This window comes from Anser brachyrhynchus (genome assembly GCF_964034855.1).
Source record: "Anser brachyrhynchus genome assembly, contig: SCAFFOLD_99, whole genome shotgun sequence".
Taxonomy (NCBI): Eukaryota; Metazoa; Chordata; class Aves; order Anseriformes; family Anatidae; genus Anser; species Anser brachyrhynchus.
In genome coordinates this window covers 87,092-228,654 of record NW_027663619.1, presented here as the reverse complement: position 1 = coordinate 228,654, position 141,563 = coordinate 87,092, and the positions used below count along the sequence as shown (strand labels likewise).

The 141,563-nt window shown below is 47.2% G+C and overlaps 9 long non-coding RNA genes and 1 pseudogene across 10 annotated transcripts; 6 read left to right on the top strand and 4 right to left on the bottom strand.

The window, feature by feature from the left end:
* Positions 1 to 15,437: 15,437 nt before the first annotated feature.
* On the top strand, positions 15,438 to 24,073 carry LOC308187160. The gene is made up of 2 exons (XR_013944492.1): positions 15,438 to 23,040; positions 23,155 to 24,073. It is a non-coding gene; the product is annotated as an uncharacterized lncRNA (long non-coding RNA).
* Positions 24,074 to 28,849: 4,776 nt separating this feature from the next.
* Positions 28,850 to 39,354, top strand: LOC308187158. Its single transcript, XR_013944490.1, has 2 exons — positions 28,850 to 36,447; positions 36,562 to 39,354. It is a non-coding gene; the product is annotated as an uncharacterized lncRNA (long non-coding RNA).
* A 10,727-nt stretch (positions 39,355 to 50,081) lies between these two features.
* On the bottom strand, positions 50,082 to 66,825 carry LOC308187164. The gene is made up of 2 exons (XR_013944496.1): positions 65,373 to 66,825; positions 50,082 to 51,210 (listed from the first exon to the last, which is right to left on the bottom strand). It is a non-coding gene; the product is annotated as an uncharacterized lncRNA (long non-coding RNA).
* On the bottom strand, positions 56,259 to 63,293 carry LOC308187163. The gene is made up of 3 exons (XR_013944495.1): positions 62,545 to 63,293; positions 58,988 to 59,095; positions 56,259 to 58,151 (listed from the first exon to the last, which is right to left on the bottom strand). It is a non-coding gene; the product is annotated as an uncharacterized lncRNA (long non-coding RNA).
* LOC308187159 lies at positions 63,315 to 64,749 on the top strand. Its single transcript, XR_013944491.1, has 2 exons — positions 63,315 to 63,860; positions 63,975 to 64,749. It is a non-coding gene; the product is annotated as an uncharacterized lncRNA (long non-coding RNA).
* A 5,642-nt stretch (positions 66,826 to 72,467) lies between the features above and the next one.
* LOC308187157 lies at positions 72,468 to 111,013 on the top strand. The gene is made up of 4 exons (XR_013944489.1): positions 72,468 to 72,482; positions 100,210 to 101,361; positions 106,211 to 107,086; positions 110,621 to 111,013. It is a non-coding gene; the product is annotated as an uncharacterized lncRNA (long non-coding RNA).
* LOC308187156 lies at positions 84,973 to 88,947 on the top strand. The gene is made up of 2 exons (XR_013944488.1): positions 84,973 to 86,978; positions 87,706 to 88,947. It is a non-coding gene; the product is annotated as an uncharacterized lncRNA (long non-coding RNA).
* LOC308187162 lies at positions 86,333 to 87,707 on the bottom strand. Its single transcript, XR_013944494.1, has 2 exons — positions 87,083 to 87,707; positions 86,333 to 86,989 (listed from the first exon to the last, which is right to left on the bottom strand). It is a non-coding gene; the product is annotated as an uncharacterized lncRNA (long non-coding RNA).
* Positions 110,964 to 115,571, bottom strand: LOC308187161. Its single transcript, XR_013944493.1, has 2 exons — positions 112,858 to 115,571; positions 110,964 to 112,764 (listed from the first exon to the last, which is right to left on the bottom strand). It is a non-coding gene; the product is annotated as an uncharacterized lncRNA (long non-coding RNA).
* A 15,721-nt stretch (positions 115,572 to 131,292) lies between these two features.
* Positions 131,293 to 141,054, top strand: LOC308187166 (zinc finger CCCH domain-containing protein 11A-like; annotated as a pseudogene). Its single transcript has 11 exons — positions 131,293 to 131,346; positions 131,575 to 131,694; positions 132,477 to 132,600; positions 133,045 to 133,248; positions 133,774 to 133,893; positions 134,402 to 134,482; positions 134,899 to 135,009; positions 135,748 to 135,810; positions 136,069 to 136,164; positions 136,954 to 137,336; positions 139,795 to 141,054. The product of its transcript is annotated as a zinc finger CCCH domain-containing protein 11A-like (transcript).
* The last annotated feature ends 509 nt before the right edge of the window (positions 141,055 to 141,563 follow it).

Below are 141,563 nucleotides of genomic sequence, written 5' to 3'. Positions count from 1 at the left end.
GTGGACAGTTGGGGTCTGCATCCGGGTGTGGCTGGGGCCTGCTTGTAGACTTCTGCAGCCTGTGTCTGGTGTTTGGGGGCTTTTCTGTAGTGTTTGGGGATTGCATTTTGGCTTTGGGATGTGTCTAGAGCTTCTGGGGCCTAGCTGTAGTGCTTGGGGCCTGCGTCTGGGGCTTTTCTGTAGCATTTTGGTAGCGTGTTTGTGATTTGGTGTCTGTATCCAGGGTTTTGCCTTTTTTGTAGTTTTCAGCTTTGTGTCTGTTTCTTTGTTGGTTGCCTGGGGTTTGGGGTTTGGATCATTAGTCAGTGTCATTAGCGTCGGGGGGTTGATATGAAGGGTTAGGGTTGTGGTTAGAGTTGTTAGGGTTAAAGAGAATAAGGATTTTAGGGTAAGGGGATCAAGGTTGTGGGAATAAAAATGTTTTTGCACAGAGTTACATCGTTTAGAGGGAAGGAAGGTGGTATTGATATATGCTTGCAGTGATAAGAAAGCTTAACAGACAACCTTGTAAAATGCAGACAACCAGAATCCTTAGAGCAATTGGGTGGAAATCACGGTGTAAGAAACATTACCACCTCAAAGAGGAAAACAGTCAAGAAAAAAATAAAATTGACTAGTAACAGGCCAGCAGCTGTGTATTTTCTGTGAAGCACTGGATAGATTGTGAACATGGATTACCCAGTCAATGGGGAAACTGGGGAGGGTCCTGGTCACCGAGAGGAAAAAAAAATTATATAAACTGTGTTATGGAACTAGTAGGTGGCTTGTGGGACGCCTGCCATTGCAATCGTGAATAAAAATGCTACCTCACTGAGATACTTGCCTGAGCCTATGGTATTGGTTACAGAGTGTTTCTAATAAGGTGTTAGGGTGTTAAGGTTTCAGGGCTAAGGCACTAGGGTTGGGTTTCAGGGTTAGGGTTTCCAGGGTTTAGGGTTAGGATTTTAAGGTTGTTAGGGTTGGAGTTATAAGGGTTAGGGTTTGGGGGTTAGTGTGTTAAGGTTTTAAAGTATTTTGTGGTTTTAGTGTTGATAGGGTTTTTAGGGTTAGGGTCTTAGGGTTTTAGTTATGGTCAGGTATTTAGGGTTAGGGTTTTAAGGTCTTATTTTTTTTTTTTTTAAGGTTAGGGTCTCCAGCGTTAGGGCTTTGAGAATCTTTACGTTTTGGGTTAGGGTTTAGAGGGTCTTAATTTTTAGGGTTAGGGCTTTTAGGCGTAGGTCTAGTGTGGTAAATTTTATCGGGTTAGGACTGTAAGGGTTTTTAGGGTTAGGGTTTCTAGGGTTTTTTGGGGTAGGGGTTAGGGTTAGATCCGTGGGAGCCGTAGTGTTAGGGGTCAGGGTTCTTAGGGCTAAGGCCCAATATTAGGGTGGAAGGCCAAACTAAGGGGGGAGCCCCCCCCAAAATTGAAGGGTCGAAGCCCCAATTTAGGGGAAGAAACGTCAAAATTGTGGGGTCCCCCAAAATTGGGCGGAAGAGCTCTTAATATTGGGGGAAACCCAAAAAAGGAGGGTGGGGGAGTCTAAAATTGGGGGGACCCCCCAAATTGGTTGTGTCCCCCCCCAAATTGGTTGTGTCCCCCTCAAAATTGGTTGTGTCCCCCCCAATTAGGGGAGGAACCCCCAAAATTGGGTGGGCGAACCCCCATATTGGGGGGGCAGAACACTTAAATGGAAGTGTGAAATTCCAGAATTGAATGTGGACCCCCCAGAACAGTCTTCAGGGGTTTAGTGTGGTAAATTTTATCGGGTTAGGGCTGTAAGGGTTTTTAGGGTTAGGGTTTCTAGGGTTTGTTGGGGTAGGGGTTAGGGTTAGATCCGTGGTTGCCATAGCGTTAGGGGTCAAGGTTCTTAGGGGTTAGGCCTAATATTAGGGCGGAAGGCCAAAATAAGAGGGTGGGAGCCCCCCCCAAAATTGAAGGGTTGAAGCCCCAAGTTAGGGGAAGGAACGTCAAAATTGTGGGGTCCCCCAAAATTGGGCGGAAGAACTTTTAATATTAGGGGGGAACCCAAAAAAGGAAGGTGGGGGACTCTACAATCGGTTGTGTCCCCCCCAAATTAGGGGAGGAACCCCCAAAATTGGGTGGGCGAACCCCCAAATTGGGGGGAAGAAGACTTAAATGGAAGTGTGAAATTCCAGAATTGAATGTGGACCCCCCCCAGACCTGGGGAGGAATCCCCAAACTTGGGGGGGACCCCCAAAATTGGGGTTAAAGCCCCAGATCCCGGGGAGCTAAGCCCCAAATTAAGGGAAGGAACCTCAAACATGTGGTGAGAACCCCAACATTGGGGGAAAGAACCTTAATATTAGGGTGGCAGGCCAAGAAAGGATGGTGGGGGCCTCCAAAATTGTGGAGGGCTTGGAACTGGGGGGAATCCCCAAAATGGAGGGGGAACCCCAAAAGTGGGGGGGGGGCGAAGCACCAAATTAGGGGAAGGAACCCCAAAATTGTGGGGAAGAACTCTGAAATGGAGAGCTGAAAACCCGAAATTGAGGGGAAACCCCCCAAAACGGCGGGAAAACCCTCCATAAACACGAAACCGGTAATGTAACAGAGCAAAAAATGGCGTCCTACGGCACGCTGCGAGGCTCAACTTTCTGGGGAGTGCTGGGAAATGTAGTTCTTGGCCACCGGGTTTCCGGGAGTCCATATTGTTTTCCCAGAGCATGCCGGGAGATGTAGTTCTCGGACACTGGGCTTCCGGGAGGCCATGTTGGTTTCCCATCTTTGCTAGACTCCGGGTGCTCTGGCTTCACAGATGTAAGAAATGGTCCAGCAATTCGTGCCACTAAGGGGTTTTGAAGGGTTAACATTGAGGCCTGGGTTTAGGCGAGAAGAGAACAAAGGGATTTCTTCGGAGAAAAACTGCTGACTTTGCACGAATGTGCAGTAACTTCTGACAGCCGGCCAAGAGACCACTAGATAAGGAGGAAGAATATGAGCCTCCCTGTCCGAGCGGCCCCCAAGAAACTAACAGAGACTGATAAGCAGGCGCAGCTGGGAGGACTTCGGATTCGGGAAACCAATTATAATAACCCTGCCTCTTCTAGAAGTAGTAATGAATATGTATTAGCCTAGGAGCATCAAAACCAGCCGCCTTACGTAACAGGTGTGCGTCCCGGTGGAGCAGAGACTCCCGGCGCACCCAGCGCTGTTTGCTTGCCTCTATTCGTTTAATAAATTGTAAACTCTGATTGTAATCCTATTTGGAACTCAGTCATTTATAACAATTGGGGGCTCGTCCGGGATGGTCTTGGTTCCTGAATTCTGACTTGATCTAGGAGGGGCGCCCCCACCATTTGGTGGCTCCTGTTCGAGTCAGGTCAGGGCTAATGCCATCTTGAACCTGAATAAGGGCAAGCAAAGATTTAGATTTTTTTATGAGCTCCCTTTGCCGGCTGCAGCACTGTATTTTGCCCGTAATTCTGCGCGCGAAGATCCGAACGAAGACGACGGAGTCGTAAGTATTTAAGGCGTATACCGTTCGGTTGGGTGGGTTTCGGTTGCCTGTGTGTGTGAGAGTGTGACTGATACGGAACGTAGTTCCGAAGCGATTGTGGAGGTCTTCTAACCACGGTTCCAATCTCCCGCGAGGGACTTGGCCGGTGAAGGACCGAAGCGATTCCTATAGGATTCGTGGGTGGGTGATAGGTCCTAAACCCCCTGCAAGACACTCTCACTAAGGCAACCAAGGGCTGTAGGAATTGCCACAGTAAAATTCCTAGATGGGTCAGACAAAATTGAAGACCCGGGACCAGAGAAAAGGGAGCAAATTACCAGACATACCACCAGAAAGTCCATTAGGGATAATGATTAGAAATTGGAACGATAGGGGCCCCAGAAAAGGGAAAAAGTAAATTAAAAATGGTTCAGTATTGTATGACAGAATGGCCAAAGGAGCCTTTAAGACCACATGTCTTTTGGCCCGTTTTCGGATCCTTTGAAGACTGGGTTTGCCAGGCCTTAAATATACATGTTAATTCAAAGGAACCTTTTAGCCAGGAGGAAAGTGATTATGCAGGATTATGGATCAGGATCTCACGTCCTTTTCCAGCCTCAATATTTACACTAAAAGCAGACGAGAAGTTTGACGAAGAAGAGAACAAAAAAATAAAAAATAAAAAAAAAAAAAAGGAAAAAGAAAAAGATGATGAATGGGAGTCATTGGATAACCTACCACCTCTATATCCTAACAATCCACCCCCGGTGGTGCATCTTGTAATCCTGTTTTGTTCTTAAATGTTTTGACTGTGTCAAGGAGGAAGGTGGGAGCATTATCTAAGTAACAGTTTAGAAGTTTGGGTATATTCGCGGTGGTGTTCAGTCAGTTTCCCAAGTATCGGGGGAGCGGGGCTGACTGATTATCAAAGTGGTAGAACGGAGAGTCACTTCTTTGGTGGTTCGGGCCTGAGCCCTGGGAATTTGGTAAGAAGGGGGAGAGCGAATTTATTTAGGCCTCAATACCTTTTTAAAACCCCATCTTGACGGATACACAGGAGTGATTCCTTGTTTTGTGTAGGCTTACTAACAAAGTGCATGAGAAAAATTAGCATTTGGCTTGAAATTCGGTCTTATTGAAATGTAAATTTTGTGGAAAAGGTGTTATTGTTTGTCTAGAAGACAGAAGGCTGAGTGCTTCAGGTGTTTTTCCGAAGTCCTGCGGATTTATGATTGGAATGGGGCTCATTAATAATCTGAAATAGTAAAGTTTGTATGTGGAAAGAAGAGTTTAATCCCAGAGAATTGGGACATTTGGGAAGAAGATTAGGAAAAGATAGTAAAAACCTGCAATAAAAAGGTTTGCGTGGAAATTGAAACAAGGGACAGTAACTAATATAAATAAATAAAAGGGAATGGGAAATCAAGGAAAAGGGGAAAATCCAAAAAAAAAAAAAAAAAAAAAAAAAAAAAGACGTCCTAAAAAAGAAAAAGCCTCCTTGGGTGCATATTGGCACATTGGAAGGATATTGTTAGAAATGGGGGCACAGAAAGCAAGAGGACTTTCACTAAGTATTGCAATCAATGGTGGCCACTATATAAACTAAATGGCCACTTTATGGATCAATCGACTATAACAGTGTCTTGCAATTAATGTTTTTGAGGAGAGAAGGGAAATAGGATGAAATGTTGTATAGTGATATGTTGTTTCAGCATGTTGGAGGGAAAAGGTTTGGAATTAAGTTGGCCCCTGACTGAGCCTTTGGTGTTGGCATTAGAAAAGTACGGGCTGGAGAAAGATAAAGGAAGTGTTAAAAGGGTTGTTGAAGGTGTTAAAGGTTGTGTGGCATGTAGTATTTAACAGAGCTGTTTGAAGTTGAATGAGCAGGGGAAGAGGATGTAGGAATGTTAATAGTTCCGCCTCAACCCGAGGCTGAGATCTCTAAATCGCGGTGTGAGCCCTCTGGGGCAGGGGGACCGTGATGGGTCCGAGAGAGTTGTCGTGGAAACAGAAAAGCAGCTAACTTTTGAAACAACCTGAGTTCGTGTGTGAGCTCAGATTGCCAATGGGACCGCTCAGGGAACTTTCAACCATTGCATTCCCCTGACCGACCCCCTCACTGAGACCCTAATCACCCCGGAAATTATGTAAATACTAAAATCTGGTTAAATTGGCTATTGGGAATTGAGAATCTGTTCCAACAAGGTCCAAAAGAAACCCCTATGGAATTTATGGAATTTTTGAATTTCTGGACCAACTTTGAAATGCAATGAAAAAAAAAAAAAATGGACCTGGCTTAAAAAAAAAAAAAAAAAAAAAAAAAAAAGAGAGAGAGGCAACTGGCTAACCTCTTTCCAGGGCAATCAGCCCCTGATATCAGAAAGAAATTGTCTTAGGCTGCAGGACAAACAACAGTCAGGAATGATGGGGACCTGGGGCATCTACCCTAGCAGGTCCACTAGTTGAAATAAAGCTAGGAAACGAAGACAGGCTTGAATTTTTTGTTGGTTATGGGAGCTTCTTTCTCTGTGTTAATTAGGCTGTAAATGTAATAGGAGCAACATATTCAGTGTTAAATAGTTTAAAAGGACGATTAGGAACTAAGACAACTACAATAATTGGAGCCACAGGGAAAGAGGAAGAATGGTCATTCTTACGACCCCTTGATTTGCGTTTTGGGGGTGAGGAACTAACCCATAAATTTTAGTATGTACCAGAATGCCCGATGCCACTCTTGGGACGGGATCTATTAGCCAAATTAGATGCAACAATAACCTTTGAGGATGGAGAATTAATAATGAAGGTACCTGAGTCCAAAGTAGGCCAAATCCTAATGATCAAAGATAAACCCTTTGTTAATATTCCAAGAGAAGTAGAAAATGCAGTTATAGCAACAGTACGGGAAACAGATGTACCAGGGAAGTCGAAACTGGCACAACTGGTAAAGGTGGAATTAAAGGAAGGAGCCAAACCTGTTTGAATCAAACAATATCCACTTAAGATAGAAGCTAGGCACGGGAATAGTGAAAATTATTGACAAATTTCTCAAATATCAGATTCTGGAAGAATGTAAATCGGAATACAATACTCCAATTTTTCCAGTAAAGAAGCCGAATGGCGAGTATAGATCTGTACAAGATCTTAGAGCAATAAATGAAATAACAAAGGATATTCACCCGGTAGTAGCTAATCCTTACACATTGTTAACATCTGTGAAAGAGAAATATAAATGGTTTACCGTGATAGATTTAAAGGATGCCTTCTTTTGCATACCTCTTGATAAAGATAGTAGAAAATTATTTGCCTTCAAATGGGAAAACGTATTGAAGTTTTTGGACCACATATGGTAACAACCGTTTTGGAACAAAGGGGGGGGGCACTGGTTATCACCCAGCCGGATGATGAAATATCAGGCAATCCTAACTGAACAAGATGACATAACCTTGAAAACGACTAACCTGTTATATCCAGCAGTATTTCTAGGAACCGTTCCAGAAGAAGGACCGTTGGAACACAGTTGTGTGCAAATAATCGAACATACGCCAGCCACAAAGATTTGAAGGATGTACCCCTTGAAAGGTATTCAGTGGGAATACCACACTCCGTGGCACCCACAAAGCTCAGGGAAAGTAGAAAGGATGAATCAAACAATAAAACAACAATTGGCTAAGTTAATGATCGAGACACAGCTGCCCTGGACGAAATGCTTACCATTGGCACTTTTAAACATAAGAACTAAACCACACAGTGAGACTGGATTATCATCATATGAAATGTTATATGGTATGCCTTATTCTCAAGGGATGCCCCTAGGGAACAATGTAGTTGAGGATCATAGTATCCAGAAATACATAATTACCATTGGAAGGAGATTACAGGAGATAAGAGAAATTGGGATGATGACTCAGACACCACCTTTAGGATTTGCTATTCATAAAATACAACCAGGAGACAAGGTCTTAATAAAAACCTGGAGAGAAGAATCATTGAACCCCCGATGGGAGGGACTGTACCTTGTTTTACTTACTACTGAAACAGCTGTGAGAACAGCAAGAAGGGGTTGGACCCACGCATCCAGAATAAAAGGACCAATAACTACCGAAGCCTGGAGGGTTGAGTCCACTCCTGGGGAACTGAAACTGAGACTAAAGAGGAACTGATATCCCAGCAATGAGGTTCTGCATGAATTAAGGGCACTGGATAAAGAGGACAAGGCTGAAGGGAGGAAAGGGAGAAGGCAAGACCGGGGTAGGACCCTCCACTGCGGCGTGTATGGTCTACCGAGGGAGGCAACCCCTATGGGTATTGACCGCCGAGTGAGAGTGCCTCGACCGGACTTCTCCCACACCAAGATCAGTTTGTCCTGAGAAAAATAACATGAGAACCTTTTAAACCCATAATAAAATTGTGATTAGTTTTTCCAGGAGCTGGATCACCCTGAAGGGCTGAATGGTAACACAAGCTCTGAAAGCGGGCCCAACCCCCTGATTGAAGGCGCTTCCCACACTCTCAAGATTGGACGGCGAAAAAGGCTTATAATATGACAGGTCGCCAAAGAGAACTGAATTGTGACTGTAAGTGGAAACCCAACGTGGGAGCTTGGAAGCGTGCATATACGAGTACAAACGGGGCAGACATTGTAACAGGACCACTCGGTAACAAGGACACTCTGTATTATCACGCCCCAAAGGGTAAAGATGGATGGGATGGTCATTTTCCAAACGGGACGTGGGCCCTAAAGGGACATTATTGGGTGTGTGGCAAACATGCTTACAAGAGGCTACCTGGAAACTGGTCGGGAATATGCTATGGGGGGTACATAAGACCCTTGTTCTTTTTATTGTCACAAACACAAGGAAATCATTTAGGAATAAGATTATATGATGACCTGAACAGAGTAAAACGATCTATTGATACTTCCTTATCCGGGGATAGTGCCCAAAAATGGGGAAAGGATGAATGGCCTCCTGAAAGAATCATACAGCATTATGGGCCAGCCACCTGGAACCCAAATGAGTTGATATCAGGAGCCCGAGAACCTATTTATAATTTGAACCGAATAATTAGGTTGCAAGCTATCCTCGAAGTTGTAACAAATCAAACAGCGACAGCCTTGGATCTTTTGGCTGACCAATCCACTCAAATGAGAAATGCTATATTCCAACATAGAATGGTCTTAGACTATTTACTAGCAGAAGAAGGGGGAGTATGTGGAAAACTGAACGATTCTAATTGTTGTCTACAGATTGATGATAATGGAAAAGTGGTCAAGCAGATAACAAAGGAAATTAGAAAGCTAGCCCACGTCCCAGTACAAACTTGGAAGGGTATGGATTGGGATTTCTTTTCATGGTTGCCTGGTGAACCATGGGTTAAAAGGATGCTGTTTTTATTTTTATGTGGTATAGTGACATTATTGTTTATACCTTTTATGATACCTTGCTTTACGTTGTTGATACGGCGAGTAATAAATAGCACCCAATTTGTGATGACTTCAGTGGAGAGAAAAGGTGACGTGTCGATAATGATGCTTAAGAAGTGGACACCCCGAGAACTGACTGATGAAATCCAATTGTTACTGACAAAGGTTGAAGGAGAGACACGAATTGATGATTAAAAAAAAAAAAGGGAGGAATTGTAAGAAATGGTCCAGCAATTCGTGCCACTAAGGGGTTTTGAAGGGTTAACATTGAGGCCTGGGTTTAGGCGAGAAGAGAACAAAGGGATTTCTTCGGAGAAAAACTGCTGACTTTGCACGAATGTGCAGTAACTTCTGACAGCCGGCCAAGAGACCACTAGATAAGGAGGAAGAATATGAGCCTCCCTGTCCGAGCGGCCCCCAAGAAACTAACAGAGACTGATAAGCAGGCGCACCTGGGAGGACTTCGGATTCGGGAAACCAATTATAATAACCCTGCCTCTTCTAGAAGTAGTAATGAATATGTATTAGCCTAGGAGCATAAAAACCAGCCGCCTTACGTAACAGGTGTGCGTCCCGGTGGAGCAGAGACTCCCGGCGCACCCAGCGCTGTTTGCTTGCCTCTATTCATTTAATAAATTGTAAACTCTGATTGTAATCCTATTTGGAACTCAGTCATTTATAACACAGAGAAACCCCCAAACTGAAAAATGTACCTGCTAATATATTGGGCTCTAAATGTAGCCCTGGGTTAATTGAATAACAATCCCTGGGTAAGATTGAAGTGCAGGAGGGGTTGGCTACGGTTTTAAGAGCCGGTTTGCAGAAAAGGGATTTCCCGTTAAGAAATGGCATATACTGATTGTTCTCTTCCTTGCTCTGCCAAGACCTGAAGCACATCTTGGAAGCCAGGCAGAATCCGTGGAGCCAATGGAGTTCTCAAGCTCGACTTCAGCTTCTTCCCAGCTAGAAGAAGCAAGGACACGCCGGCTGAGTTCCACAGGCAACGCGCCCGTATCTGTAGACGAGGATTTAGAGATGCTACTTTGGGAACTCTCAGACAGCATACTGGAAGCCGAGCTCGACTTGGACCCAGGGAAGGATGAGGATGACCTCCTCCTTGAGCTTTCCAAGATGATTGATGATTGAACTGCATAGTCCTATGGTATATTAAAAAACAACAACAACAACAACAAAAAAAACCTCTTCTTCTTGTTGGATACCCCGAGGTGATCCTTTTTCTAACTGAGGCTTTGCAATGAGACTTAAAGCACAGTTGGAACTGGTAGAAATTGGCAGGATCTGCACTCAGTTGTCCTAAGTTTCCCTGCTGGTCAGAGTTAAGGTCTTGTGCATGGTTCCGTAACTATAGGTGGCTACCTTTGATATCAAGAGGACAAAGCACTTGTTTCTTTTGGCACAGAAAGATGTCCATCGGCACGCTGTGGTGGCTGTGAATTGACGTAGTGATGGAGCGATGCTCTGAAGGCTTAAACGGAAAGCTTCTTCCTTCCGCCCCCCTTGGCACAGCTCGATGTTGGGCACATTGTGAAGCCTGGGTGTTCTGATTTCTCGGACAGTTGATACCCAAATCCCGGAGTTACTATGTCAACTCTTGACTTTTATTTGTGTATGCCATTGTTTTGACTGTAATCTTTTCAGATGATGAAGCTGTAGGGGCGGGAGGGAGCAAAATAATTATTCTAGTGTTGTGGACCAAACATGCTGCCAGGAGTGGTGGTGGTGGGGTCAGCCCACCCGGCCTTACTTTCAATTATCAGGGATGATAAAATGGTGTGAAAAGCAGCAGCTCTGCGATACGGCTACGCTACCCCCACTCCCTTCTCTTGTGCTGTACCAAAGTTCCCCCAAGCTTTGGTTGGTGCTTTTTGCTGGTGACAGTAGGACTCCAGGGCGAGTAGTCGGGACTCTCCTGCAGTAACTGGGTCAATTAAGGGTTGGTTTAAGTGCCTCCTGGTTTTTAAAATTGCTCCCCTGAGCTGCTGGCTCTGCTGCCTGCTACAGCAAATGTTCGGGTGCCATCAGCGTCGCACTTGGGCGTGGGCACTGACCCTGCGGAGGAGAGCTGAGACTCGCGTGTATTGTGTACCCTGCCGCCAGTGATCGTTTTCCCCTAGCAGATCTATTTTGAATCATTTCCCTAAATTTTAGAGGAACTTTAGGCTCTTTGTGCTATGATTTGTGAAGCTGTAGGGGCCCTCAGGCATTTGCTGCTGGCAGAGGAAAACCGCTTGTCGAATTTGTTGTAAATACTTTCTGTTTGGACAACAACGCCTGTGTGTGTGTGTGTGTGTGTGTGTGTGTGTGTGCGTGCTTTGACGACCCCCTGCGACGCCTCAGCTCCGCGAGGGAAGCTTTGAAGCGGCTCTGGGAAAACCTCTGCGGAAGAAACCGCTGCTAGTGACTTGCGGAAAAGGGACTCCACAATCAGTGAGATTGTAAAGTAGGTATGTTTATTCAGCGCTGGGCAGCACGGGAGGTCGTGGGCATGAAGATTGATGACTCTTCCTCGTCACCGCTAGTTGACCTCTTGTCTTTGCACAGACTCAGTTGCTCCTTGGCTCTTGTCCATCTGCAGGACCAGTTTCTCCCAGTTTCTTAAGACAGGCTCACTCTCTTATGAGGAGACTGACCTTGGTAAGGGCCCCAAGGCTTCTTGCTTTAGTTAATTGGCACAATGCACCATAGTTAGCAAAGACGCTAAGTAGCATCCTAGTTTAACGCTGTCAGCGCTCTATCTCTACTTGATAAGATTCTCCTAACTCCCTCTCTCACTGGAGCCCACGCAGCCCTCCGTCCTGCCGAAGGACTTCACGGGGACTTCTGCCGGCTCCGGGTGCCCGCACACAGACAGAAATGGCTTTGAGAGAAAACAATCAGGAGGAGGAGAGCTCAGAGACTGCGGCCGGCTTCGGCCACCTTCCCCTCGCTTTCCCTCTCCGTGTTCAAACCGAGCACTGTTCTGCCGTCAACCTTCGCTGCCTCTGCCCGCGGCGCTGGGCTTTCGCGTGTGCCATTGCTCCTCTACATATTTTATCCTTCCTTTTGTAAGGAATGGTCCAGCAATTCGTGTCACTAAGGGATTTGAAGGGTTAACATCGAGGCCCGGGTCTAGGTGATAAGAGAACAAAGGGGTTTTTAGGGAAAAGTGCTGACTACTGCAGGGGATGTTGCTAGAGTTTCTGAAATCCGGCGCAGAGGCTCCCAAACGAGGAGGAAGGGGGAGCTGAAGGACAATTGAAGGACAAAAGCCTGGGAGGAAGACAACCAGCATTCAGCCCGAGCAAGCCCCGAGAGACCACCAGAGACTGGTACGCAGGCGCCCCTGGGAGGGGTTTCGGATTCCGGAAACCAATTCTAATAACCCTGCCTCTTCTCGAAGTAGTAATGAATATGTATTAGCCTGGGAGCATCAAAACCAGCCGCCTTAAGTAACAGGTGTGCGTCCTGGGGGAGCAGAGACTCCCGGCGCACCCAGCGCTGCTTGCTTGCCTCTATTCGTTTAATAAATTGTAAACTTTGATTGTAATCCTATTTGGATTTATAACAGCCATTTATAACACTTTTTATATTTGTATTTTATTTAAGGCTGTCTTGCCCCCCTCCCCCCCCAGCCTCGCTGCTCGCCAATAAAGCTGACGCAGGGGCTAAGGGATTTGAAGGGCCTGCTTGTACACCTAAGGGATTTGAGGGCCTGCTTGTACACCTTTGGGGACTGCCTCTTTTGGGGGGGGGGGGGGGTGTTAGGAGCTGCTTGTATACTTTTTTAGGCATTCCTCTGAGAGGGGGTTGGGAGCTTCGTGTATACTGGGGGGGGAGGGCCTCCCTCGAGGTGGAAGGGGGGGGGTTGGAGCGTTTCTACACTGTAGGGGCCTGCCTGTACACTTTTGGGGCCTGCCTTGGAGGGGTTGGGAACTGCTTGTACACCTTTGGGGCCTGCGTCTGCGCGGGGCGGGGCGGGGGGGGGGGGGGGTTGGAGCTGGTTTTAACCTTTCGGGCTTGCATCTGGAGGGGGTTGGGGCCTGCCTTTGGGGGGGTGGTTGTGAGCTGCTTGTATACTGTAGGGGCCTGCTTGTACACCTTTAGGGCCTGCGTCTGGGGGGGGGGTGGGAGCTGCTTGTACACTGTTAGGGCCTGCCTTGGGGGAGGGGTTGGGGCATGTGCCTTGGGGGCATGGGGTTGGGAGCTGCTTCTACGCTGTAGGGGTCTGGGTCTTGGGGGGTTGGGGCTGTTTGTACACCTTTGGGGCGTGCCTCTGGGGAGGATGGGGAGTTGCTTGTACACCTTTGGGGCCTGTGTCTGGGGGGGGGTTGGGGCCTGTGCCGGGGGGGTTGGGAGCTGCTTGTACGCTCTAGGGTCCTCTGGCAGGCTTTGGGGCCTCCCTTTGAGGGGGGCAGTTGGGAGCTGGTTGTACACCTTTGGGGCCTGAGTCTGGGGTGTGGGGGCTGGGGCTGAGGCCTGGGGCCTGGGGCATGCATCTGGGTGGTGGTGGTGGGGGGTCCAGTTCATGGGGGGGGTGGGTTGGGAGCTGCTTGTGGACAGTTGGGGTCTGCATCCGGGTGTGGCTGGGGCCTGCTTGTAGACTTCTGCAGCCTGTGTCTGGTGTTTGGGGGCTTTTCTGTAGTGTTTGGGGATTGCATTTTGGCTTTGGGATGTGTCTAGAGCTTCTGGGGCCTAGCTGTAGTGCTTGGGGCCTGCGTCTGGGGCTTTTCTGTAGCATTTTGGTAGCGTGTTTGTGATTTGGTGTCTGTATCCAGGGTTTTGCCTTTTTTGTAGTTTTCAGCTTTGTGTCTGTTTCTTTGTTGGTTGCCTGGGGTTTGGGGTTTGGATCATTAGTCAGTGTCATTAGCGTCGGGGGGTTGATATGAAGGGTTAGGGTTGTGGTTAGAGTTGTTAGGGTTAAAGAGAATAAGGATTTTAGGGTAAGGGGATCAAGGTTGTGGGAATAAAAATGTTTTTGCACAGAGTTACATCGTTTAGAGGGAAGGAAGGTGGTATTGATATATGCTTGCAGTGATAAGAAAGCTTAACAGACAACCTTGTAAAATGCAGACAACCAGAATCCTTAGAGCAATTGGGTGGAAATCACGGTGTAAGAAACATTACCACCTCAAAGAGGAAAACAGTCAAGAAAAAAATAAAATTGACTAGTAACAGGCCAGCAGCTGTGTATTTTCTGTGAAGCACTGGATAGATTGTGAACATGGATTACCCAGTCAATGGGGAAACTGGGGAGGGTCCTGGTCACCGAGAGGAAAAAAAAATTATATAAACTGTGTTATGGAACTAGTAGGTGGCTTGTGGGACGCCTGCCATTGCAATCGTGAATAAAAATGCTACCTCACTGAGATACTTGCCTGAGCCTATGGTATTGGTTACAGAGTGTTTCTAATAAGGTGTTAGGGTGTTAAGGTTTCAGGGCTAAGGCACTAGGGTTGGGTTTCAGGGTTAGGGTTTCCAGGGTTTAGGGTTAGGATTTTAAGGTTGTTAGGGTTGGAGTTATAAGGGTTAGGGTTTGGGGGTTAGTGTGTTAAGGTTTTAAAGTATTTTGTGGTTTTAGTGTTGATAGGGTTTTTAGGGTTAGGGTCTTAGGGTTTTAGTTATGGTCAGGTATTTAGGGTTAGGGTTTTAAGGTCTTATTTTTTTTTTTTTTAAGGTTAGGGTCTCCAGCGTTAGGGCTTTGAGAATCTTTACGTTTTGGGTTAGGGTTTAGAGGGTCTTAATTTTTAGGGTTAGGGCTTTTAGGCGTAGGTCTAGTGTGGTAAATTTTATCGGATTAGGACTGTAAGGGTTTTTAGGGTTAGGGTTTCTAGGGTTTTTTGGGGTAGGGGTTAGGGTTAGATCCGTGGGAGCCGTAGTGTTAGGGGTCAGGGTTCTTAGGGCTAAGGCCCAATATTAGGGTGGAAGGCCAAACTAAGGGGGGAGCCCCCCCCAAAATTGAAGGGTCGAAGCCCCAATTTAGGGGAAGAAACGTCAAAATTGTGGGGTCCCCCAAAATTGGGCGGAAGAGCTCTTAATATTGGGGGAAACCCAAAAAAGGAGGGTGGGGGAGTCTAAAATTGGGGGGACCCCCCAAATTGGTTGTGTCCCCCCCCAAATTGGTTGTGTCCCCCTCAAAATTGGTTGTGTCCCCCCCAATTAGGGGAGGAACCCCCAAAATTGGGTGGGCGAACCCCCATATTGGGGGGGCAGAACACTTAAATGGAAGTGTGAAATTCCAGAATTGAATGTGGACCCCCCAGAACAGTCTTCAGGGGTTTAGTGTGGTAAATTTTATCGGGTTAGGGCTGTAAGGGTTTTTAGGGTTAGGGTTTCTAGGGTTTGTTGGGGTAGGGGTTAGGGTTAGATCCGTGGTTGCCATAGCGTTAGGGGTCAAGGTTCTTAGGGGTTAGGCCTAATATTAGGGCGGAAGGCCAAAATAAGAGGGTGGGAGCCCCCCCCAAAATTGAAGGGTTGAAGCCCCAAGTTAGGGGAAGGAACGTCAAAATTGTGGGGTCCCCCAAAATTGGGCGGAAGAACTTTTAATATTAGGGGGGAACCCAAAAAAGGAAGGTGGGGGACTCTACAATCGGTTGTGTCCCCCCCAAATTAGGGGAGGAACCCCCAAAATTGGGTGGGCGAACCCCCAAATTGGGGGGAAGAAGACTTAAATGGAAGTGTGAAATTCCAGAATTGAATGTGGACCCCCCCCAGACCTGGGGAGGAATCCCCAAACTTGGGGGGGACCCCCAAAATTGGGGTTAAAGCCCCAGATCCCGGGGAGCTAAGCCCCAAATTAAGGGAAGGAACCTCAAACATGTGGTGAGAACCCCAACATTGGGGGAAAGAACCTTAATATTAGGGTGGCAGGCCAAGAAAGGATGGTGGGGGCCTCCAAAATTGTGGAGGGCTTGGAACTGGGGGGAATCCCCAAAATGGAGGGGGAACCCCAAAAGTGGGGGGGGGGCGAAGCACCAAATTAGGGGAAGGAACCCCAAAATTGTGGGGAAGAACTCTGAAATGGAGAGCTGAAAACCCGAAATTGAGGGGAAACCCCCCAAAACGGCGGGAAAACCCTCCATAAACACGAAACCGGTAATGTAACAGAGCAAAAAATGGCGTCCTACGGCACGCTGCGAGGCTCAACTTTCTGGGGAGTGCTGGGAAATGTAGTTCTTGGCCACCGGGTTTCCGGGAGTCCATATTGTTTTCCCAGAGCATGCCGGGAGATGTAGTTCTCGGACACTGGGCTTCCGGGAGGCCATGTTGGTTTCCCATCTTTGCTAGACTCCGGGTGCTCTGGCTTCACAGATGTAAGAAATGGTCCAGCAATTCGTGCCACTAAGGGGTTTTGAAGGGTTAACATTGAGGCCTGGGTTTAGGCGAGAAGAGAACAAAGGGATTTCTTCGGAGAAAAACTGCTGACTTTGCACGAATGTGCAGTAACTTCTGACAGCCGGCCAAGAGACCACTAGATAAGGAGGAAGAATATGAGCCTCCCTGTCCGAGCGGCCCCCAAGAAACTAACAGAGACTGATAAGCAGGCGCAGCTGGGAGGACTTCGGATTCGGGAAACCAATTATAATAACCCTGCCTCTTCTAGAAGTAGTAATGAATATGTATTAGCCTAGGAGCATAAAAACCAGCCGCCTTACGTAACAGGTGTGCGTCCCGGTGGAGCAGAGACTCCCGGCGCACCCAGCGCTGTTTGCTTGCCTCTATTCGTTTAATAAATTGTAAACTCTGATTGTAATCCTATTTGGAACTCAGTCATTTATAACAATTGGGGGCTCGTCCGGGATGGTCTTGGTTCCTGAATTCTGACTTGATCTAGGAGGGGCGCCCCCACCATTTGGTGGCTCCTGTTCGAGTCAGGTCAGGGCTAATGCCATCTTGAACCTGAATAAGGGCAAGCAAAGATTTAGATTTTTTTATGAGCTCCCTTTGCCGGCTGCAGCACTGTATTTTGCCCGTAATTCTGCGCGCGAAGATCCGAACGAAGACGACGGAGTCGTAAGTATTTAAGGCGTATACCGTTCGGTTGGGTGGGTTTCGGTTGCCTGTGTGTGTGAGAGTGTGACTGAGACGGAACGTAGTTCCGAAGCGATTGTGGAGGTCTTCTAACCGCGGTTCCAATCTCCCGCGAGGGACTTGGCCGGTGAAGGACCGAAGCGATTCCTATAGGATTCGTGGGTGGGTGATAGGTCCTAAACCCCCTGCAAGACACTCTCACTAAGGCAACCAAGGGCTGTAGGAATTGCCACAGTAAAATTCCTAGATGGGTCAGACAAAATTGAAGACCCGGGACCAGAGAAAAGGGAGCAAATTACCAGACATACCACCAGAAAGTCCATTAGGGATAATGATTAGAAATTGGAACGATAGGGGCCCCAGAAAAGGGAAAAAGTAAATTAAAAATGGTTCAGTATTGTATGACAGAATGGCCAAAGGAGCCTTTAAGACCACATGTCTTTTGGCCCGTTTTCGGATCCTTTGAAGACTGGGTTTGCCAGGCCTTAAATATACATGTTAATTCAAAGGAACCTTTTAGCCAGGAGGAAAGTGATTATGCAGGATTATGGATCAGGATCTCACGTCCTTTTCCAGCCTCAATATTTACACTAAAAGCAGACGAGAAGTTTGACGAAGAAGAGAACAAAAAAATAAAAAATAAAAAAAAAAAAAAGGAAAAAGAAAAAGATGATGAATGGGAGTCATTGGATAACCTACCACCTCTATATCCTAACAATCCACCCCCGGTGGTGCATCTTGTAATCCTGTTTTGTTCTTAAATGTTTTGACTGTGTCAAGGAGGAAGGTGGGAGCATTATCTAAGTAACAGTTTAGAAGTTTGGGTATATTCGCGGTGGTGTTCGGTCAGTTTCCCAAGTATCGGGGGAGCGGGGCTGACTGATTATCAAAGTGGTAGAACGGAGAGTCACTTCTTTGGTGGTTCGGGCCTGAGCCCTGGGAATTTGGTAAGAAGGGGGAGAGCGAATTTATTTAGGCCTCAATACCTTTTTAAAACCCCATCTTGACGGATACACAGGAGTGATTCCTTGTTTTGTGTAGGCTTACTAACAAAGTGCATGAGAAAAATTAGCATTTGGCTTGAAATTCGGTCTTATTGAAATGTAAATTTTGTGGAAAAGGTGTTATTGTTTGTCTAGAAGACAGAAGGCTGAGTGCTTCAGGTGTTTTTCCGAAGTCCTGCGGATTTATGATTGGAATGGGGCTCATTAATAATCTGAAATAGTAAAGTTTGTATGTGGAAAGAAGAGTTTAATCCCAGAGAATTGGGACATTTGGGAAGAAGATTAGGAAAAGATAGTAAAAACCTGCAATAAAAAGGTTTGCGTGGAAATTGAAACAAGGGACAGTAACTAATATAAATAAATAAAAGGGAATGGGAAATCAAGGAAAAGGGGAAAATCCAAAAAAAAAAAAAAAAAAAAAAAAAAAAAGACGTCCTAAAAAAGAAAAAGCCTCCTTGGGTGCATATTGGCACATTGGAAGGATATTGTTAGAAATGGGGGCACAGAAAGCAAGAGGACTTTCACTAAGTATTGCAATCAATGGTGGCCACTATATAAACTAAATGGCCACTTTATGGATCAATCGACTATAACAGTGTCTTGCAATTAATGTTTTTGAGGAGAGAAGGGAAATAGGATGAAATGTTGTATAGTGATATGTTGTTTCAGCATGTTGGAGGGAAAAGGTTTGGAATTAAGTTGGCCCCTGACTGAGCCTTTGGTGTTGGCATTAGAAAAGTACGGGCTGGAGAAAGATAAAGGAAGTGTTAAAAGGGTTGTTGAAGGTGTTAAAGGTTGTGTGGCATGTAGTATTTAACAGAGCTGTTTGAAGTTGAATGAGCAGGGGAAGAGGATGTAGGAATGTTAATAGTTCCGCCTCAACCCGAGGCTGAGATCTCTAAATCGCGGTGTGAGCCCTCTGGGGCAGGGGGACCGTGATGGGTCCGAGAGAGTTGTCGTGGAAACAGAAAAGCAGCTAACTTTTGAAACAACCTGAGTTCGTGTGTGAGCTCAGATTGCCAATGGGACCGCTCAGGGAACTTTCAACCATTGCATTCCCCTGACCGACCCCCTCACTGAGACCCTAATCACCCCGGAAATTATGTAAATACTAAAATCTGGTTAAATTGGCTATTGGGAATTGAGAATCTGTTCCAACAAGGTCCAAAAGAAACCCCTATGGAATTTATGGAATTTTTGAATTTCTGGACCAACTTTGAAATGCAATGAAAAAAAAAAAAAATGGACCTGGCTTAAAAAAAAAAAAAAAAAAAAAAAAAAAAGAGAGAGAGGCAACTGGCTAACCTCTTTCCAGGGCAATCAGCCCCTGATATCAGAAAGAAATTGTCTTAGGCTGCAGGACAAACAACAGTCAGGAATGATGGGGACCTGGGGCATCTACCCTAGCAGGTCCACTAGTTGAAATAAAGCTAGGAAACGAAGACAGGCTTGAATTTTTTGTTGGTTATGGGAGCTTCTTTCTCTGTGTTAATTAGGCTGTAAATGTAATAGGAGCAACATATTCAGTGTTAAATAGTTTAAAAGGACGATTAGGAACTAAGACAACTACAATAATTGGAGCCACAGGGAAAGAGGAAGAATGGTCATTCTTACGACCCCTTGATTTGCGTTTTGGGGGTGAGGAACTAACCCATAAATTTTAGTATGTACCAGAATGCCCGATGCCACTCTTGGGACGGGATCTATTAGCCAAATTAGATGCAACAATAACCTTTGAGGATGGAGAATTAATAATGAAGGTACCTGAGTCCAAAGTAGGCCAAATCCTAATGATCAAAGATAAACCCTTTGTTAATATTCCAAGAGAAGTAGAAAATGCAGTTATAGCAACAGTACGGGAAACAGATGTACCAGGGAAGTCGAAACTGGCACAACTGGTAAAGGTGGAATTAAAGGAAGGAGCCAAACCTGTTTGAATCAAACAATATCCACTTAAGATAGAAGCTAGGCACGGGAATAGTGAAAATTATTGACAAATTTCTCAAATATCAGATTCTGGAAGAATGTAAATCGGAATACAATACTCCAATTTTTCCAGTAAAGAAGCCGAATGGCGAGTATAGATCTGTACAAGATCTTAGAGCAATAAATGAAATAACAAAGGATATTCACCCGGTAGTAGCTAATCCTTACACATTGTTAACATCTGTGAAAGAGAAATATAAATGGTTTACCGTGATAGATTTAAAGGATGCCTTCTTTTGCATACCTCTTGATAAAGATAGTAGAAAATTATTTGCCTTCAAATGGGAAAACGTATTGAAGTTTTTGGACCACATATGGTAACAACCGTTTTGGAACAAAGGGGGGGGGCACTGGTTATCACCCAGCCGGATGATGAAATATCAGGCAATCCTAACTGAACAAGATGACATAACCTTGAAAACGACTAACCTGTTATATCCAGCAGTATTTCTAGGAACCGTTCCAGAAGAAGGACCGTTGGAACACAGTTGTGTGCAAATAATCGAACATACGCCAGCCACAAAGATTTGAAGGATGTACCCCTTGAAAGGTATTCAGTGGGAATACCACACTCCGTGGCACCCACAAAGCTCAGGGAAAGTAGAAAGGATGAATCAAACAATAAAACAACAATTGGCTAAGTTAATGATCGAGACACAGCTGCCCTGGACGAAATGCTTACCATTGGCACTTTTAAACATAAGAACTAAACCACACAGTGAGACTGGATTATCATCATATGAAATGTTATATGGTATGCCTTATTCTCAAGGGATGCCCCTAGGGAACAATGTAGTTGAGGATCATAGTATCCAGAAATACATAATTACCATTGGAAGGAGATTACAGGAGATAAGAGAAATTGGGATGATGACTCAGACACCACCTTTAGGATTTGCTATTCATAAAATACAACCAGGAGACAAGGTCTTAATAAAAACCTGGAGAGAAGAATCATTGAACCCCCGATGGGAGGGACTGTACCTTGTTTTACTTACTACTGAAACAGCTGTGAGAACAGCAAGAAGGGGTTGGACCCACGCATCCAGAATAAAAGGACCAATAACTACCGAAGCCTGGAGGGTTGAGTCCACTCCTGGGGAACTGAAACTGAGACTAAAGAGGAACTGATATCCCAGCAATGAGGTTCTGCATGAATTAAGGGCACTGGATAAAGAGGACAAGGCTGAAGGGAGGAAAGGGAGAAGGCAAGACCGGGGTAGGACCCTCCACTGCGGCGTGTATGGTCTACCGAGGGAGGCAACCCCTATGGGTATTGACCGCCGAGTGAGAGTGCCTCGACCGGACTTCTCCCACACCAAGATCAGTTTGTCCTGAGAAAAATAACATGAGAACCTTTTAAACCCATAATAAAATTGTGATTAGTTTTTCCAGGAGCTGGATCACCCTGAAGGGCTGAATGGTAACACAAGCTCTGAAAGCGGGCCCAACCCCCTGATTGAAGGCGCTTCCCACACTCTCAAGATTGGACGGCGAAAAAGGCTTATAATATGACAGGTCGCCAAAGAGAACTGAATTGTGACTGTAAGTGGAAACCCAACGTGGGAGCTTGGAAGCGTGCATATACGAGTACAAACGGGGCAGACATTGTAACAGGACCACTCGGTAACAAGGACACTCTGTATTATCACGCCCCAAAGGGTAAAGATGGATGGGATGGTCATTTTCCAAACGGGACGTGGGCCCTAAAGGGACATTATTGGGTGTGTGGCAAACATGCTTACAAGAGGCTACCTGGAAACTGGTCGGGAATATGCTATGGGGGGTACATAAGACCCTTGTTCTTTTTATTGTCACAAACACAAGGAAATCATTTAGGAATAAGATTATATGATGACCTGAACAGAGTAAAACGATCTATTGATACTTCCTTATCCGGGGATAGTGCCCAAAAATGGGGAAAGGATGAATGGCCTCCTGAAAGAATCATACAGCATTATGGGCCAGCCACCTGGAACCCAAATGAGTTGATATCAGGAGCCCGAGAACCTATTTATAATTTGAACCGAATAATTAGGTTGCAAGCTATCCTCGAAGTTGTAACAAATCAAACAGCGACAGCCTTGGATCTTTTGGCTGACCAATCCACTCAAATGAGAAATGCTATATTCCAACATAGAATGGTCTTAGACTATTTACTAGCAGAAGAAGGGGGAGTATGTGGAAAACTGAACGATTCTAATTGTTGTCTACAGATTGATGATAATGGAAAAGTGGTCAAGCAGATAACAAAGGAAATTAGAAAGCTAGCCCACGTCCCAGTACAAACTTGGAAGGGTATGGATTGGGATTTCTTTTCATGGTTGCCTGGTGAACCATGGGTTAAAAGGATGCTGTTTTTATTTTTATGTGGTATAGTGACATTATTGTTTATACCTTTTATGATACCTTGCTTTACGTTGTTGATACGGCGAGTAATAAATAGCACCCAATTTGTGATGACTTCAGTGGAGAGAAAAGGTGACGTGTCGATAATGATGCTTAAGAAGTGGACACCCCGAGAACTGACTGATGAAATCCAATTGTTACTGACAAAGGTTGAAGGAGAGACACGAATTGATGATTAAAAAAAAAAAAGGGAGGAATTGTAAGAAATGGTCCAGCAATTCGTGCCACTAAGGGGTTTTGAAGGGTTAACATTGAGGCCTGGGTTTAGGCGAGAAGAGAACAAAGGGATTTCTTCGGAGAAAAACTGCTGACTTTGCACGAATGTGCAGTAACTTCTGACAGCCGGCCAAGAGACCACTAGATAAGGAGGAAGAATATGAGCCTCCCTGTCCGAGCGGCCCCCAAGAAACTAACAGAGACTGATAAGCAGGCGCACCTGGGAGGACTTCGGATTCGGGAAACCAATTATAATAACCCTGCCTCTTCTAGAAGTAGTAATGAATATGTATTAGCCTAGGAGCATAAAAACCAGCCGCCTTACGTAACAGGTGTGCGTCCCGGTGGAGCAGAGACTCCCGGCGCACCCAGCGCTGTTTGCTTGCCTCTATTCATTTAATAAATTGTAAACTCTGATTGTAATCCTATTTGGAACTCAGTCATTTATAACACAGAGAAACCCCCAAACTGAAAAATGTACCTGCTAATATATTGGGCTCTAAATGTAGCCCTGGGTTAATTGAATAACAATCCCTGGGTAAGATTGAAGTGCAGGAGGGGTTGGCTACGGTTTTAAGAGCCGGTTTGCAGAAAAGGGATTTCCCGTTAAGAAATGGCATATACTGATTGTTCTCTTCCTTGCTCTGCCAAGACCTGAAGCACATCTTGGAAGCCAGGCAGAATCCGTGGAGCCAATGGAGTTCTCAAGCTCGACTTCAGCTTCTTCCCAGCTAGAAGAAGCAAGGACACGCCGGCTGAGTTCCACAGGCAACGCGCCCGTATCTGTAGACGAGGATTTAGAGATGCTACTTTGGGAACTCTCAGACAGCATACTGGAAGCCGAGCTCGACTTGGACCCAGGGAAGGATGAGGATGACCTCCTCCTTGAGCTTTCCAAGATGATTGATGATTGAACTGCATAGTCCTATGGTATATTAAAAAACAACAACAACAACAACAAAAAAAACCTCTTCTTCTTGTTGGATACCCCGAGGTGATCCTTTTTCTAACTGAGGCTTTGCAATGAGACTTAAAGCACAGTTGGAACTGGTAGAAATTGGCAGGATCTGCACTCAGTTGTCCTAAGTTTCCCTGCTGGTCAGAGTTAAGGTCTTGTGCATGGTTCCGTAACTATAGGTGGCTACCTTTGATATCAAGAGGACAAAGCACTTGTTTCTTTTGGCACAGAAAGATGTCCATCGGCACGCTGTGGTGGCTGTGAATTGACGTAGTGATGGAGCGATGCTCTGAAGGCTTAAACGGAAAGCTTCTTCCTTCCGCCCCCCTTGGCACAGCTCGATGTTGGGCACATTGTGAAGCCTGGGTGTTCTGATTTCTCGGACAGTTGATACCCAAATCCCGGAGTTACTATGTCAACTCTTGACTTTTATTTGTGTATGCCATTGTTTTGACTGTAATCTTTTCAGATGATGAAGCTGTAGGGGCGGGAGGGAGCAAAATAATTATTCTAGTGTTGTGGACCAAACATGCTGCCAGGAGTGGTGGTGGTGGGGTCAGCCCACCCGGCCTTACTTTCAATTATCAGGGATGATAAAATGGTGTGAAAAGCAGCAGCTCTGCGATACGGCTACGCTACCCCCACTCCCTTCTCTTGTGCTGTACCAAAGTTCCCCCAAGCTTTGGTTGGTGCTTTTTGCTGGTGACAGTAGGACTCCAGGGCGAGTAGTCGGGACTCTCCTGCAGTAACTGGGTCAATTAAGGGTTGGTTTAAGTGCCTCCTGGTTTTTAAAATTGCTCCCCTGAGCTGCTGGCTCTGCTGCCTGCTACAGCAAATGTTCGGGTGCCATCAGCGTCGCACTTGGGCGTGGGCACTGACCCTGCGGAGGAGAGCTGAGACTCGCGTGTATTGTGTACCCTGCCGCCAGTGATCGTTTTCCCCTAGCAGATCTATTTTGAATCATTTCCCTAAATTTTAGAGGAACTTTAGGCTCTTTGTGCTATGATTTGTGAAGCTGTAGGGGCCCTCAGGCATTTGCTGCTGGCAGAGGAAAACCGCTTGTCGAATTTGTTGTAAATACTTTCTGTTTGGACAACAACGCCTGTGTGTGTGTGTGTGTGTGTGTGTGTGTGTGTGCGTGCTTTGACGACCCCCTGCGACGCCTCAGCTCCGCGAGGGAAGCTTTGAAGCGGCTCTGGGAAAACCTCTGCGGAAGAAACCGCTGCTAGTGACTTGCGGAAAAGGGACTCCACAATCAGTGAGATTGTAAAGTAGGTATGTTTATTCAGCGCTGGGCAGCACGGGAGGTCGTGGGCATGAAGATTGATGACTCTTCCTCGTCACCGCTAGTTGACCTCTTGTCTTTGCACAGACTCAGTTGCTCCTTGGCTCTTGTCCATCTGCAGGACCAGTTTCTCCCAGTTTCTTAAGACAGGCTCACTCTCTTATGAGGAGACTGACCTTGGTAAGGGCCCCAAGGCTTCTTGCTTTAGTTAATTGGCACAATGCACCATAGTTAGCAAAGACGCTAAGTAGCATCCTAGTTTAACGCTGTCAGCGCTCTATCTCTACTTGATAAGATTCTCCTAACTCCCTCTCTCACTGGAGCCCACGCAGCCCTCCGTCCTGCCGAAGGACTTCACGGGGACTTCTGCCGGCTCCGGGTGCCCGCACACAGACAGAAATGGCTTTGAGAGAAAACAATCAGGAGGAGGAGAGCTCAGAGACTGCGGCCGGCTTCGGCCACCTTCCCCTCGCTTTCCCTCTCCGTGTTCAAACCGAGCACTGTTCTGCCGTCAACCTTCGCTGCCTCTGCCCGCGGCGCTGGGCTTTCGCGTGTGCCATTGCTCCTCTACATATTTTATCCTTCCTTTTGTAAGGAATGGTCCAGCAATTCGTGTCACTAAGGGATTTGAAGGGTTAACATCGAGGCCCGGGTCTAGGTGATAAGAGAACAAAGGGGTTTTTAGGGAAAAGTGCTGACTACTGCAGGGGATGTTGCTAGAGTTTCTGAAATCCGGCGCAGAGGCTCCCAAACGAGGAGGAAGGGGGAGCTGAAGGACAATTGAAGGACAAAAGCCTGGGAGGAAGACAACCAGCATTCAGCCCGAGCAAGCCCCGAGAGACCACCAGAGACTGGTACGCAGGCGCCCCTGGGAGGGGTTTCGGATTCCGGAAACCAATTCTAATAACCCTGCCTCTTCTCGAAGTAGTAATGAATATGTATTAGCCTGGGAGCATCAAAACCAGCCGCCTTAAGTAACAGGTGTGCGTCCTGGGGGAGCAGAGACTCCCGGCGCACCCAGCGCTGCTTGCTTGCCTCTATTCGTTTAATAAATTGTAAACTTTGATTGTAATCCTATTTGGATTTATAACAGCCATTTATAACACTTTTTATATTTGTATTTTATTTAAGGCTGTCTTGCCCCCCTCCCCCCCCAGCCTCGCTGCTCGCCAATAAAGCTGACGCAGGGGCTAAGGGATTTGAAGGGCCTGCTTGTACACCTAAGGGATTTGAGGGCCTGCTTGTACACCTTTGGGGACTGCCTCTTTTGGGGGGGGGGGGGGGTGTTAGGAGCTGCTTGTATACTTTTTTAGGCATTCCTCTGAGAGGGGGTTGGGAGCTTCGTGTATACTGGGGGGGGAGGGCCTCCCTCGAGGTGGAAGGGGGGGGGTTGGAGCGTTTCTACACTGTAGGGGCCTGCCTGTACACTTTTGGGGCCTGCCTTGGAGGGGTTGGGAACTGCTTGTACACCTTTGGGGCCTGCGTCTGCGCGGGGCGGGGCGGGGGGGGGGGTGGGTTGGAGCTGGTTTTAACCTTTCGGGCTTGCATCTGGAGGGGGTTGGGGCCTGCCTTTGGGGGGGTGGTTGTGAGCTGCTTGTATACTGTAGGGGCCTGCTTGTACACCTTTAGGGCCTGCGTCTGGGGGGGGGGTGGGAGCTGCTTGTACACTGTTAGGGCCTGCCTTGGGGGAGGGGTTGGGGCATGTGCCTTGGGGGCATGGGGTTGGGAGCTGCTTCTACGCTGTAGGGGTCTGGGTCTTGGGGGGTTGGGGCTGTTTGTACACCTTTGGGGCGTGCCTCTGGGGAGGATGGGGAGTTGCTTGTACACCTTTGGGGCCTGTGTCTGGGGGGGGGTTGGGGCCTGTGCCGGGGGGGTTGGGAGCTGCTTGTACGCTCTAGGGTCCTCTGGCAGGCTTTGGGGCCTCCCTTTGAGGGGGGCAGTTGGGAGCTGGTTGTACACCTTTGGGGCCTGAGTCTGGGGTGTGGGGGCTGGGGCTGAGGCCTGGGGCCTGGGGCATGCATCTGGGTGGTGGTGGTGGGGGGTCCAGTTCATGGGGGGGGTGGGTTGGGAGCTGCTTGTGGACAGTTGGGGTCTGCATCCGGGTGTGGCTGGGGCCTGCTTGTAGACTTCTGCAGCCTGTGTCTGGTGTTTGGGGGCTTTTCTGTAGTGTTTGGGGATTGCATTTTGGCTTTGGGATGTGTCTAGAGCTTCTGGGGCCTAGCTGTAGTGCTTGGGGCCTGCGTCTGGGGCTTTTCTGTAGCATTTTGGTAGCGTGTTTGTGATTTGGTGTCTGTATCCAGGGTTTTGCCTTTTTTGTAGTTTTCAGCTTTGTGTCTGTTTCTTTGTTGGTTGCCTGGGGTTTGGGGTTTGGATCATTAGTCAGTGTCATTAGCGTCGGGGGGTTGATATGAAGGGTTAGGGTTGTGGTTAGAGTTGTTAGGGTTAAAGAGAATAAGGATTTTAGGGTAAGGGGGATCAAGGTTGTGGGAATAAAAATGTTTTTGCACAGAGTTACATCGTTTAGAGGGAAGGAAGGTGGTATTGATATATGCTTGCAGTGATAAGAAAGCTTAACAGACAACCTTGTAAAATGCAGACAACCAGAATCCTTAGAGCAATTGGGTGGAAATCACGGTGTAAGAAACATTACCACCTCAAAGAGGAAAACAGTCAAGAAAAAAATAAAATTGACTAGTAACAGGCCAGCAGCTGTGTATTTTCTGTGAAGCACTGGATAGATTGTGAACATGGATTACCCAGTCAATGGGGAAACTGGGGAGGGTCCTGGTCACCGAGAGGAAAAAAAAATTATATAAACTGTGTTATGGAACTAGTAGGTGGCTTGTGGGACGCCTGCCATTGCAATCGTGAATAAAAATGCTACCTCACTGAGATACTTGCCTGAGCCTATGGTATTGGTTACAGAGTGTTTCTAATAAGGTGTTAGGGTGTTAAGGTTTCAGGGCTAAGGCACTAGGGTTGGGTTTCAGGGTTAGGGTTTCCAGGGTTTAGGGTTAGGATTTTAAGGTTGTTAGGGTTGGAGTTATAAGGGTTAGGGTTTGGGGGTTAGTGTGTTAAGGTTTTAAAGTATTTTGTGGTTTTAGTGTTGATAGGGTTTTTAGGGTTAGGGTCTTAGGGTTTTAGTTATGGTCAGGTATTTAGGGTTAGGGTTTTAAGGTCTTATTTTTTTTTTTTTTAAGGTTAGGGTCTCCAGCGTTAGGGCTTTGAGAATCTTTACGTTTTGGGTTAGGGTTTAGAGGGTCTTAATTTTTAGGGTTAGGGCTTTTAGGCGTAGGTCTAGTGTGGTAAATTTTATCGGGTTAGGACTGTAAGGGTTTTTAGGGTTAGGGTTTCTAGGGTTTGTTGGGGTAGGGGTTAGGGTTAGATCCGTGGGAGCCGTAGTGTTAGGGGTCAGGGTTCTTAGGGCTAAGGCCCAATATTAGGGTGGAAGGCCAAACTAAGGGGGGAGCCCCCCCCAAAATTGAAGGGTCGAAGCCCCAATTTAGGGGAAGAAACGTCAAAATTGTGGGGTCCCCCAAAATTGGGCGGAAGAGCTCTTAATATTGGGGGAAACCCAAAAAAGGAGGGTGGGGGACTCTAAAATTGGGGGGACCCCCCAAATTGGTTGTGTCCCCCCCCAAATTGGTTGTGTCCCCCTCAAAATTGGTTGTGTCCCCCCCAATTAGGGGAGGAACCCCCAAAATTGGGTGGGCGAACCCCCATATTGGGGGGGCAGAACACTTAAATGGAAGTGTGAAATTCCAGAATTGAATGTGGACCCCCCAGAACAGTCTTCAGGGGTTTAGTGTGGTAAATTTTATCGGGTTAGGGCTGTAAGGGTTTTTAGGGTTAGGGTTTCTAGGGTTTGTTGGGGTAGGGGTTAGGGTTAGATCCGTGGTTGCCATAGCGTTAGGGGTCAAGGTTCTTAGGGGTTAGGCCTAATATTAGGGCGGAAGGCCAAAATAAGAGGGTGGGAGCCCCCCCCAAAATTGAAGGGTTGAAGCCCCAAGTTAGGGGAAGGAACGTCAAAATTGTGGGGTCCCCCAAAATTGGGCGGAAGAACTTTTAATATTAGGGGGGAACCCAAAAAAGGAAGGTGGGGGACTCTACAATCGGTTGTGTCCCCCCCAAATTAGGGGAGGAACCCCCAAAATTGGGTGGGCGAACCCCCAAATTGGGGGGAAGAAGACTTAAATGGAAGTGTGAAATTCCAGAATTGAATGTGGACCCCCCCCAGACCTGGGGAGGAATCCCCAAACTTGGGGGGGACCCCCAAAATTGGGGTTAAAGCCCCAGATCCCGGGGAGCTAAGCCCCAAATTAAGGGAAGGAACCTCAAACATGTGGTGAGAACCCCAACATTGGGGGAAAGAACCTTAATATTAGGGTGGCAGGCCAAGAAAGGATGGTGGGGGCCTCCAAAATTGTGGAGGGCTTGGAACTGGGGGGAATCCCCAAAATGGAGGGGGAACCCCAAAAGTGGGGGGGGGGCGAAGCACCAAATTAGGGGAAGGAACCCCAAAATTGTGGGGAAGAACTCTGAAATGGAGAGCTGAAAACCCGAAATTGAGGGGAAACCCCCCAAAACGGCGGGAAAACCCTCCATAAACACGAAACCGGTAATGTAACAGAGCAAAAAATGGCGTCCTACGGCACGCTGCGAGGCTCAACTTTCTGGGGAGTGCTGGGAAATGTAGTTCTTGGCCACCGGGTTTCCGGGAGTCCATATTGTTTTCCCAGAGCATGCCGGGAGATGGAGTTCTCGGACACTGGGCTTCCGGGAGGCCATGTTGGTTTCCCATCTTTGCTAGACTCCGGGTGCTCTGGCTTCACAGATGTAAGAAATGGTCCAGCAATTCGTGCCACTAAGGGGTTTTGAAGGGTTAACATTGAGGCCTGGGTTTAGGCGAGAAGAGAACAAAGGGATTTCTTCGGAGAAAAACTGCTGACTTTGCACGAATGTGCAGTAACTTCTGACAGCCGGCCAAGAGACCACTAGATAAGGAGGAAGAATATGAGCCTCCCTGTCCGAGCGGCCCCCAAGAAACTAACAGAGACTGATAAGCAGGCGCAGCTGGGAGGACTTCGGATTCGGGAAACCAATTATAATAACCCTGCCTCTTCTAGAAGTAGTAATGAATATGTATTAGCCTAGGAGCATAAAAACCAGCCGCCTTACGTAACAGGTGTGCGTCCCGGTGGAGCAGAGACTCCCGGCGCACCCAGCGCTGTTTGCTTGCCTCTATTCGTTTAATAAATTGTAAACTCTGATTGTAATCCTATTTGGAACTCAGTCATTTATAACAATTGGGGGCTCGTCCGGGATGGTCTTGGTTCCTGAATTCTGACTTGATCTAGGAGGGGCGCCCCCACCATTTGGTGGCTCCTGTTCGAGTCAGGTCAGGGCTAATGCCATCTTGAACCTGAATAAGGGCAAGCAAAGATTTAGATTTTTTTATGAGCTCCCTTTGCCGGCTGCAGCACTGTATTTTGCCCGTAATTCTGCGCGCGAAGATCCGAACGAAGACGACGGAGTCGTAAGTATTTAAGGCGTATACCGTTCGGTTGGGTGGGTTTCGGTTGCCTGTGTGTGTGAGAGTGTGACTGAGACGGAACGTAGTTCCGAAGCGATTGTGGAGGTCTTCTAACCGCGGTTCCAATCTCCCGCGAGGGACTTGGCCGGTGAAGGACCGAAGCGATTCCTATAGGATTCGTGGGTGGGTGATAGGTCCTAAACCCCCTGCAAGACACTCTCACTAAGGCAACCAAGGGCTGTAGGAATTGCCACAGTAAAATTCCTAGATGGGTCAGACAAAATTGAAGACCCGGGACCAGAGAAAAGGGAGCAAATTACCAGACATACCACCAGAAAGTCCATTAGGGATAATGATTAGAAATTGGAACGATAGGGGCCCCAGAAAAGGGAAAAAGTAAATTAAAAATGGTTCAGTATTGTATGACAGAATGGCCAAAGGAGCCTTTAAGACCACATGTCTTTTGGCCCGTTTTCGGATCCTTTGAAGACTGGGTTTGCCAGGCCTTAAATATACATGTTAATTCAAAGGAACCTTTTAGCCAGGAGGAAAGTGATTATGCAGGATTATGGATCAGGATCTCACGTCCTTTTCCAGCCTCAATATTTACACTAAAAGCAGACGAGAAGTTTGACGAAGAAGAGAACAAAAAAATAAAAAATAAAAAAAAAAAAAAGGAAAAAGAAAAAGATGATGAATGGGAGTCATTGGATAACCTACCACCTCTATATCCTAACAATCCACCCCCGGTGGTGCATCTTGTAATCCTGTTTTGTTCTTAAATGTTTTGACTGTGTCAAGGAGGAAGGTGGGAGCATTATCTAAGTAACAGTTTAGAAGTTTGGGTATATTCGCGGTGGTGTTCGGTCAGTTTCCCAAGTATCGGGGGAGCGGGGCTGACTGATTATCAAAGTGGTAGAACGGAGAGTCACTTCTTTGGTGGTTCGGGCCTGAGCCCTGGGAATTTGGTAAGAAGGGGGAGAGCGAATTTATTTAGGCCTCAATACCTTTTTAAAACCCCATCTTGACGGATACACAGGAGTGATTCCTTGTTTTGTGTAGGCTTACTAACAAAGTGCATGAGAAAAATTAGCATTTGGCTTGAAATTCGGTCTTATTGAAATGTAAATTTTGTGGAAAAGGTGTTATTGTTTGTCTAGAAGACAGAAGGCTGAGTGCTTCAGGTGTTTTTCCGAAGTCCTGCGGATTTCTGATTGGAATGGGGCTCATTAATAATCTGAAATAGTAAAGTTTGTATGTGGAAAGAAGAGTTTAATCCCAGAGAATTGGGACATTTGGGAAGAAGATTAGGAAAAGATAGTAAAAACCTGCAATAAAAAGGTTTGCGTGGAAATTGAAACAAGGGACAGTAACTAATATAAATAAATAAAAGGGAATGGGAAATCAAGGAAAAGGGGAAAATCCAAAAAAAAAAAAAAAAAAAAAAAAGACGTCCTAAAAAAGAAAAAGCCTCCTTGGGTGCATATTGGCACATTGGAAGGATATTGTTAGAAATGGGGGCACAGAAAGCAAGAGGACTTTCACTAAGTATTGCAATCAATGGTGGCCACTATATAAACTAAATGGCCACTTTATGGATCAATCGACTATAACAGTGTCTTGCAATTAATGTTTTTGAGGAGAGAAGGGAAATAGGATGAAATGTTGTATAGTGATATGTTGTTTCAGCATGTTGGAGGGAAAAGGTTTGGAATTAAGTTGGCCCCTGACTGAGCCTTTGGTGTTGGCATTAGAAAAGTACGGGCTGGAGAAAGATAAAGGAAGTGTTAAAAGGGTTGTTGAAGGTGTTAAAGGTTGTGTGGCATGTAGTATTTAACAGAGCTGTTTGAAGTTGAATGAGCAGGGGAAGAGGATGTAGGAATGTTAATAGTTCCGCCTCAACCCGAGGCTGAGATCTCTAAATCGCGGTGTGAGCCCTCTGGGGCAGGGGGACCGTGATGGGTCCGAGAGAGTTGTCGTGGAAACAGAAAAGCAGCTAACTTTTGAAACAACCTGAGTTCGTGTGTGAGCTCAGATTGCCAATGGGACCGCTCAGGGAACTTTCAACCATTGCATTCCCCTGACCGACCCCCTCACTGAGACCCTAATCACCCCGGAAATTATGTAAATACTAAAATCTGGTTAAATTGGCTATTGGGAATTGAGAATCTGTTCCAACAAGGTCCAAAAGAAACCCCTATGGAATTTATGGAATTTTTGAATTTCTGGACCAACTTTGAAATGCAATGAAAAAAAAAAAAAATGGACCTGGCTTAAAAAAAAAAAAAAAAAAAAAAAAAAAAAGAGAGAGAGGCAACTGGCTAACCTCTTTCCAGGGCAATCAGCCCCTGATATCAGAAAGAAATTGTCTTAGGCTGCAGGACAAACAACAGTCAGGAATGATGGGGACCTGGGGCATCTACCCTAGCAGGTCCACTAGTTGAAATAAAGCTAGGAAACGAAGACAGGCTTGAATTTTTTGTTGGTTATGGGAGCTTCTTTCTCTGTGTTAATTAGGCTGTAAATGTAATAGGAGCAACATATTCAGTGTTAAATAGTTTAAAAGGACGATTAGGAACTAAGACAACTACAATAATTGGAGCCACAGGGAAAGAGGAAGAATGGTCATTCTTACGACCCCTTGATTTGCGTTTTGGGGGTGAGGAACTAACCCATAAATTTTAGTATGTACCAGAATGCCCGATGCCACTCTTGGGACGGGATCTATTAGCCAAATTAGATGCAACAATAACCTTTGAGGATGGAGAATTAATAATGAAGGTACCTGAGTCCAAAGTAGGCCAAATCCTAATGATCAAAGATAAACCCTTTGTTAATATTCCAAGAGAAGTAGAAAATGCAGTTATAGCAACAGTACGGGAAACAGATGTACCAGGGAAGTCGAAACTGGCACAACTGGTAAAGGTGGAATTAAAGGAAGGAGCCAAACCTGTTTGAATCAAACAATATCCACTTAAGATAGAAGCTAGGCACGGGAATAGTGAAAATTATTGACAAATTTCTCAAATATCAGATTCTGGAAGAATGTAAATCGGAATACAATACTCCAATTTTTCCAGTAAAGAAGCCGAATGGCGAGTATAGATCTGTACAAGATCTTAGAGCAATAAATGAAATAACAAAGGATATTCACCCGGTAGTAGCTAATCCTTACACATTGTTAACATCTGTGAAAGAGAAATATAAATGGTTTACCGTGATAGATTTAAAGGATGCCTTCTTTTGCATACCTCTTGATAAAGATAGTAGAAAATTATTTGCCTTCAAATGGGAAAACGTATTGAAGTTTTTGGACCACATATGGTAACAACCGTTTTGGAACAAAGGGGGGGGGCACTGGTTATCACCCAGCCGGATGATGAAATATCAGGCAATCCTAACTGAACAAGATGACATAACCTTGAAAACGACTAACCTGTTATATCCAGCAGTATTTCTAGGAACCGTTCCAGAAGAAGGACCGTTGGAACACAGTTGTGTGCAAATAATCGAACATACGCCAGCCACAAAGATTTGAAGGATGTACCCCTTGAAAGGTATTCAGTGGGAATACCACACTCCGTGGCACCCACAAAGCTCAGGGAAAGTAGAAAGGATGAATCAAACAATAAAACAACAATTGGCTAAGTTAATGATCGAGACACAGCTGCCCTGGACGAAATGCTTACCATTGGCACTTTTAAACATAAGAACTAAACCACACAGTGAGACTGGATTATCATCATATGAAATGTTATATGGTATGCCTTATTCTCAAGGGATGCCCCTAGGGAACAATGTAGTTGAGGATCATAGTATCCAGAAATACATAATTACCATTGGAAGGAGATTACAGGAGATAAGAGAAATTGGGATGATGACTCAGACACCACCTTTAGGATTTGCTATTCATAAAATACAACCAGGAGACAAGGTCTTAATAAAAACCTGGAGAGAAGAATCATTGAACCCCCGATGGGAGGGACTGTACCTTGTTTTACTTACTACTGAAACAGCTGTGAGAACAGCAAGAAGGGGTTGGACCCACGCATCCAGAATAAAAGGACCAATAACTACCGAAGCCTGGAGGGTTGAGTCCACTCCTGGGGAACTGAAACTGAGACTAAAGAGGAACTGATATCCCAGCAATGAGGTTCTGCATGAATTAAGGGCACTGGATAAAGAGGACAAGGCTGAAGGGAGGAAAGGGAGAAGGCAAGACCGGGGTAGGACCCTCCACTGCGGCGTGTATGGTCTACCGAGGGAGGCAACCCCTATGGGTATTGACCGCCGAGTGAGAGTGCCTCGACCGGACTTCTCCCACACCAAGATCAGTTTGTCCTGAGAAAAATAACATGAGAACCTTTTAAACCCATAATAAAATTGTGATTAGTTTTTCCAGGAGCTGGATCACCCTGAAGGGCTGAATGGTAACACAAGCTCTGAAAGCGGGCCCAACCCCCTGATTGAAGGCGCTTCCCACACTCTCAAGATTGGACGGCGAAAAAGGCTTATAATATGACAGGTCGCCAAAGAGAACTGAATTGTGACTGTAAGTGGAAACCCAACGTGGGAGCTTGGAAGCGTGCATATACGAGTACAAACGGGGCAGACATTGTAACAGGACCACTCGGTAACAAGGACACTCTGTATTATCACGCCCCAAAGGGTAAAGATGGATGGGATGGTCATTTTCCAAACGGGACGTGGGCCCTAAAGGGACATTATTGGGTGTGTGGCAAACATGCTTACAAGAGGCTACCTGGAAACTGGTCGGGAATATGCTATGGGGGGTACATAAGACCCTTGTTCTTTTTATTGTCACAAACACAAGGAAATCATTTAGGAATAAGATTATATGATGACCTGAACAGAGTAAAACGATCTATTGATACTTCCTTATCCGGGGATAGTGCCCAAAAATGGGGAAAGGATGAATGGCCTCCTGAAAGAATCATACAGCATTATGGGCCAGCCACCTGGAACCCAAATGAGTTGATATCAGGAGCCCGAGAACCTATTTATAATTTGAACCGAATAATTAGGTTGCAAGCTATCCTCGAAGTTGTAACAAATCAAACAGCGACAGCCTTGGATCTTTTGGCTGACCAATCCACTCAAATGAGAAATGCTATATTCCAACATAGAATGGTCTTAGACTATTTACTAGCAGAAGAAGGGGGAGTATGTGGAAAACTGAACGATTCTAATTGTTGTCTACAGATTGATGATAATGGAAAAGTGGTCAAGCAGATAACAAAGGAAATTAGAAAGCTAGCCCACGTCCCAGTACAAACTTGGAAGGGTATGGATTGGGATTTCTTTTCATGGTTGCCTGGTGAACCATGGGTTAAAAGGATGCTGTTTTTATTTTTATGTGGTATAGTGACATTATTGTTTATACCTTTTATGATACCTTGCTTTACGTTGTTGATACGGCGAGTAATAAATAGCACCCAATTTGTGATGACTTCAGTGGAGAGAAAAGGTGACGTGTCGATAATGATGCTTAAGAAGTGGACACCCCGAGAACTGACTGATGAAATCCAATTGTTACTGACAAAGGTTGAAGGAGAGACACGAATTGATGATTAAAAAAAAAAAAGGGAGGAATTGTAAGAAATGGTCCAGCAATTCGTGCCACTAAGGGGTTTTGAAGGGTTAACATTGAGGCCTGGGTTTAGGCGAGAAGAGAACAAAGGGATTTCTTCGGAGAAAAACTGCTGACTTTGCACGAATGTGCAGTAACTTCTGACAGCCGGCCAAGAGACCACTAGATAAGGAGGAAGAATATGAGCCTCCCTGTCCGAGCGGCCCCAAGAAACTAACAGAGACTGATAAGCAGGCGCACCTGGGAGGACTTCGGATTCGGGAAACCAATTATAATAACCCTGCCTCTTCTAGAAGTAGTAATGAATATGTATTAGCCTAGGAGCATAAAAACCAGCCGCCTTACGTAACAGGTGTGCGTCCCGGTGGAGCAGAGACTCCCGGCGCACCCAGCGCTGTTTGCTTGCCTCTATTCGTTTAATAAATTGTAAACTCTGATTGTAATCCTATTTGGAACTCAGTCATTTATAACACAGAGAAACCCCCAAACTGAAAAATGTACCTGCTAATATATTGGGCTCTAAATGTAGCCCTGGGTTAATTGAATAACAATCCCTGGGTAAGATTGAAGTGCAGGAGGGGTTGGCTACGGTTTTAAGAGCCGGTTTGCAGAAAAGGGATTTCCCGTTAAGAAATGGCATATACTGATTGTTCTCTTCCTTGCTCTGCCAAGACCTGAAGCACATCTTGGAAGCCAGGCAGAATCCGTGGAGCCAATGGAGTTCTCAAGCTCGACTTCAGCTTCTTCCCAGCTAGAAGAAGCAAGGACACGCCGGCTGAGTTCCACAGGCAACGCGCCCGTATCTGTAGACGAGGATTTAGAGATGCTACTTTGGGAACTCTCAGACAGCATACTGGAAGCCGAGCTCGACTTGGACCCAGGGAAGGATGAGGATGACCTCCTCCTTGAGCTTTCCAAGATGATTGATGATTGAACTGCATAGTCCTATGGTATATTAAAAAAAAAAAAAAAAAAGAAAAAAAAAAAAGAAAACAACTCTTCTTCTTGTTGGATACCCCGAGGTGATCCTTTTTCTAACTGAGGCTTTGCAATGAGACTTAAAGCACAGTTGGAACTGGTAGAAATTGGCAGGATCTGCACTCAGTTGTCCTAAGTTTCCCTGCTGGTCAGAGTTAAGGTCTTGTGCATGGTTCCGTAACTATAGGTGGCTACCTTTGATATCAAGAGGACAAAGCACTTGTTTCTTTTGGCACAGAAAGATGTCCATCGGCATGCTGTGGTGGCTGTGAATTGACGTAGTGATGGAGCGATGCTCTGAAGGCTTAAACGGAAAGCTTCTTCCTTCCGCCCCCCCTTGGCACAGCTCGATGTTGGGCACATTGTGAAGCCTGGGTGTTCTGATTTCTCAGACAGTTGATACCCAAATCCCGGAGTTACTATGTCAACTCTTGACTTTTATTTGTGTATGCCATTGTTTTGACTGTAATCTTTTCAGATGATGAAGCTGTAGGGGCGGGAGGGAGCAAAATAATTATTCTAGTGTTGTGGACCAAACATGCTGCCAGGAGTGGTGGTGGTGGGGTCAGCCCACCCGGCCTTACTTTCAATTATCAGGGATGATAAAATGGTGTGAAAAGCAGCAGCTCTGCGATACGGCTACGCTACCCCCACTCCCTTCTCTTGTGCTGTACCAAAGTTCCCCCAAGCTTTGGTTGGTGCTTTTTGCTGGTGACAGTAGGACTCCAGGGCGAGTAGTCGGGACTCTCCTGCAGTAACTGGGTCAATTAAGGGTTGGTTTAAGTGCCTCCTGGTTTTTAAAATTGCTCCCCTGAGCTGCTGGCTCTGCTGCCTGCTACAGCAAATGTTCGGGTGCCATCAGCGTCGCACTTGGGCGTGGGCACTGACCCTGCGGAGGAGAGCTGAGACTCGCGTGTATTGTGTACCCTGCCGCCAGTGATCGTTTTCCCCTAGCAGATCTATTTTGAATCATTTCCCTAAATTTTAGAGGAACTTTAGGCTCTTTGTGCTATGATTTGTGAAGCTGTAGGGGCCCTCAGGCATTTGCTGCTGGCAGAGGAAAACCGCTTGTCGAATTTGTTGTAAATACTTTCTGTTTGGACAACAACGCCTGTGTGTGTGTGTGTGTGTGTGTGTGTGTGTGTGCGTGCTTTGACGACCCCCTGCGACGCCCCAGCTCCGCGAGGGAAGCTTTGAAGCGGCTCTGGGAAAACCTCTGCGGAAGAAACCACTGCTAGTGACTTGCGGAAAAGGGACTCCACAATCAGTGAGATTGTAAAGTAGGTATGTTTATTCAGCGCTGGGCAGCACGGGAGGTCGTGGGCATGAAGATTGATGACTCTTCCTCGTCACCGCTAGTTGACCTCTTGTCTTTGCACAGACTCAGTTGCTCCTTGGCTCTTGTCCATCTGCAGGACCAGTTTCTCCCAGTTTCTTAAGACAGGCTCACTCTCTTATGAGGAGACTGACCTTGGTAAGGGCCCCAAGGCTTCTTGCTTTAGTTAATTGGCACAATGCACCATAGTTAGCAAAGACGCTAAGTAGCATCCTAGTTTAACGCTGTCAGCGCTCTATCTCTACTTGATAAGATTCTCCTAACTCCCTCTCTCACTGGAGCCCACGCAGCCCTCCGTCCTGCCGAAGGACTTCACGGGGACTTCTGCCGGCTCCGGGTGCCCGCACACAGACAGAAATGGCTTTGAGAGAAAACAATCAGGAGGAGGAGAGCTCAGAGACTGCGGCCGGCTTCGGCCACCTTCCCCTCGCTTTCCCTCTCCGTGTTCAAACCGAGCACTGTTCTGCCGTCAACCTTCGCTGCCTCTGCCCGCGGCGCTGGGCTTTCGCGTGTGCCATTGCTCCTCTACATATTTTATCCTTCCTTTTGTAAGGAATGGTCCAGCAATTCGTGTCACTAAGGGATTTGAAGGGTTAACATCGAGGCCCGGGTCTAGGTGATAAGAGAACAAAGGGGTTTTTAGGGAAAAGTGCTGACTACTGCAGGGGATGTTGCTAGAGTTTCTGAAATCCGGCGCAGAGGCTCCCAAACGAGGAGGAAGGGGGAGCTGAAGGACAATTGAAGGACAAAAGCCTGGGAGGAAGACAACCAGCATTCAGCCCGAGCAAGCCCCAAGAGACCACCAGAGACTGGTACGCAGGCGCCCCTGGGAGGGTTTCGGATTCCGGAAACCAATTCTAATAACCCTGCCTCTTCTCGAAGTAGTAATGAATATGTATTAGCCTGGGAACATCAAAACCAGCCGCCTTACGTAACAGGTGTGCGTCCTGGGGGAGCAGAGACTCCCGGCGCACCCAGCGCTGCTTGCTTGCCTCTATTCGTTTAATAAATTGTAAACTTTGATTGTAATCCTATTTGGATTTATAACAGCCATTTATAACACTTTTTATATTTGTATTTTATTTAAGGCTGTCTTGCCCCCCTCCCCCCCCAGCCTCGCTGCTCGCCAATAAAGCTGGCGCAGGGGCTAAGGGATTTGAAGGGCCTGCTTGTACACCTAAGGGATTTGAGGGCCTGCTTGTACACCTTTGGGGACTGCCTCTTTTGGGGGGGGGGGGGTGTTAGGAGCTGCTTGTATACTTTTTTAGGCATTCCTCTGAGAGGGGGTTGGGAGCTTCGTGTATACTGGGGGGGGAGGGCCTCCCTCGAGGTGGAAGGGGGGGGGTTGGAGCGTTTCTACACTGTAGGGGCCTGCCTGTACACTTTTGGGGCCTGCCTTGGAGGGGTTGGGAACTGCTTGTACACCTTTGGGGCCTGCGTCTGCGCGGGGCAGGGGGGGTTGGGGGGTTGGAGCTGGTTTTAACCTTTCGGGCTTGCATCTGGAGGGGGTTGGGGCCTGCCTTTGGGGGGGTGGTTGTGAGCTGCTTGTATACTGTAGGGGCCTGCTTGTACACCTTTGGGGCCTGCGTCTGGGGGGGGGGGTGGGAGCTGCTTGTACACTGTTAGGGCCTGCCTTGGGGGAGGGGTTGGGGCATGTGCCTTGGGGGCATGGGGTTGGGAGCTGCTTCTACGCTGTAGGGGTCTGGGTCTTGGGGGGTTGGGGCTGTTTGTACACCTTTGGGGCGTGCCTCTGGGGAGGATGGGGAGTTGCTTGTACACCTTTGGGGCCTGTGTCTGGGGGGGGGTTGGGGCCTGTGCCGGGGGGGTTGGGAGCTGCTTGTACGCTCTAGGGTCCTCTGGCAGGCTTTGGGGCCTCCCTTTGAGGGGGGCAGTTGGGAGCTGGTTGTACACCTTTGGGGCCTGAGTCTGGGGTGTGGGGGCTGGGGCTGAGGCCTGGGGCCTGGGGCATGCATCTGGGTGGTGGTGGTGGGGGGTCCAGTTCATGGGGGGGGTGGGTTGGGAGCTGCTTGTGGACAGTTGGGGTCTGCATCCGGGTGTGGCTGGGGCCTGCTTGTAGACTTCTGCAGCCTGTGTCTGGTGTTTGGGGGCTTTTCTGTAGTGTTTGGGGATTGCATTTTGGCTTTGGGATGTGTCTAGAGCTTCTGGGGCCTAGCTGTAGTGCTTGGGGCCTGCGTCTGGGGCTTTTCTGTAGCATTTTGGTAGCGTGTTTGTGATTTGGGGTCTGTATCCAGGGTTTTGCCTTTTTTGTAGTTTTCAGCTTTGTGTCTGTTTCTTTGTTGGTTGCCTGGGGTTTGGGGTTTGGATCATTAGTCAGTGTCATTAGCGTCGGGGGGTTGATATGAAGGGTTAGGGTTGCGGTTAGAGTTGTTAGGGTTAAAGAGAATAAGGACTTTAGGGTAAGGGGATCAAGGTTGTGGGAATAAAAATGTTTTTGCACAGAGTTACATCGTTTAGAGGGAAGGAAGGTGGTATTGATATATGCTTGCAGTGATAAGAAAGCTTAACAGACAACCTTGTAAAATGCAGACAACCAGAATCCTTAGAGCAATTGGGTGGAAATCACGGTGTAAGAAACATTACCACCTCAAAGAGGAAAACAGTCAAGAAAAAAATAAAATTGACTAGTAACAGGCCAGCAGCTGTGTATTTTCTGTGAAGCACTGGATAGATTGTGAACATGGATTACCCAGTCAATGGGGAAACTGGGGAGGGTCCTGGTCACCGAGAGGAAAAAAAAAATTATATAAACTGTGTTATGGAACTAGTAGGTGGCTTGTGGGACGCCTGCCATTGCAATCGTGAATAAAAATGCTACCTCACTGAGATACTTGCCTGAGCCTATGGTATTGGTTACAGAGTGTTTCTAATAAGGTGTTAGGGTTTTAAGGTTTCAGGGCTAAGGCACTAGGGTTGGGTTTCAGGGTTAGGGTTTCCAGGGTTTAGGGTTAGGATTTTAAGGTTGTTAGGGTTGGAGTTACAAGGGTTAGGGTTTGGGGGTTAGTGTGTTAAGGTTTTAAAGTATTTTGGTGGTTTTAGTGTTGATAGGGTTTTTAGGGTTAGGGTCTTAGGGTTTTAGTTATGGTCAGGTATTTAGGGTTAGGGTTTTAAGGTCTTATTTTTTTTTTTTAAGGTTAGGGTCTCCAGCGTTAGGGCTTTGAGAATCTTTACGTTTTGGGTTAGGGTTTAGAGGGTCTTAATTTTTAGGGTTAGGGCTTTTAGGCGTAGGTCTAGTGTGGTAAATTTTATCGGGTTAGGACTGTAAGGGTTTTTAGGGTTAGGGTTTCTAGGGTTTTTTGGGGTAGGGGTTAGGGTTAGATCCGTGGGAGCCGTAGTGTTAGGGGTCAGGGTTCTTAGGGCTAAGGCCCAATATTAGGGTGGAAGGCCAAACTAAGGGGGGAGCCCCCCCCAAAATTGAAGGGTCGAAGCCCCAATTTAGGGGAAGAAACGTCAAAATTGTGGGGTCCCCCAAAATTGGGCGGAAGAGCTCTTAATATTGGGGGAAACCCAAAAAAGGAGGGTGGGGGACTCTAAAATTGGGGGGACCCCCCAAATTGGTTGTGTCCCCCCCCAAATTGGTTGTGTCCCCCCCAAAATTGGTTGTGTCCCCCCCAATTAGGGGAGGAACCCCCAAAATTGGGTGGGCGAACCCCCATATTGGGGGGGCAGAACACTTAAATGGAAGTGTGAAATTCCAGAATTGAATGTGGACCCCCCAGAACAGTCTTCAGGGGTTTAGTGTGGTAAATTTTATCGGGTTAGGGCTGTAAGGGTTTTTAGGGTTAGGGTTTCTAGGGTTTGTTGGGGTAGGGGTTAGGGTTAGATCCGTGGTTGCCATAGCGTTAGGGGTCAAGGTTCTTAGGGGTTAGGCCTAATATTAGGGCGGAAGGCCAAAATAAGAGGGTGGGAGCCCCCCCCATAATTGAAGGGTTGAAGCCCCAAGTTAGGGGAAGGAACGTCAAAATTGTGGGGTCCCCCAAAATTGGGCGGAAGAACTTTTAATATTAGGGGGGAACCCAAAAAAGGAGGGTGGGGGACTCTACAATCGGTTGTGTCCCCCCCAAATTAGGGGAGGAACCCCCAAAATTGGGTGGGCGAACCCCCAAATTGGGGGGAAGAAGACTTAAATGGAAGTGTGAAATTCCAGAATTGAATGTGGACCCCCCCCAGACCTGGGGAGGAATCCCCAAACTTGGGGGGGACCCCCAAAATTGGGGTTAAAGCCCCAGATCCCGGGGAGCTAAGCCCCAAATTAAGGGAAGGAACCTCAAACATGTGGTGAGAACCCCAACATTGGGGGAAAGAACCTTAATATTAGGGTGGCAGGCCAAGAAAGGATGGTGGGGGCCTCCAAAATTGTGGGGGGCTTGGAACTGGGGGGAATCCCCAAAATGGAGGGGGAACCCCAAAAGTGGGGGGGGGCGAAGCACCAAATTAGGGGAAGGAACCCCAAAATTGCGGGGAAGAACTCTGAAATGGAGAGCTGAAAACCCGAAATTGAGGGGAAACCCCCCAAAACGGCGGGAAAACCCTCCATAAACACGAAACCGGTAATGTAACAGAGCAAAAAATGGCGTCCTACGGCACGCTGCGAGGCTCAATTTTCTGGGGAGTGCTGGGAAATGTAGTTCTTGGCCACCGGGTTTCCGGGAGTCCATATTGTTTTCCCAGAGCATGCCGGGAGATGTAGTTCTCGGACACTGGGCTTCCGGGAGGCCATGTTGGTTTCCCATCTTTGCTAGACTCCGGGTGCTCTGGCTTCACAGAGAAACCCCCAAACTGAAAAATGTACCTGCTAATATATTGGGCTCTAAATGTAGCCCTGGGTTAATTGAATAACAATCCCTGGGTAAGATTGAAGTGCAGGAGGGGTTGGCTACGGTTTTAAGAGCCGGTTTGCAGAAAAGGGATTTCCCGTTAAGAAATGGCATATACTGATTGTTCTCTTCCTTGCTCTGCCAAGACCTGAAGCACATCTTGGAAGCCAGGCAGAATCCGTGGAGCCAATGGAGTTCTCAAGCTCGACTTCAGCTTCTTCCCAGCTAGAAGAAGCAAGGACACGCCGGCTGAGTTCCACAGGCAACGCGCCCGTATCTGTAGACGAGGATTTAGAGATGCTACTTTGGGAACTCTCAGACGGCATACTGGAAGCCGAGCTCGACTTGGACCCAGGGAAGGATGAGGATGACCTCCTCCTTGAGCTTTCCAAGATGATTGATGATTGAACTGCATAGTCCTATGGTATATTAAAAAAAAAAAAAAAAAAAAAAAAAGAAAACAACTCTTCTTCTTGTTGGATACCCTGAGGTGATCCTTTTTCTAACTGAGGCTTTGCAATGAGACTTAAAGCACAGTTGGAACTGGTAGAAATTGGCAGGATCTGCACTCAGTTGTCCTAAGTTTCCCTGCTGGTCAGAGTTAAGGTCTTGTGCATGGTTCCGTAACTATAGGTGGCTACCTTTGATATCAAGAGGACAAAGCACTTGTTTCTTTTGGCACAGAAAGATGTCCATCGGCACGCTGTGGTGGCTGTGAATTGACGTAGTGATGGAGCGATGCTCTGAAGGCTTAAACGGAAAGCTTCTTCCTTCCGCCCCCCTTGGCACAGCTCGATGTTGGGCACATTGTGAAGCCTGGGTGTTCTGATTTCTCGGACAGTTGATACCCAAATCCCGGAGTTACTATGTCAACTCTTGACTTTTATTTGTGTATGCCATTGTTTTGACTGTAATCTTTTCAGATGATGAAGCTGTAGGGGCGGGAGGGAGCAAAATAATTATTCTAGTGTTGTGGACCAAACATGCTGCCAGGAGTGGTGGTGGTGGGGTCAGCCCACCCGGCCTTACTTTCAATTATCAGGGATGATAAAATGGTGTGAAAAGCAGCAGCTCTGCGATACGGCTACGCTACCCCCACTCCCTTCTCTTGTGCTGTACCAAAGTTCCCCCAAGCTTTGGTTGGTGCTTTTTGCTGGTGACAGTAGGACTCCAGGGCGAGTAGTCGGGACTCTCCTGCAGTAACTGGGTCAATTAAGGGTTGGTTTAAGTGCCTCCTGGTTTTTAAAATTGCTCCCCTGAGCTGCTGGCTCTGCTGCCTGCTACAGCAAATGTTCGGGTGCCATCAGCGTCGCACTTGGGCGTGGGCACTGACCCTGCGGAGGAGAGCTGAGACTCGCGTGTATTGTGTACCCTGCCGCCAGTGATCGTTTTCCCCTAGCAGATCTATTTTGAATCATTTCCCTAAATTTTAGAGGAACTTTAGGCTCTTTGTGCTATGATTTGTGAAGCTGTAGGGGCCCTCAGGCATTTGCTGCTGGCAGAGGAAAACCGCTTGTCGAATTTGTTGTAAATACTTTCTGTTTGGACAACAACGCCTGTGTGTGTGTGTGTGTGTGTGTGTGTGTGTGCGCGTGCTTTGACGACCCCCTGCGACGCCCCAGCTCCGCGAGGGAAGCTTTGAAGCGGCTCTGGGAAAACCTCTGCGGAAGAAACCGCTGCTAGTGACTTGCGGAAAAGGGACTCCACAATCAGTGAGATTGTAAAGTAGGTATGTTTATTCAGCGCTGGGCAGCACGGGAGGTCGTGGGCATGAAGATTGATGACTCTTCCTCGTCACCGCTAGTTGACCTCTTGTCTTTGCACAGACTCAGTTGCTCCTTGGCTCTTGTCCATCTGCAGGACCAGTTTCTCCCAGTTTCTTAAGACAGGCTCACTCTCTTATGAGGAGACTGACCTTGGTAAGGGGCCCAAGGCTTCTTGCTTTAGTTAATTGGCACAATGCACCATAGTTAGCAAAGACGCTAAGTAGCATCCTAGTTTAACGCTGTCAGCGCTCTATCTCTACTTGATAAGATTCTCCTAACTCCCTCTCTCACTGGAGCCCACGCAGCCCTCCGTCCTGCCGAAGGACTTCACGGGGACTTCTGCCGGCTCCGGGTGCCCGCACACAGACAGAAATGGCTTTGAGAGAAAACAATCAGGAGGAGGAGAGCTCAGAGACTGCGGCCGGCTTCGGCCACCTTCCCCTCGCTTTCCCTCTCCGTGTTCAAACCGAGCACTGTTCTGCCGTCAACCTTCGCTGCCTCTGCCCGCGGCGCTGGGCTTTCGCGTGTGCCATTGCTCCTCTACATATTTTATCCTTCCTTTTGTAAGGAATGGTCCAGCAATTCGTGTCACTAAGGGATTTGAAGGGTTAACATCGAGGCCCGGGTCTAGGTGATAAGAGAACAAAGGGGTTTTTAGGGAAAAGTGCTGACTACTGCAGGGGATGTTGCTAGAGTTTCTGAAATCCGGCGCAGAGGCTCCCAAACGAGGAGGAAGGGGGAGCTGAAGGACAATTGAAGGACAAAAGCCTGGGAGGAAGACAACCAGCATTCAGCCCGAGCAAGCCCCGAGAGACCACCAGAGACTGGTACGCAGGCGCCCCTGGGAGGGGTTTCGGATTCCGGAAACCAATTCTAATAACCCTGCCTCTTCTCGAAGTAGTAATGAATATGTATTAGCCTGGGAGCATCAAAACCAGCCGCCTTACGTAACAGGTGTGCGTCCTGGGGGAGCAGAGACTCCCGGCGCACCCAGCGCTGCTTGCTTGCCTCTATTCGTTTAATAAATTGTAAACTTTGATTGTAATCCTATTTGGATTTATAACAGCCATTTATAACACTTTTTATATTTGTATTTTATTTAAGGCTGTCTTGCCCCCCTCCCCCCCCAGCGTCGCTGCTCGCCAATAAAGCTGGCGCAGGGGCTAAGGGATTTGAAGGGCCTGCTTGTACACCTAAGGGATTTGAGGGCCTGCTTGTACACCTTTGGGGACTGCCTCTTTTAGGGGGGGGGGGGTGGTGTTAGGAGCTGCTTGTATACTTTTTTAGGCATTCCTCTGAGAGGGGGTTGGGAGCTTCGTGTATACTGGGGGGGGAGGGCCTCCCTCGAGGTGGAAGGGGGGGGGTTGGAGCGTTTCTACACTGTAGGGGCCTGCCTGTACACTTTTGGGGCCTGCCTTGGAGGGGTTGGGAACTGCTTGTACACCTTTGGGGCCTGCGTCTGCGCGGGGCGGGGGGGGTTGGGGGGTTGGAGCTGGTTTTAACCTTTCGGGCTTGCATCTGGAGGGGGTTGGGGCCTGCCTTTGCGGGGGTGGCTGTGAGCTGCTTGTATACTGTAGGGGCCTGCTTGTACACCTTTGGGGCCTGCGTCTGGGGGGGGGGTGGGAGCTGCTTGTACACTGTTAGGGCCTGCCTTGGGGGAGGGGTTGGGGCATGTGCCTTGGGGGCATGGGGTTGGGAGCTGCTTCTACGCTGTAGGGGTCTGGGTCTTGGGGGGTTGGGGCTGTTTGTACACCTTTGGGGTGTGCCTCTGGGGAGGATGGGGAGTTGCTTGTACACCTTTGGGGCCTGTGTCTGGGGGGGGGTTGGGGCCTGTGCCGGGGGGGTTGGGAGCTGCTTGTACGCTCTAGGGTCCTCTGGCAGGCTTTGGGGCCTCCCTTTGAGGGGGGCAGTTGGGAGCTGGTTGTACACCTTTGGGGCCTGAGTCTGGGGTGTGGGGGCTGGGGCTGAGGCCTGGGGCCTGGGGCATGCATCTGGGTGGTGGTGGTGGGGGGTCCAGTTCATGGGGGGGGTGGGTTGGGAGCTGCTTGTGGACAGTTGGGGTCTGCATCCGGGTGTGGCTGGGGCCTGCTTGTAGACTTCTGCAGCCTGTGTCTGGTGTTTGGGGGCTTTTCTGTAGTGTTTGGGGATTGCATTTTGGCTTTGGGATGTGTCTAGAGCTTCTGGGGCCTAGCTGTAGTGCTTGGGGCCTGCGTCTGGGGCTTTTCTGTAGCATTTTGGTAGCGTGTTTGTGATTTGGGGTCTGTATCCAGGGTTTTGCCTTTTTTGTAGTTTTCAGCTTTGTGTCTGTTTCTTTGTTGGTTGCCTGGGGTTTGGGGTTTGGATCATTAGTCAGTGTCATTAGCGTCGGGGGGTTGATATGAAGGGTTAGGGTTGTGGTTAGAGTTGTTAGGGTTAAAGAGAATAAGGATTTTAGGGTAAGGGGATCAAGGTTGTGGGAATAAAAATGTTTTTGCACAGAGTTACATCGTTTAGAGGGAAGGAAGGTGGTATTGATATATGCTTGCAGTGATAAGAAAGCTTAACAGACAACCTTGTAAAATGCAGACAACCAGAATCCTTGGAGCAATTGGGTGGAAATCATGGTGTAAGAAACATTACCACCTCAAAGAGGAAAACAGTCAAGAAAAAAATAAAATTGACTAGTAACAGGCCAGCAGCTGTGTATTTTCTGTGAAGCACTGGATAGATTGTGAACATGGATTACCCAGTCAATGGGGAAACTGGGGAGGGTCCTGGTCACCGAGAGGAAAAAAAAATTATATAAACTGTGTTATGGAACTAGTAGGTGGCTTGTGGGACGCCTGCCATTGCAATCGTGAATAAAAATGCTACCTCACTGAGATACTTGCCTGAGCCTATGGTATTGGTTACAGAGTGTTTCTAATAAGGTGTTAGGGTGTTAAGGTTTCAGGGCTAAGGCACTAGGGTTGGGTTTCAGGGTTAGGGTTTCCAGGGTTTAGGGTTAGGATTTTAAGGTTGTTAGGGTTGGAGTTATAAGGGTTAGGGTTTGGGGGTTAGTGTGTTAAGGTTTTAAAGTATTTTGTGGTTTTAGTGTTGATAGGGTTTTTAGGGTTAGGGTCTTAGGGTTTTAGTTATGGTCAGGTATTTAGGGTTAGGGTTTTAAGGTCTTATTTTTTTTTTTTTAAGGTTAGGGTCTCCAGCGTTAGGGCTTTGAGAATCTTTACGTTTTGGGTTAGGGTTTAGAGGGTCTTAATTTTTAGGGTTAGGGCTTTTAGGCGTAGGTCTAGTGTGGTAAATTTTATCGGGTTAGGACTGTAAGGGTTTTTAGGGTTAGGGTTTCTAGGGTTTTTTGGGGTAGGGGTTAGGGTTAGATCCGTGGGAGCCGTAGTGTTAGGGGTCAGGGTTCTTAGGGCTAAGGCCCAATATTAGGGTGGAAGGCCAAACTAAGGGGGGAGCCCCCCCCAAAATTGAAGGGTCGAAGCCCCAATTTAGGGGAAGAAACGTCAAAATTGTGGGGTCCCCCAAAATTGGGCGGAAGAGCTCTTAATATTGGGGGAAACCCAAAAAAGGAGGGTGGGGGACTCTAAAATTGGGGGGACCCCCCAAATTGGTTGTGTCCCCCCCCAAATTGGTTGTGTCCCCCCCAAAATTGGTTGTGTCCCCCCCAATTAGGGGAGGAACCCCCAAAATTGTGTGGGCGAACCCCCATATTGGGGGGGCAGAACACTTAAATGGAAGTGTGAAATTCCAGAATTGAATGTGGACCCCCCAGAACAGTCTTCAGGGGTTTAGTGTGGTAAATTTTATCGGGTTAGGGCTGTAAGGGTTTTTAGGGTTAGGGTTTCTAGGGTTTGTTGGGGTAGGGGTTAGGGTTAGATCCGTGGTTGCCATAGCGTTAGGGGTCAAGGTTCTTAGGGGTTAGGCCTAATATTAGGGCGGAAGGCCAAAATAAGAGGGTGGGAGCCCCCCCCAAAATTGAAGGGTTGAAGCCCCAAGTTAGGGGAAGGAACGTCAAAATTGTGGGGTCCCCCAAAATTGGGCGGAAGAACTTTTAATATTAGGGGGGAACCCAAAAAAGGAGGGTGGGGGACTCTACAATCGGTTGTGTCCCCCCCAAATTAGGGGAGGAACCCCCAAAATTGGGTGGGCGAACCCCCAAATTGGGGGGAAGAAGACTTAAATGGAAGTGTGAAATTCCAGAATTGAATGTGGACCCCCCCCAGACCTGGGGAGGAATCCCCAAACTTGGGGGGGACCCCCAAAATTGGGGTTAAAGCCCCAGATCCCGGGGAGCTAAGCCCCAAATTAAGGGAAGGAACCTCAAACATGTGGTGAGAACCCCAACATTGGGGGAAAGAACCTTAATATTAGGGTGGCAGGCCAAGAAAGGATGGTGGGGGCCTCCAAAATTGTGGGGGGCTTGGAACTGGGGGGAATCCCCAAAATGGAGGGGGAACCCCAAAAGTGGGGGGGGGGCGAAGCACCAAATTAGGGGAAGGAACCCCAAAATTGCGGGGAAGAACTCTGAAATGGAGAGCTGAAAACCCGAAATTGAGGGGAAACCCCCCAAAACGGCGGGAAAACCCTCCATAAACACGAAACCGGTAATGTAACAGAGCAAAAAATGGCGTCCTACGGCACGCTGCGAGGCTCAATTTTCTGGGGAGTGCTGGGAAATGTAGTTCTTGGCCACCGGGTTTCCGGGAGTCCATATTGTTTTCCCAGAGCATGCCGGGAGATGTAGTTCTCGGACACTGGGCTTCCGGGAGGCCATGTTGGTTTCCCATCTTTGCTAGACTCGGGTGCTCTGGCTTCACAGAGAAACCCCCAAACTGAAAAATGTACCTGCTAATATATTGGGCTCTAAATGTAGCCCTGGGTTAATTGAATAACAATCCCTGGGTAAGATTGAAGTGCAGGAGGGGTTGGCTACGGTTTTAAGAGCCGGTTTGCAGAAAAGGGATTTCCCGTTAAGAAATGGCATATACTGATTGTTCTCTTCCTTGCTCTGCCAAGACCTGAAGCACATCTTGGAAGCCAGGCAGAATCCGTGGAGCCAATGGAGTTCTCAAGCTCGACTTCAGCTTCTTCCCAGCTAGAAGAAGCAAGGACACGCCGGCTGAGTTCCACAGGCAACGCGCCCGTATCTGTAGACGAGGATTTAGAGATGCTACTTTGGGAACTCTCAGACGGCATACTGGAAGCCGAGCTCGACTTGGACCCAGGGAAGGATGAGGATGACCTCCTCCTTGAGCTTTCCAAGATGATTGATGATTGAACTGCATAGTCCTATGGTATATTGAAAAAAAAAAAAAAAAAAAAAAGAAAACAACTCTTCTTCTTGTTGGATACCCTGAGGTGATCCTTTTTCTAACTGAGGCTTTGCAATGAGACTTAAAGCACAGTTGGAACTGGTAGAAATTGGCAGGATCTGCACTCAGTTGTCCTAAGTTTTCCTGCTGGTCAGAGTTAAGGTCTTGTGCATGGTTCCGTAACTATAGGTGGCTACCTTTGATATCAAGAGGACAAAGCACTTGTTTCTTTTGGCACAGAAAGATGTCCATCGGCACGCTGTGGTGGCTGTGAATTGACGTAGTGATGGAGCGATGCTCTGAAGGCTTAAACGGAAAGCTTCTTCCTTCCGCCCCCCTTGGCACAGCTCGATGTTGGGCACATTGTGAAGCCTGGGTGTTCTGATTTCTCGGACAGTTGATACCCAAATCCCGGAGTTACTATGTCAACTCTTGACTTTTATTTGTGTATGCCATTGTTTTGACTGTAATCTTTTCAGATGATGAAGCTGTAGGGGCGGGAGGGAGCAAAATAATTATTCTAGCGTTGTGGACCAAACATGCTGCCAGGAGTGGTGGTGGTGGGGTCAGCCCACCCGGCCTTACTTTCAATTATCAGGGATGATAAAATGGTGTGAAAAGCAGCAGCTCTGCGATACGGCTACGCTACCCCCACTCCCTTCTCTTGTGCTGTACCAAAGTTCCCCCAAGCTTTGGTTGGTGCTTTTTGCTGGTGACAGTAGGACTCCAGGGCGAGTAGTCGGGACTCTCCTGCAGTAACTGGGTCAATTAAGGGTTGGTTTAAGTGCCTCCTGGTTTTTAAAATTGCTCCCCTGAGCTGCTGGCTCTGCTGCCTGCTACAGCAAATGTTCGGGTGCCATCAGCGTTGCACTTGGGCGTGGGCACTGACCCTGCGGAGGAGAGCTGAGACTCGCGTGTATTGTGTACCCTGCCGCCAGTGATCGTTTTCCCCTAGCAGATCTATTTTGAATCATTTCCCTAAATTTTAGAGGAACTTTAGGCTCTTTGTGCTATGATTTGTGAAGCTGTAGGGGCCCTCAGGCATTTGCTGCTGGCAGAGGAAAACCGCTTGTCGAATTTGTTGTAAATACTTTCTGTTTGGACAACAACGCCTGTGTGTGTGTGTGTGTGTGTGTGTGTGTGTGTGTGCGCGTGCTTTGACGACCCCCTGCGACGCCCCAGCTCCGCGAGGGAAGCTTTGAAGCGGCTCTGGGAAAACCTCTGCGGAAGAAACCGCTGCTAGTGACTTGCGGAAAAGGGACTCCACAATCAGTGAGATTGTAAAGTAGGTATGTTTATTCAGCGCTGGGCAGCACGGGAGGTCGTGGGCATGAAGATTGATGACTCTTCCTCGTCACCGCTAGTTGACCTCTTGTCTTTGCACAGACTCAGTTGCTCCTTGGCTCTTGTCCATCTGCAGGACCAGTTTCTCCCAGTTTCTTAAGACAGGCTCACTCTCTTATTAGGAGACTGACCTTGGTAAGGGGCCCAAGGCTTCTTGCTTTAGTTAATTGGCACAATGCACCATAGTTAGCAAAGACGCTAAGTAGCATCCTAGTTTAACGCTGTCAGCGCTCTATCTCTACTTGATAAGATTCTCCTAACTCCCTCTCTCACTGGAGTCCACGCAGCCCTCCGTCCTGCCGAAGGACTTCACGGGGACTTCTGCCGGCTCCGGGTGCCCGCACACAGACAGAAATGGCTTTGAGAGAAAACAATCAGGAGGAGGAGAGCTCAGAGACTGCGGCCGGCTTCGGCCACCTTCCCCTCGCTTTCCCTCTCCGTGTTCAAACCGAGCACTGTTCTGCCGTCAACCTTCGCTGCCTCTGCCCGCGGCGCTGGGCTTTCGCGTGTGCCATTGCTCCTCTACATATTTTATCCTTCCTTTTGTAAGGAATGGTCCAGCAATTCGTGTCACTAAGGGATTTGAAGGGTTAACATCGAGGCCCGGGTCTAGGTGATAAGAGAACAAAGGGGTTTTTAGGGAAAAGTGCTGACTACTGCAGGGGATGTTGCTAGAGTTTCTGAAATCCGGCGCAGAGGCTCCCAAACGAGGAGGAAGGGGGAGCTGAAGGACAATTGAAGGACAAAAGCCTGGGAGGAAGACAACCAGCATTCAGCCCGAGCAAGCCCCGAGAGACCACCAGAGACTGGTACGCAGGCGCCCCTGGGAGGGGTTTCGGATTCCGGAAACCAATTCTAATAACCCTGCCTCTTCTCGAAGTAGTAATGAATATGTATTAGCCTGGGAGCATCAAAACCAGCCGCCTTACGTAACAGGTGTGTGTCCTGGGGGAGCAGAGACTCCTGGCGCACCCAGCGCTGCTTGCTTGCCTCTATTCGTTTAATAAATTGTAAACTTTGATTGTAATCCTATTTGGATTTATAACAGCCATTTATAACACTTTTTATATTTGTATTTTATTTAAGGCTGTCTTGCCCCCCTCCCCCCCCAGCGTCGCTGCTCGCCAATAAAGCTGGCGCAGGGGCTAAGGGATTTGAAGGGCCTGCTTGTACACCTAAGGGATTTGAGGGCCTGCTTGTACACCTTTGGGGACTGCCTCTTTTGGGGGGGGGGGGTGGGGGGGGTGTTAGGAGCTGGTTGTATACTTTTTTAGGCATTCCTCTGAGAGGGGGTTGGGAGCTTCGTGTATACTGGGGGGGGGAGGGCCTCCCTCGAGGTGGAAGGGGGGGGGTTGGAGCGTTTCTACACTGTAGGGGCCTGCCTGTACACTTTTGGGGCCTGCCTTGGAGGGGTTGGGAACTGCTTGTACACCTTTGGGGCCTGCGTCTGCGCGGGGCGCGGCGGGGGTTGGGGGGTTGGAGCTGGTTTTAACCTTTCGGGCTTGCATCTGGAGGGGGTTGGGGCCTGCCTTTGGGGGGGTGGTTGTGAGCTGCTTGTATACTGTAGGGGCCTGCTTGTACACCTTTGGGGCCTGCGTCTGGGGGGGGGGTGGGAGCTGCTTGTACACTGTTAGGGCCTGCCTTGGGGGAGGGGTTGGGGCATGTGCCTTGGGGGCATGGGGTTGGGAGCTGCTTCTACGCTGTAGGGGTCTGGGTCTTGGGGGGTTGGGGCTGTTTGTACACCTTTGGGGCATGCCTCTGGGGAGGATGGGGAGTTGCTTGTACACCTTTGGGGCCTGTGTCTGGGGGGGGGTTGGGGCCTGTGCCGGGGGGGTTGGGAGCTGCTTGTACGCTCTAGGGTCCTCTGGCAGGCTTTGGGGCCTCCCTTTGAGGGGGGCAGTTGGGAGCTGGTTGTACACCTTTGGGGCCTGAGTCTGGGGTGTGGGGGCTGGGGCTGAGGCCTGGGGCCTGGGGCATGCATCTGGGTGGTGGTGGTGGGGGGTCCAGTTCATGGGGGGGGTGGGTTGGGAGCTGCTTGTGGACAGTTGGGGTCTGCATCCGGGTGTGGCTGGGGCCTGCTTGTAGACTTCTGCAGCCTGTGTCTGGTGTTTGGGGGCTTTTCTGTAGTGTTTGGGGATTGCATTTTGGCTTTGGGATGTGTCTAGAGCTTCTGGGGCCTAGCTGTAGTGCTTGGGGCCTGCGTCTGGGGCTTTTCTGTAGCATTTTGGTAGCGTGTTTGTGATTTGGGGTCTGTATCCAGGGTTTTGCCTTTTTTGTAGTTTTCAGCTTTGTGTCTGTTTCTTTGTTGGTTGCCTGGGGTTTGGGGTTTGGATCATTAGTCAGTGTCATTAGCGTCGGGGGGTTGATATGAAGGGTTAGGGTTGTGGTTAGAGTTGTTAGGGTTAAAGAGAATAAGGATTTTAGGGTAAGGGGATCAAGGTTGTGGGAATAAAAATGTTTTTGCACAGAGTTACATCGTTTAGAGGGAAGGAAGGTGGTATTGATATATGCTTGCAGTGATAAGAAAGCTTAACAGACAACCTTGTAAAATGCAGACAACCAGAATCCTTAGAGCAATTGGGTGGAAATCACGGTGTAAGAAACATTACCACCTCAAAGAGGAAAACAGTCAAGAAAAAAATAAAATTGACTAGTAACAGGCCAGCAGCTGTGTATTTTCTGTGAAGCACTGGATAGATTGTGAACATGGATTACCCAGTCAATGGGGAAACTGGGGAGGGTCCTGGTCACCGAGAGGAAAAAAAAAATTATATAAACTGTGTTATGGAACTAGTAGGTGGCTTGTGGGACGCCTGCCATTGCAATCGTGAATAAAAATGCTACCTCACTGAGATACTTGCCTGAGCCTATGGTATTGGTTACAGAGTGTTTCTAATAAGGTGTTAGGGTTTTAAGGTTTCAGGGCTAAGGCACTAGGGTTGGGTTTCAGGGTTAGGGTTTCCAGGGTTTAGGGTTAGGATTTTAAGGTTGTTAGGGTTGGAGTTATAAGGGTTAGGGTTTGGGGGTTAGTGTGTTAAGGTTTTAAAGTATTTTGTGGTTTTAGTGTTGATAGGGTTTTTAGGGTTAGGGTCTTAGGGTTTTAGTTATGGTCAGGTATTTAGGGTTAGGGTTTTAAGGTCTTATTTTTTTTTTTTAAGGTTAGGGTCTCCAGCGTTAGGGCTTTGAGAATCTTTACGTTTTGGGTTAGGGTTTAGAGGGTCTTAATTTTTAGGGTTAGGGCTTTTAGGCGTAGGTCTAGTGTGGTAAATTTTATCGGGTTAGGACTGTAAGGGTTTTTAGGGTTAGGGTTTCTAGGGTTTTTTGGGGTAGGGGTTAGGGTTAGATCCGTGGGAGCCGTAGTGTTAGGGGTCAGGGTTCTTAGGGCTAAGGCCCAATATTAGGGTGGAAGGCCAAACTAAGGGGGGAGCCCCCCCCAAAATTGAAGGGTCGAAGCCCCAATTTAGGGGAAGAAACATCAAAATTGTGGGGTCCCCCAAAATTGGGCGGAAGAGCTCTTAATATTGGGGGAAACCCAAAAAAGGAGGGTGGGGGACTCTAAAATTGGGGGGACCCCCCAAATTGGTTGTGTCCCCCCCAAAATTGGTTGTGTCCCCCCCAAAATTGGTTGTGTCCCCCCCAATTAGGGGAGGAACCCCCAAAATTGGGTGGGCGAACCCCCATATTGGGGGGGCAGAACACTTAAATGGAAGTGTGAAATTCCAGAATTGAATGTGGACCCCCCAGAACAGTCTTCAGGGGTTTAGTGTGGTAAATTTTATCGGGTTAGGGCTGTAAGGGTTTTTAGGGTTAGGGTTTCTAGGGTTTGTTGGGGTAGGGGTTAGGGTTAGATCCGTGGTTGCCATAGCGTTAGGGGTCAAGGTTCTTAGGGGTTAGGCCTAATATTAGGGCGGAAGGCCAAAATAAGAGGGTGGGAGCCCCCCCCAAAATTGAAGGGTTGAAGCCCCAAGTTAGGGGAAGGAACGTCAAAATTGTGGGGTCCCCCAAAATTGGGCGGAAGAACTTTTAATATTAGGGGGGAACCCAAAAAAGGAGGGTGGGGGACTCTACAATCGGTTGTGTCCCCCCCAAATTAGGGGAGGAACCCCCAAAATTGGGTGGGTGAACCCCCAAATTGGGGGGAAGAAGACTTAAATGGAAGTGTGAAATTCCAGAATTGAATGTGGACCCCCCCCAGACCTGGGGAGGAATCCCCAAACTTGGGGGGGACCCCCAAAATTGGGGTTAAAGCCCCAGATCCTGGGGAGCTAAGCCCCAAATTAAGGGAAGGAACCTCAAACATGTGGTGAGAACCCCAATGTTATAAATGACTGAGTCCCAAATAGGATTACAATCAGAGTTTACAATTTATTAAACGAATAGAGGCAAGCAAACAGCGCTGGGTGCGCCGGGAGTCTCTGCTCCACCGGGACGCACACCCGTTACGTAAGGCATCTACTTTTTTATACTCCTAGGCTAATACATATTTATTACTACTTCTAAAAGAGGCAGGGTTATTATAATTGGTTTCCCGAATCCGATGTCGCCTGCTTATCAGTCTCTGTTACTTTCTCAGGGGCTGCTCGAACAGGGAGACAGGAAGGCCCTCATTCTTCCTCCTTATCTGGTGGTCCAGGGAGACAGGAAGACAGGAAGGCTCTCATTCTTCCTCCTTATCTGGTGGTCTCTTGGCCGGCTATCAGAAGTTACTGCACATCCGTGCAAAGTCAGTAGTTTTTCTCCGAAGAAATCCCTTGTTCTTTTCGCGCCTAAACCCAGGCCTCAATGTTAACCCTTCAAAACCCCTTAGTGGCACGAATTGCTGGACCATTTCTTACAATTCCTCCCTTTTTTTTTTTTTTAATCATCAATTCGTGTCTCTCCTTCAACCTTTGTCAGTAACAATTGGATTTCATCAGTCAGTTCTCGGGGTGTCCACTTCTTAAGCATCATTATCGACACGTCACCTTTTCTCTCCACTGAAGTCATCACAAATTGGGTGCTATTTATTACTCGCCGTATCAACAACGTAAAGCAAGGTATCATACAAGGTATAAACAATAATGTCATTACACCACATAAAAATAAAAACAGCATCCTTTTAACCCATGGTTCACCAGGCAACCATGAAAAGAAATCCCAATCCATACCCTTCCAAGTTTGTACTGGGACGTGGGCTAACTTTCTAATTTCCTTTGTTATCTGCTTGACCACTTTTCCATTATCATCAATCTGTAGACAACAATTAGAATCGTTCAGTTTTCCACATACTCCCCCTTCTTCTGCTAGTAAATAGTCTAAGACCATTCTATGTTGGAATATAGCATTTCTCATTTGAGTGGATTGGTCAGCCAAAAGATCCAAGGCTGTCGCTGTTTGATTTGTTACAACCTCGAGGATAGCTTGCAACCTAATTATTCGGTTCAAATTATAAATAGGTTCTCGGGCTCCTGATATCAACTCATTTGGGTTCCAGGTGGCTGGCCCATAATGCTGTATGATTCTTTCAGGAGGCCATTCATCCTTTCCCCATTTTTGGGCACTACCCCCGGTTAAGGAAGTATCTATAGATCGTTTCACTCTGTTCAGGTCATCATATAATCTTATTCCTAAATGATCTCCTTGTGTTTGTGACAATAAAAAGAACAAGGGTCTTATGTACCCCACATAGCATACTCCCGACCAATTTTCAGGTAGCCTCTTGTAAGCATGTTTGCCACACACCCAATAATGTCCCTTTAGGGCCCATGTCCCATTTGGAAAAGGACCATTCCATCCCTTTTCAGCCCTTGGGGCGTGATAATACAGAGTGTCCTTGTTACCGAGTGGTCCTGTTACAATGTCTGCCCCGTTCGTACTCGTATATGCGCACTTCCAAGCTCCCGCATCGGGTTTCCACTTACAGTCACAATTCAGTTCTCCTTGGTGGCCAGTTATATTATAAGCTGACCAGAAATGCTTAAAGAACACTCGCCTCCCATTTTCATTCTGCCATCTCCAGCGATAGACCCGCACCACATGCTGTTCCTTAGTTGTGTTATCATGTTGACAGTCTAAGATTCGACTATCGAATTGTCCCCCCGCTTGGGCTCTTGCCACAGTTTCACATCCGGATCCAAAAAATTCTCTGTATGAGCATTTCAGCCAAGTCCCATTTCTCAGCTGAACATGTGTGGTGTTCCATTTCCCACTACGTGCTGTACAGTTTATAGGACTACATCCAGGATCGATACAATCATATCCAGGTGACAGAGTCCAATTGCAAATGCTTTTTCCCACCGCCACTGTTCCTGTTCTGTTCAAGCAGTATACACCCCGAGCTGACGAGTGTAACTGCCATGGGCCTCCTTCCTCTTTCCAAAATTGCGTCCCATTATGAACTTCGCTCAGATTACTGACCCACCACTTGGGTTCAACTGGGCCTGCTACCCAGGGCCAACTTTCAGTTCCCCCCGGTCCTCCACAAATCCAGCAGTTACTAAGGTTAAAGGCCCTAGCCACTTCCTCCCCCAAAGTGAAAAAGTTATTCTTCCATTCTTGCCCATGGCCCAATTGCCCCTGTAGAAACAATACCAGAAAGTATAGCATTTCTTATCCTTTTTCGTCGTCCAATCTTGAGAGTGTGGGAAACGCCTTCAATCATGAGGTTGGGCCCGCTTTCAGAGCTTGTGTTACCATTCAGCCCTTCGGGGTGATCCAGCTCCTGGAAAAACTAATCACAATTTCATTATGGGTTTAAGAGATTCTCATGTTACTTTTCTCAGGACAACCTGATCTTAGCGCGGGAGAAGTCCGGTCGAGGCCCTCTCACTCGGCAGTCAATACCCATAGGGGTTGCCTCCCTCGGTAGACCATACACACCGCAGTGGAGGGTCCTACCCCGGTCTTGCCTTCTCCCTTTCCTCCCTTCAGACTTGTCCTCTTTATCCAGTGCCCTTAATTCATGCAGAACCTTATTGCTGGGATATCAGTTCCTCTTTAATCTCAGTTTCAGTTCCCCAGGAGTGGACTCAACCCTCCAGGCTTCGGTAGTTATTGGTCCTTTTATTCTGGATGCGTGGGTCCAACCCCTTTCTGCCGTTCTCACAGCTGTTTCAGTAGTAAGTAAAACAAGGTACGGTCCCTCCCATCGGGGGTTCAATGATTCTTCTCTCCAGGTTTTTATTAAGACCTTGTCTCCTGGTTGTATTTTATGAATAGCAAATCCTAAAGGTGGTGTCTGAGTCATCATCCCAATTTCTCTTAGCTCCTGTAATCTCCTTCCAATGGTAATTATGTATTTCTGGATACTATGATCCTCAACTACATTGTTCCCTAGGGGCATCCCTTGAGAATAAGGCATACCATATAACATTTCATATGATGATAATCCAGTCTCACTGTGTGGTTTAGTTCTTATGTTTAAAAGTGCCAATGGTAAGCATTTCGTCCAGGGCAGCTGTGTCTCGATCATTAACTTAGCCAATTGTTGTTTTATTGTTTGATTCATCCTTTCTACTTTCCCTAAGCTTTGTGGGTGCCACGGAGTGTGGTATTCCCACTGAATACCTTTCAAGGGGTACATCCTTCAAATCTTTGTGGCTGGCGTATGTTCGATTATTTCCACACAATTGTGTTCCAACGGTCCTTCTTCTGGAACGGTTCCTAGAAATACTGCTGGATATAACAGGTTAGTCGTTTTCAAGGTTATGTCATCTTGTTCAGTTAGGATTGCCTGATATTTCATCATCCGGCTGGGTGATAACCAGTGCCCCCCCCCCTTTGTTCCAAAACGGTTGTTACCATATGTGGTCCAAAAACTTCAATACGTTTTCCCATTTGAAGGCAAATAATTTTCTACTATCTTTATCAAGAGGTATGCAAAAGAAGGCATCCTTTAAATCTATCACGGTAAACCATTTATATTTCTCTTTCACAGATGTTAACAATGTTTAAGGATTAGCTACTACTGGGTGAATATCCTTTGTTATTTCATTTTTTGCTCTAAGATCTTGTACAGATCTATACTCGCCATTCGGCTTCTTTACTGGAAAAATTGGAGTATTGTATTCCGATTTACATTCTTCCAGAATCTGATATTTGAGAAATTTGTCAATAATTTTCACCATTCCCGTGCCTAGCTTCTATCTTAAGTGGATATTGTTTGATTCAAACAGGTTTGGCTCCTTCCTTTAATTCCACCTTTACCAGTTGTGCCAGTTTCGACTTCCCTGGTACATCTGTTTCCCGTACTGTTGCTATAACTGCATTTTCTACTTCTCTTGGAATATTAACAAAGGGTTTATCTTTGATCATTAGGATTTGGCCTACTTTGGACTCAGGTACCTTCATTATTAATTCTCCATCCTCAAAGGTTATTGTTGCATCTAATTTGGCTAATAGATCCCGTCCCAAGAGTGGCATCGGGCATTCTGGTACATACTAAAATTCATGGGTTAGTTCCTTACCCCCAAAACGCAAATCAAGGGGTTGTAAGAATGACCATTCCTCCTCTTTCCCTGTGGCTCCAATTATTGTAGTTGTCTTAGTTCCTAATCGTCCTTTTAAACTATTTAACTGAATATGTTGCTCCTATTACATTTACAGCCTAATTAACACAGAGAAAGAAGCTCCCATAACCAACAAAAAATTCAAGCCTCTGTCTTCGTTTCCTAGCTTTATTTCAACTAGTGGACCTGCTAGGGTAGATGCCCCAGGTCCCCATCATTCCTGACTGTTGTAAGTTTGTCCTGCAGCCTAAGACAATTTCTTTCTGATATCAGGGGCTGATTGCCCTGGAAAGAGGCTAGCCAGTTGCCTCTCTCTTTTTTTTTTTTTTTTTTTTTTTTTTTTTTTTTTAAGCCAGGTCCATTTTTTTTTTTTTCTTTTTTCATTGCATTTCAAAGTTGGTCCAGAAATTCAAAAATTCCATAAATTCCATAGGGGTTTCTTTTGGACCTTGTTGGAACAGATTCTCAATTCCCAATAGCCAATTTAACCAGATTTTAGTATTTACATAATTTCCGGGGTGATTAGGGTCTCAGTGAGGGGGTCGGTCAGGGGAATGCAATCGTTGAAAGTTCCCTGAGCGGTCCCATTGGCAATCTGAGCTCACACAGGAACTCAGGTTGTTTCAAGAGTTAGCTGCTTTTCTGTTTCCACGACAACTCTCTCGGACCCATCACGGTCCCCCTGCCCCAGAGGGCTCACACCCGCGATTTAGAGATCTCAGCCTCGGGTTGAGACGGAACTATTAACATTCCTACATCCTCTTTCCCTGCTCATTCAACTTCAAACAGCTCTGTTAAATACTACATGCCACACAACCTTTAACACCTTCAACAACCCTTTTAACACTTCCTTTATCTTTCTCCAGCCCGTACTTTTCTAATGCCAACACCAAAGGCTCAGTCAGGGGCCAACTTAATTCCAAACCTTTTCCCTCCAACATGCTGAAACAACATATCACTATACAACATTTCATCCTATTTTCCTTCTCTCCTCAAAAACATTAATTGCAAGACACTGTTATAGTCGATTGATCCATAAAGTGGCCATTTAGTTTATATAGTGGCCACCATTGATTGCAATACTTAGTGGAAGTCCTCTTGCTTTCTGTGCCCCCATTTCTAACAATATCCTTCCAATGTGCCAATATGCACCCAAGGAGGCTTTTTCTTTTTTAGGACGTCTTTTTTTTTTTTGGATTTTCCCCTTTTCCTTGATTTCCCATTCCCTTTTATTTATTTATATTAGTTACTGTCCCTTGTTTCAATTTCCACGCAACCCTTTTTATTGCAGGTTTTTACTATCTTTTCCTAATCTTCTTCCCAAATGTCCCAATTCTCTGGGATTAAACTCTTCTTTCCACATACAAACTTTACTATTTCAGATTATTAATGAGCCCCATTCCAATCATAAATCCGCAGGACTTCGGAAAAACACCTGAAGCACTCAGCCTTCTGTCTTCTAGACAAACAATAACACCTTTTCCACAAAATTTACATTTCAATAAGACCGAATTTCAAGCCAAATGCTAATTTTTCTCATGCACTTTGTTAGTAAGCCTACACAAAACAAGGAATCACTCCTGTGTATCCGTCAAGATGGGGGTTTAAAAAGGTACTGAGGCCTAAATAAATTCGCTCTCCCCCTTCTTACCAAATTCCCAGGGCTCAGGCCCGAACCACCAAAGAAGTGACTCTCCGTTCTACCACTTTGATAATCAGTCAGCCCCGCTCCCCCGATACTTGGGAAACTGACCGAACACCACCGCGAATATACCCAAACTTCTAAACTGTTACTTAGATAATGCTCCCACCTTCCTCCTTGACACAGTCAAAACATTTAAGAACAAAACAGGATTACAAGATGCACCACCGGGGGTGGATTGTTAGGATATAGAGGTGGTAGGTTATCCAATGACTCCCATTCATCATCTTTTTCTTTTTCCTTTTTTTTTTTTATTTTTTATTTTTTTGTTCTCTTCTTCGTCAAACTTCTCGTCTGCTTTTAGTGTAAATATTGAGGCTGGAAAAGGACGTGAGATCCTGATCCATAATCCTGCATAATCACTTTCCTCCTGGCTAAAAGGTTGCTTTGAGTTAACATGTATATTTAAGGCCTGGCAAACCCAGTCTTCAAAGGATCCGAAAACGGGCCAAAAGACATGTGGTCTTAAAGGCTCCTTCGGCCATTCTGTCATACAATACTGAACCATTTTTAATTTACTTTTTTCCTTTTCTGGGGCCCCTATCGTTCCAATTTCTAATCATTATCCCTAATGGACTTTCTGGTGGTATGTCTGGTAATTTGCTCCCTTTTTTCTCTGGTCCCGGGTCTTCAATTTTGTCTGACCCATCTAGGAATTTTACTGTGGCAATTCCTACAGCCCTTGGTTGCCTTAGTGAGAGTGTCTTGCAGGGGGTTTAGGACCTATCACCCACCCACGAATCCTATAGGAATCGCTTCGGTCCTTCACCGGCCAAGTCCCTCGCGGGAGATTGGAACCGCGGTTAGAAGACCTCCACAATCGCTTCGGAACTACGTTCCGTCTCAGTCACACTCTCACGCACACAGGCAACCGAAACCCACCCAACCGAACGGTATACACATTAAATACTTACGACTCCGTCGTCTTCGTTCGGATCTTCGCGCGCAGAATTACGGGCAAAATATAGTGCTGCAGCCGGCAAAAGGGAGCTCATAAAAAAATCTAAATCTTTGCTTGCCCTTATTCAGGTTCAGGATGGCATTAGCCCTGACCTGACTCGAACAGGAGCCACCAAATGGTGGGGGCGCCCCTCCTAGATCAAGTCAGAATTCAGGAACCAAGACCATCCCGGACGAGCCCCCAATTGTTATAAATGACTGAGTCCCAAATAGGATTACAATCAGAGTTTACAATTTATTAAACGAATAGAGGCAAGCAAACAGCGCTGGGTGCGCCGGGAGTCTCTGCTCCACCGGGACGCACACCCGTTACGTAAGGCATCTACTTTTTTATACTCCTAGGCTAATACATATTTATTACTACTTCTAAAAGAGGCAGGGTTATTATAATTGGTTTCCCGAATCCGATGTCGCCTGCTTATCAGTCTCTGTTACTTTCTCAGGGGCTGCTCGAACAGGGAGACAGGAAGGCCCTCATTCTTCCTCCTTATCTGGTGGTCCAGGGAGACAGGAAGACAGGAAGGCTCTCATTCTTCCTCCTTATCTGGTGGTCTCTTGGCCGGCTATCAGAAGTTACTGCACATCCGTGCAAAGTCAGTAGTTTTTCTCCGAAGAAATCCCTTGTTCTTTTCGCGCCTAAACCCAGGCCTCAATGTTAACCCTTCAAAACCCCTTAGTGGCACGAATTGCTGGACCATTTCTTACACCCAACATTGGGGGAAAGAACCTTAATATTAGGGTGGCAGGCCAAGAAAGGATGGTGGGGGCCTCCAAAATTGTGGGGGGCTTGGAACTGGGGGGAATCCCCAAAATGGAGGGGGAATCCCAAAAGTGGGGGGGGGGCGAAGCACCAAATTAGGGGAAGGAACCCCAAAATTGCGGGGAAGAACTCTGAAATGGAGAGCTGAAAACCCGAAATTGAGGGGAAACCCCCCAAAACGGCGGGAAAACCCTCCATAAACACGAAACCGGTAATGTAACAGAGCAAAAAATGGCGTCCTACGGCACGCTGCGAGGCTCAATTTTCTGGGGAGTGCTGGGAAATGTAGTTCTTGGCCACCGGGTTTCCGGGAGTCCATATTGTTTTCCCAGAGCATGCCGGGAGATGTAGTTCTCGGACACTGGGCTTCCGGGAGGCCATGTTGGTTTCCCATCTTTGCTAGACTCCGGGTGCTCTGGCTTCACAGAGAAACCCCCAAACTGAAAAATGTACCTGCTAATATATTGGGCTCTAAATGTAGCCCTGGGTTAATTGAATAACAATCCCTGGGTAAGATTGAAGTGCAGGAGGGGTTGGCTACGGTTTTAAGAGCCGGTTTGCAGAAAAGGGATTTCCCGTTAAGAAATGGCATATACTGATTGTTCTCTTCCTTGCTCTGCCAAGACCTGAAGCACATCTTGGAAGCCAGGCAGAATCCGTGGAGCCAATGGAGTTCTCAAGCTCGACTTCAGCTTCTTCCCAGCTAGAAGAAGCAAGGACACGCCGGCTGAGTTCCACAGGCAACGCGCCCGTATCTGTAGACGAGGATTTAGAGATGCTACTTTGGGAACTCTCAGACGGCATACTGGAAGCCGAGCTCGACTTGGACCCAGGGAAGGATGAGGATGACCTCCTCCTTGAGCTTTCCAAGATGATTGATGATTGAACTCCATAGTCCTATGGTATATTAAAAAAAAAAAAAAAAAAAACAACTCTTCTTCTTGTTGGATACCCCGAGGTGATCCTTTTTCTAACTGAGGCTTTGCAATGAGACTTAAAGCACAGTTGGAACTGGTAGAAATTGGCAGGATCTGCACTCAGTTGTCCTAAGTTTCCCTGCTGGTCAGAGTTAAGGTCTTGTGCATGGTTCCGTAACTATAGGTGGCTACCTTTGATATCAAGAGGACAAAGCACTTGTTTCTTTTGGCACAGAAAGATGTCCATCGGCACGCTGTGGTGGCTGTGAATTGACGTAGTGATGGAGCGATGCTCTGAAGGCTTAAACGGAAAGCTTCTTCCTTCCGCCCCCCTTGGCACAGCTCGATGTTGGGCACATTGTGAAGCCTGGGTGTTCTGATTTCTCGGACAGTTGATACCCAAATCCCGGAGTTACTATGTCAACTCTTGACTTTTATTTGTGTATGCCATTGTTTTGACTGTAATCTTTTCAGATGATGAAGCTGTAGGGGCGGGAGGGAGCAAAATAATTATTCTAGCGGTGTGGACCAAACATGCTGCCAGGAGTGGTGGTGCTGGGGTCAGCCCACCCGGCCTTACTTTCAGTTATCAGGGATGATAAAATGGTGTGAAAAGCAGCAGCTCTGCGATACGGCTACGCTACCCCCACTCCCTTCTCTTGTGCTGTACCAAAGTTCCCCCAAGCTTTGGTTGGTGCTTTTTGCTGGTGACAGTAGGACTCCAGGGCGAGTAGTCGGGACTCTCCTGCAGTAACTGGGTCAATTAAGGGTTGGTTTAAGTGCCTCCTGGTTTTTAAAATTGCTCCCCTGAGCTGCTGGCTCTGCTGCCTGCTACAGCAAATGTTCGGGTGCCATCAGCGTCGCACTTGGGCGTGGGCACTGACCCTGCGGAGGAGAGCTGAGACTCGCGTTTATTGTGTACCCTGCCGCCAGTGATCGTTTTCCCCTAGCAGATCTATTTTGAATCATTTCCCTAAATTTTAAAGGAACTTTAGGCTCTTTGTGCTATGATTTGTGAAGCTGTAGGGGCCCTCAGACATTTGCTGCTGGCAGAGGAAAACCGCTTGTCGAATTTGTTGTAAATACTTTCTGTTTGGACAACAACGCCTGTGTGTGTGTGTGTGCGTGTGCGTGTGTGTGCGCGTGCGTGCTTTGACGACCCCCTGCGACGCCCCAGCTCCGCGAGGGAAGCTTTGAAGCGGCTCTGGGAAAACCTCTGCGGAAGAAACCGCTGCTAGTGACTTGCGGAAAAGGGACTCCACAATCAGTGAGATTGTAAAGTAGGTATGTTTATTCAGCGCTGGGCAGCACGGGAGGTCGTGGGCATGAAGATTGATGACTCTTCCTCGTCACCGCTAGTTGACCTCTTTTCTTTGCACAGACTCAGTTGCTCCTTGGCTCTTGTCCACCTGCAGGACCAGTTTCTCCCAGTTTCTTAAGATAGGCTCACTCTCTTATTAGGAGACTGACCTTGGTAAGGGGCCCAAGGCTTCTTGCTTTAGTTAATTGGCACAATGCACCATAGTTAGCAAAGACGCTAAGTAGCATCCTAGTTTAACGCTGTCAGCGCTCTATCTCTACTTGATAAGATTCTCCTAACTCCCTCTCTCACTGGAGCCCACGCAGCCCTCCGTCCTGCCGAAGGACTTCACGGGGACTTCTGCCGGCTCCGGGTGCCCGCACACAGACAGAAATGGCTTTGAGAGAAAACAATCAGGAGGAGGAGAGCTCAGAGACTGCGACCGGCTTCGGCCACCTTCCCCTCGCTTTCCCTCTCCGTGTTCAAACCGAGCAATGTTCTGCCGTCAACCTTCGCTGCCTCTGCCCGCGGCGCTGGGCTTTCGCGTGTGCCATTGCTCCTCTACATATTTTATCCTTCCTTTTGTAAGGAATGGTCCAGCAATTCGTGTCACTAAGGGATTTGAAGGGTTAACATCGAGGCCCGGGTCTAGGTGATAAGAGAACAAAGGGGTTTTTAGGGAAAAGTGCTGACTACTGCAGGGGATGTTGCTAGAGTTTCTGAAATCCGGCGCAGAGGCTCCCAAACGAGGAGGAAGGGGGAGCTGAAGGACAATTGAAGGACAAAAGCCTGAGAGGAAGACAACCAGCATTCAGCCCGAGCAAGCCCCGAGAGACCACCAGAGACTGGTACGCAGGCGCCCCTGGGAGGGGTTTCGGATTCCGGAAACCAATTCTAATAACCCTGCCTCTTCTCGAAGTAGTAATGAATATGTATTAGCCTGGGAGCATCAAAACCAGCCGCCTTAAGTAACAGGTGTGCGTCCTGGGGGAGCAGAGACTCCCGGCGCACCCAGCGCTGCTTGCTTGCCTCTATTCGTTTAATAAATTGTAAACTTTGATTGTAATCCTATTTGGATTTATAACAGCCATTTATAACACTTTTTATATTTGTATTTTATTTAAGGCTGTCTTGCCCCCCTCCCCCCCCAGCCTCGCTGCTCGCCAATAAAGCTGGCGCAGGGGCTAAGGGATTTGAAGGGCCTGCTTGTACACCTAAGGGATTTGAGGGCCTGCTTGTACACCTTTGGGGACTGCCTCTTTTGGGGGGGGGGGGTGGTGTTAGGAGCTGGTTGTATACATTTTTAGGCATTCCTCTGAGAGGGGGTTGGGAGCTTCGTGTATACTGGGGGGGGGAGGGCCTCCCTCGAGGTGGAAGGGGGGGGGTTGGAGCGTTTCTACACTGTAGGGGCCTGCCTGTACACTTTTGGGGCCTGCCTTGGAGGGGTTGGGAACTGCTTGTACACCTTTGGGGCCTGCGTCTGCGCGGGGCGCGGCGGGGGTTGGGGGGTTGGAGCTGGTTTTAACCTTTCGGGCTTGCATCTGGAGGGGGTTGGGGCCTGCCTTTGGGGGGGTGGTTGTGAGCTGCTTGTACACTGTAGGGGCCTGCTTGTACACCTTTGGGGCCTGCGTCTGGGGGGGGGGGTGGGAGCTGCTTGTACACTTTTAGGGCCTGCCTTGGGGGAGGGGTTGGGGCATGTGCCTTGGGGGCATGGGGTTGGGAGCTGCTTCTACGCTGTAGGGGTCTGGGTCTTGGGGGGTTGGGGCTGTTTGTACACCTTTGGGGCGTGCCTCTGGGGAGGATGGGGAGTTGCTTGTACACCTTTGGGGCCTGTGTCTGGGGGGGGGTTGGGGCCTGTGCCGGGGGGGTTGGGAGCTGCTTGTACGCTCTAGGGTCCTCTGGCAGGCTTTGGGGCCTCCCTTTGAGGGGGGCAGTTGGGAGCTGGTTGTACACCTTTGGGGCCTGAGTCTGGGGTGTGGGGGCTGGGGCTGAGGCCTGGGGCCTGGGGCATGCATCTGGGTGGTGGTGGTGGGGGGTCCAGTTCATGGGGGGGGTGGGTTGGGAGCTGCTTGTGGACAGTTGGGGTCTGCATCCGGGTGTGGCTGGGGCCTGCTTGTAGACTTCTGCAGCCTGTGTCTGGTGTTTGGGGGCTTTTCTGTAGTGTTTGGGGATTGCATTTTGGCTTTGGGATGTGTCTAGAGCTTCTGGGGCCTAGCTGTAGTGCTTGGGGCCTGCGTCTGGGGCTTTTCTGTAGCATTTTGGTAGCGTGTTTGTGATTTGGGGTCTGTATCCAGGGTTTTGCCTTTTTTGTAGTTTTCAGCTTTGTGTCGGTTTCTTTGTTGGTTGCCTGGGGTTTGGGGTTTGGATCATTAGTCAGTGTCATTAGCGTCGGGGGGTTGATATGAAGGGTTAGGGTTGTGGTTAGAGTTGTTAGGGTTAAAGAGAATAAGGATTTTAGGGTAAGGGGATCAAGGTTGTGGGAATAAAAATGTTTTTGCACAGAGTTACATCGTTTAGAGGGAAGGAAGGTGGTATTGATATATGCTTGCAGTGATAAGAAAGCTTAACAGACAACCTTGTAAAATGCAGACAACCAGAATCCTTAGAGCAATTGGGTGGAAATCACGGTGTAAGAAACATTACCACCTCAAAGAGGAAAACAGTCAAGAAAAAAATAAAATTGACTAGTAACAGGCCAGCAGCTGTGTATTTTCTGTGAAGCACTGGATAGATTGTGAACATGGATTACCCAGTCAATGGGGAAACTGGGGAGGGTCCTGGTCACCGAGAGGAAAAAAAAATTATATAAACTGTGTTATGGAACTAGTAGGTGGCTTGTGGGACGCCTGCCATTGCAATCGTGAATAAAAATGCTACCTCACTGAGATACTTGCCTGAGCCTATGGTATTGGTTACAGAGTGTTTCTAATAAGGTGTTAGGGTGTTAAGGTTTCAGGGCTAAGGCACTAGGGTTGGGTTTCAGGGTTAGGGTTTCCAGGGTTTAGGGTTAGGATTTTAAGGTTGTTAGGGTTGGAGTTATAAGGGTTAGGGTTTGGGGGTTAGTGTGTTAAGGTTTTAAAGTATTTTGTGGTTTTAGTGTTGATAGGGTTTTTAGGGTTAGGGTCTTAGGGTTTTAGTTATGGTCAGGTATTTAGGGTTAGGGTTTTAAGGTCTTATTTTTTTTTTTTTTAAGGTTAGGGTCTCCAGCGTTAGGGCTTTGAGAATCTTTACGTTTTGGGTTAGGGTTTAGAGGGTCTTAATTTTTAGGGTTAGGGCTTTTAGGCGTAGGTCTAGTGTGGTAAATTTTATCGGGTTAGGACTGTAAGGGTTTTTAGGGTTAGGGTTTCTAGGGTTTTTTGGGGTAGGGGTTAGGGTTAGATCCGTGGGAGCCGTAGTGTTAGGGGTCAGGGTTCTTAGGGCTAAGGCCCAATATTAGGGTGGAAGGCCAAACTAAGGGGGGAGCCCCCCCCAAAATTGAAGGGTCGAAGCCCCAATTTAGGGGAAGAAACGTCAAAATTGTGGGGTCCCCCAAAATTGGGCGGAAGAGCTCTTAATATTGGGGGAAACCCAAAAAAGGAGGGTGGGGGACTCTAAAATTGGTTGTGTCCCCCCCCAAATTGGTTGTGTCCCCCCCCAAATTGGTTGTGTCCCCCCCAATTAGGGGAGGAACCCCCAAAATTGGGTGGGCGGACCCCCATATTGGGGGGGCAGAACACTTAAATGGAAGTGTGAAATTCCAGAATTGAATGTGGACCCCCCAGAACAGTCTTCAGGGGTTTAGTGTGGTAAATTTTATCGGGTTAGGGCTGTAAGGGTTTTTAGGGTTAGGGTTTCTAGGGTTTGTTGGGGTAGGGGTTAGGGTTAGATCCGTGGTTGCCATAGCGTTAGGGGTCAAGGTTCTTAGGGGTTAGGCCTAATATTAGGGCGGAAGGCCAAAATAAGAGGGTGGGAGCCCCCCCCAAAATTGAAGGGTTGAAGCCCCAAGTTAGGGGAAGGAACGTCAAAATTGTGGGGTCCCCCAAAATTGGGCGGAAGAACTTTTAATATTAGGGGGGAACCCAAAAAAGGAGGGTGGGGGACTCTACAATCGGTTGTGTCCCCCCCAAATTAGGGGAGGAACCCCCAAAATTGGGTGGGCGAACCCCCAAATTGGGGGGAAGAAGACTTAAATGGAAGTGTGAAATTCCAGAATTGAATGTGGACCCCCCCCAGACCTGGGGAGGAATCCCCAAACTTGGGGGGGACCCCCAAAATTGGGGTTAAAGCCCCAGATCCCGGGGAGCTAAGCCCCAAATTAAGGGAAGGAACCTCAAACATGTGGTGAGAACCCCAACATTGGGGGAAAGAACCTTAATATTAGGGTGGCAGGCCAAGAAAGGATGGTGGGGGCCTCCAAAATTGTGGGGGGCTTGGAACTGGGGGGAATCCCCAAAATGGAGGGGGAACCCCAAAAGTGGGGGGGGGGGCGAAGCACCAAATTAGGGGAAGGAACCCCAAAATTGCGGGGAAGAACTCTGAAATGGAGAGCTGAAAACCCGAAATTGAGGGGAAACCCCCCAAAACGGCGGGAAAACCCTCCATAAACACGAAACCGGTAATGTAACAGAGCAAAAAATGGCGTCCTACGGCACGCTGCGAGGCTCAATTTTCTGGGGAGTGCTGGGAAATGTAGTTCTTGGCCACCGGGTTTCCGGGAGTCCATATTGTTTTCCCAGAGCATGCCGGGAGATGTAGTTCTCGGACACTGGGCTTCCGGGAGGCCATGTTGGTTTCCCATCTTTGCTAGACTCCGGGTGCTCTGGCTTCACAGAGAAACCCCCAAACTGAAAAATGTACCTGCTAATATATTGGGCTCTAAATGTAGCCCTGGGTTAATTGAATAACAATCCCTGGGTAAGATTGAAGTGCAGGAGGGGTTGGCTACGGTTTTAAGAGCCGGTTTGCAGAAAAGGGATTTCCCGTTAAGAAATGGCATATACTGATTGTTCTCTTCCTTGCTCTGCCAAGACCTGAAGCACATCTTGGAAGCCAGGCAGAATCCGTGGAGCCAATGGAGTTCTCAAGCTCGACTTCAGCTTCTTCCCAGCTAGAAGAAGCAAGGACACGCCGGCTGAGTTCCACAGGCAACGCGCCCGTATCTGTAGACGAGGATTTAGAGATGCTACTTTGGGAACTCTCAGACGGCATACTGGAAGCCGAGCTCGACTTGGACCCAGGGAAGGATGAGGATGACCTCCTCCTTGAGCTTTCCAAGATGATTGATGATTGAACTGCATAGTCCTATGGTATATTAAAAAAAAAAAAAAAAAAAAAAAAAGAAAACAACTCTTCTTCTTGTTGGATACCCTGAGGTGATCCTTTTTCTAACTGAGGCTTTGCAATGAGACTTAAAGCACAGTTGGAACTGGTAGAAATTGGCAGGATCTGCACTCAGTTGTCCTAAGTTTTCCTGCTGGTCAGAGTTAAGGTCTTGTGCATGGTTCCGTAACTATAGGTGGCTACCTTTGATATCAAGAGGACAAAGCACTTGTTTCTTTTGGCACAGAAAGATGTCCATCGGCACGCTGTGGTGGCTGTGAATTGACGTAGTGATGGAGCGATGCTCTGAAGGCTTAAACGGAAAGCTTCTTCCTTCCGCCCCCGCCTTGGCACAGCTCGATGTTGGGCACATTGTGAAGCCTGGGTGTTCTGATTTCTCGGACAGTTGATACCCAAATCCCGGAGTTACTATGTCAACTCTTGACTTTTATTTGTGTATGCCATTGTTTTGACTGTAATCTTTTCAGATGATGAAGCTGTAGGGGCGGGAGGGAGCAAAATAATTATTCTAGTGTTGTGGACCAAACATGCTGCCAGGAGTGGTGGTGGTGGGGTCAGCCCACCCGGCCTTACTTTCAATTATCAGGGATGATAAAATGGTGTGAAAAGCAGCAGCTCTGCGATACGGCTACGCTACCCCCACTCCCTTCTCTTGTGCTGTACCAAAGTTCCCCCAAGCTTTGGTTGGTGCTTTTTGCTGGTGACAGTAGGACTCCAGGGCGAGTAGTCGGGACTCTCCTGCAGTAACTGGGTCAATTAAGGGTTGGTTTAAGTGCCTCCTGGTTTTTAAAATTGCTCCCCTGAGCTGCTGGCTCTGCTGCCTGCTACAGCAAATGTTCTGGGTGTTCTGATTTCTCGGACAGTTGATACCCAAATCCCGGAGTTACTATGTCAACTGTAAGGAATAGTCCAGCAATTTGTGCCACTGAGGGGTGTGAAGGGTTAACATCGAGGCCTGGGTTTAGGCGAGAAGAGAACAAAGGGATTTCTTCAGAGAAAAACTGCTGACTTTGCACGGACGTGCAGTAACTTCTGACAGCCGGCCAAGAGACCACTAGATAAGGAGGAAGAATATGAGCCTCCCTGTCCGAGTGGCCCCCGAGAAACTAACAGAGACTGATAAGCAGGCGCACCTGGGAGGACTTCGGATTCGGGAAACCAATTATAATAACCCTGCCTCTTCTAGAAGTAGTAATGAATATGTATTAGCCTAGGAGCATAAAAACCAGCCGCCTTACGTAACAGGTGTGCGTCCTGGTGGAGCAGAGACTCCCGGCGCACCCAGCACTGTTTGCTTGCCTCTATTCATTTAATAAATTGTAAACTTTGATTGTAATCCTATTTGGGACCCAGTCATTTATAACAATTGGGGGCTCGTCCGGGATGGTCTTGGTTCCTGAATTCTGACTTGATCTAGGAGGGGCGCCCCCACCATTTGGTGGCTCCTGTTCGAGTCAGGTCGGCGCTAATGCCATCTTGAACCTGAATAAGGGCAAGCAAAGATTTAGATTTTTTTATGAGCTCCCTTTGCCGGCTGCAGCACTATATTTTGCCCGTAATTCTGCGCGCGAAGATCCGAACGAAGACGACGGAGTCGTAAGTATTTAAGGCGTATACCGTTCGGTTGGGTGGGTTTCGGTTGCCTGTGTGTGTGAGAGTGTGACTGAGACGGAACGTAGTTCCGAAGCGATTGTGGAGGTCTTCTAACCGCGGTTCCAATCTCCCGCGAGGGACTTGGCCGGTGAAGGACCGAAGCGATTCCTATAGGATTCGTGGGTGGGTGATAGGTCCTAAACCCCCTGCAAGACACTCTCACTAAGGCAACCAAGGGCTGTAGGAATTGCCACAGTAAAATTCCTAGATGGGTCAGACAAAATTGAAGACCCGGGACCAGAGAAAAGGGAGCAAATTACCAGACATACCACCAGAAAGTCCATTAGGGATAATGATTAGAAATTGGAACGATAGGGGCCCCGGAAAAGGGAAAAAGTAAATTAAAAATGGTTCAGTATTGTATGACAGAATGGCCAAAGGAGCCTTTAAGACCACATGTCTTTTGGCCCGTTTTCGGATCCTTTGAAGACTGGGTTTGCCAGGCCTTAAATATACATGTTAATTCAAAGGAACCTTTTAGCCAGGAGGAAAGTGATTATGCAGGATTATGGATCAGGATCTCACGTCCTTTTCCAGCCTCAATATTTACACTAAAAGCAGACGAGAAGTTTGACGAAGAAGAGAACAAAAAAATAAAAAATAAAAAATAAAAAAAAAAAAAGGAAAAAGAAAAAGATGATGAATGGGAGTCATTGGATAACCTACCACCTCTATATCCTAACAATCCACCCCCGGTGGTGCATCTTGTAATCCTGTTTTGTTCTTAAATGTTTTGACTGTGTCAAGGAGGAAGGTGGGAGCATTATCTAAGTAACAGTTTAGAAGTTTGGCTATATTCGCGGTGGTGTTCGGTCAGTTTCCCAAGTATCGGGGGAGCGGGGCTGACTGATTATCAAAGTGGTAGAACGGAGAGTCACTTCTTTGGTGGTTCGGGCCTGAGCCCTGGGAATTCGGTAAGAAGGGGGAGAGCGAATTTATTTAGGCCTCAATACCTTTTTAAACCCCCATCTTGACGGATACACAGGAGTGATTCCTTGTTTTGTGTAGGCTTACTAACAAAGTGCATGAGAAAAATTAGCATTTGGCTTGAAATTCGGTCTTATTGAAATGTAAATTTTGTGGAAAAGGTGTTATTGTTTGTCTAGAAGACAGAAGGCTGAGTGCTTCAGGTGTTTTTCCGAAGTCCTGCGGATTTATGATTGGAATGGGGCTCATTAATAATCTGAAATAGTAAAGTTTGTATGTGGAAAGAAGAGTTTAATCCCAGAGAATTGGGACATTTGGGAAGAAGATTAGGAAAAGATAGTAAAAACCTGCAATAAAATGGTTTGTGTGGAAATTGAAACAAGGGACAGTAACTAATATAAATAAATAAAAGGGAATGGGAAATCAAGGAAATGGGTAAAATCCAAAACAAAGACGTCCAAAAAAAAAAAAAAAGCCTCCTCGGGTGCATATTGGCACATTGGAAGGATATTGTTAGAAATGGGGGCACAGAAAGCAAGAGGACTTTCACTAAGTATTGCAATCAATGGTGGCCACTATATAAACTAAATGGCCACTTTATGGATCAATCGACTATAACAGTGTCTTGCAATTAATGTTTTTGAGGAGAGAAGGAAAATAGGATGAAATGTTGTATAGTGATATGTTGTTTCAGCATGTTGGAGGGAAAAGGTTTGGAATTAAGTTGGCCCCTGACTGAGCCTTTGGTGTTGGCATTAGAAAAGTACGGGCTGGAGAAAGATAAAGGAAGTGTTAAAAGGATTGTTGAAGGTGTTAAAGGTTGTGTGGCATGTAGTATTTAACAGAGCATTTTGATGCTGAATGAGCAGGGAAAGAGGATGTAGGAATTCTGATAGTTCCGCCTCAACCCGAGGCTGAGATCTCAAAATCACGGTGTGAGCCCTCTGGGGCGGAGGGACCATGATGGGTCCGAGAGAGTTGTCGTGGAAACAGAAAAGCAGCTAACTCTTGAAACAACCTGAGTTCCTGTGTGAGCTCAGATTGCCAATGGGACCGCTCAGGGAACTTTCAACGATTGCATTCCCCTGAGCGACCCCCTCACTGAGACCCTAATCACCCCGGAAATTATGTAAATACTAAAATCTGGTTAAATTGGCTATTGGGAATTGAGAATCTGTTCCAACAAGGTCCAAAAGAAACCCCTATGGAATTTATGGAATTTTTGAATTTCTGGACCAACTTTGAAATGCAATGAAAAAAAAAAAAAAATGGACCTGGCTTAAAAAAAAAAAAAAAAAAAAGAGAGAGAGAGGCAACTGGCTAACCTCTTTCCAGGGCAATCAGCCCCTGATATCAGAAAGAAATTGTCTTAGGCTGCAGGACAAACAACAGTCAGGAATGATGGGGACCTGGGGCATCTACCCTAGCAGGTCCACTAGTTGAAATAAAGCTAGGAAACGAAGACAGAGGCTTGAATTTTTTGTTGGTTATGGGAGCTTCTTTCTCTGTGTTAATTAGGCTGTAAATGTAATAGGAGCAACATATTCAGTGTTAAATAGTTTAAAAGGACGATTAGGAACTAAGACAACTACAATAATTGGAGCCACAGGGAAAGAGGAAGAATGGTCATTCTTACGACCCCTTGATTTGCGTTTTGGGGGTGAGGAACTAACCCATAAATTTTAGTATGTACCAGAATGCCCGATGCCACTCTTGGGACGGGATCTATTAGCCAAATTAGATGCAACAATAACCTTTGAGGATGGAGAATTAATAATGAAGGTACCTGAGTCCAAAGTAGGCCAAATCCTAATGATCAAAGATAAACCCTTTGTTAATATTCCAAGAGAAGTAGAAAATGCAGTTATAGCAACAGTACGGGAAACAGATGTACCAGGGAAGTCGAAACTGGCACAACCGGTAAAGGTGGAATTAAAGGAAGGAGCCAAACCTGTTCGAATCAAACAATATCCACTTAAGATAGAAGCTAGGCATGGGAATGGTGAAAATTATTGACAAATTTCTCAAATATCAGATTCTGGAAGAATGTAAATCGGAATACAATACTCCAATTTTTCCAGTAAAGAAGCCGAATGGCGAGTATAGATTTGTACAAGATCTTAGAGCAATAAATGAAATAACAAAGGATATTCACCCGGTAGTAGCTAATCCTTACACATTGTTAACATCTGTGAAAGAGAAATATAAATGGTTTACCGTGATAGATTTAAAGGATGCCTTCTTTTGCATACCTCTTGATAAAGATAGTAGAAAATTATTTGCCTTCAAATGGGAAAACGTATTGAAGTTTTTGGACCACATATGGTAACAACCGTTTTGGAACAAAGGGGGGGGGGGGGGGCACTGGTTATCACCCAGCTGGATGATGAAATATCAGGCAATCCTAACTGAACAAGATGACATAACCTTGAAAACGACTAACCTGTTATATCCAGCAGTATTTCTAGGAACTGTTCCAGAAGAAGGACCGTTGGAACACAGTTGTGTGCAAATAATCGAACATACGCCAGCCACAAAGATTTGAAGGATGTACCCCTTGAAAGGTATTCAGTGGGAATACCACACTCCGTGGCACCCACAAAGCTCAGGGAAAGTAGAAAGGATGAATCAAACAATAAAACAACAATTGGCTAAGTTAATGATCGAGACACAGCTGCCCTGGACGAAATGCTTACCATTGGCACTTTTAAACATAAGAACTAAACCACACAGTGAGACTGGATTATCATCATATGAAATGTTATATGGTATGCCTTATTCTCAAGGGATGCCCCTAGGGAACAATGTAGTTGAGGATCATAGTATCCAGAAATACATAATTACCATTGGAAGGAGATTACAGGAGATAAGAGAAATTGGGATGATGACTCAGACACCACCTTTAGGATTTGCTATTCATAAAATACAACCAGGAGACAAGGTCTTAATAAAAACCTGGAGAGAAGAATCATTGAACCCCCGATGGGAGGGACTGTACCTTGTTTTACTTACTACTGAAACAGCTGTGAGAACAGCAAGAAGGGGTTGGACCCACGCATCCAGAATAAAAGGACCAATAACTACCGAAGCCTGGAGGGTTGAGTCCACTCCTGGGGAACTGAAACTGAGACTAAAGAGGAACTGATATCCCAGCAATGAGGTTCTGCATGAATTAAGGGCACTGGATAAAGAGGACAAGGCTGAAGGGAGGAAAGGGAGAAGGCAAGACCGGGGTAGGACCCTCCACTGCGGCGTGTATGGTCTACCGAGGGAGGCAACCCCTATGGGTATTGACCGCCGAGTGAGAGTGCCTCGACCGGACTTCTCCCACACCAAGATCAGTTTGTCCTGAGAAAAATAACATGAGAACCTTTTAAACCCATAATAAAATTGTGATTAGTTTTTCCAGGAGCTGGATCACCCTGAAGGGCTGAATGGTAACACAAGCTCTGAAAGCGGGCCCAACCCCCTGATTGAAGGCGCTTCCCACACTCTCAAGATTGGACGGCGAAAAAGGCTTATAATATGACAGGTCGCCAAAGAGAACTGAATTGTGACTGTAAGTGGAAACCCAACGTGGGAGCTTGGAAGCGTGCATATACGAGTACAAACGGGGCAGACATTGTAACAGGACCACTCGGTAACAAGGACACTCTGTATTATCACGCCCCAAAGGGTAAAGATGGATGGGATGGTCCTTTTCCAAACGACGTGGGCCCTAAAGGGACATTATTGGGTGTGTGGCAAACATGCTTACAAGAGGCTACCTGGAAACTGGTCGGGAATATGCTATGGGGGGTACATAAGACCCTTGTTCTTTTTATTGTCACAAACACAAGGAAATCATTTAGGAATAAGATTATATGATGACCTGAACAGAGTAAAACGATCTATTGATACTTCCTTATCCGGGGATAGTGCCCAAAAATGGGGAAAGGATGAATGGCCTCCTGAAAGAATCATACAGCATTATGGGCCAGCTACCTGGAACCCGAATGAGTTGGTATCAGGAGCCCGAGAACCTATTTATAATTTGAACCGAACAATTAGGTCGCAAGCTATCCTCGAAGTTGTAACCAATTAAACAGCGATGACCTTGGATCTTCTGGCTGATCAATCCACTCAGATGAGGAATGCTATCTTTCAACGTAGAATGGTCTTAGACTATTTACTAGCAGAAGAAGGGGGAGTGTGTGGAAAACTGAACGATTCTAATTGTTGTTTACAAATTGATGATAATGGAAAAGTGGTTAAGCAGATAACAAAAGAAATTAAAAAGCTAGCCCACGTCCCAGTACAAACTTGGAAGGGTATGGATTGGGATTTCTTTTCATGGTTGCCCGGTGGACCATGGGTTAAAAGGATGCTATTTTTATTTTTATGTGGTGTAATGACATTATTGTTTATACCTTGTATGATACCTTGCTTTACGTTGTTGATACGGCGGATAATAAATAGCACCCAATTTGTGATGACTTTGGGAGAGAAAAGGTGATGTGTCGATAATGATGCTTAAGAAATGGACACCCCGAGAACTGACTGATGAAATCCAACTGCTACTAACAAAAGTTGAAGAAGAGACACGAATTGATGATATTAAAAATAAAAAAAGGGAGGAATTGTAAGGAATAGTCCAGCAATTCGTGCCACTAAGGGGTGTGAAGGGTTAACATCGAGGCCTGGGTTTAGGCGAGAAGAGAACAAAGGGATTTCTTCAGAGAAAAACTGCTGACTTTGCACGGACGTGCAGTAACTTCTGGCAGCCGGCCAAGAGACCACTAGATAAGGAGGAAGAATATGAGCCTCCCTGTCCGAGCGGCCCCCAAGAAACTAACAGAGACTGATAAGCAGGCGCACCTGGGAGGACTTCGGATTCGGGAAACCAATTATAATAACCCCGCCTCTTCTAGAAGTAGTAATGAATATGTATTAGCCTAGGAGCATAAAAACCAGCCGCCTTACGTAACAGGTGTGCGTCCTGGTGGAGCAGAGACTCCCGGCGCACCCAGCGCTGTTTGCTTGCCTCTATTCATTTAATAAATTGTAAACTTTGATTGTAATCCTATTTGGGACCCAGTCATTTATAACATCAACTCTTGACTTTTATTTGTGTATGCCATTGTTTTGACTGTAATCTTTTCAGATGATGAAGCTGTAGGGGCGGGAGGGAGCAAAATAATTATTCTAGCGTTGTGGACCAAACATGCTGCCAGGAGTGGTGGTGCTGGGGTCAGCCCACCCGGCCTTACTTTCAATTATCAGGGATGATAAAATGGTGTGAAAAGCAGCAGCTCTGCGATACGGCTACGCTACCCCCACTCCCTTCTCTTGTGCTGTACCAAAGTTCCCCCAAGCTTTGGTTGGTGCTTTTTGCTGGTGACAGTAGGACTCCAGGGCGAGTAGTCGGGACTCTCCTGCAGTAACTGGGTCAATTAAGGGTTGGTTTAAGTGCCTCCTGGTTTTTAAAACTGCTCCCCTGAGCTGCTGGCTCTGCTGCCTGCTACAGCAAATGTTCGGGTGCCATCGGCGTTGCACTTGGGCGTGGGCACTGACCCTGCGGAGGAGAGCTGAGACTCGCGTGTATTGTGTACCCTGCCGCCAGTGATCGTTTTCCCCTAGCAGATCTATTTTGAATCATTTCCCTAAATTTTAGAGGAACTTTAGGCTCTTTGTGCTATGATTTGTGAAGCTGTAGGGGCCCTCAGGCATTTGCTGCTGGCAGAGGAAAACCGCTTGTCGAATTTGTTGTAAATACTTTCTGTTTGGACAACAACGCCTGTGTGTGTGTGTGTGCGTGTGTGTGTGTGTGCGCGTGCGTGCTTTGACGACCCCCTGCGACGCCCCAGCTCCGCGAGGGAAGCTTTGAAGCGGCTCTGGGAAAACCTCTGCGGAAGAAACCGCTGCTAGTGACTTGCGGAAAAGGGACTCCACAATCAGTGAGATTGTAAAGTAGGTATGTTTATTCAGCGCTGGGCAGCACGGGAGGTCGTGGGCATGAAGATTGATGACTCTTCCTCGTCACCGCTAGTTGACCTCTTGTCTTTGCACAGACTCAGTTGCTCCTTGGCTCTTGTCCATCTGCAGGACCAGTTTCTCCCAGTTTCTTAAGATAGGCTCACTCTCTTATTAGGAGACTGACCTTGGTAAGGGGCCCAAGGCTTCTTGCTTTAGTTAATTGGCACAATGCACCATAGTTAGCAAAGACGCTAAGTAGCATCCTAGTTTAACGCTGTCAGCGGTCTATCTCTACTTGATAAGATTCTCCTAACTCCCTCTCTCACTGGAGCCCACGCAGCCCTCCGTCCTGCCGAAGGACTTCACGGGGACTTCTGCCGGCTCCGGGTGCCCGCACACAGACAGAAATGGCTTTGAGAGAAAACAATCAGGAGGAGGAGAGCTCAGAGACTGCGGCCGGCTTCGGCCACCTTCCCCTCGCTTTCCCTCTCCGTGTTCAAACCGAGCACTGTTCTGCCGTCAACCTTCGCTGCCTCTGCCCACGGCGCTGGGCTTTCGCGTGTGCCATTGCTCCTCTACATATTTTATCCTTCCTTTTGTAAGGAATGGTCCAGCAATTCGTGTCACTAAGGGATTTGAAGGGTTAACATCGAGGCCCGGGTCTAGGTGATAAGAGAACAAAGGGGTTTTTAGGGAAAAGTGCTGACTACTGCAGGGGATGTTGCTAGAGTTTCTGAAATCCGGCGCAGAGGCTCCCAAACGAGGAGGAAGGGGGAGCTGAAGGACAATTGAAGGACAAAAGCCTGGGAGGAAGACAACCAGCATTCAGCCCGAGCAAGCCCCGAGAGACCACCAGAGACTGGTACGCAGGCGCCCCTGGGAGGGGTTTCGGATTCCGGAAACCAATTCTAATAACCCTGCCTCTTCTCGAAGTAGTAATGAATATGTATTAGCCTGGGAGCATCAAAACCAGCCGCCTTACGTAACAGGTGTGCGTCCTGGGGGAGCAGAGACTCCCGGTGATTAGGGAAGCTGAGGCGATTCCATATAAGAAAGGGTTAAGAATGAAACTATTAAAGGAGAACAGAACATTAGGTGTAGGGCAGGAAACAGATGTACGGACAATGTATCTCGAAATAGGACATATACGGGCAATATATCTCGAACAAGACATTGGAATCCAAGATAAGAAAATAATGAGCAGAAGATTCGAAGAAAAAACAGTCCTTGCGGTTAGGAAGAAAGCTAAATCAGCAGAATCCTGACCAAGGGTGAAAAGTACACTGTGAGGAAGACTTATGGCCTTCCTCTCTGAGACCACCGACCACAGCTCGACGACCCCTGCCCAAGACCACTGAGAGGATCTGCGCAGGCGCAGGACACAAAAAACTGATTAGCATGAGAAGCGAGAGTAGGCGGGGTTAGATAATGAATATGTATAGGCGTTAATAAAATATTAATCACTGTGATGTATAAATTTGGGACGGCTTTTCACTTCGGGATGCACGATAGGCGGAAAGATCCCCCGTGCATCCGGCGCCGTCAATAAAGAATAAATCACTTAAAGAAATTGGATTTATGATCTTTGAATCAATCTGGCGACCCAGATGGGACTTCTTCTCTGTCGGACCGCAGGACCCGCTGGGAACAGGACTCCCTAGGGTACCCCCGGGATTTCCCGGAGGGACTCCTCGACTCAACGGATCACTGCGGAGGCAGACACGGACCCCATCATTGTAAGTGATTATATTCTTTATTTTGGTTTATTTGGTTGACCGGTCAATTGGGGTCGTCTGTAAGTCGGAAAGTAAAAGTTTTCTGCAGGACGGCATTTGGTTTTTTGGAAAGCACTCAGTTGCTGTTGGGAAACAAATAACCTTTGCATGCGAGGTTAGTGTTACGTTGTGTTTAAATGTGGAACTTGACCTTGGCTATTGTCTTTGGGATTTTGATTGTACACTTTATAACGTTACTAGGATCTTGGTGTTATTGTGGAAAGCTGCCGGCTTGTATTGTGTAACAAGAAACATTCTGAACTGTAACATGGGGGGGCAGCAGAGTAGTGGGATTCCAAAGAAAAGCCCGTTGGGATGTATCTTGAGTCATTGGAAAAATATAGGGGGATCCCCCGGTGGAACTGAAAATAAGAAAACGTTGATAAAATATTGTAATCAATGGTGGCCACTTTATAAGTTGGATTGTGAGGGAAATGGCCACTGAATGGAACCTTAAATTATAATACTTTACTACAGTTAATGTTGTTTCTAAGGAGAGAGGGAAAGTGGGATGAGGTGTCATACGCAGATATGTTTTTCACTTTGAGAAACCACCCGGAATGGCAGAAGGAGTGTGGAATTAACTTAGCCCCACAGGATCCTTTGATCCTGGCAATAGAAAAGGATATGAAGAAGGAAGGGGCAGGAAAAATGAAAAGATGTTGTTCGGCGTGCAGTATCGGGCAGAGATGTTTGAAATTGAATGAGTCAGAGGAGAGAATGGAGGATTATGTCCTCCCGCCCCAGATAATAGAACAAGGCGTGGGGGCGAGACCAGGAAACGGCAGAATAGATAAGAAAAATGAGAGTTGGGGGAATGGAGACTTTACCCCGATCACGGCTCAAACCCGAAGTAAGGTCGGGCCCGTTATTCAAGCCCCGTTACGACAGGCTATGGGGGCTAACGGACCAGCTCGGATAAAAGTACCTTTCACAACTGCCGAGTTAGATTCACGGAAGGAAGCTGTGAAAGGATACCGGGATGATCCAGAATCAGTGGCCCGGAGGTTTGAGCTGATTGGAAAGAATTTAAATCCCGATTGGAAAGATATAGAGATAATGCTGGCAGCATTATCGGAAACTGGAAAAGCAACTGGTAATTAAGAATGCACAAACTCAAGTACAGACCCAGGTAACGTCAGTTTTACCTGGAACTGTGGAGGTATATGTGCCCAGAGTGGACCCAAACTGGGACTATAATGATGAGGGTGATTATAGGTTATTAAAAAGATATCAGGAATGGATTAGGATCGCCTTGGAAAGTGCGATACCAAAGTCTGTAAACTGGTCTAGGTTATATACCATAAAACAGGGGCAAACTGAGACCCCGTCAGAATTTCTCGATCGGCTAAGGACAGCAATGCAAAAATTTACAACGATAGACCCCTCTTCTGAGGAAGGTAAAGTCCAGCTAGTATCATTGTTCTTGGGTCAGTCTGCGGACGATATAAGGCGGAAGCTTCAGAAAATGAAAGAGCCGGATGTGAGAGATTTAGAAAGGCTGGTGGAAGAGGCATGGAGGGTATTTAGGAATCGAGAAGGGAATGAGAAACAAAGGCTGGGTAGGGCTATTGCTGCGGCAACTGTTGCGGCCTTACAGAGGCAAGAAGAACCTTTTCGGGGAAAAGGAAGAGGGAATGGGATAAGGGGAAGGTCAGTAAAGCCTCCCCTGAGACCGAATCAGTGTGCATATTGTAGGGAAGTGGGTCATTGGAAAAGGGAATGTCGGAAACAATGGGAGAAGAACAGGTTGATGGTAGCTAGTGTATCTCCCGACCAATGAAGTGGACCGGGGGATTCTACCCTAGCAGATCCGCTGGTTAAAATTAAGCTAGGGAAATCAGGACAGGAAGTGGAGTTTTTAATTGACACAGGAGCGACTTATTCTGTGTTAAACCAGAAATTGATACCAGAGGATGAGGATTTTGTGACGGTGATAGGAGCTACAGGCCAGCACGAGAAAGCCTTTTTCCTAAGGCCTTTAAAATATAAGTTAGGGAAACAGATGGGAATACATAGGTTTTTATATTTACCAGGATCCCCGAAGTCTTTGCTGGGGCGAGATTTACTAGAACAATTAGAAGCGGAAATTGTCTTTGAAAAAGGGAAGGTGGGGTTAAAGGTGAGAGAAGAAAAGCTGATAACCGCGCTAAGCTTAACGCTGATACAAGCAGACCCCATCGGTAAAGTACCTTCGGAGATTTTAGACCAAGTTTACCCAGGAGTCTGGGCTACTGACATCCCTGGGCGAGCCAAAAATGCAGCCCCGATAGTGGTGAGATTAAAGCCAGGGGAAAGGCCAGTTAAGATTAAGCAATATCCCCTAAGATTAGAAGACAGGAAAGGAATTAAGGGGATAGTGGATAAGTTTTTAAAACATGGACTGCTGGTTGAGTGTGAATCTGAAATATAATACTCCTATACTACCAATTAAGAAGCCAGATGGGAAGAACTATAGATTAGTGCAGGATTTAAGAGCTATAAATAAGATCACTGAAGATATACACCCTGTGGTAGCCAACCCGTACACATTACTGACTAAATTAAAAGATAATTTAGTTTGGTTTACCGTACTGGATTTAAAAGATGCCTTCTTCTGCCTGACTTTAGCCCCAGAAAGTCAGAAGCTTTTTGCTTTTGAATGGGAAAATCCAGACTCAGGACGAAAGGCTCAATTGACCTGGACCGTATTGCCGCAGGGATTCAAAAACAGCCCCACGATTTTTGGGAATCAACTAGCAAAAGAGCTTGAGGTTTGGGAGGCCCCAAACACCGAAGGAGTTCTGCTGCAATACGTTGATGACCTTTTGATAGCCACTGAGAATAGGAGCAGCTGCATGCAATGGACGATAAGTCTCCTTAATTTTCTGGGTTTGAATGGGTATCGAGTCTCTCAACAGAAGGCTCAGCTGATTCAGTCACGTGTAACTTACTTGGGGTTTGAGATTTCAGGGGGACAAAGGGAGTTAGGAACAGAACGGAAAGAAACTATCTGCCGTACCCCAGAACCACAGACCATTAAGGAATTACAAACTTTTCTAGGGATGACAGGTTGGTGCCGTCTATGGATTAATAATTATGGACTAATTGTAAAACCCCTATATGACCTCATCAAGAATAACCAATCGAAATTGGTCTGGACGGGGGAAGCACGGGCTGCCTTTAAGAAGCTTAAATTGGAGTTAATGCGAGCACCAGCTTTGGGTCTACCGGACTTGTCTAAACCCTTTTGGTTGTACTCCTATGAGAGACAAGGGATGGCTCTGGGGGTGCTGGCACAGAAGCTGGGCCCCTACAGGAGAGCTGTGGCCTACTTCTCTAAACAACTGGATGAAGTAAGTAAAGGTTGGCCGGGTTGCCTTCGAGCGGTGGCCGCTGTCATCATGAATATACAGGAGGCTCGGAAGTTCACTATGGGACAGAAGATAACCGTGCTGGTATCACACACTGTCTCGGCAGTCTTGGAGCAGAAAGGGGCACACTGGTTATCCCCTCAAAGATTTTTAAAATACCAAGCAATACTGGTGGAGCAAGATGACGTAGAAATTGTGGTTACTAACATTGTGAACCCAGCTTCTTTCCTTAGTAACGCTCCTGACGAGCCAGTGGTCCACGATTGTATCCAAACTATGGAAACTGTGTATTCTAGCCGACCAGATCTCAAGGAGGAGCCCTTGGAAGACGCGGACGAATCATGGTATACTGATGGAAGCAGCTTTGTGAAACAAGGACAACGCAAAGCAGGGTATGCGGTGACGACCACTCAACAGGTAATTGAGTCGAAACCATTACCCCTTGGGACGTCTGCTCAGAAAGCAGAAATAATTGCCCTTACGCGGGCATTGGAACTAGCAGCAGGAAAGAAAGTAAATATCTGGACAGACTCTAAGTATGCATTTGGTGTGGTGCATGCACATGGGGCTATCTGGAAGGAACGAGGATTATTAACGGCCCAAGGAAAACAAATAAAATATGCTGAGGAGATTTTGAAGTTGTTGGAAGCGGTAAAGCACCCAGAGAAGGTGGCTGTTATACATTGCCGGGGACACCAAAAAGGAACCGCTGACTTCGAGGTAGGGAACCGATTGGCTGACCAAGAAGCAAAAAGGGTGGCCGGATTGGCTGAGGCAGAAGCGCTCACTTTAATACCAGACGGTAAAATACAAACTTTAGGTGAAGGACAGGAACCTAGGTACACACGGGAAGATCAAAAGTTAATTGGGGACCTGGGAGGAAAAGCAAGGAGTGATGGATGGGTATACCTGAAAGATAATAGGGTTGTACTACCCTCTAATTTAATATGGCCTATGGTCATGGCAGAACATAATAAGACTCATTGGGGAGCAGACACCTTATATAAAAATCTGAGTCGAGTCTTGGTGGGAAGAAATCTGTATACTACGGTAAAACAAGTAACCCAGCAATGCAGTATTTGTTTGCATCATAACCCTAATACAGAAAATAGCGTAAAGTTCGGAATAATCAGTAAAGGAAACTATCCAGGACAACAATGGCAGATAGATTTTTCAGAACTGCCAAGAAAAGGGGGGTATTGATACTTGTTGGTTTTGACAGATACTTTTTCCGGGTGGCCGGAGGCTTTTCCCTGTCGAACCAACAAGGCAAGAGAAGTGGTTAAGGTTTTACTGAATGAGATAATACCGCGTTTCGGAATTCCGGCAGCAATGTCCTCAGATAGAGGCTCTCATTTTTGTGCGCAAATAGTTCAAGAAGTAAGTAAGGTCTTAGGGGTAGACTGGCAACTCCATACCCCTTACAGACCACAGGCAAGCGGACAAGTGGAAAAGATGAATCATCTAATCAAACAACAAATAGCCAAAATAGGGCAAGAGACTAATTTATCATGGCCTCAGTCTCTCCCTTTGGCTTTACTTAGAATTAGAGTAAAACCACGGACAAAGGAAAATCTAAGCCCTTTTGAAATATTATACGGAAGACCCTATCAGTTTTTGTTCAGCGGGGAGGACCTGACGCAACTGGGGTCGGGATACTTGTATAATTATTTAATAGGACTCCAAAAACAGTTGGATCAAATATCTAAAGTTGTCTCAGGAACCAGGGCTAGAGGGCTGGACCAACCAATCCACCCCTTTAAACCTGGGGATTATGTGTATGTAAAAGCATTTGCAGGTCGCCCTTTGGAAGAAAAGTGGACGGGACCATACCAGGTGCTGCTGACAACACATACCGCCATCAAGATTAAGGAGCAAACGGCCTGGATCCATTATTCGAGAGTGAAGAAAGCTCCAAAAGCCCCCTGGAAAGTAACGCTGGGTGACGGTGAACTGAAACTAAAGTTCAGTCAAGCGAAATGAAGACACTATGGTCAGGAGTATTTAGTAATGTAGTTAGCAGAAATTTAGTTAACAGAATTGTTTTATTTCTGTGGCTTATAGTTGTAATTGTGATTCAAGAATTGGAAGGTGCTTCTATGATGATAGAGAATGGTGGGTGGCCTTGGTCTGAAGCCGTAACCACAGAGGATAAGAGCATTAATGGAAAGTTAGCTGTTGTGGTTATTTGGCGAACAAATGGTGATCATTTACATGCATTATCAGAATGGCGAAATTTAGGGGAAGGGTGGATACACCAAAGAACTGTAGGGGACGAAATTGAAATAGGGTGCCGTATGATTAATGGAACAGCCCACGAGAAAGCAACGGGGATTTTAGTAAAACCGACTTCCAAAAGTGGCCAACAAGAAGGTTGTATCCGCCCAGGTAAATTAGATTGTTGGTATAATTTTATATTAACACAGACTGTAGCAGTTAACTGTTTTTGGACTAATAATGGTCAAAAGCTCGAGATCAAGGAAGGCGAGAGCCTCATGATAAATTTTACAATATATGCTATACTTCCTACAACAGTGAGACCCCCTATTGCACTTCCTTCCCCTACAACCTATGCCCAAGCCCCAGTCAAGCTGGAACCCAAAATTTATGAAACAGGCCCATATGTAGTAAGGAACACAGGCCAACAACAATTGTTATTTAATCCAGAATGGTCTCTCAAGCGTGTTGAATTGCTAATACAAATTAACATCTCAGCAGTTCAACCAGCCTGTTCTCCTTTCCTAAAGACATCATTAGAAGGCTGGACAATATGGTCACAAAAGCAAGTACACCTCAGGGGCAGAACACAAAGAGACTTAACTGGAATGCTAGGAACAGGATTAGGAGTTTTAAATGGAATTGATTCAGAAATACTAATGAATAAGCTAGCCACAGCAACAAGCGATTTGACAAAACTAAAACAGCCCCTGCAATCATCCTTACTGGCATTGGGAACTAGCCAATGGCAAGTTTCAAAGGTGTTACCAATATGGGAAAAGGCTGAAGACCAGGACCACAGACTAATAATAGATGCACTTAGTATGGCGCAAGATAATGTATCTTTAGCTCTTAGTTGTATACAGGTACAGTTATGGATGCAGGCAACGGCTGCCTTGATCATTAGGGAAGGAAGTGAAGGCATTTTTCCGGCTGAAGTCCGAAAGATTGTTTGGGACAATGCCAATGATTTTGAAAAGAAGTTCCAATCTTGGTGGACTCTGGTAAATTTTACCTATGATCCCATTATTAACATGGCTACTGCCTTTGTGCTTACTATACGTAATGCTACAGTTTATGTTATCCACCCCATTGTTGCACTAGGGTTAAATCATGAGGAAACAGTGCTCTATCCTTCGGAGCATAGAACCTGGGCCCGGATGAAGAACGGGAAATGGCAGTCTGTGAATCTAGAATCATGTGTTACCCGGGAACAACAAGGATTTATTTGTGAGAGCAACACAATTGATGCTCAGGATGTCTGTCTTGACACTGAGCAAGGTGTTTGCCACTTTGAAATTCATCCAAATACTAGTCAAAAGACTGTGCTTGTATATATTGGTCAAGGCTGTGTGTGTTTAAGGACTGCTTGTGCTTTTGTAGAAGTAGATGAGGAAAACATAACTCTACCTAGCAAAAATCACTCTAACTTTTGTATTTGTAACTTTGTTAGAATCATCGGGTGTGATTTTTTATATTCAGCACCAGTGGTATCCCACCAGTTGATCAAGTCCAACAACACAATGTATCACAAGTTATTACCCACACCTATTGGGATGAACCTCACGCTAGTGAAGCAATTACTTAAACACCAAGACCTGATCAAAATTTTAAAAGGCATTCAGGAAGATGGAGAGAAGACTTTAATCACTGTCCACCATGATACAAAAGAAATAAACAGAGTTTTGCAAAGAGTAAAACAAGACACAGATCATAGCTGGTGGGACAAACTCTTTGGATGGTCGCCAACTGCAACTGGGATTTTGAACACATTGTGTCACCCAATTATTGTTCTATTGATGTTAGTTGGTATAAGTTTAATATTATCTTTTGTAATACTTGTTTGGAATTGGAAATTGTTACAACGAATGGCAATATTAGCTTCCCTGACGAGAGTACATGGCAAGGTATTGAGGGATACATATCGTAGAGGCTGGGAAGAAGAATTTTTGTATTCGGAAAGGTCTCTACCGACATAGAGGAAATATAGAAACAAACAAAGGTTCTGTATAAGATTAGTAAGGATAACATTTCATGGGGCTTTGAGGAAATATGGAATAAGTTAACCTCATGGTTACCCAATTTTCAATAGTTAGAACAAGTTTTTACTGATCTGGTTATGTTATTGGCAGTAGGAATATTTGTATGTATGTTACTGCGATACTGCTAATGATAAGGGCATGCAATGCAAAAGAATTTGCATGGGGAAAAGAAAAGGGGGGATTGATTAGGGAAGCTGAGGCGATTCCAGATAAGAAAGGGTTAAGAATGAAACTATTAAAGGAGAACAGAACATTAGGTGTAGGGCAGGAAACAGATGTACGGACAATGTATCTCGAAATAGGACATATACGGGCAATATATCTCGAACAAGACATTGGAATCCAAGATAAGAAAATAATGAGCAGAAGATTCGAAGAAAAAACAGTCCTTGCGGTTAGGAAGAAAGCTAAATCAGCAGAATCCTGACCAAGGGTGAAAAGTACACTGTGAGGAAGACTTATGGCCTTCCTCTCTGAGACCACCGACCACAGCTCGACGACCCCTGCCCAAGACCACTGAGAGGATCTGCGCAGGCGCAGGACACAAAAAACTGATTAGCATGAGAAGCGAGAGTAGGCGGGGTTAGATAATGAATATGTATAGGCATTAATAAAATATTAATCACTGTGATGTATAAATTTGGGACGGCTTTTCACTTCGGGATGCACGATAGGCGGAAAGATCCCCCGTGCATCCGGCGCCGTCAATAAAGAATAAATCACTTAAACAAATTGGATTTATGATCTTTGAATCACCGGCGCATCCAGCGCTGCTTGCTTGCCTCTATTCGTTTAATAAATTGTAAACTTTGATTGTAATCCTATTTGGATTTATAACAGCCATTTATAACACTTTCTATATTTGTATTTTATTTAAGGCTGTCTTGCCCCCCTCCCCCCCCAGCCTCGCTGCTCGCCAATAAAGCTGGCGCAGGGGCTAAAGGATTTGAAGGGCCTGCTTGTACACCTAAGGGATTTGAGGGCCTGCTTGTACACCTTTGGGGACTGCCTCTTTTGGGGGGGGGGGGTGGTGTTAGGAGCTGCTTGTATACTTTTTTAGGCATTCCTCTGAGAGGGGGTTGGGAGCTTCGTGTATACTGGGGGGGGAGGGCCTCCCTCGAGGTGGAAGGGGAGGGGTTGGAGCGTTTCTACACTGTAGGGGCCTGCCTGTACACTTTTGGGGCCTGCCTTGGAGGGGTTGGGAACTGCTTGTACACCTTTGGGGCCTGCGTCTGCGCGGGGCGGGGGGGGTTGGGGGGTTGGAGCTGGTTTTAACCTTTCGGGCTTGCATCTGGAGGGGGTTGGGGCCTGCCTTTGGGGGGGTGGTTGTGAGCTGCTTGTATACTGTAGGGGCCTGCTTGTACACCTTTGGGGCCTGCGTCTGGGGGGGGGTGGGAGCTGCTTGTACACTGTTAGGGCCTGCCTTGGGGGAGGGGTTGGGGCATGTGCCTTGGGGGCATGGGGTTGGGAGCTGCTTCTACGCTGTAGGGGTCTGGGTCTTGGGGGGTTGGGGCTGTTTGTACACCTTTGGGGCGTGCCTCTGGGGAGGATGGGGAGTTGCTTGTACACCTTTGGGGCCTGTGTCTGGGGGGGGGGGTTGGGGCCTGTGCCGGGGGGGTTGGGAGCTGCTTGTACGCTCTAGGGTCCTCTGGCAGGCTTTGGGGCCTCCCTTTGAGGGGGGCAGTTGGGAGCTGGTTGTACACCTTTGGGGCCTGAGTCTGGGGTGTGGGGGCTGGGGCTGAGGCCTGGGGCCTGGGGCATGCATCTGGGTGGTGGTGGTGGGGGGTCCAGTTCATGGGGGGGGTGGGTTGGGAGCTGCTTGTGGACAGTTGGGGTCTGCATCCGGGTGTGGCTGGGGCCTGCTTGTAGACTTCTGCAGCCTGTGTCTGGTGTTTGGGGGCTTTTCTGTAGTGTTTGGGGATTGCATTTTGGCTTTGGGATGTGTCTAGAGCTTCTGGGGCCTAGCTGTAGTGCTTGGGGCCTGCGTCTGGGGCTTTTCTGTAGCATTTTGGTAGCGTGTTTGTGATTTGGGGTCTGTATCCAGGGTTTTGCCTTTTTTGTAGTTTTCAGCTTTGTGTCTGTTTCTTTGTTGGTTGCCTGGGGTTTGGGGTTTGGATCATTAGTCAGTGTCATTAGCGTCGGGGGGTTGATATGAAGGGTTAGGGTTGTGGTTAGAGTTGTTAGGGTTAAAGAGAATAAGGATTTTAGGGTAAGGGGATCAAGGTTGTGGGAATAAAAATGTTTTTGCACAGAGTTACATCGTTTAGAGGGAAGGAAGGTGGTATTGATATATGCTTGCAGTGATAAGAAAGCTTAACAGACAACCTTGTAAAATGCAGACAACCAGAATCCTTAGAGCAATTGGGTGGAAATCACGGTGTAAGAAACATTACCACCTCAAAGAGGAAAACAGTCAAGAAAAAAATAAAATTGACTAGTAACAGGCCAGCAGCTGTGTATTTTCTGTGAAGCACTGGATAGATTGTGAACATGGATTACCCAGTCAATGGGGAAACTGGGGAGGGTCCTGGTCACCGAGAGGAAAAAAAAAATTATATAAACTGTGTTATGGAACTAGTAGGTGGCTTGTGGGACGCCTGCCATTGCAATCGTGAATAAAAATGCTACCTCACTGAGATACTTGCCTGAGCCTATGGTATTGGTTACAGAGTGTTTCTAATAAGGTGTTAGGGTTTTAAGGTTTCAGGGCTAAGGCACTAGGGTTGGGTTTCAGGGTTAGGGTTTCCAGGGTTTAGGGTTAGGATTTTAAGGTTGTTAGGGTTGGAGTTATAAGGGTTAGGGTTTGGGGGTTAGTGTGTTAAGGTCTTAAAGTATTTTGTGGTTTTAGTGTTGATAGGGTTTTTAGGGTTAGGGTCTTAGGGTTTTAGTTATGGTCAGGTATTTAGGGTTAGGGTTTTAAGGTCTTATTTTTTTTTTTTAAGGTTAGGGTCTCCAGCGTTAGGGCTTTGAGAATCTTTACGTTTTGGGTTAGGGTTTAGAGGGTCTTAATTTTTAGGGTTAGGGCTTTTAGGCGTAGGTCTAGTGTGGTAAATTTTATCGGGTTAGGACTGTAAGGGTTTTTAGGGTTAGGGTTTCTAGGGTTTTTTGGGGTAGGGGTTAGGGTTAGATCCGTGGGAGCCGTAGTGTTAGGGGTCAGGGTTCTTAGGGCTAAGGCCCAATATTAGGGTGGAAGGCCAAACTAAGGGGGGAGCCCCCCCCAAAATTGAAGGGTCGAAGCCCCAATTTAGGGGAAGAAACGTCAAAATTGTGGGGTCCCCCAAAATTGGGCGGAAGAGCTCTTAATATTGGGGGAAACCCAAAAAAGGAGGGTGGGGGACTCTAAAATTGGGGGGACCCCCCAAATTGGTTGTGTCCCCCCCCAAATTGGTTGTGTCCCCCCCAAAATTGGTTGTGTCCCCCCCAATTAGGGGAGGAACCCCCAAAATTGGGTGGGCGAACCCCCATATTGGGGGGGCAGAACACTTAAACGGAAGTGTGAAATTCCAGAATTGAATGTGGACCCCCCAGAACAGTCTTCAGGGGTTTAGTGTGGTAAATTTTATCGGGTTAGGGCTGTAAGGGTTTTTAGGGTTAGGGTTTCTAGGGTTTGTTGGGGTAGGGGTTAGGGTTAGATCCGTGGTTGCCATAGCGTTAGGGGTCAAGGTTCTTAGGGGTTAGGCCTAATATTAGGGCGGAAGGCCAAAATAAGAGGGTGGGAGCCCCCCCCAAAATTGAAGGGTTGAAGCCCCAAGTTAGGGGAAGGAACGTCAAAATTGTGGGGTCCCCCAAAATTGGGCGGAAGAACTTTTAATATTAGGGGGGAACCCAAAAAAGGAGGGTGGGGGACTCTACAATCGGTTGTGTCCCCCCCAAATTAGGGGAGGAACCCCCAAAATTGGGTGGGCGAACCCCCATATTGGGGGGGAAGAAGACTTAAATGGAAGTGTGAAATTCCAGAATTGAATGTGGACCCCCCCCAGACCTGGGGAGGAATCCCCAAACTTGGGGGGGACCCCCAAAATTGGGGTTAAAGCCCCAGATCCCGGGGAGCTAAGCCCCAAATTAAGGGAAGGAACCTCAAACATGTGGTGAGAACCCCAACATTGGGGGAAAGAACCTTAATATTAGGGTGGCAGGCCAAGAAAGGATGGTGGGGGCCTCCAAAATTGTGGGGGGCTTGGAACTGGGGGGAATCCCCAAAATGGAGGGGGAACCCCAAAAGTGGGGGGGGGGCGAAGCACCAAATTAGGGGAAGGAACCCCAAAATTGCGGGGAAGAACTCTGAAATGGAGAGCTGAAAACCCGAAATTGAGGGGAAACCCCCCAAAACGGCGGGAAAACCCTCCATAAACACGAAACCGGTAATGTAACAGAGCAAAAAATGGCGTCCTACGGCACGCTGCGAGGCTCAATTTTCTGGGGAGTGCTGGGAAATGTAGTTCTTGGCCACCGGGTTTCCGGGAGTCCATATTGTTTTCCCAGAGCATGCCGGGAGATGTAGTTCTCGGACACTGGGCTTCCGGGAGGCCATGTTGGTTTCCCATCTTTGCTAGACTCCGGGTGCTCTGGCTTCACAGAGAAACCCCCAAACTGAAAAATGTACCTGCTAATATATTGGGCTCTAAATGTAGCCCTGGGTTAATTGAATAACAATCCCTGGGTAAGACTGAAGTGCAGGAGGGGTTGGCTACGGTTTTAAGAGCCGGTTTGCAGAAAAGGGATTTCCCGTTAAGAAATGGCATATACTGATTGTTCTCTTCCTTGCTCTGCCAAGACCTGAAGCACATCTTGGAAGCCAGGCAGAATCCATGGAGCCAATGGAGTTCTCAAGCTCGACTTCAGCTTCTTCCCAGCTAGAAGAAGCAAGGACACGCCGGCTGAGTTCCACAGGCAACGCGCCCGTATCTGTAGACAAGGATTTAGAGATGCTACTTTGGGAACTCTCAGACGGCATACTGGAAGCCGAGCTCGACTTGGACCCAGGGAAGGATGAGGATGACCTCCTCCTTGAGCTTTCCAAGATGATTGATGATTGAACTCCATAGTCCTATGGTATATTGAAAAAAAAAAAAAAAAAAAAAAAGAAAACAACTCTTCTTCTTGTTGGATACCCTGAGGTGATCCTTTTTCTAACTGAGGCTTTGCAATGAGACTTAAAGCACAGTTGGAACTGGTAGAAATTGGCAGGATCTGCACTCAGTTGTCCTAAGTTTTCCTGCTGGTCAGAGTTAAGGTCTTGTGCATGGTTCCGTAACTATAGGTGGCTACCTTTGATATCAAGAGGACAAAGCACTTGTTTCTTTTGGCACAGAAAGATGTCCATCGGCACGCTGTGGTGGCTGTGAATTGACGTAGTGATGGAGCGATGCTCTGAAGGCTTAAACGGAAAGCTTCTTCCTTCCGCCCCCCCTTGGCACAGCTCGATGTTGGGCACATTGTGAAGCCTGGGTGTTCTGATTTCTCGGACAGTTGATACCCAAATCCTGGAGTTACTATGTCAACTCTTGACTTTTATTTGTGTATGCCATTGTTTTGACTGTAATCTTTTCAGATGATGAAGCTGTAGGGGCGGGAGGGAGCAAAATAATTATTCTAGCGTTGTGGACCAAACATGCTGCCAGGAGTGGTGGTGGTGGGGTCAGCCCACCCGGCCTTACTTTCAGTTATCAGGGATGATAAAATGGTGTGAAAAGCAGCAGCTCTGCGATACGGCTACGCTACCCCCACTCCCTTCTCTTGTGCTGTACCAAAGTTCCCCCAAGCTTTGGTTGGTGCTTTTTGCTGGTGACAGTAGGACTCCAGGGCGAGTAGTCAGGACTCTCCTGCAGTAACTGGGTCAATTAAGGGTTGGTTTAAGTGCCTCCTGGTTTTTAAAATTGCTCCCCTGAGCTGCTGGCTCTGCTGCCTGCTACAGCAAATGTTCGGGTGCCATCAGCGTCGCACTTGGGCGTGGGCACTGACCCTGCGGAGGAGAGCTGAGACTCGCGTGTATTGTGTACCCTGCCGCCAGTGATCGTTTTCCCCTAGCAGATCTATTTTGAATCATTTCCCTAAATTTTAGAGGAACTTTAGGCTCTTTGTGCTATGATTTGTGAAGCTGTAGGGGCCCTCAGGCATTTGCTGCTGGCAGAGGAAAACCGCTTGTCGAATTTGTTGTAAATACTTTCTGTTTGGACAACAACGCCTGTGTGTGTGTGTGTGCGTGTGTGTGTGTGTGCGCGTGCGTGCTTTGACGACCCCCTGCGATGCCCCAGCTCCGCGAGGGAAGCTTTGAAGCGGCTCTGGGAAAACCTCTGCGGAAGAAACCGCTGCTAGTGACTTGCGGAAAAGGGACTCCACAATCAGTGAGATTGTAAAGTAGGTATGTTTATTCAGCGCTGGGCAGCACGGGAGGTCGTGGGCATGAAGATTGATGACTCTTCCTCGTCACCGCTAGTTGACCTCTTGTCTTTGCACAGACTCAGTTGCTCCTTGGCTCTTGTCCATCTGCAGGACCAGTTTCTCCCAGTTTCTTAAGACAGGCTCACTCTCTTATTAGGAGACTGACCTTGGTAAGGGGCCCAAGGCTTCTTGCTTTAGTTAATTGGCACAATGCACCATAGTTAGCAAAGACGCTAAGTAGCATCCTAGTTTAACGCTGTCAGCGCTCTATCTCTACTTGATAAGATTCTCCTAACTCCCTCTCTCACTGGAGCCCACGCAGCCCTCCGTCCTGCCGAAGGACTTCACGGGGACTTCTGCCGGCTCCGGGTGCCCGCACACAGACAGAAATGGCTTTGAGAGAAAACAATCAGGAGGAGGAGAGCTCAGAGACTGCGGCCGGCTTCGGCCACCTTCCCCTCGCTTTCCCTCTCCGTGTTCAAACCGAGCACTGTTCTGCCGTCAACCTTCGCTGCCTCTGCCCGCGGCGCTGGGCTTTCGCGTGTGCCATTGCTCCTCTACATATTTTATCCTTCCTTTTGTAAGGAATGGTCCAGCAATTCGTGTCACTAAGGGATTTGAAGGGTTAACATCGAGGCCCGGGTCTAGGTGATAAAAGAACAAAGGGGTTTTTAGGGAAAAGTGCTGACTACTGCAGGGGATGTTGCTAGAGTTTCTGAAATCCGGCGCAGAGGCTCCCAAACGAGGAGGAAGGGGGGGATGAAGGACAATTGAAGGACAAAAGCCTGGGAGGAAGACAACCAGCATTCAGCCCGAGCAAGCCCCGAGAGACCACCAGAGACTGGTACGCAGGCGCCCCTGGGAGGGGTTTCGGATTCCGGAAACCAATTCTAATAACCCTGCCTCTTCTCGAAGTAGTAATGAATATGTATTAGCCTGGGAGCATCAAAACCAGCCGCCTTACGTAACAGGTGTGCGTCCTGGGGGAGCAGAGACTCCCGGCGCATCCAGCGCTGCTTGCTTGCCTCTATTCGTTTAATAAATTGTAAACTTTGATTGTAATCCTATTTGGATTTATAACAGCCATTTATAACACTTTCTATATTTGTATTTTATTTAAGGCTGTCTTGCCCCCCTCCCCCCCCAGCCTCGCTGCTCGCCAATAAAGCTGGCGCAGGGGCTAAGGGATTTGAAGGGCCTGCTTGTACACCTAAGGGATTTGAGGGCCTGCTTGTACACCTTTGGGGACTGCCTCTTTTGGGGGGGGGGGTGGGGGGGTGTTAGGAGCTGCTTGTATACTTTTTTAGGCATTCCTCTGAGAGGGGGTTGGGAGCTTCGTGTATACTGGGGGGGGAGGGCCTCCCTCGAGGTGGAAGGGGAGGGGTTGGAGCGTTTCTACACTGTAGGGGCCTGCCTGTACACTTTTGGGGCCTGCCTTGGAGGGGTTGGGAACTGCTTGTACACCTTTGGGGCCTGCGTCTGCGCGGGGCAGGGGGGGTTGGGGGGTTGGAGCTGGTTTTAACCTTTCGGGCTTGCATCTGGAGGGGGTTGGGGCCTGCCTTTGGGGGGGTGGTTGTGAGCTGCTTGTATACTGTAGGGGCCTGCTTGTACACCTTTGGGGCCTGCGTCTGGGGGGGGGTGGGAGCTGCTTGTACACTGTTAGGGCCTGCCTTGGGGGAGGGGTTGGGGCATGTGCCTTGGGGGCATGGGGTTGGGAGCTGCTTCTACGCTGTAGGGGTCTGGGTCTTGGGGGGTTGGGGCTGTTTGTACACCTTTGGGGCGTGCCTCTGGGGAGGATGGGGAGTTGCTTGTACACCTTTGGGGCCTGTGTCTGGGGGGGGGGGGTTGGGGCCTGTGCCGGGGGGGTTGGGAGCTGCTTGTACGCTCTAGGGTCCTCTGGCAGGCTTTGGGGCCTCCCTTTGAGGGGGGCAGTTGGGAGCTGGTTGTACACCTTTGGGGCCTGAGTCTGGGGTGTGGGGGCTGGGGCTGAGGCCTGGGGCCTGGGGCATGCATCTGGGTGGTGGTGGTGGGGGGTCCAGTTCATGGGGGGGGTGGGTTGGGAGCTGCTTGTGGACAGTTGGGGTCTGCATCCGGGTGTGGCTGGGGCCTGCTTGTAGACTTCTGCAGCCTGTGTCTGGTGTTTGGGGGCTTTTCTGTAGTGTTTGGGGATTGCATTTTGGCTTTGGGATGTGTCTAGAGCTTCTGGGGCCTAGCTGTAGTGCTTGGGGCCTGCGTCTGGGGCTTTTCTGTAGCATTTTGGTAGCGTGTTTGTGATTTGGGGTCTGTATCCAGGGTTTTGCCTTTTTTGTAGTTTTCAGCTTTGTGTCGGTTTCTTTGTTGGTTGCCTGGGGTTTGGGGTTTGGATCATTAGTCAGTGTCATTAGCGTCGGGGGGTTGATATGAAGGGTTAGGGTTGTGGTTAGAGTTGTTAGGGTTAAAGAGAATAAGGATTTTAGGGTAAGGGGATCAAGGTTGTGGGAATAAAAATGTTTTTGCACAGAGTTACATCGTTTAGAGGGAAGGAAGGTGGTATTGATATATGCTTGCAGTGATAAGAAAGCTTAACAGACAACCTTGTAAAATGCAGACAACCAGAATCCTTAGAGCAATTGGGTGGAAATCACGGTGTAAGAAACATTACCACCTCAAAGAGGAAAACAGTCAAGAAAAAAATAAAATTGACTAGTAACAGGCCAGCAGCTGTGTATTTTCTGTGAAGCACTGGATAGATTGTGAACATGGATTACCCAGTCAATGGGGAAACTGGGGAGGGTCCTGGTCACCGAGAGGAAAAAAAAAATTATATAAACTGTGTTATGGAACTAGTAGGTGGCTTGTGGGACGCCTGCCATTGCAATCGTGAATAAAAATGCTACCTCACTGAGATACTTGCCTGAGCCTATGGTATTGGTTACAGAGTGTTTCTAATAAGGTGTTAGGGTTTTAAGGTTTCAGGGCTAAGGCACTAGGGTTGGGTTTCAGGGTTAGGGTTTCCAGGGTTTAGGGTTAGGATTTTAAGGTTGTTAGGGTTGGAGTTATAAGGGTTAGGGTTTGGGGGTTAGTGTGTTAAGGTTTTAAAGTATTTTGTGGTTTTAGTGTTGATAGGGTTCTTAGGGTTAGGGTCTTAGGGTTTTAGTTATGGTCAGGTATTTAGGGTTAGGGTTTTAAGGTCTTATTTTTTTTTTTTAAGGTTAGGGTCTCCAGCGTTAGGGCTTTGAGAATCTTTACGTTTTGGGTTAGGGTTTAGAGGGTCTTAATTTTTAGGGTTAGGGCTTTTAGGCGTAGGTCTAGTGTGGTAAATTTTATCGGGTTAGGACTGTAAGGGTTTTTAGGGTTAGGGTTTCTAGGGTTTTTTGGGGTAGGGGTTAGGGTTAGATCCGTGGGAGCCGTAGTGTTAGGGGTCAGGGTTCTTAGGGCTAAGGCCCAATATTAGGGTGGAAGGCCAAACTAAGGGGGGAGCCCCCCCCAAAATTGAAGGGTCGAAGCCCCAATTTAGGGGAAGAAACGTCAAAATTGTGGGGTCCCCCAAAATTGGGCGGAAGAGCTCTTAATATTGGGGGAAACCCAAAAAAGGAGGGTGGGGGACTCTAAAATTGGGGGGACCCCCCAAATTGGTTGTGTCCCCCCCCAAATTGGTTGTGTCCCCCCCAAAATTGGTTGTGTCCCCCCCAATTAGGGGAGGAACCCCCAAAATTGGGTGGGCGAACCCCCATATTGGGGGGGCAGAACACTTAAACGGAAGTGTGAAATTCCAGAATTGAATGTGGACCCCCCAGAACAGTCTTCAGGGGTTTAGTGTGGTAAATTTTATCGGGTTAGGGCTGTAAGGGTTTTTAGGGTTAGGGTTTCTAGGGTTTGTTGGGGTAGGGGTTAGGGTTAGATCCGTGGTTGCCATAGCGTTAGGGGTCAAGGTTCTTAGGGGTTAGGCCTAATATTAGGGCGGAAGGCCAAAATAAGAGGGTGGGAGCCCCCCCCAAAATTGAAGGGTTGAAGCCCCAAGTTAGGGGAAGGAACGTCAAAATTGTGGGGTCCCCCAAAATTGGGCGGAAGAACTTTTAATATTAGGGGGGAACCCAAAAAAGGAGGGTGGGGGACTCTACAATCGGTTGTGTCCCCCCCAAATTAGGGGAGGAACCCCCAAAATTGGGTGGGCGAACCCCCATATTGGGGGGGAAGAAGACTTAAATGGAAGTGTGAAATTCCAGAATTGAATGTGGACCCCCCCCAGACCTGGGGAGGAATCCCCAAACTTGGGGGGGACCCCCAAAATTGGGGTTAAAGCCCCAGATCCCGGGGAGCTAAGCCCCAAATTAAGGGAAGGAACCTCAAACATGTGGTGAGAACCCCAGCATTGGGGGAAAGAACCTTAATATTAGGGTGGCAGGCCAAGAAAGGATGGTGGGGGCCTCCAAAATGGTGGGGGGCTTGGAATTGGGGGGAATCCCCAAAATGGAGGGTGAACCCCAAAAGGGGGGGGGGCGAAGCACCAAATTAGGGGAAGGAACCCCAAAATTGCGGGGAAGAACTCTGAAATGGAGAGCTGAAAACCCGAAATTGAGGGGAAACCCCCCAAAACGGCGGGAAAACCCTCCATAAACACGAAACCGGTAATGTAACAGAGCAAAAAATGGCGTCCTACGGCACGCTGCGAGGCTCAATTTTCTGGGGAGTGCTGGGAAATGTAGTTCTTGGCCACCGGGTTTCCGGGAGTCCATATTGTTTTCACAGAGCATGCCGGGAGATGTAGTTCTCGGACACTGGGCTTCCGGGAGGCCATGTTGGTTTCCCATCTTTGCTAGACTCCGGGTGCTCTGGCTTCACAGAGAAACCCCCAAACTGAAAAATGTACCTGCTAATATATTGGGCTCTAAATGTCGCCCTGGGTTAATTGAATAACAATCCCTGGGTAAGACTGAAGTGCAGGAGGGGTTGGCTACGGTTTTAAGAGCCGGTTTGCAGAAAAGGGATTTCCCGTTAAGAAATGGCATATACTGATTGTTCTCTTCCTTGCTCTGCCAAGACCTGAAGCACATCTTGGAAGCCAGGCAGAATCCGTGGAGCCAATGGAGTTCTCAAGCTCGACTTCAGCTTCTTCCCAGCTAGAAGACGCAAGGACACGCCGGCTGAGTTCCACAGGCAACGCGCCCGTATCTGTAGACAAGGATTTAGAGATGCTACTTTGGGAACTCTCAGACGGCATACTGGAAGCCGAGCTCGACTTGGACCCAGGGAAGGATGAGGATGACCTCCTCCTTGAGCTTTCCAAGATGATTGATGATTGAACTGCATAGTCCTATGGTATATTGAAAAAAAAAAAAAAAAAAAAAAAAGAAAACAGCTCTTCTTCTTGTTGGATACCCTGAGGTGATCCTTTTTCTAACTGAGGCTTTGCAATGAGACTTAAAGCACAGTTGGAACTGGTAGAAATTGGCAGGATCTGCACTCAGTTGTCCTAAGTTTTCCTGCTGGTCAGAGTTAAGGTCTTGTGCATGGTTCCGTAACTATAGGTGGCTACCTTTGATATCAAGAGGACAAAGCACTTGTTTCTTTTGGCACAGAAAGATGTCCATCGGCACGCTGTGGTGGCTGTGAATTGACGTAGTGATGGAGCGATGCTCTGAAGGCTTAAACGGAAAGCTTCTTCCTTCCGCCCCCCCTTGGCACAGCTCGATGTTGGGCACATTGTGAAGCCTGGGTGTTCTGATTTCTCGGACAGTTGATACCCAAATCCCGGAGTTACTATGTCAACTCTTGACTTTTATTTGTGTATGCCATTGTTTTGACTGTAATCTTTTCAGATGATGAAGCTGTAGGGGCGGGAGGGAGCAAAATAATTATTCTAGCGTTGTGGACCAAACATGCTGCCAGGAGTGGTGGTGGTGGGGTCAGCCCACCCGGCCTTACTTTCAATTATCAGGGATGATAAAATGGTGTGAAAAGCAGCAGCTCTGCGATACGGCTACGCTACCCCCACTCCCTTCTCTTGTGCTGTACCAAAGTTCCCCCAAGCTTTGGTTGGTGCTTTTTGCTGGTGACAGTAGGACTCCAGGGCGAGTAGTCGGGACTCTCCTGCAGTAACTGGGTCAATTAAGGGTTGGTTTAAGTGCCTCCTGGTTTTTAAAATTGCTCCCCTGAGCTGCTGGCTCTGCTGCCTGCTACAGCAAATGTTCGGGTGCCATCAGCGTCGCACTTGGGCGTGGGCACTGACCCTGCGGAGGAGAGCTGAGACTCGCGTGTATTGTGTACCCTGCCGCCAGTGATCGTTTTCCCCTAGCAGATCTATTTTGAATCATTTCCCTAAATTTTAGAGGAACTTTAGGCTCTTTGTGCTATGATTTGTGAAGCTGTAGGGGCCCTCAGGCATTTGCTGCTGGCAGAGGAAAACCGCTTGTCGAATTTGTTGTAAATACTTTCTGTTTGGACAACAACGCCTGTGTGTGTGTGTGTGCGTGTGTGTGTGTGTGCGCGTGCGTGCTTTGACGACCCCCTGCGATGCCCCAGCTCCGCGAGGGAAGCTTTGAAGCGGCTCTGGGAAAACCTCTGCGGAAGAAACCGCTGCTAGTGACTTGCGGAAAAGGGACTCCACAATCAGTGAGATTGTAAAGTAGGTATGTTTATTCAGCGCTGGGCAGCACGGGAGGTCGTGGGCATGAAGATTGATGACTCTTCCTCGTCACCGCTAGTTGACCTCTTGTCTTTGCACAGACTCAGTTGCTCCTTGGCTCTTGTCCATCTGCAGGACCAGTTTCTCCCAGTTTCTTAAGACAGGCTCACTCTCTTATTAGGAGACTGACCTTGGTAAGGGGCCCAAGGCTTCTTGCTTTAGTTAATTGGCACAATGCACCATAGTTAGCAAAGACGCTAAGTAGCATCCTAGTTTAACGCTGTCAGCGCTCTATCTCTACTTGATAAGATTCTCCTAACTCCCTCTCTCACTGGAGCCCACGCAGCCCTCCGTCCTGCCGAAGGACTTCACGGGGACTTCTGCCGGCTCCGGGTGCCCGCACACAGACAGAAATGGCTTTGAGAGAAAACAATCAGGAGGAGGAGAGCTCAGAGACTGCGGCCGGCTTCGGCCACCTTCCCCTCGCTTTCCCTCTCCGTGTTCAAACCGAGCACTGTTCTGCCGTCAACCTTCGCTGCCTCTGCCCGCGGCGCTGGGCTTTCGCGTGTGCCATTGCTCCTCTACATATTTTATCCTTCCTTTTGTAAGGAATGGTCCAGCAATTCGTGTCACTAAGGGATTTGAAGGGTTAACATCGAGGCCCGGGTCTAGGTGATAAAAGAACAAAGGGGTTTTTAGGGAAAAGTGCTGACTACTGCAGGGGATGTTGCTAGAGTTTCTGAAATCCGGCGCAGAGGCTCCCAAACGAGGAGGAAGGGGGAGCTGAAGGACAATTGAAGGACAAAAGCCTGGGAGGAAGACAACCAGCATTCAGCCCGAGCAAGCCCCGAGAGACCACCAGAGACTGGTACGCAGGCGCCCCTGGGAGGGGTTTCGGATTCCGGAAACCAATTCTAATAACCCTGCCTCTTCTCGAAGTAGTAATGAATATGTATTAGCCTGGGAGCATCAAAACCAGCCGCCTTACGTAACAGGTGTGCGTCCTGGGGGAGCAGAGACTCCCGGCGCATCCAGCGCTGCTTGCTTGCCTCTATTCGTTTAATAAATTGTAAACTTTGATTGTAATCCTATTTGGATTTATAACAGCCATTTATAACACTTTCTATATTTGTATTTTATTTAAGGCTGTCTTGCCCCCCTCCCCCCCCAGCCTCGCTGCTCGCCAATAAAGCTGGCGCAGGGGCTAAGGGATTTGAAGGGCCTGCTTGTACACCTAAGGGATTTGAGGGCCTGCTTGTACACCTTTGGGGACTGCCTCTTTTGGGGGGGGGGGTGGGGGGGTGTTAGGAGCTGCTTGTATACTTTTTTAGGCATTCCTCTGAGAGGGGGTTGGGAGCTTCGTGTATACTGGGGGGGGAGGGCCTCCCTCGAGGTGGAAGGGGAGGGGTTGGAGCGTTTCTACACTGTAGGGGCCTGCCTGTACACTTTTGGGGCCTGCCTTGGAGGGGTTGGGAACTGCTTGTACACCTTTGGGGCCTGCGTCTGCGCGGGGCAGGGGGGGTTGGGGGGTTGGAGCTGGTTTTAACCTTTCGGGCTTGCATCTGGAGGGGGTTGGGGCCTGCCTTTGGGGGGGTGGTTGTGAGCTGCTTGTATACTGTAGGGGCCTGCTTGTACACCTTTGGGGCCTGCGTCTGGGGGGGGGGTGGGAGCTGCTTGTACACTGTTAGGGCCTGCCTTGGGGGAGGGGTTGGGGCATGTGCCTTGGGGGCATGGGGTTGGGAGCTGCTTCTACGCTGTAGGGGTCTGGGTCTTGGGGGGTTGGGGCTGTTTGTACACCTTTGGGGCGTGCCTCTGGGGAGGATGGGGAGTTGCTTGTACACCTTTGGGGCCTGTGTCTGGGGGGGGGGGGGTTGGGGCCTGTGCCGGGGGGGTTGGGAGCTGCTTGTACGCTCTAGGGTCCTCTGGCAGGCTTTGGGGCCTCCCTTTGAGGGGGGCAGTTGGGAGCTGGTTGTACACCTTTGGGGCCTGAGTCTGGGGTGTGGGGGCTGGGGCTGAGGCCTGGGGCCTGGGGCATGCATCTGGGTGGTGGTGGGGGGGGGTCCAGTTCATGGGGGGGGTGGGTTGGGAGCTGCTTGTGGACAGTTGGGGTCTGCATCCGGGTGTGGCTGGGGCCTGCTTGTAGACTTCTGCAGCCTGTGTCTGGTGTTTGGGGGCTTTTCTGTAGTGTTTGGGGATTGCATTTTGGCTTTGGGATGTGTCTAGAGCTTCTGGGGCCTAGCTGTAGTGCTTGGGGCCTGCGTCTGGGGCTTTTCTGTAGCATTTTGGTAGCGTGTTTGTGATTTGGGGTCTGTATCCAGGGTTTTGCCTTTTTTGTAGTTTTCAGCTTTGTGTCTGTTTCTTTGTTGGTTGCCTGGGGTTTGGGGTTTGGATCATTAGTCAGTGTCATTAGCGTCGGGGGGTTGATATGAAGGGTTAGGGTTGTGGTTAGAGTTGTTAGGGTTAAAGAGAATAAGGATTTTAGGGTAAGGGGATCAAGGTTGTGGGAATAAAAATGTTTTTGCACAGAGTTACATCGTTTAGAGGGAAGGAAGGTGGTATTGATATATGCTTGCAGTGATAAGAAAGCTTAACAGACAACCTTGTAAAATGCAGACAACCAGAATCCTTAGAGCAATTGGGTGGAAATCACGGTGTAAGAAACATTACCACCTCAAAGAGGAAAACAGTCAAGAAAAAAATAAAATTGACTAGTAACAGGCCAGCAGCTGTGTATTTTCTGTGAAGCACTGGATAGATTGTGAACATGGATTACCCAGTCAATGGGGAAACTGGGGAGGGTCCTGGTCACCGAGAGGAAAAAAAAAATTATATAAACTGTGTTATGGAACTAGTAGGTGGCTTGTGGGACGCCTGCCATTGCAATCGTGAATAAAAATGCTACCTCACTGAGATACTTGCCTGAGCCTATGGTATTGGTTACAGAGTGTTTCTAATAAGGTGTTAGGGTTTTAAGGTTTCAGGGCTAAGGCACTAGGGTTGGGTTTCAGGGTTAGGGTTTCCAGGGTTTAGGGTTAGGATTTTAAGGTTGTTAGGGTTGGAGTTATAAGGGTTAGGGTTTGGGGGTTAGTGTGTTAAGGTCTTAAAGTATTTTGTGGTTTTAGTGTTGATAGGGTTTTTAGGGTTAGGGTCTTAGGGTTTTAGTTATGGTCAGGTATTTAGGGTTAGGGTTTTAAGGTCTTATTTTTTTTTTTTAAGGTTAGGGTCTCCAGCGTTAGGGCTTTGAGAATCTTTACGTTTTGGGTTAGGGTTTAGAGGGTCTTAATTTTTAGGGTTAGGGCTTTTAGGCGTAGGTCTAGTGTGGTAAATTTTATCGGGTTAGGACTGTAAGGGTTTTTAGGGTTAGGGTTTCTAGGGTTTTTTGGGGTAGGGGTTAGGGTTAGATCCGTGGGAGCCGTAGTGTTAGGGGTCAGGGTTCTTAGGGCTAAGGCCCAATATTAGGGTGGAAGGCCAAACTAAGGGGGGAGCCCCCCCCAAAATTGAAGGGTCGAAGCCCCAATTTAGGGGAAGAAACGTCAAAATTGTGGGGTCCCCCAAAATTGGGCGGAAGAGCTCTTAATATTGGGGGAAACCCAAAAAAGGAGGGTGGGGGACTCTAAAATTGGTTGTGTCCCCCCCCAAATTGGTTGTGTCCCCCCCCAAATTGGTTGTGTCCCCCCCAAAATTGGTTGTGTCCCCCCCAATTAGGGGAGGAACCCCCAAAATTGGGTGGGCGAACCCCCATATTGGGGGGGCAGAACACTTAAACGGAAGTGTGAAATTCCAGAATTGAATGTGGACCCCCCAGAACAGTCTTCAGGGGTTTAGTGTGGTAAATTTTATCGGGTTAGGGCTGTAAGGGTTTTTAGGGTTAGGGTTTCTAGGGTTTGTTGGGGTAGGGGTTAGGGTTAGATCCGTGGTTGCCATAGCGTTAGGGGTCAAGGTTCTTAGGGGTTAGGCCTAATATTAGGGCGGAAGGCCAAAATAAGAGGGTGGGAGCCCCCCCCAAAATTGAAGGGTTGAAGCCCCAAGTTAGGGGAAGGAACGTCAAAATTGTGGGGTCCCCCAAAATTGGGCGGAAGAACTTTTAATATTAGGGGGGAACCCAAAAAAGGAGGGTGGGGGACTCTACAATCGGTTGTGTCCCCCCCAAATTAGGGGAGGAACCCCCAAAATTGGGTGGGCGAACCCCCATATTGGGGGGGAAGAAGACTTAAATGGAAGTGTGAAATTCCAGAATTGAATGTGGACCCCCCAGAACAGTCTTCAGGGGTTTAGTGTGGTAAATTTTATCGGGTTAGGGCTGTAAGGGTTTTTAGGGTTAGGGTTTCTAGGGTTTGTTGGGGTAGGGGTTAGGGTTAGATCCGTGGTTGCCATAGCGTTAGGGGTCAAGGTTCTTAGGGGTTAGGCCTAATATTAGGGCGGGTGATTAGGGAAGCTGAGGCGATTCCAGATAAGAAAGGGTTAAGAATGAAACTATTAAAGGAGAACAGAACATTAGGTGTAGGGCAGGAAACAGATGTACGGACAATGTATCTCGAAATAGGACATATACGGGCAATATATCTCGAACAAGACATTGGAATCCAAGATAAGAAAATAATGAGCAGAAGATTCGAAGAAAAAACAGTCCTTGCGGTTAGGAAGAAAGCTAAATCAGCAGAATCCTGACCAAGGGTGAAAAGTACACTGTGAGGAAGACTTATGGCCTTCCTCTCTGAGACCACCGACCACAGCTCGACGACCCCTGCCCAAGACCACTGAGAGGATCTGCGCAGGCGCAGGACACAAAAAACTGATTAGCATGAGAAGCGAGAGTAGGCGGGGTTAAATAATGAATATGTATAGGCGTTAATAAAATATTAATCACTGTGATGTATAAATTTGGGACGGCTTTTCACTTCGGGATGCACGATAGGCGGAAAGATCCCCCGTGCATCCGGCGCCGTCAATAAAGAATAAATCACTTAAAGAAATTGGATTTATGATCTTTGAATCAATCTGGCGACCCAGATGGGACTTCTTCTCTGTCGGACCGCAGGACCCGCTGGGAACAGGACTCCCTAGGGTACCCCCGGGATTTCCCGGAGGGACTCCTCGACTCAACGGATCACTGCGGAGGCAGACACGGACCCCATCATTGTAAGTGATTATATTCTTTATTTTGGTTTATTTGGTTGACCGGTCAATTGGGGTCGTCTGTAAGTCGGAAAGTAAAAGTTTTCTGCAGGACGGCATTTGGTTTTTTGGAAAGCACTCAGTTGCTGTTGGGAAACAAATAACCTTTGCATGCGAGGTTAGTGTTACGTTGTGTTTAAATGTGGAACTTGACCTTGGCTATTGTCTTTGGGATTTTGATTGTACACTTTATAACGTTACTAGGATCTTGGTGTTATTGTGGAAAGCTGCCGGCTTGTATTGTGTAACAAGAAACATTCTGAACTGTAACATGGGGGGGCAGCAGAGTAGTGGGATTCCAAAGAAAAGCCCGTTGGGATGTATCTTGAGTCATTGGAAAAATATAGGGGGATCCCCCGGTGGAACTGAAAATAAGAAAACGTTGATAAAATATTGTAATCAATGGTGGCCACTTTATAAGTTGGATTGTGAGGGAAATGGCCACTGAATGGAACCTTAAATTATAATACTTTACTACAGTTAATGTTGTTTCTAAGGAGAGAGGGAAAGTGGGATGAGGTGTCATACGCAGATATGTTTTTCACTTTGAGAAACCACCCGGAATGGCAGAAGGAGTGTGGAATTAACTTAGCCCCACAGGATCCTTTGATCCTGGCAATAGAAAAGGATATGAAGAAGGAAGGGGCAGGAAAAATGAAAAGATGTTGTTCGGCGTGCAGTATCGGGCAGAGATGTTTGAAATTGAATGAGTCAGAGGAGAGAATGGAGGATTATGTCCTCCCGCCCCAGATAATAGAACAAGGTGTGGGGGCGAGACCAGGAAACGGCAGAATAGATAAGAAAAATGAGAGTTGGGGGAATGGAGACTTTACCCCGATCACGGCTCAAACCCGAAGTAAGGTCGGGCCCGTTATTCAAGCCCCGTTACGACAGGCTATGGGGGCTAACGGACCAGCTCGGATAAAAGTACCTTTCACAACTGCCGAGTTAGATTCACGGAAGGAAGCTGTGAAAGGATACCGGGATGATCCAGAATCAGTGGCCCGGAGGTTTGAGCTGATTGGAAAGAATTTAGATCCCGATTGGAAAGATATAGAGATAATGCTGGCAGCATTATCGGAAACTGGAAAAGCAACTAGTAATTAAGAATGCACAAACTCAAGTACAGACCCAGGTAACGTCAGTTTTACCTGGAACTGTGGAGGTATATGTGCCCAGAGTGGACCCAAACTGGGACTATAATGATGAGGGTGATTATAGGTTATTAAAAAGATATCAGGAATGGATTAGGATCGCCTTGGAAAGTGCGATACCAAAGTCTGTAAACTGGTCTAGGTTATATACCATAAAACAGGGGCAAACTGAGACCCCGTCAGAATTTCTCGATCGGCTAAGGACAGCAATGCAAAAATTTACAACGATAGACCCCTCTTCTGAGGAAGGTAAAGTCCAGCTAGTATCATTGTTCTTGGGTCAGTCTGCGGACGATATAAGGCGGAAGCTTCAGAAAATGAAAGAGCCGGATGTGAGAGATTTAGAAAGGCTGGTGGAAGAGGCATGGAGGGTATTTAGGAATCGAGAAGGGAATGAGAAACAAAGGCTGGGTAGGGCTATTGCTGCGGCAACTGTTGCGGCCTTACAGAGGCAAGAAGAACCTTTTCGGGGAAAAGGAAGAGGGAATGGGATAAGGGGAAGGTCAGTAAAGCCTCCCCTGAGACCGAATCAGTGTGCATATTGTAGGGAAGTGGGTCATTGGAAAAGGGAATGTCGGAAACAATGGGAGAAGAACAGGTTGATGGTAGCTAGTGTATCTCCCGACCAATGAAGTGGACCGGGGGATTCTACCCTAGCAGATCCGCTGGTTAAAATTAAGCTAGGGAAATCAGGACAGGAAGTGGAGTTTTTAATTGACACAGGAGCGACTTATTCTGTGTTAAACCAGAAATTGATACCAGAGGATGAGGATTTTGTGACGGTGATAGGAGCTACAGGCCAGCACGAGAAAGCCTTTTTCCTAAGGCCTTTAAAATATAAGTTAGGGAAACAGATGGGAATACATAGGTTTTTATATTTACCAGGATCCCCGAAGTCTTTGCTGGGGCGAGATTTACTAGAACAATTAGAAGCGGAAATTGTCTTTGAAAAAGGGAAGGTGGGGTTAAAGGTGAGAGAAGAAAAGCTGATAACCGCGCTAAGCTTAACGCTGATACAAGCAGACCCCATCGGTAAAGTACCTTCGGAGATTTTAGACCAAGTTTACCCAGGAGTCTGGGCTACTGACATCCCTGGGCGAGCCAAAAATGCAGCCCCGATAGTGGTGAGATTAAAGCCAGGGGAAAGGCCAGTTAAGATTAAGCAATATCCCCTAAGATTAGAAGACAGGAAAGGAATTAAGGGGATAGTGGATAAGTTTTTAAAACATGGACTGCTGGTTGAGTGTGAATCTGAAATATAATACTCCTATACTACCAATTAAGAAGCCAGATGGGAAGAACTATAGATTAGTGCAGGATTTAAGAGCTATAAATAAGATCACTGAAGATATACACCCTGTGGTAGCCAACCCGTACACATTACTGACTAAATTAAAAGATAATTTAGTTTGGTTTACCGTACTGGATTTAAAAGATGCCTTCTTCTGCCTGACTTTAGCCCCAGAAAGTCAGAAGCTTTTTGCTTTTGAATGGGAAAATCCAGACTCAGGACGAAAGGCTCAATTGACCTGGACCGTATTGCCGCAGGGATTCAAAAACAGCCCCACGATTTTTGGGAATCAACTAGCAAAAGAGCTTGAGGTTTGGGAGGCCCCAAACACCGAAGGAGTTCTGCTGCAATACGTTGATGACCTTTTGATAGCCACTGAGAATAGGAGCAGCTGCATGCAATGGACGATAAGTCTCCTTAATTTTCTGGGTTTGAATGGGTATCGAGTCTCTCAACAGAAGGCTCAGCTGATTCAGTCACGTGTAACTTACTTGGGGTTTGAGATTTCAGGGGGACAAAGGGAATTAGGAACAGAACGGAAAGAAACTATCTGCCGTACCCCAGAACCACAGACCATTAAGGAATTACAAACTTTTCTAGGGATGACAGGTTGGTGCCGTCTATGGATTAATAATTATGGACTAATTGTAAAACCCCTATATGACCTCATCAAGAATAACCAATCGAAATTGGTCTGGACGGGGGAAGCACGGGCTGCCTTTAAGAAGCTTAAATTGGAGTTAATGCGAGCACCAGCTTTGGGTCTACCGGACTTGTCTAAACCCTTTTGGTTGTACTCCTATGAGAGACAAGGGATGGCTCTGGGGGTGCTGGCACAGAAGCTGGGCCCCTACAGGAGAGCTGTGGCCTACTTCTCTAAACAACTGGATGAAGTAAGTAAAGGTTGGCCGGGTTGCCTTCGAGCGGTGGCCGCTGTCATCATGAATATACAGGAGGCTCGGAAGTTCACTATGGGACAGAAGATAACCGTGCTGGTATCACACACTGTCTCGGCAGTCTTGGAGCAGAAAGGGGCACACTGGTTATCCCCTCAAAGATTTTTAAAATACCAAGCAATACTGGTGGAGCAAGATGACGTAGAAATTGTGGTTACTAACATTGTGAACCCAGCTTCTTTCCTTAGTAACGCTCCTGACGAGCCAGTGGTCCACGATTGTATCCAAACTATGGAAACTGTGTATTCTAGCCGACCAGATCTCAAGGAGGAGCCCTTGGAAGACGCGGACGAATCATGGTATACTGATGGAAGCAGCTTTGTGAAACAAGGACAACGCAAAGCAGGGTATGCGGTGACGACCACTCAACAGGTAATTGAGTCGAAACCATTACCCCTTGGGACGTCTGCTCAGAAAGCAGAAATAATTGCCCTTACGCGGGCATTGGAACTAGCAGCAGGAAAGAAAGTAAATATCTGGACAGACTCTAAGTATGCATTTGGTGTGGTGCATGCACATGGGGCTATCTGGAAGGAACGAGGATTATTAACGGCCCAAGGAAAACAAATAAAATATGCTGAGGAGATTTTGAAGTTGTTGGAAGCGGTAAAGCACCCAGAGAAGGTGGCTGTTATACATTGCCGGGGACACCAAAAAGGAACCGCTGACTTCGAGGTAGGGAACCGATTGGCTGACCAAGAAGCAAAAAGGGTGGCCGGATTGGCTGAGGCAGAAGCGCTCACTTTAATACCAGACGGTAAAATACAAACTTTAGGTGAAGGACAGGAACCTAGGTACACACGGGAAGATCAAAAGTTAATTGGGGACCTGGGAGGAAAAGCAAGGAGTGATGGATGGGTATACCTGAAAGATAATAGGGTTGTACTACCCTCTAATTTAATATGGCCTATGGTCATGGCAGAACATAATAAGACTCATTGGGGAGCAGACACCTTATATAAAAATCTGAGTCGAGTCTTGGTGGGAAGAAATCTGTATACTACGGTAAAACAAGTAACCCAGCAATGCAGTATTTGTTTGCATCATAACCCTAATACAGAAAATAGGGTAAAGTTCGGAATAATCAGTAAAGGAAACTATCCAGGACAACAATGGCAGATAGATTTTTCAGAACTGCCAAGAAAAGGGGGGTATCGATACTTGTTGGTTTTGACAGATACTTTTTCCGGGTGGCCGGAGGCTTTTCCCTGTCGAACCAACAAGGCAAGAGAAGTGGTTAAGGTTTTACTGAATGAGATAATACCGCGTTTCGGAATTCCGGCAGCAATGTCCTCAGATAGAGGCTCTCATTTTTGTGCGCAAATAGTTCAAGAAGTAAGTAAGGTCTTAGGGGTAGACTGGCAACTCCATACCCCTTACAGACCACAGGCAAGCGGACAAGTGGAAAAGATGAATCATCTAATCAAACAACAAATAGCCAAAATAGGGCAAGAGACTAATTTATCATGGCCTCAGTCTCTCCCTTTGGCTTTACTTAGAATTAGAGTAAAACCACGGACAAAGGAAAATCTAAGCCCTTTTGAAATATTATACGGAAGACCCTATCAGTTTTTGTTCAGTGGGGAGGACCTGACGCAACTGGGGTCGGGATACTTGTATAATTATTTAATAGGACTCCAAAAACAGTTGGATCAAATATCTAAAGTTGTCTCAGGAACCAGGGCTAGAGGGCTGGACCAACCAATCCACCCCTTTAAACCTGGGGATTATGTGTATGTAAAAGCATTTGCAGGTCGCCCTTTGGAAGAAAAGTGGACAGGACCATACCAGGTGCTGCTGACAACACATACCGCCATCAAGATTAAGGAGCAAACGGCCTGGATCCATTATTCGAGAGTGAAGAAAGCTCCAAAAGCCCCCTGGAAAGTAACGCTGGGTGACGGTGAACTGAAACTAAAGTTCAGTCAAGCGAAATGAAGACACTATGGTCAGGAGTATTTAGTAATGTAGTTAGCAGAAATTTAGTTAACAGAATTGTTTTATTTCTGTGGCTTATAGTTGTAATTGTGATTCAAGAATTGGAAGGTGCTTCTATGATGATAGAGAATGGTGGGTGGCCTTGGTCTGAAGCCGTAACCACAGAGGATAAGAGCATTAATGGAAAGTTAGCTGTTGTGGTTATTTGGCGAACAAATGGTGATCATTTACATGCATTATCAGAATGGCGAAATTTAGGGGAAGGGTGGATACACCAAAGAACTGTAGGGGACGAAATTGAAATAGGGTGCCGTATGATTAATGGAACAGCCCACGAGAAAGCAACGGGGATTTTAGTAAAACCGACTTCCAAAAGTGGCCAACAAGAAGGTTGTATCCGCCCAGGTAAATTAGATTGTTGGTATAATTTTATATTAACACAGACTGTAGCAGTTAACTGTTTTTGGACTAATAATGGTCAAAAGCTCGAGATCAAGGAAGGCGAGAGCCTCATGATAAATTTTACAATATATGCTATACTTCCTACAACAGTGAGACCCCCTATTGCACTTCCTTCCCCTACAACCTATGCCCAAGCCCCAGTCAAGCTGGAACCCAAAATTTATGAAACAGGCCCATATGTAGTAAGGAACACAGGCCAACAACAATTGTTATTTAATCCAGAATGGTCTCTCAAGCGTGTTGAATTGCTAATACAAATTAACATCTCAGCAGTTCAACCAGCCTGTTCTCCTTTCCTAAAGACATCATTAGAAGGCTGGACAATATGGTCACAAAAGCAAGTACACCTCAGGGGCAGAACACAAAGAGACTTAACTGGAATGCTAGGAACAGGATTAGGAGTTTTAAATGGAATTGATTCAGAAATACTAATGAATAAGCTAGCCACAGCAACAAGCGATTTGACAAAACTAAAACAGCCCCTGCAATCATCCTTACTGGCATTGGGAACTAGCCAATGGCAAGTTTCAAAGGTGTTACCAATATGGGAAAAGGCTGAAGACCAGGACCACAGACTAATAATAGATGCACTTAGTATGGCGCAAGATAATGTATCTTTAGCTCTTAGTTGTATACAGGTACAGTTATGGATGCAGGCAACGGCTGCCTTGATCATTAGGGAAGGAAGTGAAGGCATTTTTCCGGCTGAAGTCCGAAAGATTGTTTGGGACAATGCCAATGATTTTGAAAAGAAGTTCCAATCTTGGTGGACTCTGGTAAATTTTACCTATGATCCCATTATTAACATGGCTACTGCCTTTGTGCTTACTATACGTAATGCTACAGTTTATGTTATCCACCCCATTGTTGCACTAGGGTTAAATCATGAGGAAACAGTGCTCTATCCTTCGGAGCATAGAACCTGGGCCCGGATGAAGAACGGGAAATGGCAGTCTGTGAATCTAGAATCATGTGTTACCCGGGAACAACAAGGATTTATTTGTGAGAGCAACACAATTGATGCTCAGGATGTCTGTCTTGACACTGAGCAAGGTGTTTGCCACTTTGAAATTCATCCAAATACTAGTCAAAAGACTGTGCTTGTATATATTGGTCAAGGCTGTGTGTGTTTAAGGACTGCTTGTGCTTTTGTAGAAGTAGATGAGGAAAACATAACTCTACCTAGCAAAAATCACTCTAACTTTTGTATTTGTAACTTTGTTAGAATCATCGGGTGTGATTTTTTATATTCAGCACCAGTGGTATCCCACCAGTTGATCAAGTCCAACAACACAATGTATCACAAGTTATTACCCACACCTATTGGGATGAACCTCACGCTAGTGAAGCAATTACTTAAACACCAAGACCTGATCAAAATTTTAAAAGGCATTCAGGAAGATGGAGAGAAGACTTTAATCACTGTCCACCATGATACAAAAGAAATAAACAGAGTTTTGCAAAGAGTAAAACAAGACACAGATCATAGCTGGTGGGACAAACTCTTTGGATGGTCGCCAACTGCAACTGGGATTTTGAACACATTGTGTCACCCAATTATTGTTCTATTGATGTTAGTTGGTATAAGTTTAATATTATCTTTTGTAATACTTGTTTGGAATTGGAAATTGTTACAACGAATGGCAATATTAGCTTCCCTGACGAGAGTACATGGCAAGGTATTGAGGGATACATATCGTAGAGGCTGGGAAGAAGAATTTTTGTATTCGGAAAGGTCTCTACCGACATAGAGGAAATATAGAAACAAACAAAGGTTCTGTATAAGATTAGTAAGGATAACATTTCATGGGGCTTTGAGGAAATATGGAATAAGTTAACCTCATGGTTACCCAATTTTCAATAGTTAGAACAAGTTTTTACTGATCTGGTTATGTTATTGGCAGTAGGAATATTTGTATGTATGTTACTGCGATACTGCTAATGATAAGGGCATGCAATGCAAAAGAATTTGCATGGGGAAAAGAAAAGGGGGGATTGATTAGGGAAGCTGAGGCGATTCCAGATAAGAAAGGGTTAAGAATGAAACTATTAAAGGAGAACAGAACATTAGGTGTAGGGCAGGAAACAGATGTACGGACAATGTATCTCGAAATAGGACATATACGGGCAATATATCTCGAACAAGACATTGGAATCCAAGATAAGAAAATAATGAGCAGAAGATTCGAAGAAAAAACAGTCCTTGCGGTTAGGAAGAAAGCTAAATCAGCAGAATCCTGACCAAGGGTGAAAAGTACACTGTGAGGAAGACTTATGGCCTTCCTCTCTGAGACCACCGACCACAGCTCGACGACCCCTGCCCAAGACCACTGAGAGGATCTGCGCAGGCGCAGGACACAAAAAACTGATTAGCATGAGAAGCGAGAGTAGGCGGGGTTAGATAATGAATATGTATAGGCATTAATAAAATATTAATCACTGTGATGTATAAATTTGGGACGGCTTTTCACTTCGGGATGCACGATAGGCGGAAAGATCCCCCGTGCATCCGGCGCCGTCAATAAAGAATAAATCACTTAAACAAATTGGATTTATGATCTTTGAATCACCGGCGCATCCAGCGCTGCTTGCTTGCCTCTATTCGTTTAATAAATTGTAAACTTTGATTGTAATCCTATTTGGATTTATAACAGCCATTTATAACACTTTCTATATTTGTATTTTATTTAAGGCTGTCTTGCCCCCCTCCCCCCCCAGCCTCGCTGCTCGCCAATAAAGCTGGCGCAGGGGCTAAAGGATTTGAAGGGCCTGCTTGTACACCTAAGGGATTTGAGGGCCTGCTTGTACACCTTTGGGGACTGCCTCTTTTGGGGGGGGGGGTGGTGTTAGGAGCTGCTTGTATACTTTTTTAGGCATTCCTCTGAGAGGGGGTTGGGAGCTTCATGTATACTGGGGGGGGAGGGCCTCCCTCGAGGTGGAAGGGGAGGGGTTGGAGCGTTTCTACACTGTAGGGGCCTGCCTGTACACTTTTGGGGCCTGCCTTGGAGGGGTTGGGAACTGCTTGTACACCTTTGGGGCCTGCGTCTGCGCGGGGCGGGGGGGGTTGGGGGGTTGGAGCTGGTTTTAACCTTTCGGGCTTGCATCTGGAGGGGGTTGGGGCCTGCCTTTGGGGGGGTGGTTGTGAGCTGCTTGTATACTGTAGGGGCCTGCTTGTACACCTTTGGGGCCTGCGTCTGGGGGGGGGTGGGAGCTGCTTGTACACTGTTAGGGCCTGCCTTGGGGGAGGGGTTGGGGCATGTGCCTTGGGGGCATGGGGTTGGGAGCTGCTTCTACGCTGTAGGGGTCTGGGTCTTGGGGGGTTGGGGCTGTTTGTACACCTTTGGGGCGTGCCTCTGGGGAGGATGGGGAGTTGCTTGTACACCTTTGGGGCCTGTGTCTGGGGGGGGGGGTTGGGGCCTGTGCCGGGGGGGTTGGGAGCTGCTTGTACGCTCTAGGGTCCTCTGGCAGGCTTTGGGGCCTCCCTTTGAGGGGGGCAGTTGGGAGCTGGTTGTACACCTTTGGGGCCTGAGTCTGGGGTGTGGGGGCTGGGGCTGAGGCCTGGGGCCTGGGGCATGCATCTGGGTGGTGGTGGGGGGGGGTCCAGTTCATGGGGGGGCTGGGTTGGGAGCTGCTTGTGGACAGTTGGGGTCTGCATCCGGGTGTGGCTGGGGCCTGCTTGTAGACTTCTGCAGCCTGTGTCTGGTGTTTGGGGGCTTTTCTGTAGTGTTTGGGGATTGCATTTTGGCTTTGGGATGTGTCTAGAGCTTCTGGGGCCTAGCTGTAGTGCTTGGGGCCTGCGTCTGGGGCTTTTCTGTAGCATTTTGGTAGCGTGTTTGTGATTTGGGGTCTGTATCCAGGGTTTTGCCTTTTTTGTAGTTTTCAGCTTTGTGTCTGTTTCTTTGTTGGTTGCCTGGGGTTTGGGGTTTGGATCATTAGTCAGTGTCATTAGCGTCGGGGGGTTGATATGAAGGGTTAGGGTTGTGGTTAGAGTTGTTAGGGTTAAAGAGAATAAGGATTTTAGGGTAAGGGGATCAAGGTTGTGGGAATAAAAATGTTTTTGCACAGAGTTACATCGTTTAGAGGGAAGGAAGGTGGTATTGATATATGCTTGCAGTGATAAGAAAGCTTAACAGACAACCTTGTAAAATGCAGACAACCAGAATCCTTAGAGCAATTGGGTGGAAATCACGGTGTAAGAAACATTACCACCTCAAAGAGGAAAACAGTCAAGAAAAAAATAAAATTGACTAGTAACAGGCCAGCAGCTGTGTATTTTCTGTGAAGCACTGGATAGATTGTGAACATGGATTACCCAGTCAATGGGGAAACTGGGGAGGGTCCTGGTCACCGAGAGGAAAAAAAAAATTATATAAACTGTGTTATGGAACTAGTAGGTGGCTTGTGGGACGCCTGCCATTGCAATCGTGAATAAAAATGCTACCTCACTGAGATACTTGCCTGAGCCTATGGTATTGGTTACAGAGTGTTTCTAATAAGGTGTTAGGGTTTTAAGGTTTCAGGGCTAAGGCACTAGGGTTGGGTTTCAGGGTTAGGGTTTCCAGGGTTTAGGGTTAGGATTTTAAGGTTGTTAGGGTTGGAGTTATAAGGGTTAGGGTTTGGGGGTTAGTGTGTTAAGGTTTTAAAGTATTTTGTGGTTTTAGTGTTGATAGGGTTTTTAGGGTTAGGGTCTTAGGGTTTTAGTTATGGTCAGGTATTTAGGGTTAGGGTTTTAAGGTCTTATTTTTTTTTTTTAAGGTTAGGGTCTCCAGCGTTAGGGCTTTGAGAATCTTTACGTTTTGGGTTAGGGTTTAGAGGGTCTTAATTTTTAGGGTTAGGGCTTTTAGGCGTAGGTCTAGTGTGGTAAATTTTATCGGGTTAGGACTGTAAGGGTTTTTAGGGTTAGGGTTTCTAGGGTTTTTTGGGGTAGGGGTTAGGGTTAGATCCGTGGGAGCCGTAGTGTTAGGGGTCAGGGTTCTTAGGGCTAAGGCCCAATATTAGGGTGGAAGGCCAAACTAAGGGGGGAGCCCCCCCCAAAATTGAAGGGTCGAAGCCCCAATTTAGGGGAAGAAACGTCAAAATTGTGGGGTCCCCCAAAATTGGGCGGAAGAGCTCTTAATATTGGGGGAAACCCAAAAAAGGAGGGTGGGGGACTCTAAAATTGGGGGGACCCCCCAAATTGGTTGTGTCCCCCCCCAAATTGGTTGTGTCCCCCCCAAAATTGGTTGTGTCCCCCCCAATTAGGGGAGGAACCCCCAAAATTGGGTGGGCGAACCCCCATATTGGGGGGGCAGAACACTTAAACGGAAGTGTGAAATTCCAGAATTGAATGTGGACCCCCCAGAACAGTCTTCAGGGGTTTAGTGTGGTAAATTTTATCGGGTTAGGGCTGTAAGGGTTTTTAGGGTTAGGGTTTCTAGGGTTTGTTGGGGTAGGGGTTAGGGTTAGATCCGTGGTTGCCATAGCGTTAGGGGTCAAGGTTCTTAGGGGTTAGGCCTAATATTAGGGCGGAAGGCCAAAATAAGAGGGTGGGAGCCTCCCCCAAAATTGAAGGGTTGAAGCCCCAAGTTAGGGGAAGGAACGTCAAAATTGTGGGGTCCCCCAAAATTGGGCGGAAGAACTTTTAATATTAGGGGGGAACCCAAAAAAGGAGGGTGGGGGACTCTACAATCGGTTGTGTCCCCCCCAAATTAGGGGAGGAACCCCCAAAATTGGGTGGGCGAACCCCCATATTGGGGGGGAAGAAGACTTAAATGGAAGTGTGAAATTCCAGAATTGAATGTGGACCCCCCCCAGACCTGGGGAGGAATCCCCAAACTTGGGGGGGACCCCCAAAATTGGGGTTAAAGCCCCAGATCCCCTGGAGCTAAGCCCCAAATTAAGGGAAGGAACCTCAAACATGTGGTGAGAACCCCAACACTGGGGGAAAGAACCTTAATATTAGGGTGGCAGGCCAAGAAAGGATGGTGGGGGCCTCCAAAATTGTGGGGGGCTTGGAATTGGGGGGAATCCCCAAAATGGAGGGTGAACCCCAAAAGGGGGGGGGGCGAAGCACCAAATTAGGGGAAGGAACCCCAAAATTGCGGGGAAGAACTCTGAAATGGAGAGCTGAAAACCCGAAATTGAGGGGAAACCCCCCAAAACGGCGGGAAAACCCTCCATAAACACGAAACCGGTAATGTAACAGAGCAAAAAATGGCGTCCTACGGCACGCTGCGAGGCTCAATTTTCTGGGGAGTGCTGGGAAATGTAGTTCTTGGCCACCGGGTTTCCGGGAGTCCATATTGTTTTCCCAGAGCATGCCGGGAGATGTAGTTCTCGGACACTGGGCTTCCGGGAGGCCATGTTGGTTTCCCATCTTTGCTAGACTCCGGGTGCTCTGGCTTCACAGAGAAACCCCCAAACTGAAAAATGTACCTGCTAATATATTGGGCTCTAAATGTCGCCCTGGGTTAATTGAATAACAATCCCTGGGTAAGACTGAAGTGCAGGAGGGGTTGGCTACGGTTTTAAGAGCCGGTTTGCGGAAAAGGGATTTCCCGTTAAGAAATGGCATATACTGATTGTTCTCTTCCTTGCTCTGCCAAGACCTGAAGCACATCTTGGAAGCCAGGCAGAATCCGTGGAGCCAATGGAGTTCTCAAGCTCGACTTCAGCTTCTTCCCAGCTAGAAGACGCAAGGACACGCCGGCTGAGTTCCACAGGCAACGCGCCCGTATCTGTAGACAAGGATTTAGAGATGCTACTTTGGGAACTCTCAGACGGCATACTGGAAGCCGAGCTCGACTTGGACCCAGGGAAGGATGAGGATGACCTCCTCCTTGAGCTTTCCAAGATGATTGATGATTGAACTGCATAGTCCTATGGTATATTGAAAAAAAAAAAAAAAAAAAAAAAAGAAAACAGCTCTTCTTCTTGTTGGATACCCTGAGGTGATCCTTTTTCTAACTGAGGCTTTGCAATGAGACTTAAAGCACAGTTGGAACTGGTAGAAATTGGCAGGATCTGCACTCAGTTGTCCTAAGTTTTCCTGCTGGTCAGAGTTAAGGTCTTGTGCATGGTTCCGTAACTATAGGTGGCTACCTTTGATATCAAGAGGACAAAGCACTTGTTTCTTTTGGCACAGAAAGATGTCCATCGGCACGCTGTGGTGGCTGTGAATTGACGTAGTGATGGAGCGATGCTCTGAAGGCTTAAACGGAAAGCTTCTTCCTTCCGCCCCCCCTTGGCACAGCTTGATGTTGGGCACATTGTGAAGCCTGGGTGTTCTGATTTCTCGGACAGTTGATACCCAAATCCCGGAGTTACTATGTCAACTCTTGACTTTTATTTGTGTATGCCATTGTTTTGACTGTAATCTTTTCAGATGATGAAGCTGTAGGGGCGGGAGGGAGCAAAATAATTATTCTAGCGTTGTGGACCAAACATGCTGCCAGGAGTGGTGGTGGTGGGGTCAGCCCACCCGGCCTTACTTTCAATTATCAGGGATGATAAAATGGTGTGAAAAGCAGCAGCTCTGCGATACGGCTACGCTACCCCCACTCCCTTCTCTTGTGCTGTACCAAAGTTCCCCCAAGCTTTGGTTGGTGCTTTTTGCTGGTGACAGTAGGACTCCAGGGCGAGTAGTCGGGACTCTCCTGCAGTAACTGGGTCAATTAAGGGTTGGTTTAAGTGCCTCCTGGTTTTTAAAATTGCTCCCCTGAGCTGCTGGCTCTGCTGCCTGCTACAGCAAATGTTCGGGTGCCATCAGCGTCGCACTTGGGCGTGGGCACTGACCCTGCGGAGGAGAGCTGAGACTCGCGTGTATTGTGTACCCTGCCGCCAGTGATCGTTTTCCCCTAGCAGATCTATTTTGAATCATTTCCCTAAATTTTAGAGGAACTTTAGGCTCTTTGTGCTATGATTTGTGAAGCTGTAGGGGCCCTCAGGCATTTGCTGCTGGCAGAGGAAAACCGCTTGTCGAATTTGTTGTAAATACTTTCTGTTTGGACAACAACGCCTGTGTGTGTGTGTGTGCGTGTGTGTGTGTGTGCGCGTGCGTGCTTTGACGACCCCCTGCGATGCCCCAGCTCCGCGAGGGAAGCTTTGAAGCGGCTCTTGGAAAACCTCTGCGGAAGAAACCGCTGCTAGTGACTTGCGGAAAAGGGACTCCACAATCAGTGAGATTGTAAAGTAGGTATGTTTATTCAGCGCTGGGCAGCACGGGAGGTCGTGGGCATGAAGATTGATGACTCTTCCTCGTCACCGCTAGTTGACCTCTTGTCTTTGCACAGACTCAGTTGCTCCTTGGCTCTTGTCCATCTGCAGGACCAGTTTCTCCCAGTTTCTTAAGACAGGCTCACTCTCTTATTAGGAGACTGACCTTGGTAAGGGGCCCAAGGCTTCTTGCTTTAGTTAATTGGCACAATGCACCATAGTTAGCAAAGACGCTAAGTAGCATCCTAGTTTAACGCTGTCAGCGCTCTATCTCTACTTGATAAGATTCTCCTAACTCCCTCTCTCACTGGAGCCCACGCAGCCCTCCGTCCTGCCGAAGGACTTCACGGGGACTTCTGCCGGCTCCGGGTGCCCGCACACAGACAGAAATGTCTTTGAGAGAAAACAATCAGGAGGAGGAGAGCTCAGAGACTGCGGCCGGCTTCGGCCACCTTCCCCTCGCTTTCCCTCTCCGTGTTCAAACCGAGCACTGTTCTGCCGTCAACCTTCGCTGCCTCTGCCCGCGGCGCTGGGCTTTCGCGTGTGCCATTGCTCCTCTACATATTTTATCCTTCCTTTTGTAAGGAATGGTCCAGCAATTCGTGTCACTAAGGGATTTGAAGGGTTAACATCGAGGCCCGGGTCTAGGTGATAAGAGAACAAAGGGGTTTTTAGGGAAAAGTGCTGACTACTGCAGGGGATGTTGCTAGAGTTTCTGAAATCCGGCGCAGAGGCTCCCAAACGAGGAGGAAGGGGGAGCTGAAGGACAATTGAAGGACAAAAGCCTGGGAGGAAGACAACCAGCATTCAGCCCGAGCAAGCCCCGAGAGACCACCAGAGACTGGTACGCAGGCGCCCCTGGGAGGGGTTTCGGATTCCGGAAACCAATTCTAATAACCCTGCCTCTTCTCGAAGTAGTAATGAATATGTATTAGCCTGGGAGCATCAAAACCAGCCGCCTTACGTAACAGGTGTGCGTCCTGGGGGAGCAGAGACTCCCGGCGCACCCAGCGCTGCTTGCTTGCCTCTATTCGTTTAATAAATTGTAAACTTTGATTGTAATCCTATTTGGATTTATAACAGCCATTTATAACACTTTTTATATTTGTATTTTATTTAAGGCTGTCTTGCCCCCCTCCCCCCCCCAGCCTCGCTGCTCACCAATAAAGCTGGCGCAGGGACTCCTGCCTGCGACCATAGAGACGCGGTCCTCCCGGCCTGCTAGAGCGGCCCCCCACGCTCCTCCAGCATCCCAGCGTCCCTTGTGCGCTCCCGCCCGGCCTCAGGGGCTTCCGGAGGCGGCCCAGCAGGGGCGGCGGGAGCAGCGAGGCGGCGGCAGCCATGGCGTACCGCGGGCAGGACCAGAAGGTGCAGACAGTGATGGTGCAGCCCATCGTAGCCTTCCTGCGGCCGGGGAGCGATGGGGGAGCGGGTGGGGGGCGGCCCGGGCCTCAGGGGTCTCGGCCCGGACCTTGAGGCCTTGTCCCGGGGCCCTGGGGCCTCGTTGCAGGGTTTGAGGCCTTGTCTTGAGGCCTTGTCCCGGGCCTGGAGCTCTTGTCCCCGTGCTGAGCCCTTCACGCAGTGCCCCAGAACCTCATCTTCCGCTACCTGCAGAGCGTGAGTAGCGCGGGGAGAGGACGGGGAGGGGATGGGGATGGGGATTTGGAGGGGGTGGGGGGAGCGGGGAGGGTCCGGGGATCTCCCTCGCTGAGTTTTCGGCTCCCACCCGTTGCTCGGGGCAGGTTTGTGGGGAATGGAGAGCTGTGCGGCGTGGTGGTGGGTACAAGGAGCTGCTGCGCAGCCCGGCGTTTCCCCCTCGTGTTAACGGGAGTGGGATCGTGCAGCCGGGCGTGCAGGAGTGTTCCCTTGTGACTGGAAACGTGTCCTTCAGCAAACGTGTAGTATTCACCCAGTCATATAAGACTCTAAAATGTCAGACTGTTAATTGAAACTGCCCCTGAGAGTTGCTCCTTGGAGTTTTTGGGAGCTCTAGCGGCTATGGTTAGCGGGTATTTCTGAACACACGAGAGAGAACAAAACTGCTCGCGGTGTTTGTGTTCCAATTTACTCTCCTCCTTCGTTCTGCAGAGCTCGAGGATCCAGGTGTGGCTGAGCAAGTGAACGTGCGGATAGAAGGCTGCATCATCGTGAGTGTCAGCACGACCCCACGTTACATCGTTAGTTTGTTTTCCCTCATTCACAATCCTATTTTTTCTTGTCAAGAAAAACTAGCCCAAGGGAAAAAAGAAATCGTGCTTCTCTAACAATTAGTCTTCGTTGTCCAGCCTGGGTCAGCACAGCTGACGATGGTTCGTGTTGTTGCTGAACTAATTGCCACTGTTGCCGATTTCTAGGGCTTTGACGAGTACGTGAATTTGGCGCTGGACGACGCAGAGGAGATTCACTCCAAGGCAAAATCAAGGAAACAGCTGGGTGTGTCGTGTGTCTGTGCAACCCGAGTGACGCGCGGTCTGAAACCTGCCTGGGTGAGCCTTCTAGGTAGCAGCACTGAGACGTACCAACCGTGTGACGAGCCTTGCTGTTGAAGTTCAGTGAGCAATTCCTGGCTACATCTCTGTCCCTGATGATTTTTGAGCTGCTGATTTTGCTGGATGAAGGAGAATCTGTCCCTGCCTGAGACCAGTTCTGGTCTTTGAAACGTGTAATACCAGGCGGCCTGCACTCTGCATGATGGGCAAAACCCTGCTCAACCACACAAAACACTTTCTGAAAACACGAGATTATTCTCAGGTTCTGGGCTCTCTCTAATCCCCTCTTTCCCTTCTCTTTGCTGCAGGCTGGATTGTGTTAAAAGGGGACAACATCACTCTTCTACAGAGCGTTTCTAAGTAGAATTTGCCATCCTTAGAACAAAGGTGGCTGCCGTGCTGCGGAGTGACTGAGTGCCAGGGGAACGCGGCCCACTGGTAGATAGGAAGTTATTTGTAACTGGGGTTGCATGCTGAGGTCAAAAGTCTTTCCTTTGTGGGAGCGAGTTGTTTGTAGCTTGAAACAATACGTGATGTATTTCACAAATAGCCATTTTTCACATTAACTGTAAATGTAAACCACAAATCTGCCTGTTTTCAGTCTCTTCCTTCTGTGAATGGAGAAGGAGGAGAAATATAGAAGCGTGGGCTTTTCTTTTTGCTGTGGATCTGATAAGTTTCGATAACGCTATGTGCTTTCTTGACCATTACATCTGCGTTATGTGGCCAGGGTGGACTCGTTCAGGGCACGGAAGCCCCACACAGTCCTTGAGCTAGCAGGGTGCTAAGGAGGGTGTTGGAGATTTTGCATACAATTGCAGCCCTTTGTTGCTGCAGTGACAGGTTCCTCAGATTCTTTCTAAACAGGGTTTAGCTTGTTGAGAATCTTTTTGGGAGTGTTTATTGTGGATCAGTCAGTAAAAGTATCTTAGTGGGCCCGTGAGGGATTTGGGGCTGTGGTGCAGTAACCCAGTGTTTACAAGTGTTACTGCTATGCATGCTTGTCCAATAACGTCTCCAGATCAGAGAGTGAGAGCGGGCAACTGGTTTGGATTAAATCTGTCACTTCTTGCTGCTTTGGACAGAGCCTGTAGATTAAACCCTTGTGCTGTTCAATAAGCTGGGGTATCAGATGTGTCGGTTGGGTTTTTATCATTTGATTTATTTTTTTTATCCGTTTGGAGATCTGTCTTTTCTATTTAAGTTTCCCCAAGAGAGCTGAGTTGCTTGATGCATCGACCAAAGAGAAGTTCCCCGGCTGACTTGGGACAGCCAGTCCCCTCGTTTTTCTGATCACAAAAAAAAAAAAAAAAAAAGAAAAAGAAAAAAATCGAAGAAGAAAAATTTTGACTGTAACTGTAACTCAGAAACTAAGATTACCTAAATGGAGAGAAATGAATTTTGATGCACAGGCTGTGCTAGAAATCTGTTAATCAGCATTCAGTTTTTCAAAACTTCAATTTGTGTATCATCATCATGAAAATTAATAAATTCAAGGTGGGAGATCCTTTCCTGAAAGGGAAGGACAGAAATACGAGTCTTGCTGTGGGGCCTACCCAGCGCAGTTCTGCCATTCCGAGAAGTAATACGTCAGGAGTGTCACAGCAGACGTTCCCAGGAAGAAACCTTTGAGGGGCAGCGTGACACACTTGATTGGCTAAAGCAGCTTCAGCTGGACAGCCTGCTGCCGGGATGGGTAATTCTAAGTTGTGTTCAAGTTGCTGAGTTCCTTTCAGCATGTAGTAAAGATGTAACGTGCCGATGTCGTTTGGGAACAGGAGGCATTACGTGTCACCAGCAGTGGGCACGTAGGGAACAAAACAGTATCTTACGAGGTCCTCCACATCTGCCTTTCATTTTGTCCTTGGTTTGCCAGCTGGAGCTTTCAGGAGGTGAGGAAGGAGGCTGTCCCAGTGAATAGTTCAGGTGTTGCAGGGTATTTGTGATGCAGTGCTTGTAAAATTTACCTGCCCGCATCTCCTGTTACAGGCAGCCCCCCGTGGGCCCTGTGAGATGGGGAGCTGCTGCCCGGGGTTAGGCCCAAGGTGCCCTGTCAGGCCCAGGGCCGCCCTTCCCCTTCCCCTCGCCCTGCCCTTCCCTCCCGCTCCTCAGCCCTTGCTCAGGCCTTTTGGGCCGTCTGGCCGTCCGTCTGTCCATCCATCCGGCCGTCTGGCCGTCCATCTGGCCCTGTGTCCCTCCATCCCACCGCCCTGCCCCGTCCCTGCCGTCTCCCTAGGGAAGCAAAGAGTCCCTGGGCTGCCTTCAGGGGGGAGGTTCTGCTCAGGAAATTAAAGCTTCCCCCTTAACGGGCGCCTTGCGAGTTATTTTGAGTTCCAACCTTCTGCCTTCCTTTCGTAGCAGTGCCTCTGAGGGGTGCGCTGTAAGGTAGCCGTCATCTGGCGCGCTGCTCCTGCGTTTCCCAAAGGAACTGCCTTCGGGATCTGACTAACTCTGGATGCACGCGGTTGTCACCTTAATTTCTCCGTTAGTTTGCTGAAAACAACCCGCTTGGGTGACCTTTGTGTTTGTTTCTTCAAACTTGGATCGAGGAGGTCTCTGTTTCCTTATGTTGATGTTCACGACGAAAGTGCAGAAGGGATGCTTACTGTTGCCCGGGTCAGTCCTGTTGCCAGGATGGGAATGTTTAGCCTACCGGCCCTCTGGTGCTGTTAGGCTGCACTCGGAGTGTGAGCTCTGGGCCTTATTTGGAAAAGACTGCGTTATTTGAGTGTACAAACCCGAGATATTCTGCGGATAGGTGATTCTCAAACCACGTCAGAACCACCGCTGTGACGTGTGCTGGAGTCGGACGCGCGTTTGACTGATCAGGCGGAGCAGGTGAATTGAATTTGTTGCTGGATGGCGAGGTGTTCTGGGGGAAGAGCTAGTCTAAGGAAAACTTCCTCTTACTGCCCCTTCCCATCTCAAATGGCCACTGCCTGGGGAAATTGCTTCTTTATGACATTAACTACAACGTTACAGTGAGGATGAGGAATCATCATTACTCCCATAGTTATTTGCTGCCAGGCCGCAGCGTTGATTTCAGAGATTTAAAAAAAAAAACAACAGGAAAAAGAAAGGAAGTATGTATTCTTTCACATACTCTCTTTTCCCTGAGAGTAAATGTTGTAGCTTCAGCAGTACCCTTCCTCTGGAAACGATTCCCAGTGCCTGCTCAGACACTGGGGAGTAAAATGACAGAACAATGGAGGAGAGCCACCCGATATAAAGAAAGGAAAAAAGGGGTTATGGATGAAGGGAAAGCAACTACATAAAAAATTGGTGCTATCTAAAAATTGGTTAACGGTTTGGGACCTGCAGGTGCTGCCTACACGTGCGTGTGTTGCAGTCGTGCCTGTTGCCACTGCGCAAAATGGAGAGAGCTTCTTTGTCGAATGCAGCATGTTAAAGAATGCGCCATTGCCTGGAAGAAATGCACGGCCTTCCCTCGTGTGGGACTTCTTCCCCATTGATCTGTGGTTTACCTGAAGGTTTACCATAACCTACATAAGTTTCAAAAGCAAGCAAGCAACCAACCAAAAAACAACACCAACATTAAAGAGTGGCAAGGCAGATGCTCATCTGGGGACTCTGACTCATCGGTGACATCACCAAGCAAAGCATTGTGAGCGCTTCGGGTCGGGGCTGCTGTGGCGAGCCTCGCAGCCGGGAGGGAGAGCGGGTACGGTTCGCCTCTGGCGGGTCTGTGTCAGCCCTCTGCCCTGGTGGCTTCGTTAGCAGTGAGAGTTTGACTGCTGTGTTCCCAGCTTTCGCTTCTGCACCGACCGTGTGGCAGAGCCCGCAAGCTGCTTCCTCAGCTGGAAGAGGAAGAGGAGTGACCTCAACTGTGCTGAGGTAAAGCAGAACCGTTGAAAAGATTTGTCAAAGATGCGGCTGGTACCAGCGCAGCCGCTGCAGCTGCAGCAGGTCCTGGAGCATTGGAGAAGATAGAGAGGGGTTTCTTCGTGAAAAGAATGCTGTGAAAGTGTTTTCACGCCAGAAATTAGGAGAAGCGCCTCTGTTGTTTGGATATCCTCTATTGACCTGGCACACGGGCATTACAGCATACCTGGCACACTCTTTGTATTGTTTGTAAAAGAAAAAAAAAAAAAAGTGTTTTAGGGCAGGCCAAAAACCTGCCTTGGCACTTCCACATCGCAGCAGTGCTTGCAGGCCGTGCATCCTGGATGCCAGGCAAGGATCTAAATCCGATGGTGCTGTTGGTAACGTGAAGTTCAGGAAGCACTTCTGGGTTTTTCTGCTCTTCCATGTGAATTTTTGCCCTGTGAAGGTGGTGTACTGAGCTCTTTTCTTACCAACAAATAGGTTTAAAAGCAGTTACAGCAAGGATGAGCTGTGTTAGCAGGAGGCTCTTCTGTGCTTTGACCATGGGAAGATGAATGGTTTACCTATGCACCGTTAAATATAATTTGACACCTAGCACACAACACTTGCAGCCTGTGGGGTGCTTTAACAAGCAGGTAAATCAGCGGAGACTGTTTTGCAGCAAGGCTGATGCTGGGTGATTAAAAAGCAGGGTCACAACAAGGAGAAAAAAAAAAAAAAAAAGCTTTGGAGATCTTTTTTAAAATGAGACTGCTTTTTATGGCATTTAGGGCTGTGAGGTATCCTTGGTTTTTGCTTTCTTCCCATTCCTTAGACCAGATCCATTCATATCCTGAACAGCGTTCTGGGTCTGTTCAGGAAAATGGAAGGCAACAAGCAAAATGATGAGCTCCTTGGGCATTCAAAAGAGCTCAGTCTGGGAAAGATTTCAAGTCCAACTTCCATGCTAAGGAGCACCAGTAATTTTTAGAAGTAGATGCAGAGGAATCTGCATGGCACTAAGTGTGTTTCTGAAGGTGCTAAAGGTCAGAAGTGACGATTCCTCTCAATACTAAAGAAGAGAAGGAAACCTTGCACTTAACTACTGTTTTTATTCCCTTTGTCAAGCAGTCAAAACCAACAACTAATACGGGAACCCAACTTTTCCCCTCTTTACTTTAGATTTGGGAAAATTCCCTGCCAAAATAATACTTCCTGGAAAATTCACTAGTGTTTGTGTGAGTAAAAGGTTCCAACCTTTTATTATTAATTTGTAAGAACTATTTCATCCGCTTTTGTCCAGAAGAGTCAGAAATAATTTGCACAGAAATGTGCAGCATTTTAATGAAAGGCTTCAGAATCACTCTAATTTGAACTTTATCTGGTCTGGTTGCAGGTTTTATGACATTTAGTGTCTTAAAAAAAAAATCAAAATATCTGACTTCACATCAGAAAAAAAAAACCTGCTTGTGGCTAAATAAAATCTGTTGCAGCTCTGGTCATTGAAAAATCATTGGCTGTTAAATTGGACCTAAGTCATCTTTTCTAACCTTTCATGATCTTGCAGCAATGGATGATGATGGATATATGGATTAGGGAACAGCACGTGATGGCAAACCTGTGGTATTTGCTACAGCGCAGAAAGAAAACAAATTGCTTCCAAAAAATCAAACTAATTCAAAATTCTTGGTATCATGCAGCCATGCCACTGGCAAAGTGAGCATTGCCCTGCCTCTCAAAGCTTGCTGTATCCTTGATCTGCTGTCTTCCTGCTGTTAATTGATTGCAACTCTACGTGTCTGATCAGGGCTACGAGTTGTTCTCGATATGGATACCATACGACATATACTGTGCACGCTTGTGTGTATAGATATGTTTATCCTGTATGCATGTACATATTTGATCTGGATAGGCTGGAGCGATGGGCTGAGGTCAACTGTATGAAGATCAACAAGGCCAAGTGCCGGGTCCTGCACCTGGGGCGCAACAACCCCAAGCAGAGCTACAGGCTGGGAGATGAGTGGCTGGAAAGCTGCCTGGCCGAGAAGGACCTGGGAGTGTTGGTTGACAGTCGGCTGAATATGAGCCAGCAGCGTGCCCAGGTGGCCAAGAAGGCCAACAGCATCCTGGCCTGTATAAGAAGCAGTGTGGCCAGCAGGTCTAGGGAAGTGATTGTCCCCCTGTACTCGGCTCTGGTGAGGCCGCACCTTGAGTACTGTGTTCAGTTTTGGGCCCCTCGCTACAGGAAGGACATGGACGTGCTCGAGCGAGTCCAGAGAAGGGCGACCAAGCTGGTGAGGGGTCTGGAGAACAAGTCTTACGAGGAGCGGCTGAGGGAGCTGGGCTTGTTCAGCCTGGAGAAGAGGAGGCTCAGGGGCGACCTTATCGCTCTCTACAGTTACCTTAAAGGAGGCTGTAAAGAGGTGGGGGTTGGTCTGTTCTCCTACGTGCCTGGTGACAGGACGAGGGGGAATGGGCGAAAGTTGCGACAGGGGAGTTTTAGGTTGGATGTTAGGAAGTACTTCTTTACCGAAAGGGTTATTAAGCATTGGAACGGGCTGCCCAGGGAGGTGGTGGAGTCACCATCCCTGGAGGTCTTTAAAAGACGTTTAGATGTAGAGCTTAGCGATATGGTTTAGTGGAGTACTTAGTGTTAGGTCGGAGGTTGGACTCGATGATCTTGAGGTCTCTTCCAACCTAGAAATCCGTGATACTGTGTGATACATATGTATGCATATTTGTGTGCTGGCCCCCAGATCACTCATGGTATAAAGCATTGGCCTCGAAGGCATACTCATCAAAATATTTGGTAGATCCTCCATTTTTTTCTAGTTCCCTCAAAATGAGAGAGTTTTTACGCGCTCTCTGTGTCAAAAAGGCAAAACTTCTGATTTCCACTGTCGCTCTCGCTAACTTTCTATCACTCACTCCTCGTGTGTGTGTCTAAACACATATGTGTGTATGCGTATGCACATTTGTGTATTTCTGTGCACTGGTGTGTTTTTTGCTGTACAGGTAATAAAGACGGGGAAAGGTTTTAGTGTTTTCTTAATAGGTGAAGAAATCTTGAAGACCAGAGATTGGAACATACTGAATTTTGAATTAAAAAAAAAAAAAAAAAAGTCAAATTTTCTGGCTGTGGAAGATGGAGCCTCATTTTTGCAGCCACTTTGAATCACGAGTTCATCTCTAAATGCACTGGGTTTTTTTGTTTTTGTTTTGTTTTGTGGTTTTTTTTTTTTTGGTTTTTATTTTTTGAAGAGCTAACTAACCCTGGCTGTCTCCAGTCTGAGAGAGTGTTCAGATGGACTTGCTTCCTCCATTAGTTATAAGCTGTTTAAAAGCACATCCTATGTTTGAATTGTGGATGAGAGGCTCCCTTGGCAAAGTGAGGAGGCAAATTCTTCCTACCCCTTTATCATTAATTCACGGATTCAGTGTTGGTTCGGCCTCCAGGAGAAGTTAACTGGAAGTCTTTGAAGATCGATAACTTTGCTGAGGTTGTCCAGGTAGGTGAACTCGAAGACCCACAGTGACTGGAACGTGCTATTTAATGCGTCATACTGCGTTCTGTAGAAGTTACTCGTAGCCATAGTTGATCATTGCCTTGCATGTATGATCAGGTGGTTTTTGAAGAAGTGACTCCCTTTTCAGGCTTCCGGATGTGCTCCAAGGCATATTATTGAGGACGTGGAAGAGAACACTTGCTGACAAAGCTCCTGGCAGCTTTACAGAACTTTAGTTTAATATTGTGTTAGTTCCCGTAACAGCTGATTTCAAGGCATTGCTCTCCTCAAGAGACTAATTTGATGAACAGAAGAAAGCTGGAAAAATGCTTGTTACTCATTATTTTTCACTTGTTGGTACTTTGTTTAGGGTTACTTTTAAAAAGAAGATTTCACTGATCACAAGCCAGTGGAAGACTTTCAGCCCAAGCAAGGGTGAAGACAGCTCTCTCCAAGAGCAGAGGAAGTCCCTGTGGAGAGAACCCGAGCTTGTTATCAGAACTTGTCGGCATGTCTAAACAAGGAGACGATTGCTACTTCTATTTCTATTCTACCTGTACCAAGGTATGGCTGGGTTTCTTTTGCTTTGCTTTGCTTTGTTTTTTTGTTGTTGTTTTTTTTTTTTTTTCATTTTTTTCAGGAAGGGGTAGAGTAGGAGGAGGAGGCACACTGGTCTTTGGTTAACGTGATAACCAGATAGATTCTGAATTCAATCGTAGCAACCTGAGGCAGTAGCATGGACGTTTTTGAGGCTGTACTATATTTTCCTTGTTGGTTTCCTTTTGGTTACAGGGAGACAACTGTTCCTTCCGCCACTGTGAAGCTGCTCTGGGGAACGAGACAGTCTGCACGCTGTGGCAGGAGGGTCGTTGTTTCAGGAATGTCTGCCGATTCAGACACATGGAAATCGATGTGAGTGCCTAAAGATGTGTTCTCAAAATAAATCAACAAAAGCATTTTTCAGTGCTGTAGGTGTGCTGATTGTGCTTTTGCAGGACAGAGTCCTTTGCTTTGGAATTACACTGGTTTCTGTTAGCAGGGGAGGGGGTGGGAGGAAGGAGAGGGAAATAAAATCAATGCCTTAGGTATGTCTTAGCAAGATTTTCTTTTATTAGACGCCGACAGTATTTTCTCAACAGATGCAGAATAACCGCTAACTAGACTGCTAAAACCTGCTGGAGCAGGGGGGTAATAAACAGGCTGTACTAGCCTCCTGAGAGCAGGCTTGATAATGATCTATCAGGTCTCTTGTGTCCCGGAGTCCTTCAGATAATGCTGTTCTAGCTGCCTGGGCTAGGAAGCAGTGGGGAAAGTTAAAGGTGCAGAAGAACGAAGTCTCCGAGAAGTAGTTCTGGATAGAGTTAACGTAGGCAATTTAAGATGTTCTTTTTCCCTCTGAATAATCCTAGTATAATCCTGGGTGTATTAGTTTAACCCACCCTAAACTGATGTCTGAGAGTGCCTGTCTTCTCAAACTGAATGATGACAAGGCTAAACGTGCATAGTGGTTACAGCTTCTGCAAACTTTGTGAATATGCCCGGAAATACTATACTTCCGTGATAAACTGACCTTTGGAATGATGTTTCAGCACTGTATTGTGACAGCCCTATCGCTGTCGTGACCTGGAACTGTGCATCTCTTTGCAAACCTTAGGTGCATGTTATCACGAGCTTGTCTTTCTTTCTGTCTTCAGAAAAAGCGCGCTGAGATTCCCTGCTACTGGGAGAAGCAGCCAGTAGGCTGTCAGAAAGCCAACTGTGCTTTTCATCACGCAAAGGGACGTTACATCGATGGCGTCTTCTTACCACCAAGCAAGAGTGAGTTTAGGTCCTTTTTCTTTAAGTATTGAAGAATTAATTTTGCATATTACTTAGTGGGTGCCAATAGTGTAGGAGACATCAGGTAACCGTTCATTTGTGAGTGCAGGAAAAGGTCTGCAGTCCTAGGTGGTCAGCTAAACCGAGTGTACTGCTGCTGTACTGCTGGTATTTGTTTTCTGCTTTCATGCTCAGCTTCTCTCTGCTTTGTGTGATATTTGCCTTGCAGTTTGCTTTCTGTTGTTTCGTCTTCTGCTGGGTGGCAGGGAGATGTGTTGTTGTTTGAAGGCAAGTCATTGTTCACGGTGTAAACAGTGGCGGGATGGGCAAAAGGAGATGCTGCATTCATTGCCTGTGCAGGTTATCTGCCTTAGCTACCATCTTCGTGCATTGTGGTCAAAGTTTTAAACTGCCATATTACTGATGATCCTCCTCTTCCTCTAGCTACACTGCCAAGTCCGCCTGAGTCCGCGGACGATGATTTGAAAGTGGCTCAGATGTCACTGCAGCAAAACAAACTTTCTGTCCAGTCCAATCCCTCTCCATAGCTAAGGCGGGTGATGAAAGTGGAAAACTCGGAAAATGTCCCAAGCCCTACACACCCTCCAGTTGTAATCAATGCTGCAGATGATGATGAAGATGATGATGGTGAGCATGGTTTGGTTCCTGGAAGGAATTTGTGCTGTAAATGATTGTGTAAGTCTTTGGTTCTTGGAAGGAATTTGTGCTGTAAATGAATGTATAAATCACAGATGACCTGAGGTCTGACTAGCGATAGGGCAGGCAGTCCGCTCAGGTCACTGGTGGCTTTGTCTGGCAGTCAGTGGACAGAACCTGAAATGTTGGAGGAAAGCTTAGAACCACTCTTGGCTTTAGCTGGTCTGTTGTGTAAAGCTCTATGTGAAACTAGGAAGGAAATTCCTTTTTTTTTGTCTGAAGAGTAATATGTCGTGTAGTAGTTAAAGCTGCAGAGAGAATCTAGAGTCCTAGATGTTTTGTCCTAGGGTAGTCTACTTACGAGTTCATCAGGTCAGTGTAGCTGTATTAAAAAAAAAAAAAAACAAAAAAAAACCAACTTTTTTATAGGAACCATGGACTGAAGTGTCATTGCATGAGCTACATAATCACGAACAATCTGGCCTATGCATAACTGAATAGATTTTTCCCCTTCAGACCAGCTTTCTGCGGAAGGAGAAGAAACTAAAACTCCCGTCCAGCAACCAGCTGAGGAAGGCCAAAATGGATTACGGATGATTTCCACTCGGAAAGCCAGTGCTACTACTGCTAAACAAGGTATTCCAGCACCTGTAGTAGGATAAATCGGCAGGATAACTTGACAATTAACTCAAAAGCAATGTGGCGTAAAAACACAACAGAATGTAGGGGTGCTGAATGGACTCGGTTATTTCCATGATCTCATTTCTCCCTGATACCATCATGTGCCCATTGGGTCAGAAAGTTGAACTGCTTTTCTTTCCTTTTGGAGAACAAAACAGGGTCACAGCATGGAGTTTAAATGGCTGCACGTGCAGCCTGGCAACCACTGTTGAAAGCCATATCTAACGATAGAGGGATCTAATATCACGTAAATGGATTAAAATTAAAACTACAGTTTTTACCCTGAAGGGTGAAAGGAGGGGCAAAATGCCATTGATTCTATGGTTGTTTCACTTGTGAGGAGTGTTGACAGGCTTTATTCTAAATACTTCTGAAAGTTCCTGAGCACTAAGAAGCCTGAGGATCTGTGGTCCTCAGTGAGTGCCTCTAAGCCTTAGTCTCATTAACTGTTTTCTGTTTTCAGAGGACGGTCTGAATTTTGGAATAAAAACACTTGAAGAAATCAAATTGCAGAAAATGAAGGAAAAAACTAAGAGACACGGTGGTGAGTTAATATTCCCTGCTTCCTTACCCGGTTCACCTTCATCCTGTGTGATGATTTTTCTTTCAAAAAAAACCTCTTCCAGTAATACCGGGTAGCTGGCTATGCTTTGGTGAATCCAACTATTTTGCCAAAGAAGTGAAATTTGATTGGCTTCAGAATGGCAGGTGATGGTGGCTGGGAGCTGCTTGAGGGATAGACTTCCATGTTTAGCTGGGGGCATCGAGCAACCTGATTCTCAGCCAGCTGGTATTCTAGATGGGAATTCCAAGGGCAACCAGAGGCAAACTAGTCACCTCTCTTATTTGCATGCTCTGGTCACTGTATGTTTGACAGTAATGAATAATTAAAGTTTTTTGTTCTTCGTGATAGTTTTTTCTGTTTGGTAAACTTCCTTATGTTTTGCTTGCTCTGAGCAGAAGGTCCTTCAAGATCTTCTCTTCCTCCCGTCGATTCTATGATTTTTCCTGCTCCGGAAAAGGAAAATGTCCGGACAGTGGTGAGAACTGTGACACTGTCTACAGAGGAAGGTAATAATTCATGCTTTTGTTTTGATTTCATTACTCCTAAACTGGAAGGTTAAGCAAGAAGGAAGGCAATTCACCCCTGTTAGCCTCCTGGTGCTGCCGCCTTCTGTTCAAAACATGCTTTTATGCTGAAAGTCCCTGGTTGTACTGGAAAGCTTTGGTGCTCAGGTTAAGTGCAGTAGCAGGAGAAAGAAAAAAATGTGTCAGTATGCAAATAGGGGGATAACTGAAAAACAGGAGAGTAACGAGAAGAAAGAGCTCTAGAGGACAGTGCTATGTAAGAAGCAATTTCTGAAGCTTTAAAGAGGCTGACAGTGGCACGTGTGGACAGTAGTGCGATAGGAGTCTGTGTATAAATTATATTGTTTAGAGTTGTGCAAATTCCTTTGAAAGGGAAAGAAGTGAAGAAGTACTTCTACCCATAGACATTCACCTTAGAAAGGAATATTTCTCAGCATTTGTACCTAATAATATTCTGCTTGCTTATGCAGCTCTGTTCTGCACAAAGTATAGCTGTCAAGCAGACTCAGATTCATTCTCGACTACATTCAGCTGGAATTTGAGGCAAACACTGAGACTATGGATACTTTTTCTAAGTTAATTATAGTTGAAATATGAGTTTGTGTGGTTTAGCTGTCAAAACAGTGCCTTGCTGGGTTTTTTTTGGACATGGGCTAACAGTATACTATTTCTATTGGCTACTGGTTTCTATGAAATAGAAAAATTTTACTTTTGTTTTAGGGGAGGAACCTGTGGTTCGACTAGATCTTGCTGAGAAACAAGGAAAACGGAAAGCCTCCGTGGGTAAGAACTTTTTATGAGCTGTTATTTAGGTGCCGCCTTCTCTATATGACTGCATTGAAGAGTATTTTTGACGTATGAGAGGAAAATGCGTTGCAGTGGAGATCTGTGTTGACTGCAGAAATGGCAAAAAAACCATTTAGCAGCTGAAAGGCAATTTTATGAAAATATGCTTGAAAAATAGAAGCTTGTGGTTGACTGTTCTCAAATCTTCCTGCAAAGAAATGTTCTTAAAATATTCCTTGTTTTCTCTGTCTGAAGCTGATGTAAGCGCCCTTCCGGTGAAGCGCAGCCTTGCTGAAAGGCTGGGGAAGAAGGTGGAGGTTCCGGGAAATGCTGACAAAGCACCAAAGAGAGGTACAGCTACTAAACAGGCATCTGGATGTGATTCACGGGTTTTGTAGTTAGGCTTTCTGTTTGTCCTTTTCCTGCGATGTTTCTTTTTGCATGTTGGCTGAGGTCTTAATCACCGGGATTCAAAGTTACCTTTCCTGCCTTGTTTTTGAATGTGAACACAAAGTTGACGTTTATGCAGCCTCCCTAATTTGGTCTTTTTCTGTTTTGCAGTTCAAGTTCCCAAGTCTGTGAAGGAGAGGCTAGGATTACCTTCTCAACGGACTAGTACTGCGAAAGGTAAAAACTGGCTATTAAATATACTTTCTCCTTCTTCGTTTCCGTGAACTTAGACCGTTTTCATACAGCCCTAAAAAGGAATTCAAATGAAAACAAAGAACTGATTCCCCTTGCTCGAGTGCTGAAGCTCTTCTGACAGCCGCTATCAGAAATCTGGCTCTAGGTGTGTGTTTATTTTCCGCTTGTGCCTTGCCAAGGTTTTAAGCTGCTTCTGTGAACCATCATATACAATTAGAATAGAGCCACTGCCGGGAACAGGAATTTGAAATGCAGTCTGAAAAAGTAATCAAGTAAACTAGCATTTCTGTGTAGCAACTCTCTCTGGATAGGGCTGGTCTTCAAAATACAACAAGTGGCTCAGAGGAGGAGGAGAATGTTAGGCTATTGTCCTAAGATGCGTTATTGGGAACGCTCAGGCTTAGTTTTCCTTAGTACTGTGACAAATTTTGGAGACTTAAACTATTGTTGGACTCTCTTTAAATGTTGGCGCTTCTCATTTCTTGATGATGACAGGGAAGGCTGCTAAGCCAAAGGGAGAGGTCCATGTGAAAACACTGGAGGAAATCCGTCGTGAGAGAGCTCTTCAGAGACGAGAATGTCAAGCCAAAGCCCAGGCTGAATGGCATGGTAAAACCAAAGATCCCAGCGCAGGGGCAAAAATTGAGGGTGAGCCCAAGAAGCAGAGCGTGCTCACTCTTTCTGGGCCCAGCAAAGTGCAGTCGAAGGAGCCGGCAGGTAAAGCCAAGCCAGAAGGAGAAGTGCGTGTTAAAACCCTGGAAGAAATAAAGCGCGAGAAAGCTCTGCGGATGCAGCAGAGTGGAGAAAATGTGCCAGCTCCCCCAGCACAACCTGGACCTGCCCCAGCCGGGCAGAAATCGTTATGGAACACAAAGCTATCAGGTAATAAGATGCTTTAATACCTGCCCCGGTGAGGTGCTTCCCATATTGAGCAAGTTCCGTTTGCTCAGGATCTGCTTTGCTTTTTCCTTCAATGCAGAGGATAAAAGAGTTTAAGGCTGCAAAGTTCAAAGGCAAAGAAGGGCCAGAACATGCAACCATGTCTGTTTTCGTTAATTACGTGATGGTATTCTGTATTTCCCACTAGAAAATTAACACATTGAGGGGCTTTTTAGTCTAATTTTGGTATTCTGTTTTTTTCTGCCATCTGTTTATGGTATGAAGTCCTCCCTGCGTTGAGTTCAAGTTCACCTTCCTCTTTGGCATGTGTTGCTTAACTTGACACGTGTATGTGTTTGTAAAGCATGCTTCAGCGTCTTAATGTGGGGGGCCAGTTTCTGTCAAAAATGACAGAGGATCAAAGGCCTCATTGTTAAGATTATATCAACTTTGTAAAATGAGATTGTGTGAGGGAGATAAGGAGGGCTTAAAGGCTGCATGCACTGCACATTGTAGCCTTTCTCTCTGTCTCATGGGACACGAGGAAATAAACACACAAAGAAAACAAGTACCCAGCTTTCTTTCGTTTCTTCTCCTGCCAGCCAGATGTTAGGTCAGGAATGGGAGACTAGAATATGACTCTACAAATTTGGATTTTGTAGAACAACTTAATAGATTTTGTGGGACATCACTGCAGGGGAGAGGAAGCTGGTACAACAGTTGCATACACTCTCTTGTCTTACTATACCTGCTGCTTTTCCTTTCCTAGAGGGAGCAAGACTTTAAATACAAAAGCTGTCAACATTTGTGAATCTTACTAGACTTCATACAACGTCTTAGAGTATTGCTTGCACTTGGGATCGCTCTGTGTCTGAGTTTCCCTCGTCCTGGATTATGATTTACTGTAGCTATTCAGTTCCTTTGTTCCTTTGTATGGATTGTTGGTAGACGGAGTTTACTATGTGGAAGATATTGCTGAGAATCCAGGCAATGGCAGTGTAATTCTGCTGGCCAAATACAGTTAACTGTGTAGACGGGCCGTGGAAATGAGGAAGAGAACGTGGATTTTTCATGAGGCAGAGCAAGACTGTATCAGTTCTCTCTTCCTTTTACTCTAGCCAACTTTAACATGTTTGCGAAGCCTTGGGATGGGAAAGTCGCTTCCCCCAAGAAGAAGGCACTGAAACGTAAGGCACCTGGCAGTTTTCCCTCTGCTGTAGCAGCTGTGAAGCCACGGACTGCCTCTGACGCTGACACAATGGGACCTCCAGCCAAAAAAGCAGCTATGGTAAGGACAGGGGCTAATGCAGAAATGGATCCCTTGTAAAATTTACACCCTCCTCTAGGAGAAAAGATGGAAAACTCAAAAGTTCTACAGGCTTTCTGTTTCCTTTTAAATCCAGTAGCTGCCTACAGAATTCTTGTAGTACCCTTCCATATTTATTAGATTAATGGCACTATTTACTTAGTCCTCTGTGATTCTGTGATTTCTCTGGTGTGGAGGATTTTGTCCATTAATGCTGTGTTCTTAAAAGACACAAGATCATTAGTAACCTCCAAGTGAATATTAACTTTCTTCAGGAGCACCTTGGTTTTGTATTTTGGCTAAGGCTCCGCAATGCCAGAGGAGAAGCAGCATGGAGGAAAAAGCTAGTAAGGAATCTTTTACCCATGAGTCCTAAATGCTGTTTTGCTGCTTTCTAGGCTGTTCCAGCCACGCTGGAGCACGTCCCAGCCACCAGACTTGAAGAAAATCCCCAAAACAGGTGATGACCACAACTTGTTCTTTTTCTCAATCGGTGTATATCCCCAGTGAAACATAAGTTCTGTCACACGTGGGGAAAAAAGGAGGGTTCTGAGATAATTAAAGCCCAAATCCATCAGAGGAATAAGTCACGTGAAATGACTTTCTAGCAGCTAGCAGGAATTCTTAATTAGACTTACTTTCTTTAAATGCTGCAAGTCGGTACAGCTTTCCAGTGACTTCTTGCTCTGTCTGAATACCTAAATGAGGATGAGGTGAAGTTCTCCTACTTCCTCGTGAGGTGATAAATGATGAGTAGTGTCCTCTGCCTTTTGGTCCTCAAGAATGCCACCCGAACAAACATACAAGGTGACAAGAGTGCAGGGAGAGCAGAGGGAAGTGATGGCTGCAGATCAGCTTCCTGTAGTGGGGAGCAAACTCTGCTGAGTGTGCCGTGGGAAAAATGACTAACTTAGCAAACAGATATTTGCAGATGGAGACTTCTTAACATTTTTACAGGAAAATTAAGCAAGGTGGCAAAGTGCCTCTTGCTACAACAATTGAACCATCTTTGCTAGACTCCAGGTGCTCTGGCTTCACAGAGAAACCCCCAAACTGAAAAATGTACCTGCTAATATATTGGGCTCTAAATGTCGCCCTGGGTTAATTGAATAACAATCCCTGGGTAAGATTGAAGTGCAGGAGGGGTTGGCTACGGTTTTAAGAGCCGGTTTGCAGAAAAGGGATTTCCCGTTAAGAAATGGCATATACTGATTGTTCTCTTCCTTGCTCTGCCAAGACCTGAAGCACATCTTGGAAGCCAGGCAGAATCCATGGAGCCAATGGAGTTCTCAAGCTCGACTTCAGCTTCTTCCCAGCTAGAAGAAGCAAGGACACGCCGGCTGAGTTCCACAGGCAACGCGCCCGTATCTGTAGACGAGGATTTAGAGACGCTACTTTGGGAACTCTCAGACGGCATACTGGAAGCCGAGCTCGACTTGGACCCAGGGAAGGATGAGGATGACCTCCTCCTTGAGCTTTCCAAGATGATTGATGATTGAACTGCATAGTCCTATGGTATATTAAAAAACAAAAAAAAAACAAAAAAAAAAACAACTCTTCTTCTTGTTGGATACCCCGAGGTGATCCTTTTTCTAACTGAGGCTTTGCAATGAGACTTAAAGCACAGTTGGAACTGGTAGAAATTGGCAGGATCTGCACTCAGTTGTCCTAAGTTTCCCTGCTGGTCAGAGTTAAGGTCTTGTGCATGGTTCCGTAACTATAGGTGGCTAACTTTGATATCAAGAGGACAAAGCACTTGTTTCTTTTGGCACAGAAAGATGTCCATCGGCACGCTGTGGTGGCTGTGAATTGACGTAGTGATGGAGCGATGCTCTGAAGGCTTAAACGGAAAGCTTCTTCCTTCCGCCCCCCCTTGGCACAGCTCGATGTTGGGCACATTGTGAAGCCTGGGTGTTCTGATTTCTCGGACAGTTGATACCCAAATCCCGGAGTTACTATGTCAACTCTTGACTTTTATTTGTGTATGCCATTGTTTTGACTGTAATCTTTTCAGATGATGAAGCTGTAGGGGCGGGAGGGAGCAGAATAATTATTCTAGCGTTGTGGACCAAACATGCTGCCAGGAGTGGTGGTGGTGGGGTCAGCCCACCCGGCCTTACTTTCAATTATCAGGGATGATAAAATGGTGTGAAAAGCAGCAGCTCTGCGATACGGCTACGCTACCCCCACTCCCTTCTCTTGTGCTGTACCAAAGTTCCCCCAAGCTTTGGTTGGTGCTTTTTGCTGGTGACAGTAGGACTCCAGGGCGAGTAGTCGGGACTCTCCTGCAGTAACTGGGTCAATTAAGGGTTGGTTTAAGTGCCTCCTGGTTTTTAAAATTGCTCCCCTGAGCTGCTGGCTCTGCTGCCTGCTACAGCAAATGTTCGGGTGCCATCAGCGTCGCACTTGGGCGTGGGCACTGACTCTGCGGAGGAGAGCTGAGGCTCGCGTGTATTGTGTACCCTGCCGCCAGTGATCGTTTTCCCCTAGCAGATCTATTTTGAATTATTTCCCTAAATTTTAGAGGAACTTTAGGCTCTTTGTGCTATGATTTGTGAAGCTGTAGGGGCCCTCAGGCATTTGCTGCTGGCAGAGAAAAACCGCTTGTCGAATTTGTTGTAAATACTTTCTGTTTGGACAACAACGCCTGTGTGTGTGTGTGTGTGTGTGTGTGTGTGTACGTGCGTGCTTTGATGACCCCCTGCGACGCCCCAGCTCCGCGAGGGAAGCTTTGAAGCGGCTCTGGGAAAACCTCTGCGGAAGAAACCGCTGCTAGTGACTTGCGGAAAAGGGACTCCACAATCAGTGAGATTGTAAAGTAGGTATGTTTATTCAGCGCTGGGCAGCACGGGAGGTCGTGGGCATGAAGATTGATGACTCTTCCTCGTCACCGCTAGTTGACCTCTTGTCTTTGCACAGA